A 113,231-nucleotide genomic window follows, 5' to 3' on the forward strand; every position below is an offset into this window, starting at 1 on the left:
ATCTCAGGGTCCTGGGATCGAGCCCCGCTTCGGGCTCTCTGCTCAGCAGGGGGCCTGCTTCCTTCTCTCTCTGCCTGCCTCTCTGCCTACTTGTGATTTCCCTCTGTCAAATAAATAAATACAGTCTTCAAAACAAAACAAAACAAAACACATCAGAAGCCTAAATGTAAGAACTAAGACTATGCAACTCTTAGAGGAAAAATGGTTGTAAAATCTTCATGAGCCTGAATCAGACCATGTTTTCTTAGATATGAAGCCAAAAGCACAAGCGACAAAAGACAAACTAGATAAATGGCTGCAAACGATACTTTCAAAAAAAGGAAAAGACAATCCAGAGAATGAGGGAAAACATTTGGAAATCATGTATCAGATATGGGACTTGTATCTAGAATATATAAAGAACACTTACAACTCCACAATAAAAAGATACATGACTCAGTTCTAACAATGGGCGGAGGATTTGAAGAGGTGTGTCTCCATAGAAGATCTCATGAGCTAATGGGCACATCAAAAGATGCTCAACATCATTAGTCATTAGGGAAATGTAAATCAAGATCATCATGAGATTTTATTCGATACCCACTAGAATGGCTGGAATCAAAAAGACCTACAAAACATACTGGTGAAGATCTAGAGAAATTGAAATCGTCATACGTGGCTGATGAACATGTAAGTGGTACAGCTGCTTTGGAGGAGCTTGGCAGTTTCTCAGAATGTTAAGTACACAGTGTCCGTATGACCCAGCAATTTCACTCCTAGGGATAGTCCCAGTAGATAAAGTGTATGGCATGTGAATTATATCTCAACTTAGCTGCTAAAAAAAAGCGTAGTAGATGGATTTCTTCTATACCCTTCGTGCAGATTCCCCAAATGTTGACGTTTTATGAAGTTTGTTTTATTCTCGCCTCTCTATATGTATACCCTCACACACACCCCCACGCGCCCCCCCACATGCCCACACTTATTTTCTGAATCTTTCAAATCAGTCGAGACATCATGCTCCTTGATCTCTAAAAACTTCAGTGTGTATTTCCTAAGAACAAGGAACATTCTCTTATTGAACCACGGTATAGTTACCCAAATCAGGAAATGAACACTGATACAATACCATAATCTACGGACCTGATCCACAGTTTGCCAATTGTCCCAATAATGGCATTTCCCGAAAAGGAACACCTCTGATTGCGCATGACATTCAGTTGTCATATTCTCTTGGGTCTCCTGTAATCTGGAGCAGCTCTTCGGTCTTTGTGTTTTATGACATTGACATTTTTCAAGGGCACAGGGCCGTTATTTTGCAGAGTGTCCATCTGTTTGGTTTTGCCTGATGTTTTCTCACCATTAGATTCAGGTTTTGCACTTTAGATAGGAATGCCAGAGAAGTGATGTATCCTCGATCTAGAGGCACACAGTGGTGGTTTGTTCTCTTACTGGTGATAGTAGCTTTGGTTGCTATTATTTTCCTTTTGTGCAGAGGCATTTGGAGATCATTGAAATATCCAGTTCCTCATCAAACTTTCACCCACTTCTTTTTTCATGCATTGATCAGTTTTGCTTGAATCAATCAATCATTGCTATCTTGGTTGCCAAATGGTGATTTTCCATCATTCCTTCTATCTTTATCATTTGGCTTTCTCCTACGAGGAAGAGCTGCTTTTTTCCCCATTAACTTACTTATTTATATCAATGGAGACTCAGAGATTCCTCATCCTCTGGAAGAACAAGATGTTCTAAGCTCCCCCACACTTTCCTTGTCCCCTATTCCTAGAATCAGTCATTTATCCTAGGATCCCTAGTTCAATCTGAATGAGTAGTTGCACTTAGAAAACTTTTGGGGGGCACCTGGGTGGCTCAGTGGGTTAAGCCTCTGCCTTCAGCTCAGGTCATGATCTCAGGGTCCTGGGATCAAGTCCCGAATCGGGCTCTCTGCTCAGCGGGGAGCCTGCTTCCCCCTGTCTCTCTCTACCTGCCTCTCTGCCTACTTGTGATCTCTGTCTCTCTGTCAAATAAATAAATAAAACCTTAAAAAAAGAAACCTTTTGGAAAGGTTTCCAAAACACACACCCCATACATATATGTATACATGTGCACATTTATTTATTAATAAATGTAGCAGTAAAATACATACATGTATGTATGCTTCCATACATTTCTGTTTATATATTTATCTGTCTATCATCCATCCATCCATCCATCTCTGTGGGTTCATAGTGACACCTCTAATTCCAGGTTCATTCCAGCCTTCTTCCCACCCCTATTCTCTAGAGTTCAGTATTCATTTCCTTTTCTTTTTTAAATCTTTGTCCATTTATTTCCATTGGTATTTCATTTTTGCATAATACCCTGCAAATTTGTGATTTTATTTAATCTAGGTAATTTGAAGTTCAGATGCTCTCCATCTTCTAGTGATGCTGAGGCCATGGGTTTTGTGTGGTTTTATTTGTTCTTGTCTTTTTTTTTTTTTCAATTGATTTTTGTTTGGAAGCTATGTTGAGGGTTTTGCTATTATCTTGGTTACCCAGAATTCTAAAAAAAAAAAAAAAAAATCAATGTTTTGAACATGTCAATTCCCTTCCATTTGATTTATAGATTGAATGCAATTGTAATTTAAATGCCGTTTTAGGGACGCCTGGGTGGCTCAGTTGGTTAAGCAGCCGCCTTCAGCTCAGGTCATGATCCCAGCGCCCTGGGATCGAGTCCCACATCGGGCTCCTTGCTCAGCAGGGAGCCTGCTTCTCCCTCTGCCTCTGCCTGCCATTCTGTCTGCCTGTGCTTGCTCTCTCCCCCTCTCTCTCTGATAAATAAATAAAATCTTAAAAAAAAAATAAATGCCGTTTTAAAGTAGAGCTTGACAAGGTGTTTCTCAAATTTATATGCAGGAACAAATGGTCAAGGAGAGTTAAAATGCTCCTAAAAAGGAATTATTGTAAGAATCATTCTACAGGTACCGCATTTAAGACGATGCCCTATTGGCAAAACGATGGGCAAATAGACCAGAGAGCCAGAAGGGAGAATGCGGAAGCAGAAAAAACACGAGCAGAAAGTCCCTTATGACGTTCCCGACCAAGCTGGCGCTGCAGCTCAGTGCAGGAAGGGGAGGCTTTTCAGCCGGTAACGCTGCGACAACTGCTTGTGCACATGGCAAACGAAGTCTGTCAGCGTCCGGGGTAGGCAATCCGGGGAACCGCAAGAAGACTTAGATCCTGCAGGTGGCCCTGGGTGCCGGTGCCATCGCTCGTCATTCCTCGGTGTCAAGTTCGAATCGGGCCAAATGAAACCATGTGTTTCATTTGGGGACACTGGGGGCACATATGAACGTGGCGAGGCTACAAGGAAAAGCACAATTCAGGGAAGAGGCCACCTCTGAAAGGGGTGTCGGGGTAGTGGGGGGCGGGGCATGGGGAGGGACACTCAAGGTCCTTCGCTGGTAATGTCACCTTTCTTTTTTCCGAGCGGGGGTGGGTGTTTGGGAGCACACAGGGGTTATGAAGAAAACACTTTTCCTCACACTTACACGTCTTCTGTGTTTCCTCAGTGGGTAACAGGAACAATGTTTAACCCGGAGAGTTCGGCCGCATTACGTGCAGAGACCTGAAATAGCCCTCGGGCTCTGGTGCCTCAGTCTGGGGGTGCGGGCCAAGTGCTCTGACCCTCGGTCTGGGTCACGGCAGGGCAGCTGACAGCAGGGGCACCTCAAATGCTTCCCAGCTGCTGATCGCCCCAGCCTCGCCTCGGGGGCTGGAGGCCTCCTGCCCCCATCCTGACTCCATAACTAACCAGCTCCCGCTTTCCGGGTCCTGTTCCAGCCCCAGAGCGGCCTCTCTGCCTGGGCCTCTGGGGTCAAGTGCAAGGAATATTCATGCTGCAACCCCCCCCACACTCTTCAGCAAGGCCCAGCACCCCCACTCCTGGAGGAGAGAAGACTCAAGGTTACCTCCGCAACCGGATCCGCTTCCCATCCAGGCCACCCACAGCCAGTTTGCCTCGTGACCAGTTGGTCTAATTACCTGGTCACCTCCAAGCTGGGATTCGGAATTCAAATGAAGGCATTTATTTTTGCCTCTTATTCTAAAGGTAAGTGCAGCTTAAGCAGTCCTTTAATGATCAATTTGCCCAATTAAAAATGCAGCACTTCAAACCGATTCACCAAGGGCTCTTCTATCTCTGTGGTGTGTTTCTAAGGGTGGCTTTGCCGCTGGGTCAGGGCGTCCCCGCTCTCCTGACCCAAGTTGCACGTCCAGCGGCAAAAGTGTCTCCGCACTGCGGGGTTTTCTAGAGCTGCCCAGTAGCCCCGGGACTCAGCGTGGCCTCCCTCTGGCTGTGCCCTGGAGCACCGGCCACATTGGGGGGGGGCACTGGCTGCAGCCCTGCCACGGCCCCACAAGACCACCCCCAGCTACCACGCCACCAGCTTTGCCCACTGAAGGGAGAAGTGGGACAGCTAGTCAAGCTCGCAAAGAAAACAGGACTGTGAATCACAAACCGTACAATATGTTAATACAACAGACTTAGGCGAGAACAAAACAAAGGAAAAGATCTTTATACCAAAAAGCAAAAGAGTCCTTGTGGGGGCCAAACGTGCTCGCCGGGTATCTATCTTCCTGGCTTCTCCTGGCCTCTGGACCCGATGACTCTGCTGTTACTGGCCCTTGACCGGGACAAGTCACACCAGCCTGCTCCTCCTCTGTAAACGGGGCACGAACGGTGTGTCCTTCAGAGGAGGAGTTCGTCCATTTCCTGCTCACCGTGGAGGCCTGGGGGTCCACTTTAACTGCCGGAGAAACAGATTAAAGTGAGCTGCCCTGAGAGGAATGCTTGGTTTTCCTCCTCTGGTTTTTTTTTTTTTTTTAAATCCTTAAAATGCCAAAAAGTTGGAAAAAATAAGGCCCAGGATACAGATACAGAGCCCCTTGGATGAACCCGAAGGCCGGGGGCGGGGGGGGGGGTGGGCTTGGGTCAGGGCGGAGTTGGGGGGTGAAGGGGTGGGGGAGCTTCTCTCCAGCCTCTGGGGAGCTTCCACTGCCGCCCTGGCTGCCTTCCTGTGGTCTCTAGATCCTTCTCTTCCTTTACTACTCTACCCTGGTAGCCTTCCTCAAGCTCTCACTTGCCATGAGCCTCCACCATCTTTATGGGGCAAGACCTCCTCTGCTGTCCTTCCCACAGAAGTTCCTGATGGCTTGATGGGGGGAGGGTGATCCCTAACCCAATGAGGACGAGGTTCAGAGTGTCACCTAAGGAGAAGGGCCCTTTGCTGTCTTCGAAGACCCGCTTCCGGGCTGCCTTCCAAGCAGGAAGTGGGGTATGGGGAGCAAAAATTCCAGGGGGAGCTGGGCTTGCGGCCCCGGGAATGGGGTGCACACTGGACTCATGGGTGAGTGCCTGCATCTGCCCGTGGGGGTTTCTGGACGCTGGAGGCTTGCTGGAGGAGCCGCCGGCTGGGCCATGAGCCACTGAGGGTGTGCGCTGGCAAGGAGAGGATGGGGCACGCGTACCCCGGCTCCACTCCACCCTGCGGGCAGGAAGCCTGGGGTCGGGGGGCTGAGACTGGGAGGGCTGCTGGGGCAGTTGTCCTCGCAGGGGACACTCACCTGGGGTGGGGGCTGGGGACATGGCTGGGGCCTGAAGAGGACAGGGCTTGCCAGCATTAAAGAATCCTTAGCAAAGAGGGGGCTGAGCCCACCCTGGGACCCCCTTGGCAGGAGCCGCAGGTGAAGACGGAGTGCCCTCCCCCCTTTGACCTTGGGCTGGAGACAAGGCCTTGCCTGCCTCAGCCCAGGAGGGTTGGGGGTTGGGAGGGAAGGGGAAGTCAGAGCACCCTGTCTCTGTTCTGGTCCATTCCAGTCCTGGGGATGGGGAGGGGGGTTTTGAATAGGATGTGAATCTGGGCTGAATTTTAATCACCCAAAAGAACCAGAGAAGTTAATGGTCAGGGGTGAAGGAATGGGGGGTCGGGGGGAGGTGCCAGACGCACCTGGCTAGCTGAACAACGCCAGTCCCCAGCTGTGCCTGTGGAAAGGTCTGGAATGGTTGGTGGGGTCCCTGGAAGTGCCGGGGGAGGGGTAGGGCTGCAGGCCCGGGTGCAACCCCTGTTGTGGGGAGTCTGCGTGCCCTGTTCTGCCAAGCTGGGGCTGCCCCGGGGCGGAGCAGGAAGGAGCCTTGCAGCCTAGAGGGCCAGGGGCCTCTCCCAGAAGGCAGCCAGGATGGAGGCCTGGGAGCAATTCGGGCCACACGTCCAAAGGACTCTCTATTTTCCAAAAGCCAAGCCAGGATGACCTGCAGCCCCAGGAGACATTTCTTGTAACTGAGGCTGGGGGGAGTGGTTGGCAGGGTGGGGAGACATTCAGTGTAGCAGAAAGTCACGGGGCTGTGGTCCCAGGACAAACTGGGGCAGAGGTGAGAGGGTCCCTGAGTCAGCATGGGGCCCCCTGTGGGTCTGGGGACCAGAGGGGCTCAGATCTTTGTCCGCTCTTCTGGGAGGGTGTCAGGCTGCCTGGGGTGGACATGCCTGGGCCCTTGGAAAACAGGCTTGGCTCAGCGGGGGAGCTGCAGCCCTTGGGGGCCCTGGCTCAGACCTATTAGCAATTTCCCGACTCCAAATGTCAGAGCATTAACAGAGGTGGACCTCAGTCTGTTGCGCTGTGCAGGCTGGGCACCCCAAGACACTCTACTGTGGGTAAAGTGACCTAAGGGCTCTCCCCTCTTGCTATGTTTCTCCGGCCTGAAGAGCCCATGGGCTCCCCTGTCCCCAGGACGCGTGTCCTCTGCCCAAACCAGCGCTCATTCTGCCAGAGCGCATGTTAACTTTAACATTTTTAAATTTTTTTTTCCCGTGCTGTCTCTCTTCAAGGCCTCTCGATCGGTGTGCTCAAGGAGTATGTGATGCCCCGACATTGACTCTCTGCCTGGGAGGATGTCTGGGACCAGGGTTGTCCCCACCCCGCTCTCGTGGCCACTGGCAGCTGCGCCAGCATCCCCGTCGCAGGAAATGGCTTCCAACGAGCCGCTGCCTGGTAGCAGAGTGGAAACCATGGCAACGGGAAGCTGGGAGGATCTTCCCGTCACCCCGCAGAAAGGGCAGCCTATTTCTGGGACCTGAGCCCAGTTATTCACTAGTTCTGCATTTTGCTGTGAATTTCAATTCTGGAGAGCTGGCATCCAGGCCGCTGGGGCTGAGTTCGAGGGGGCTGGATAAGTGACACGCTCCCCTTCTTTCTCTGAAGGGGACAAAACTCCTGGCCCCACCTTCTAGGCTGTTGGTGCTGCCACAAGACTCAATTTCTACCCACACTTAGATCCCTTCTTCAGGCAGAGGAGAGGAAGATTGGTGCTTTGGAGGTCACTGGGGTGGGACGGAGCCCGCTGGGCTCCCCCTCACCGATCTCTCTCTATACTAAGAGACTGCTCTCGGGGCTGTCAGCAGAGGGGACTCAAGCTCTGACGTGGTGGAGGAGTGAGCTGAGTTGAGCTGAGTCCCTTCCACCCAGCGAGGAGCTCGAGCTCAAGAGCGCGGACACAGGTCCGCACGCACCCGCACACACGCCAGTCGTATGGCTTTTGGTGTAGACTCCTCTGCCCCCTAGTGGTAGGCTTCAGCCAGCACACGGGGCTCGGAGGGGCGGGCTGCCACCTCGACTCAACTGGGATTCCTTCCAGCTTTGACCTAGGAGGGAGGTCTTTGGAGGTGAAGGAGACAGATGAGAGTCTGGCCCTCCGAAGCTGGGTGCGAGGAGAAAATCGCAGGGTGAGGAAAGCACCCCAGGAGGGGGTCACAGCTGGACCCTACCCAGCCGTTCTCCTCCTGTCCCGCTCTCTTGGGTGACTCCACTTTCTCTCCTTGTCTGCCCGGGCCTTTCCCCTTGGGTTGCCCCAAACTGGGAACAACTCTTTGATGCCCCCTTCCTCCTTCCCAACATCCGACTCCTCACCCATTCTGGGGGCTCACATCCCAAATAGCATTCTTTCATGTACTTCTTTTGAAAATCTTTATTTTATTTATTTATTTTTTAATTTCAGTATCGCCGGCACACAACGTGACACATTAGTTTCCTGCGTACAATGCAGTGGGTCAGCATCTCTGTGCGCTATACTGTGCTCAGCGCGGGGAGCTACCAGCTGTCACTATACAACTCAATGGCTTTAAACAATCCACTTGAGGGAGGCATACTTTTGGCCCTTGTGACCTTTGCCCTCTGATGTTATGCCTGTGAATACGTCACGTTGCATGGCCAAGGGGACTTTGTAGGGGTAATTAAGGCTACTAACCCAGCTGACCCGAATATAAGACTATTAGCCTAGATTACAGGCTGGGCGCGATGTCGTCACAGGAACCCTGACACGCTGAACTTTCGCAGTTGAGACCAGACGGGAGTCAGAAAGAGTCAAAGATAGTGAGAAGAATGCCAGCCACCACTGCTGGCTGGAAGACTGAGAGGCCTCAAGGAGCTAGGTTCTGCCAACAACCTGAATGCAGAATCTTCGGGAGCCTCTAGATGAGAGCCGGCCCACTTGACATTTTTGTTGTTTTGGTTTTGTCTCGAAATTATTATAGAGTCACGGGAAGTTCCAAAGACAGTAGAGGGCCCTGTGTGGACCCTTCTCCCAGCTTCCCCCAGTGGTGACAGGACTCCCCTTTCTGCCTCTATGGATTTGCCTTTTCTGGCCTTTCCGACAAATGGAATCATACAGTGCGTGACCTTTGGTGTTTGGCTTCTTTGACCAAGTATAATGTTTCCAGAGTTCATCTGTGTTGTAGCGTCTGTTCATGCTTCTCTCCTTTTCACGACCGAATAGTACTCCACCGTCTGGAGGCACTGCCCTGTGCGTGTTCGAGCATCTATTGACAGACATATGGGTTCTTTTCACTTTTTAGCGGTCATGAATAAATCTGCTATAAGCACTCATGGGTAAGATTTTGTGTGGCCATATGCTTTCATTTCTCTTGGGTGTATACTTAGGAGTGAAATTGCTGTGCCATATGATAACTCTATATTTAACTTTTTGAGGACCTGCCAAACTTATCTGTAGTGACGGCACCATTTACATTCCCACCAGCAATGAGCGAGGTGCCAACTTCTCCATGTCCTTGACGACATTCGTTATTCTTCCTGTTGTTCTTTGTCAGTAGTCCTTGTAGTTATAGGTACCTTCGTGGGTAGGAAGTAGTATCTTGTGATTTTGATTTGCATTTCCCTAATGTCCAGGGATGCTGAGCATTTTTTCATAAACTCATGGCACATGGTGGACGGTCTTCAGAGAAGTGTCTGTTCAGACCTGTTGCCCCTTTTAGTTGGGTAATTTGTGTTTTTCTTATTGAGTTGTAATGGTTCTTTATATATTCTAGGTACAAGTCACTTATTGGCTACATGATTTGCAGATTAAGTTCTTCCATTTTATGGATCGTCTCTTCACTTTTTCGGTGGTGTCTTTTGCATCACAGAGCTGTTTATTCCAATTTATTTTTTTACTATGTTGCTTGTATTATTGGTACCACAGTTAGGAAACCATTGCCTCATTCAAGGTCATGAAGATTTATGCCTAGGTTTTGTTTTTGTTTTTTTTTTTTAAAAGGAGTTCTATAGTTTCAACTGTCTTTTTTTTTTTTAAAGATTTTATTTATTTATTTGCCAGAGAGTGAGCGAGCAAGGGAGAGAGAACAAGCAGGGAGAACAGCAGGCAGAGGCAGAAGCAGGCTCCCTGCTGAGCAAGGAGCCCAACGTGGGACTCCATCCCAGGCCCCTGGGATCAGGACCTGAACCGAAGGCACATGCTTAATGACTGAGCCACCGGGGCTTCCAAAAAGTTTGAACTCCTACATTTAGATTTACAATCCATTTCGAGTTAATTTTTGTATATGGTGTGGGGTGCCGGGGGGTGGGGGTGGTCCAACTTCATTCATTTGCATGTAGCTATCTTGCCAGTCTTGTTGAAACTCAGTTGGCCATAGCAGTATGGGTTTATTTCTGGGCTCTCAATTCTATTCCATTGATCTGTGTGTCTGTCTTCGTGCCAGTATTGCACAGTCTTGATTCCTGTAGCTTTGTGGTAAGTTTTAAAATCAGGAAGTGTGAGTCCTCCCACTTTGTTCTTTTTGAAGATTGTCTTAGCTATTCTGGGTCCCTTGAATTCCCATACGAATTTTAGGATTGGCTTGTCAATTTCTCCAAAAAAAAAAAAAAAAAAAAGAAAAGAAAAGAAAGAAAGAAAAAGCCAGCTGGAATTTTGATAGGGATAGTGTGGAACTTGTAGATCATTTTGGAAAGTATTGTCATTGTAACAATAGGTCTTTTTTTTTTTAAGATTTTATTTATTTATTTGACAGAGAGAAATTACAAGTACACTGAGAGGCAGGCAGAGAGAGAGAGAAGGAAGCACGCTCCCTGCTGAGCAGAGAGCCCAATGCGGGACTCGATCCCAGGACCCCGAGATCATGACCTGAGCCGAAGGCAGCGGCTTAACCCACCGAGCCACCCAGGCGCCCCAACAATAGGTCTTTTGATCCATAAATAAGAGATGTGTTTTTATTTACACAGATCTTTAATGTCTTTCAATAGTATACGGTTGTACAAGACTTGCCCTTCTTTTGTGATGCTTATTCCTGGGTATTTTTTTCTTTTTGATGCCATTATAAATAGAACTGTTAATTTCATTCTGGATTGTTCCCTCATAGTGTACAGAAATACAGGGAGTTTTTGTATATTGGCCTAGAATTCAGCAATTTTGCTGAACTTGTTTATTAGCTCTGACAGTTTTTTTTTTTTTTTGTGGATTTATTTGGCTTTTCTTTATACACGATTGTGTCATCTGTGAATAGAGAGTTTTATCGCCCCCTCTCCACAGCAGACACTCTTTCTCTTTAGTTATCATTTGGTTGCCTTTTCTTAACAGTGTAACTCTTTCAGTAGCTGCCTCTGTATCTGTAGATAAGGGATTTCCACAACTACTTCTTCATGTAGCCATTAAGACTTTCTCTATCCACTGCCTGCCAAGAGCTGAGGACTTGACTTCCTTGCCCAGTAAGCACGCAGCAGGCCCAAGATCTCTGACTGACTCCAGTTGTCCTTTGCTGGGTCCTCTTCTAGGTTTAAGGAAGGGGTGCACGAAGCGAAGGACTCAGGCGCTCATGGAGCTCGTGGAGCGGTCCTGCCAAATGGATGTCCCTGGGCTCCTGGACTGATTTGTTTCACACAGTCCCCTCCACAGGAACCAGTACATACACTGGACTGCCCCCCGGGGACCAAAGGTGGCTTCCTGTTTCAGAGCAAGTGTTCATTAACTAGGCTCATCCAATCAGAGTCTCCCTGTGGACTTTGAACCTGGAGACGGAGTTGGCCAAATGATGGTGGGCACATGGTTGAAAGTCTCGGTCGTGCTGGTCCCATGGCCAAAGATATGGGAGTGGGGAAGCCAGGTGGAGAGTGAGGAAGGCGGTGGTTCTGGCCGCATGCCTCGGTGATCCCAGCCGCAGGAAAGGCTCTGTGCGCAGTAACCCCGAGAGGGTCTGGGGAATACAGCAAGAGGGCTAGAGTTCGAGAGGTGTGGGGTCTGATGACATAGTACGCAGGCAGGAGGGGCTGGCACAGACAACAAAACTGGTGAGGACTTCACTTGCCAACCTTGGTGGGGGGCATTTGGGATAATGAGGAGTAATAATAATCACTGTGCCAGGAGCTAAAAGCCCCACATTTGGAAGGACATCCCTGCACGGGGTGACCTTGAGAAGCCACCCGACCTTCTTGGATTGGATTTCTTCATCTGCATTCTTTCCCTCTGTTTTATTTCTCCGTGCCCTGGGATGAATTATGCCTCCCCAGGCCTTCTTCCCTTCCACAGGGTTATGAGTGGCTTCCCTGTTCTCCACAGTCTCGAGTTTATTAGCAGACATCAGGGGACGTCTCAACCACCCGCTCTCTGACACCCCCCCCCCCATGAGGTTCCTGCAGCTGCCATTAAAAAATGACCACAAACTGGGTGGCTTTAACAACAGATAGCTCTTCTCTCATGCTTCTGGAGGCCACACATCTGAAACCAAGGTGTCTGGAGGGCTGTCCTCCCTCCGGAGGCTCTAGGAGAGGATCCTCCTCCGTCTCCTAGCTTCTGGTGGCCCCAGGCATCCCCGGGCTTGTGGCCCATCACTGTAGTCCCTGCTTCTGTCTTCAAGTGGCCCACAGGTCAGGGAGGCCACCCATGAGACGGATGTGGGTCAGGATGTCCCCATCAACCTCCAGTCTGGCAGGAGGGCCTTCAGTGTGCAGAATTAGAGCGGGGCTCTCCACCCGCACCCCTAGACCGGGTGTCCCGCATCTCCAGCAGTCCGCTCAAGCTTTCCCCGCAGAGCTATTTACGCAGCTGAGGAGTTCTCCCTGTCTTCTCGAGACCCAGACGGCCCAGGCCTTTCTCTAGCACAGCGTTGCCAGCCTCGCTGCAGCTGTCCCGCTGTCGCTGTCCCGCTGTCGCTGTCCCGCTGGCTTCTCAGCTTTTGCTCCATGGATTTGTGAGTTGTCCACGTGGAGCCTTAGCGCTCTGAAGAACTCCCCGGCTACGTAAACGGCTCGTGGTCCCTCCACCAGTGCTGTTTTGCCCCCTGACTCTACTGGCCAGTCTTCTGGCTCTTCTTTATGAAATCCCTTCTCCCCATGGGGGGTTTGTCCTTGATGGCACAATTGTCCATGACCTTTTTTTTAATTGCAGCTTTATTGAGATATAATTCACACACCATAAAACCCACCCATTGAAACTGTCTAGTGCAATGGTTTTTAATATGTTCACAGAGTTGTGCAACTCTCACCACAATCCAGTTCCAGAACATTCTGATCACTTCCCTTTGAGCAGCCACTTCCATCACTTGCCCAGCCCCCAGCCAGCCGCTGGCACCCACGGATCTACATTCTGTCTCTGGATTTGTAGCGCCTGTCCGTGCATATCTAGCGCCGGGTGGGTTTTCCAACCCTTGCACCGACTTGCAACACTGCAGAGGTCCGCCTCAGTCACACGCAAGCCCCCGGGGGTGTTCAGAGCTTGCTCAATCTTTCTCTTTACTGAGCTTGTTTTTACTCAAAACTTTGAAAAAGGAAATCATCTCAGGTAGTAGTAGATTAACCAAAAGCTATAATCCCCACAGTGTCTCCACTGGTCCGGCAACTCCCACCTTCTTTAGTAAGACGGAGCCCTGACCCGCCCAGTAAACAGAGCGCTGTCCAGGTAGTGTGGCTCTGGCAGGCTCAGCGAAGGCAGGGCCCCAGTCAGGCTTTGGTTTCACAAAGGTGGCTTTGTCTGGAGCATGTGGGATGGGGGAGGAGGGCAAGGCTCCAGAAGGGAGACCCTGTCTGCTTCATCCCAGCACCAGGCCCGAGCCCCACTCATGCAGTGAAGGAGGCAGGGGGCCAGGAGAGTGGGGGTGAGGAATCCTCCAAAGGAAGGTGCTTGGGGCAGGAAGGAGCATGTCGTGGTCACTCTTCAGAAACAGGATTGACCTCCCACCCCAAATTTGAACGTGCCCCTCCTCCGAGCTCACCGGGCGTGACCCTGATGCTTTGGGTGGGGCCACCTGATCAGGTCCTGAGGGCGGAGCCTCGGGAATGGAGCCAGTACCCTTGTCAGAGAGACCCCGGAGAGCTCATGTGCCCGGTCCACCGCGTGAGGCACAGTGAGAACTTGCTTTCTGCAAACCGTGAGAGGGTTCTCACCAGAGCCCACCCATGCTGACACTCTGATCTTGGATTTCCAGCCTCCTGACATTTGAGAAAGAGATGTCTGTTGTCTCTCTGTCACCTAGCCTGTGGTGTTTTGCTCTAGTAGCCCGAGTGGGCTACGATGAGGGCGGTGTAGGAGGGGGACAGGTTCACCCAGCGGGGGCCGGGCGCGGGGGGCAAGGGCCGGGCAGGCAGCAGGCTGTGGAGTTCAGGACACATGTGGCTTCACAGCGGTCTAGTCGAGAAGGGTTGGGGGGCAGAGGGCAGGGGAAATGGGAAGGTGGATTCTGAGGGAGGCGGTTGGGACAGCCAGTGGGGAGAGATCGGAGGCCCAGAAGGTGTTTGTGGAGAGCTGGGGAGAGGTGGGGAAGGAGGAGTGACAGTGGAGTGAGGTTCTCAGGTTCCAAGGACCTGCAACAGGACTGGACTTGGATGAAGGGGCTCCTCATGACCACCCTAGGGCGAAGGCCACTGGGGAGGAGGTGGGCAGGGTGAGCACTTTGGAAATCCTCCCCTGTCCTTGAAGAGCAGTCAGGCTTTCCAGTGGCCCTGCCTGGGCGCAGCCTTTCCTCTGTACCCTGAAGGCCCCTCCCCATTCTCTGCTTCATCCTTTGAGCTTCGGCCTGAGTCCGGCTCACTCCCTCGCTCATTAGGTGAGGAGGAGGCCAGGCTGGACTCAGTGCGGAGGCGCCCAGTAAAGGTTAGATAAGGCGACCTTGGCAAATACCATAGAATCCTCTTCCGATAGGATTGTCCGCCCCTCCTGTATTGATCATCTTCTCTGTACAGGGCCTGGAGATAATCCCCGGGCAAGGTCAGGGGATGGTTGGGGGCGGTGGGGGGGGCGGTGGGGGCGGTGGGGGGGGCAGTGGGGATGCCACCTTTGGGAGGGGTGACAGGAAGGGAGGGCCCATGCCGTGGGTGTGGCTTGATGGTGGGAGAGGAGAGAGGTTTGCTGGCTCCCACTGGTGGCTAGTGAATTATTCATTTGTCAACCACCGTGTCCAGGCTGTTTGCTGGGAGGGTGCCCTGTGACCCAGGGTTTTAAAAATTAATGTGTTCATTAAGTCATTCCCTTGACTCACGTTCATGGGCGCCTGTTACTTGCTGAGCCCAGATTCTTCACACTACAAAAGGTGTGTGTGGGGGGATTCAAGCTGTGCTGTTTAACCGGCAAACACAGGGGGTGGAGAGGTGACAGGCAGACCACTGGGCCAGGGCCCGGAGGGAAGAGTGGATGAGACAACTTGTGCGTGTGCATGTGTGTGCATGTGGTGGGGGGGATTGCCTGATGTGTGTGTACATTTGCATGTGAGTGTGGGGAGGGGTGTGCGTGTGGTGTGCCCCTTTAGGCTGGTGCTCTGGGTGGTCTGGGTTTCAGCCTCGGCTGGGGGACAGCAGTGACAGAGTGCTCAAGGCATGACAGGTGTTAGCAGCACAGGGGCCTTGGGGCCCCGAGTCCCTTTACACATGTGCACATGGGTACATGTGGGCAAGCACGCACACACACACCCACACACGCACAGGTACTCAGCCCAGAGTGCCTGGGCCTTGCCTCAGACAGAGGGAGTTGGGGAGAGGGGTTTGGGGCAGGATTCCCTTCACTGGGCAGAGCTTGTGTGAAGACCGTTAGGCGGGGGGTTATAACTTCCAAGGAGTTGCACTCCTGTTGCCAGGAGTGGCACAGTGGTGGGATCTGCGGCTTGTCAGTTGACAGGGTGACGCCCTGAGAACTGGCATGTTAGGCTAAGGCCTCAGCCTTCTCCTGAGTGTAAGGGGTTCTGGGAGATGGGAGGCAGCACTGAGCCCATCAGGCTTACATTTTAGGAGGCTCGCTCTGGCTGGTGGCTGGTGTTCCGGGCCGGACTCGGGGCCCCTAGGTTGTGATCCCTGGAAGCTGGGATCAGCGAAGGGTCTTTGCCAGATGTGATCAAGTGAAGGGTGCACGCTGAGATCACCCTGAATTTCCTCACTGGCTCTAAATGCAGAGGCAAGTAACAGGGGAGACTCAGAGACACACAGAAGAGAAGGCCATGTGACAGCAGAGGCCTGCAGTGACATGGCCATGAGCCGAGGAACACCTGGGGCCACCAGCAGCTGGAACAGGCAAGGAAGCATTGTCCCCTGCAGAGAGCGTGGCCCTGCGGACACTTGGATGTTAGACTTCCGGCCTCCAGAGCTGTGGGAGGATGAGTTCCTGTTGTTTTCAGTCCCTCGCTTCCTTGTTTTGTTACAGTGGGCACAGGAAGCCAACCACCATGGCTGGCGTAGAGAAAAAGACTTGGGGGGGGGGTTGGTTTGGGAGAGGGATGGGGGAGTGGAGGAAGGAGACAAGGTTGTCCCGGGTGGGTCAGGAGGTAGAGCCTTCGGGACCCTCACCCGGGTCCAGTCACCGTGGCGGATGAGCTTGGGAGCAGTGGCCTTTTCCTCTCAAAGTTCCCAGCTCTCTCAAATCATAGCCACCATCGGATGATACCGGAATGACCCGGATGACTGGGTCGTTAGTTTGGGAGTCCCTCTGGTGCTCTATATCCCTAATGCCCGACGTGGGATACCCTGCTTGTGGAAAACGCACGGACGAAGCGTGCGATGGCATCGTGAGCTGGATATTCAACAACATTCATTCATTTAAGCTCCTAGTGTGCGTCAGCCTGGGAAGGTGAGCACAAGCCAGATAACCAAGGGATGCAGAAGAAAATCCCAGAGGCAGGACCCCACAACGCACTCGCTCTTCGCACATGTCCTCCGGGGCTCGTCCACCTGTCTGCAGACGTGGCAGATGCGAACGCGGGTACTGAGCCACGGGATTTCTCCCGCCGGGAGTCGCAGACCGCTCACAAGCAAGCGCCCCTCGCCCGGGGGCCTGGCACTCCCCACCGGCCGTCCCAGTCCTAAAGCACCGCTGGGCCCGCAGCCTGGAGCGACGTCCGAGTGGGGGTGCCCGCGACCTCGCGACGCAGCCCAGCCAGTTCCGGCCGCGGGGCACCGGACCGGCGGCTCTCGGGGGGGGCGGGCGGAAGCCCCCCAGGGACGCGCCGGCGGTTCTCAAGGGCGGGGCGCGCGCCGTTCGGGGGCAGGTCGGCCGCCAGCCAGCCGCCGCCCGGCCGCGTCCGCGTCTGCGCCGGCGCCGGCGCCTGCGCGGAGCCGCGGAGTCCTTCGCCCCCCGCCCCCCCCCCCCCCGCCGCCGCCGCCGCCCGCCAACCCCGGGCAGGGAGCTGGGAGGCGGGGCGGCGCGGGCTGGGGCGGGGCGGCGGGGCGGCGGGGCTGGGCGGCTGGCCGCGCCCGCCGCGAGGACCCCCGGAGCCGGTGGCCGCGCGCTGGGGCCCCTTTTCCTTCCGGCGGGGGGTCCGGGGCCGCGGGGCGGGGCCTCATGGAGGCCGTTGGCCTGGACAGTTGCGGAGTGGGGTGCACGGCGCGGGGTGCCGAGGGGCGGCCGGCACCCGAGGCGAGGGTGCACTTCCGAGTGACGAGGTTCATCATGGAGGCAGGTAACCGCGCTGGGGAGAGGCCCGGCCTTGCGGGAACCCCCTTCCCGGAGCAGGGGACGCGCAGGACGGGCGGCGGGCGCGGCTGGACAGGGTGGGGGCGGGGAGAGGCCCGGCTCAGGGGTGCAGGCGCCTGCTGCCCGCCGCGCCCTGTGTGCCAGGCTTTGAGCTGCGAGGAGGACACACACGGTCACTGCCACCTCGCGGACGGGCGCGCGGGCCCAAGGAGAGGACGTGGACAGGGGCTGGCGCGAGCGACCAGGTGGTCGAATCCCAGCGCCCGCGGCTTGCTGTCCCCCCCCCCCCCCCGCCCTCGCGCCTGCAGGCACATCTGTCTCCCTGCGCCCTTGGTCTCGTGGAGCCTTTCGGGGGCCGCCGTTGGTGAGGCTCGTGACGGGCCCTGTCGGCGAGGTCCCGTCCCAGCGAGGACCCAGGTGGAGTGCCGCTCCGGTTCTGAAAACCCTTTCCAGGCTGTGTTCACGGAGGTGTTGGGTGCCCCTGCTTCCAAGGCGAGACAATGAAGCGAATCGGATCCCGTGGAAACACTGTATCTCTCTCTGGCAATAGTATCTGCTGGGGGCGGCCGGTTACTTTTGATCTTTGTTACTTTGTGCACAGTCTGTGCCAGCGGGCTTCGGGCGAGTCGGCTTTCAAGTCCAAGTCAGCCGTCCGGGGGAAATGATGCAGGACCATTAAGCCCAGGGATGTGTACATTTAATTTCCAGGAAGTTGCACGAGGTCCGAAGAAGGATGGCGTGGCCTCCCACAGGCTGCCATGCATCCGCTTGGAGGGTCCGTGTAAACCAGGGCAGCCTGCTGCCCTTTGAGGACTTGCTACATGAAACAGGGCTTGGAGGGTCATGTGCAGCTATGACTCCGTATCTGACGTCTCGGGACTGAAGAGTCTCGTGTAGGAACTGCCTATGTAACTGAAGTTTAAACCTTGACGTGCTAAAAGCTCCTTCAGGTACCGCTCTCCAAGGACTTCTTTATAAAATGTGTTGCGTATGCCCCTGCTCTCCGTGTGGGGCCAAACACGTGTCCTCCAAAGGTGGCCTCATCCTAATCCCCCGAACCTGTGACCCTGTGACTCTCTGACCCCATGACTGCATGCTCCCATGCAGCAAAGGAGATTTTGCAGCTGGGATTAGCATCTTGATATGGGGAAACTACCCTAGTTTATTCACTGGGCCCAGGATAATCTCACCTATCACATCCTTAGAGGTAGGAGTGACTGGCAGAGTGGAAGGCCGTGGAGTGAGGGAAGCAGAGTTAGAAGATGCTCCCCCTGACTTTGACAAGGGGGGCAGGGGCCACAAGCAAAGACTGCAGGATGCCTGGAAGCTAGGAAGGGCAAGGAAGCATTCTCCCCTGGAGGCTCCAGAAGGAACCCACCCTGTCCACACCTTGAATTTAGCCCCGTAAGACCCATTTCAGACTTCTGACCATAAGGACTGTAAGAGAAACAGTACGTGTCATTTGTGGTAATTCACTGCAGTAGCCCCAGGGAACTAAGGCATGGTGGGGAGAGGATATTGACTGTAATCTTTTTTTTCTTTTTTTTTTTTTAAGATTTTATTTATTTATTTGACAGAGATCACAAGTAGGAAGAGAGGCAGGCAGAGAGAGAGGGGGAAGCAGGCTCCCTGCTGAGTAGGGAGCCGATGCTCCATCCCAGGATTCTGGGATCATGACCTAAGCTGACAGCAGAGGCTTTAACCCACTGGGCCACCCAGGCGCCCCTATTGACTGTAATCTTAATGACTGTTGGTTGTCCCCCACCTTCTTTCAGTCTGTTGGATGTCATTTAACCTTCTCTTGTTAACCCTGGTTACTGTGAATTTATATGGGTTCTGTTGCCTAGTGCAGGGATTTCCCTAGGAGCCGTCCAGAGCTGAGATGGGGTGGGCTGGGCCGTGGGCTTTATCCCCTAAATCAAACCACCATGTGTTCTGGTTTTTGAGTTGTTCCCTTTTCTGTGTGTCGCTCTTCTTGCCTGGTATCTGCTGGGGGCCGTAGGTTTTGCTTTTTTCCTGCTCTGCCTGCAGTTGCCTTTGGCAGTCACCCTGCTTGTTTTCCTTGCCCTTTCCAACCTGCAGGCAAGGAAACCGGGGCTGAGTATAATCTTCAGTTGTAACCCTGGGGTCTGTTCGATGCTCAGAGGCCTTTCCCCTGCTGTCATCTTGGCAGGATTTTTGTTCCGTGAGCTGTGGGAGTGAGGGTGACTTCTGGTTAAATGGTTTCTGAGGCAGAAACAGACACACAACAGTGTGTGGTTCTTTCCAGAATGTTGTGCAGAGGCTGACATGCCAGGTGTGACTGGGAGGGCTTGACAGAACTGTGGGGTCTGCAGTGCTGCTGGAGGGGACCTGCATTGGAGCACGAACCCTAGCGGCTTGTCAGCCCCATAGAATCAGAGAGGCCTCGCTTGAAACCTCTCAGATAGAGGACCCAGTGCAAGACCCAGCAGCCGCGGCCAGCCGGGCTCCGGGCTCCTGGTCCTGAGTCTGGTCCTGGTCTGAGCAGGACTATACGCCCTCAGGGCCCCACCCCGCAGCTGCAGCCCTGCTCCGGCAGAGGATGAGCCCGGCCTGAGCTCCTCTCCCACCTGCTTTCTCTTGGTAGGAGTCAAGCTAGGGATGCAGTCCATTCCCATCGCCACTGCTTGTACCATTTACCATAAGTTCTTCTGCGAGATCAACCTGGACACCTATGACCCCTACTTGGTCGCCATGTCTTCCCTTTATTTGGCCGGCAAAGTGGAGGAACAGCACCTGCGCACTCGGGACATCATCAATGTGTCCAACAGGTAACAGCTTCCGGGCCAGGCCCTGTGGGAGGACTCACTGGTGTTCACCCAAGTGGGAGGGCAGAGAAGGGTCCCGCTGAGCCCCGACCTCCAGTGACAGCGGTCAAGCTCAGAAGGGAGCACCAGGGTGGTCCTGAGCCAGGTGAGAAGCGCTGGCAGCAAAGGCAGGTGGCGTTCCTGTGTCACAAATGGGGTGAGTGGACGAGAAGCTGGGGCTGGGTTAAGGGATGTCTCAAAGGCCCGAAAGAGTGTAAGGGAGCTGGGGTCCTGGGGAGGGGAGCATGGCTAGAACATAGGGAGATTGGAGAGATGTGTCAAGATTCTTCTAGAGTTTTGGGCAGGATGGATAGAACCAGTTGTGTTCTGTGGGACCCGTAGGACCTTCCCAGGCAGGGGAGGGTGTGGACCCAGTTGGGCAATTATTTTATTACGATGGTGTGGGAAACCAAGTCAGAATCGCTAACAAGCATCTCTTGCCTGGTGTGGGAATGGTGCTCTGTGGGCAGCCCCCGTGGGTCCAAGCAGCTGTGTTCCTACTGGGGAAGGATATGGGGGTCCGACCAGGCTGCACTGAGACCCAGGGGGCCCAGCAGTTTGTGAAAAGTTACTGACTAGCAGTATGGCGTAACCTTTCTAGAAACTAATCATTAGGAAAGTAAACTGTTCTGTGCTGCTTCTCTTTTAATCAACAGGTAACAGAAAGAGCCCTCTCTGCCCCCTAAGCATGACAGGTTCATAGTGTACCATGAAAGCCTAAGAGAGAAACTGGAGAGGGAACCAAGGGAGGGCCGGAGGAGCCCACCTGTAATCGCCAGGTCCCCGGCGGGGGGGACTGGTAGAGGGGAAATTGTCCGGACCGCTAATCAGACATGAACACCTGGGTGGGGTTCTGTGGGGAAGTTGCAGAAGGATCGAGAAACTAGGAAAGCTGAGTCATTGGCAGAGAATTTTGATCACTTGAGTGTGAATCCTGTTCTCTTACATCTCGGTGATCATGCGTAGGTGGGATACATATGGCGTAAATAAGGACAGAAGGATCTGGAACAAAGGAAAGACAGTCTGGGAACATAAAGCTGAACTACATTTCTTCTTCTGTGTATAGCGACCCCATGACACATTTTAGGACCTTCCTTGGGCCCAGAGTAGGAGTCCTGGGCGCAGCCATCCCGGGCGGTAAACCCCGCGTCTGATCCCAGCTGACGGGGAAGCGTGATCAGTTCAGGGTGTTAGAGCCTCCGGTTCTCCTGGAGCAGTCACAAAGAGCTCGTCTTTACGCTGGGCATGTTGCTGAGTGATACGGGACAGCCCGTGAGGGCTGAAACTAGAAGCCGGCTTCTTTGCTCTGCTGGTTGCTGTTTTTGTCCTCTGTCCTAGGCCCGTAGATGCAGAGTGACTTCTAAACCCGTCTGTAGAACCAGCCCCATCCACGGCAGAGCCCTGGGGTTTGGGTCTGGACACTAGGGGATTTGGGGGCCTCCCTGGGGGCACCTCCCCAGCCGCCGCGAACGCCACTGTCTCTCCATGCAGGTATTTCCACCCGGGCGGCGAGCCGCTGGAGCTGGACTCCCGCTTCTGGGCTCTTCGGGACAGCATAGTGCAGTGCGAGCTCCTCATGCTGAGGGTCCTGCGTTTCCAAGTCTCCTTCCAGCACCCGCACAAGGTACCTGCCGGGGGGGGGGGGGAGTGGCAACCGTTTATGAGACTTTTCGTTCCTTATCCCAAGACTGCCCCCACCGAACGCTCCCGAACATGTGGGCCACGAGAGGAAGAGCAGAGTCGCAGCCAGACACTGGGGCTCCTGCCTGAGTGCTGTGACTGGTTTGTGCGGCCCCTCCTGTCCCCACTCCCCGGGTTTCCTCCGGCAGCTCTCATTTCGGCTTCTGCCTTTTGGCCCACTTGGCTGAGGCCACGAGCTGGGACCCGTGTTACTCTGCAGCCCTTGCTGGTCCCGTGACCCCACGCAGATCGTGTGCTCAGCGGAGCCACGGGGAAGCAGGGCTGCTTTCGTGATGCCCCAGGGTTCGTGTCCCCAAGAGCTGCTCCTCTTGCCTCAGAGCTCACATGCCGCCCAGCTGTGCTTCGAGACCCACGAGAAGAGCTGAGTCAGAGAGTTACAGAGTTAGGCGGGCGCACTTTTAACCGCTAGGAGCGCGGAAGCCCCAGTAGAACGGGTTCTGACAGCAGCAGAAGGGATATGTGAGACCCTCGGAGCACTTGGATGTGACACTTTGGGGGCTCCAGGCCCCCATGTGGGCAGCTTGGGAGGGTGGCCTGCAGGGCAGGATGTAGGGGTTGGGACAAGGGGGTTGGGACATGGGTTGGGGACAGGATTTCATTTTGTTTTGAATTGAGACTTGCACTGCGGTGATTGTAGGTGTGCAGGCAGTCGGAGGGAATAGCGCAGAGATCCTGCCCAAAATGGACACTCTGTGCAGCCTTCCCGGGTGGAAACATTCCGCAGAACTCCAATGTGCCGGCAGGGGTGTCAGCACTGGGGCAGCCCCATTGCCCTGCTGGGGACTCTCGGGGTGGCTGGGTGGTCGCTTGCACAATTTCATTCCATGTGCCCCTGCATATATCCGCGGCCACAGCTGAACTACAGAGCAACTCCCATCACCACAGCTCCTTACAGTCTCACCCCGGCCTTCTAGATGGCCTTTCTAATCCCGGAAACCCCGGTAGAGATTTAAAATAGTCGTGTTTCCGGCCAGTCGGTTGGTCGGTCGCCTGATGCAGGGGAAGGCAGGAGCCGGCTGGGCTCCGGGTCTGGGGAGGAATAGCACCTGCCAGGGGGGCTGTCGGGTGGGGGAGTGGGGTTCAGTGTTGCCCGAGCCTAGCGCCCTTCCGCGCACGTCAGGTCGGGACGGGGTCTCCGGGAGCCGATGAGCCCCCCCTTCCTGGCAGGCTGGGGTCGCATGCGTGTGTGTTCAGGCCTGTGCAGTGGGCTCGTCCGCGTGTTTGTAGGTCGGGTGGTTCAGCAAAGCGGCTCTCTTCCCAGAGCGGGGACAGATAGCTGAGCTGAAAAGCTATTCTGAGTCTGCAGCCCAGCACTCCCGGAAAGCATGGTCACCAGTCTTAGTCCGGAAAGCAGGCGTCCTGTCCCCCGGCAGCCCCTGGCCTGAGGCTGGGCACACGGGCGCCGCATTCTCTTTGGAATGTTGAGTTGGGCAAGGGGATACGCAGAATGGTTTCTGACGGCGGCTAGAGCAGGGCCAGGTGACGGAGAGGGACTGTGGTAGGGGTGGCCATTGCGAGAGGCTCGCGCAAGTTCCAGGAGCTGGGCCAGGAGTTGAGCGTGGGTGGGCACCCGGGCCCGGGGCCGGAGGGAGAGACTATTTCGGGCAGAGGGAGCCATGAATGCCAAGGCCGGAGGGGTTAGCGAGCTTGGCCTGTTTAAACGTGGTGGGAAGGCAGGGTGGCGCAGGGCTTGGAGGCCAGTGGAAGGCACTGGGACTTTTTTTCTAAGGGACCCAGGGAGCTGTTGGAGGGCTTGAACAGAGAGACGACTCGATCTGGTTTGTGTTTTATTCCTATCGAAACAGCTTAGGGGCAGAGCGGCTGGTGGGCGGTGGGGTGGGGGCACAGTGCCTCCCAGCAAGGAGTCAGGTGTCCTGGGGGCTGGAGCCCCAAAGGCCCATTGGCTGACTGGTGTGTCTTTGCAGTACCTGCTCCACTACCTGATTTCCCTCAAGAACTGGCTGAACCGTTACAGCTGGCAGCGGACCCCCATTTCCGTGACTGCCTGGGCCCTGCTGCGGGACAGCTACCACGGGGGGCTGTGCCTCCGGTTCCGGGCTCAGCACATAGCCGTGGCAGTGCTCCACCTGGCCCTGCAGGCCTATGGGGTGGAGGTGCCCGCCGAGGCCGAGGCCGAGAAGCCGTGGTGGCAGGTGAGGTGACCGCTCAGTCTGCTGGTGTGTCCCCCTTTCCTTCGCCCGAGGACTCGTCCATGTTTCTTTGTAGGCACTGTCCAGGAAGGAAGATACGGGCTGCTTAGCAATACTGAAGCTTGAACACTCCCTGTCATGATTGTCTAAGGCAGGGGCTCTCCCCCTTGGCACCATGGACGTCTGGGGCTGGATCGTTTTCCATGGCGACACCATTCTGTGCAGCCCGGTAGACGCCCCAGTCGTGACCATCAGAGATGTCTCCAGACCTTACCGAGTGTCCCAGGGTGGGGATCAGCCCCTGCTGTTCAGCCAAGCACTTCTGTTGAATTGAGCGGGAGCTTGTCCCAGATCTGAGGTTTCATAAACTTGGATTCACACCAGAAGACGTACAGGGGATCCTCTGAAAAGATGGGTTCGACATGGACAGACAGACAGACAGACGGTAGATGGGTCGGGAGCCGGCAGAAGGCTGGAGGGGCGGACAGACAGATGGGTGACAGAAGACAGACCGGCGGGTGGGTGGCTAGATGGCGGATGGCGAGGCTGAAGGTCACGAGCTGGGCCGGCTTCCCCCGGACCTGCTGAGCCCCCAGCACGGTTGGTAGAGCACGAGTCTGGGGGAAGGGCTGCCCTCGAGCTTCCCTGAGGAGGCCCCAGTGTCTCACAGCGGAATTTTGAGACCATTTTTGGTTTTCCCTTCCCCCTGCTAGACCTGAGTCTAGTTTGCTCATCCTTTCGTGTAACAACACCTCGTAGTCTGGCCTGGCCCTGGAGGAGGGTCTCTGCGAGCGCGGCCCGCGGTCCCTGAGGGTTTCTCCTCCTTGGGCGCCCTCCCTCCGCGGCCAGCCACCAGTGGCCAGAAGTCTTCTAAAAGGTTTCCTCTGTTTCCCGAAGAGAGGGGGGCCCTCCTAGGTATGCTCCTGGCACCCCCGCCCTTCCTGCAGCTCGTGGCTCCCATGGTGGAGCTCCTTTCCCGGTGTCCTCCCGCCGCGGGCCCTCTGTGGAGACCCGGCTCCTCCCGCAGTTCGTTCTCTTAGCCTTCGCTGTCTGTCCAAGCCCTGCAGCTACCCAAGGTAGCAAGCGCCAGGAGGTCAGGCATCTTGTCTGCTTTATCAGCCGCCCGAGGCCCTGTGTCTAGACCCGGCACATAGTGGGTGCTCGTGTGTCTTTGAGCAGACACGTCTGTGGCCCTGGTCTCAGGTGAGACTCACGTGCTCTGACAGCATGGGGTTGAAAGGGGTCTGCGTAGACGGAAAGTAGTGCTCCGTGCTGGGGTTTCTCGGGGACTTCCAGATCGTGTGACCATAGTGTCCCGGCCCTGCTCTCCGGGGGCGTGTTGGGGGCATGGCAGCCCCTGCCAGCTTGGCTGCTTGGATCTGCGATCTCATCCCTCTTTCCCATCGTCCGGCTCTCCTCTGTGTGTCTGCCTTTCTGCTCTCCTTTCCTTTCCCCTGCTCCTGAGCGACCCTGGTCACCCCCTCACCGCCTCTGCCTCCCACTCCCTGCCCTCAGCAGGTGAGGTGCTGGGAGGCAGCCACCGTAGGCAGCCATCACAGGCAGCCACCGCAGGCCTGCTTTCTGGGCGGCACCGGCTTACAAGTGATTGTTAAGACTGGGAAGGCCATATGCACCAGGAGCATCCAGAATCGGGGGGCCTTTTGGGCTTGTGATGTGCAAGGACCAGTTGCCTTATGAGAAATGGCTCTGGATGACGCCTCCCTCACCCCCCCCCCCCGCCCCCGCCACAGCGTCTGCCCGCCCGCCTGGCCCTGGGTGCTGATGTCTGAGTTGGGAGATACTTTTCCTCCGTGCTCGCCACTCCCTGCAGCAACCACCTCTCTGTTGTCCCTTGTCTCCCGGGGGCTGCGGCTTTGCCTTACTGGTCAGGAGCCGTGGGAGGAGAAGCCTGCGGGTACTCGAGGGTGAGAGGGGCAGGCCTTTGTGCCAAGCTGTGTGGGGCCTCCGGGTGGACGAGGCACTGACTCTGGAGCAGGGGTCAGAATGTCTGTCCTTCTGGAGGCTGAGCACTGTTCCATGGTACGGATGGGCCATGCTGTGACTGCATTCCTCCAGGGTGGACTCTCGGATTGCTTCCACCTTTTGGCCTGGGACTACTTTTTAAGTCTTTTCTTGGCTTGAGGTCCCCAGGAACACATAAGGAGTGAACCTTGGCAAGCAAGCCCAAGCCCGTATTTTGGGAAGCATTGAGTTTCCACTTAGAGTCTGGGGCAGGAGGGCCGATCTTCATGGCCAGGGTTTGGGATTTTCGGGCCACAGTTCCCTACCTGTGGCAGTAGCTTATGGAGGGCCCCGGATTTCTTTGGTGGCTGTGGGAGGGTGGGCTCACGTCTAGTTTTTGCCCTGGCTTGACCCAAGGTCTTGACCCTACTGGTACCTTGGTTCCCCAGGCAGCAACCCCTGGGCCCAAGAGGCCACAGCATCTAACCAAGATCTCCTTGTTTTGCTTTTTATTTCCCGTGTCATCAGGGGTCCCCGAGAGCACCCGCAGGCTCGATGCTTCACTAGGAGGGCTCGCAGAACTCAGAAGAGCCGTTCAGCGGCTCCTGGTCACGGCCATTGTGGTCAGTGACAGTGGAAGCGCCCAGTTGGAGTCGGCAAGGATGCAAGGAGCGTAGGGCGAGGGCCGGGACAGACCAGGCGGGAGCTGCCGGGCCCCTGGCCGGCGGGGGCATGGGCCGGGCCCTTTTTCCTGCGGCCTGGGGTGACAACCTGCCCCGGGCCCCGCCACCAGGGAAGCCTTCCTGAGCGGTGCTGTCAGGGGACTTGAGTGTGGGGTCGGTCCCATGGGCCTGGAGCTCCTGTTTGGCTGACCTCGGATGCTCATCTCTGCCCTCCTGCCCCCTCCCCGGAGGTGAAGCTAAGAGGTGTGGCCCAGCTCCGCCCCAGGGGGACTGAGACCCTCTCATGGGGCAGGACATCCCAGGGGCCAGAGGTCCTTTCCCTGGGGCTGGGCAGGGACCAGAACTTCCTTGGGAACATGTAGTGTTCTCCCTGAGCTGCCCACCCCTCTTGGTTTGGGCCCGTAGGGGTTCACCTGATGATTCTATAAGCTCCGCAACGCAGTCAGGAGCCTGGCTGGTCTAGGCTGTGGAACAGGTGCAAGTGTGCTCCAGGGCCGGCCCGGCGTGGAGTGCAGTTCAGTGGTTTAGCCTGTTTACTTCTGGAAATGAACCCCTGGCCCAGCTCTGTCACCAGCCCCCTGTCCTGTCTGGGCAGATGATCCCTGAGGCCTTTTCCATCTGGAGTGGTCTCTGCTTTGTGGTCAGCAAGGCTGGCAGCGGACGGGCTTCATGGAGAGCTGCCGTCATCTCTGATCGCCAAGCCTCTGTGCCATCCCCTGTGCAGTGCGGTTTGGCGATTAGTGGCGGGTACCTACCTTGTTTCTCACAGAGGGAGTCTAATCGGAACCTGTTTTCCTTCTCCTTTCTAGGTGTTTAGTGACGACCTTACCAAGCCAATCATTGATAACATTGTGTCTGATCTCATTCAGATTTATACCATGGACACAGAGATCCCCTAAGGCCCTGGTCCAGGCCTGCCCAAAGAAGCCCGGGATGCTCGGCTGCCTGGGGACGGCATCACCACGTCGCTGTGACGGCTGGTCCCCAGAAGACCAGCTGGGGGGACTGGTTTTGTGCTGCTGGAGACGGGCTGGTGAAGGCGATGACCTGCTGCCACTCTGATTCTCATGCTGACTGTCCCCGGCAGCTGTGGTCCAGACGGTGATGGGCACTGTGCCTCCTGCGGGCAGGCCGGGGTGCACCAGGGGAAGGGCCCCCCAGGCATCCGTGTCTGCTTCTGTCCTTTGAGAGGACGGTGACTGCAGTTGAGGTGTGACGTCATTGGAAGCAAAATCAAAGAACAGACGAGACTGTACCCTTGGGGATTTTTTAAAGCCAGATTTATAGGAAGTATGAATGTGCAACACAGATGGAATTTTATTTTGTATAATAAAAGATGATACAAATCGTCGGAGACGCCCTGTCTTTGCTCTGTGGCCCAGGCTGCTCTGGGGGCTCTCCAGCCTTGGTTTCCCCAGAAGTGCTCTCCCTGGATGGAAGTGCCCCTTGTGCCTCCACTGCTTTCTGAGGCCCTGGTGTCCCAAGTGTGTGCTCATATCCTGGTGACGTTCCCGAAGGAGTCCCCATGTCCTCACTCCGCCACAGGGACATCTGCAGAACTTGGCGCCCGTCCCATTCAGTGAGCGAGCATCAGTTTTGGAGAGAGGGTCTGGGGAGCATCACTTGGGTTCCCCAAACCCAGACCTGACCAAAATGTAACTAGAAAGTACTTGATAGTTTTTTCTTAAGTGTGATGCCAGGGAGCCTGGACGGAGAGCCTGGAGAACATGGAGAGCCACGCCACACTCCTGACCCACTCAAAGGGCAGTTCTTCCAGAAGACCTGGCTTTTGGGTGCTTTAGAGAAACAGAGCAGCCTAGGTGGTTGTGGGAGCTGGCCGGAATGCTGGGGTCCAGCCGGCTGCCACCGAATGCTCATCTCCAGTGGAGGAGACACACGGAGGTGTCCCATACCAGTCACAAGTCAGGCAGCAGGGCTTGCTTGAGTTTAGCAACCGTCTTCTTTGTCTTCAGGATGAGAGATCGGAGTAAATGTGCACTCTTCTACTGTGTGCTTTCCATATCTGTCCGCCTAGCACAACCGGGAGCTCTCTGAGGACAAGGCTGGTGCTCGGAGCCGGGGCTCTGAGTGCGGAGCGGGTGGCGAGGAGTTAGGCCTCTCTCTGGGAGCAGCTCTCGCTCTCACTGCTCCTTTCTGTCTTCTGCTGTTTAAAGAGGACCTCGTCTGCCTCGTGCGCTTCCTCCCCACAGGCTGGGCCCAGGCGTCGACCCCTGGACCCCAGCCTCGCCCGTCCAGGCCCTGACCCGGCGCTGCCCTTGGCCAGTGCCTGTTGCTGGTCTGAATGGAATAGGGCAACAGATGTTTCATTTTTGGATTCTCTGTCTTCTCTCCCCTGACCAGATCACAGGCTCTTACAGAAGCTTCCATTTCTTCGGCTCTCTTAAGGTTGAGCCTCCAGAGAGGCAGCCGGCCCCCACACACTTGATGCGAGGTCATTTGCTCAGCTCTCAGGAAGCAGAGCGCCCTGCCCTGGTGGGAGGGCTGGATGGAGGGTATGGGAGAAGCCTCTGGAGAGTTTTCTCCATCTGCTCTTGTTCCCGTCTGTTTGCTCCCCACCCCTGTCCCAGGACTTACCAGAAAGAAGGGAAGATGGCTGGCTCTCTTGGGATTTGGTGAACATCCCCGCCCCCGTCTTGAGGGCCCTGTTTCCGACCCGGGAAAACTTGGCTCCGAAGGCTCTGGTCTGGGGTTTGGGGCAGGCTCTGGAGATCCCGTAGCTCTAGGTTTCCTTTTATGATGACTGCATAGCAGGCCCCTTCTTTTCTTTCTGTGGGACTCAGTTTCCCACTTTGTATATAGAGCAGGTTGGACCAAATGATCCCAGACTGGGATTGCTGATCACTCGTTGCATTTTTTATTTTATTTTTTTCTGATTGCTATTTTAAAATCCCTTAACCGGCCCCTGTGCCTGTTGTGCTTTTCGGTGGGACTTGCAGGCCTCGCATGCTGGCCTCTGGGCCTGTCCTGTCAGCGCTTACCCCGTGGGGGTTGTTTCTGTTTCCCTGATGCAGCTGCGGCCGGGGGCTCCCCCTTCTGCGTCCTCGTCACTGGGCGGGAGGTGGAGGAAAGGCCCTGGTCAGCAGTGACGGATGGTGATGAGATTTCCTCAAACCCAAAGCTTCCAGGACCTTCTTAGTCCAGAGCACATCTTAATTACTGTAAAGTGATAAACGGCCGAGCCTTGCCTGGCCCATCAAACGGGTGGAAAGAGGGGAGCAATCCGGGTTCTATGAGGAACTTGGCTGGTCTCTTCCTTTCCAGCCACGGTTGAGTGAATGGTGTCCCCTAATGGATGTGTCTCTGTCCCAACTCCTGGAACGTGGGGGTGGGTCCTTGTTTGAGAATAGGCTCTCTGTAGCTATTGTCAGTGTGAGGTGAGATCCTATGGGAGTAGGCTGGGTCAATCCCAGACGACTGGTGTCCTTGTAAGATGCAGCAGTGGCCCGCGGAGGCAGGAGGCAGCGGGCCCGTGGCGGCAGGAGCAGCGGCGCCCACCAGCCAGGGCAGGCCCAGGACGGTGGCGACCGCAGCCGCTGGAAGACTCAAGGAAGGATCAGCCCCCAGAGCATTGGGGAGCGGGAGGGCCAGCCGGCCCGCACCTGGATTCCTGCCTTCTGGCCCCCAGAGCATGGGGGTGGGTGACGGTCTTGTTATTTTCGGCCCCCGCTCTGCACCCCCCCTGCCCCCCCTACCACCATTGTCGACTCCTACCAGGCCTTCCTCAGACTCCCGGGCTGCACCTTTGCTCCCAGGGGTGCTCCTGGGTGGCGAACTGTCGGCCAGCTTTGTGCAGGGATGGGTGCTGTAGTGCTGCCCAGTTGTCTCCTGCGGCGGAAATTAGCAATGTGGGGGTGCGCAACACCCTCTGTAAGGTGCCAGCTCCCTGCCCAAGGCGTGGAGCCCCCATCTAGACTTGCTCGGCCTTTTGGTTCAAGGTGGACTCCTACCTCTGTGAAGCAAGGGCTCTTTGCTATTTGTGTGTCTGCTGTTTGCTGTTACTGGTCTTTCTGCCTTTTTTAGACATACGGGCTCTGGCGGTTGGGAGGGTTAGAAGCCGTTTCTCCCTTTCTTAGCAGCTTCCCTGGAAAAGGCATCCACTGGCGCTGCCAAGTTTGAAGGGGTGATGTGTGGAGGCGAAATGGAAACAGGCACAGACGATGTGGGCAGTCTTGGCCCGGTCGCCGTGGTGGTCATTTGCAAGTTTTGGACCAGAGCTGCCTTTGTGGTTCTGCTGGCAGAGTGGAGGGGCTGGGTCGCAGGGCACAGTTGTCCCCCGCTGCAGGCCTGCAGAGGGGAACGACCCCATGAGCAGGTGAATGACAGAAATAACAGGTTTTCTTTCCCTGGCTTTGCCTTAAAGAGGAATTCTGATTACACCCTTTGTACGCTGCTGGTGGCGTGGGCGGTTTCAAAGGGTTTCAAAGGGTTTCAAATGGTGCAGCCGCTTTGGAAAACAGTGTGGCAGCTCCTCAAAAAATTAAACCTAGCATTACCAGACGACCCAGTAATTGCACTTCTGGATGGAGACCCAAAAGCAGGGACTCAACCAGGTATTTGTACACCCGTGTTCACGTGATTCACAGTAGCCCAAAGGTAGAAGCAATCCAGGTGCCCCTGGTGGATGAGTGGATAAAGAAAATAGGGTGGAGCCATACAATGGAATGTTCTTCAGCTTTAAAAAGGCAGGAAATTCTGACACAGGCTACAAACACACATGAAGCTTGAGGACATGGTGCTGAGTGACATCAGCCAGTTTCAGTTACTGTCTGCCTGCACTGCTGTGGCTTTCCGAGAGCAGTCAGACCCCAAGAGACAGAAAGGCCAGCGGGCACCAGGAGCTGTGGAGGCGGGGCACAGGACGAAGAATTAGTGTCCAATGTGAGCAGATTTCAGTTTGGGGAGATAAAAGTGTTCTGCAGACGGATGGGGGAGGGGGATGACTGCACAGCACCGTGAAAGTACTTCATGTCATTGCTTAAGATTGGAGCGTGACTTTTATGGTGTATGTATTTTGCAGCAGTCAAAAGAAAAAAAAATGTGCATTTGGGTTGGTGGCCCCTGCCCTCACCTTCCTTGGAGGACGCCGGCCTGGTCCTTCAGGTGAGGCCCCTCTGGGTCCAGAGCACTGCCATGCAAACCTTCGCTAACAGTGCCTCTGACCCCCACAGGGCAGGCGAGCCCTTTCTTTCTTCCAGAAGGGTTGGACCTGGGACTGCACACCCGGGCGGGAGCTCTACCATCCCTGGGGCTCATCTCAGTGGTGGCGAAGCAGATGAAGACACCTCCTTTTCATTGCAAATGAGAATTCACCAACTAATAAATTACACACGTTACCCAGACTGGGACTGTAGGAGCCTTTCTTTCTTTCTTTCTTTCTTTCTTTTTTTTAATACACAGAAATTTTGGTCTATTCTTTAAATTAGGAAATTCAACTACAGACTTTAAATTATTATGCATCCGGTCTTCCTCATTAAGATAATTTTTGTTCATCTTTATAACAGGCAGATAAGAATGTAAAACATATTTAACTGAACACAGCTGACCAAGCCATTCCATATAATATGCTCGATAGAGGGGGGCTTCCTCACAAGACAGGTCCCTTAGCCAGAGCGACAATCGGAGGTCATAGAGCCCCTTTTCTGAACCCCACACCCCGAGGAAAGGCAACCTAGGGACTAAACAATGGACACACACAGGAGGCAACTTTGTACAGCAGCAGTGAGGGCGGTTGGTCTATGCAGACCGTTCGTTCTACGGAGGTGTCTCTAACAGGGAATGAAAAGAAGCCCATGAGCAGAGCATACGCCCCTTATCTTCTTCAGTTGAAAGATTTCCAATTTTATTTCTAGTTTAAGAACACACAGACCCTCAACAGATTGAGTTGCCCTTTTTGTTGTTTGAACAAGGACATTAGGGAACAATTTACAAATGGGTAACATTCTCAATGTGCCCTTTGGAATAAAGGGATGGCTTTAAGTTATCTGTAGCTGGCATTTTAAGTGGGATTTTCTTGTCTAACTGGAACTCCTTTGCCTGAGATTTGACTACTCCTGCTCAGCTCGGGCCCAAGTGAGAGGCACAGGTTGGGCAAAACACAAGACAGCCGCGTCCGGCAGGTAAAGGACCCTCTGCGTTTTCTGCATTTCCCTCCCTGGTTAGTGTGCATTCAGGGGAAACTGAGGCTTGGCACCAGGAGTGCCCATACGGCAGGGAGAGGTCCCCGAGGGAACCGTCTGGGGAGCCCAGGCCCAGCTCTCCCGCCTGCAGACAGGGTGCTCGGCCGGCGCGGCGAAGCTCACCTCCTCAGCCTTCTGGGCTCGTGGGGCTGAGCCACAGGGACCCCCAGGGTCTCTGCTCCCACGTCGGCTTCCCCCATGTCCCCGTGGGTGGCTGCACACACAGAGCCACGCCTGCGTGGGTCATAGTTGTCCTTGAATGAGTGCTTTGGCAGGTGGTGACTGAGAACTGACCCCAGTCACTTGACAAACCCCTCAGCCCAACTTCTTGGTTGCAGTTGCATCAGCTCCTCTTGGGTTTGGACAGTGCCTCTTCCTCTCCCACTTTCTGCCTGACTCTTGGTGCTCTCCCCACCCCCACCCCCCCTCTGGACCTGGCTGTCCTGGGGCTGCTCTGGGTTCCAGGTTCTCCCGAGGGGGCGGCAGCTGGGCCGTGGACAAAGAAGGCCTGCCGGCCAGAGTTCAGGACTTGGAGTTGAAACCCAAGGGCACAGGAAGCAAAACTCCCCTTTCCACCTACCGGAGGGGATCATTCTCATCAATACTTTGGTATTTTCCTTTTAAATAAAAAATTTCACCGAAAGGGTCCCGCCCCCATAGGCAGGGGTCTCAACGCGTGAAACGTGTCTCTCTCCCCGACCTTCTCAGGAATCTGCACAGCAACACTCCCAGGAACCGTGCAGGAGGGAGGACCAGGTTGGAGCACAGAGGCTGGGCGGAAGGTGGGGGGCAGCGGTGGGGGGGGGCAAGCAACCGAAAAGATACTCTCGCAGTCCCGTTCCCTGAAAAAACCTCGCCACAGTAAATAATGGGATTTCAAAATGAAAACACCTGATAAGAGGAGTGGAAATATCATGCTGATAAATAGCTCCTTATTCTTTAAATATGCATCGGGTCATATATGTACGTATATGTCTATACGCACACACACAGTTACGCACACACGCGCACACATACAGACCGCACGTGTGTCCTGGGGGAGGGGCGCTCGGTGGTGCAGGTCCGTTTGCTGGCGGCTCCCGGCGGGCAGGCGGGGGGCTGGCCGGGCATCCTGTGCGAACCTGTGGGTCCGCTCGCTCTCGGGTGGGTGCGAGGCAACGCCCGCCCCATCGCACAGCCGGAGCGGCGAATGTCTGGGGGACCTGTAGTGTTCGTTTAAAAAAAATGCTTCGATAGAAAAATGGGAAACGCAGCTCTGCTCACGCTCTAGTTTCTCCCTCCTCCTCCTCAGTGCCAGGTCGGAAGCCTCGGGTGGAGCGGCCCCCGCGAGTGCCGCGCCGGCACCCCTGCCGCCGCCTTGGCCGTGCCCTCCTCGCAGGCTCACGCCGGCCGGCCGCGCGCGCGCGCGCGCGTGCGCGGTGCGCTGAGGGCAGTTCCCCTAGAGGGACGTCTCCACGCTGTGGAGCGGGCTCCCGGGTCTGGAAGAAAACGCTGACGAGGTAGCTGACTTGGTGCCGTGCGTGGTCAGGTAGATGCCGCTGTCTATGGCGTTGTTGTTCTGGTTGGGGGCCGGGGGCGGGGGGGCCCGCAGGCGCTCCTCATTCTCGTCCACGTCCGTGTCATCGATGAGCGGGATGTTGTGGGTGTAGTCATTGATCAGAAACTCGGGCGTCGCCATGAAGTTGTGAATGGAGGTCTTGGATTCCGGTTTCTCCAGGCCTTCGTAGAGCGAGCTACGGAATGCTTTCACCACCCGGATCTGGAGCGCGAGGTGGGAGCAGGGAGGGAGGGCGGGGGCCAGACAGGAAGGGAGGAAGGGGGGAAGGACAGTCAGTGGCGCTGGTGCGGCAAGTCCCACCCACGGCAGGGGTCCTTCCACCCGAACGGAGCAACGGGGGCCGCTCTGCCTGGTCGCGCTAAGGACTCCCCGGACTGGGTCCGCATCTCGTCATCTGATCCACACGCAGGACAAGTGGCAGTGGCTTTCTCTGGGCCGACCCAGGCGGGCATTTTGGAGCTCGAGAGCGATCAGTGTGTGAGACTCTGGGCTGTTACCTCCCCTTCCTCCTACCAGAAAGTCCCCAGAACTTTCTGATAAGAGAAAGTCTCCAGTCTGTGGGCACTTCACTGGCCTTTCCCAAGCGGGTATCCCTTCCTGGCTTCTCTCTAGACCTCTTCTCTGTCCCTCTGGCTCTCGTGACTGTCACCAGCCCCCATCGTGCCCAGACCATCAGTCTTTCTGCTGCTATGTTCCGGGGAGACTTCTGTGTCTTCGTCTTATTTGATTTCTCAGGGGCACCCAGCACAGCTGACCTTCTGGAAACTCTTCCCAGTTTCCCTGAATTGCCACTGCTGGCCCTACTCCTATGTCACTGGGTGCTCAGGCCCTGTCTCCCCCACTTCTCCTTCCTCTGTCTCATGGCGCCCCGGAGCCCCAGCACTGGTTCATTCGCCCTGGCCCATCTCCCAGCCCCGACCGCCTCCACTGAAAATGGCTCCACTTTCGACTGCACCCACTAAGCCCGGCCTGCTTGGATGCCCGGATCCAACGCAACCATGCCTCATGCCTCCGACAGGCCCCTGCCTGCGGCTGGTTGTCCTTTCCCTTCGCAGACCCTTGGGCCTTTGCGTGTCCTGCCGTCACAGGCATTTCACAATCTGGCGCTCCTTGCGCCTCCAGCCTTTCTCAGCCTGCGCTGCCCTCCTCCTCTTCAATTTCGAAGCCACATAACTTCTTTTGGTCCCTGGAATCTGCCGTGTTCTCCCTCTTTTCTAGATCTCACTTCCTGGCTGCTCCACTGGCTTTGACAGATGTCACGTCGGCATAACTCTCCACAGGGAAGAGCTTCCCACAGTGCCCTGGTCCCTGGCTACGGTGGCCCTTGTCCCAAGCCGAACTCGAGCCCCCTTCTCCCTCCCCCCGCTCCGGCCGGATCTTGCTCCCAGAAAGAGGCTCTTGGTCACGAGTGCTCATGTCACCAGGTCTACGAGCCACAGAGCTGAGGCCTCCCTTCGTTCCCTCCCTGGTCCCCCTCCACCTGGGCTCCCTCTTGGTTCTAGAAGCTCAATTAGAAGGGAAGGCCTCTGCTGGGCCCCGCTTGAGCCAGCAGCAAAGCCGGCTCTTCCCTGTGTCAGTGGGTGGACATAGCAGCAGTCCCACAGTCATTTCCACGTCAAAGGTTCTAGGACTTGGCTTTCTTGGTTTCGACTAGGTGTTGGCCAACTGTGGCCCACGGGCTAACACAGGCTCTCAGCCCCACAGCCACACCCTTTCCTTTCTGCATTGTCTCTGCAATGCAGTTCTTGATCCCAGGGCAGAGCTGGGTCGTTGCGACAGAGACCTGGCCTTTATAAGAGAAATTTGCTGGCCCCTAAAAGCTGTCACCTAAATGGTGACATTTAGACCATGAATCACACTGCTGACAATGAATCCCTTTGGACCTTCCAGGGCCTGGGTCCTGGAGTTGTCCTTGCGCGGCCAAGCACAGCGCTGCGAAATCAGTTTAAGCCCCGTGAGCCTTGCAGCCCTGTGAGTGCAGAAAGTCAGCCAGAGGGCTCCGTGAAACTGGGACTTCCTAACTCCAAATCTTACATCTGGCTAGGACTGTCTCTGAATTCGGTGAAGTCACACCTTCTGGATTACAGATGGCCAAAGATTCGCCCTCAGTTTCTTAACTCTCCCAGACTGGCTTCTGAGAAAGGGGTAACCCAGAAGTTGACGTAAGAATCGTTCATATTTTTAATGAAAGAGAATTCTTTTGTCATTGCAGATGTGGCCTCATTATTTGGGCCTTTTCTGGGGCCAGCACGGGGGAAGGGGGAGCTCCCGGGACGTTTCCAGCGGCTGGCGCGCCGGTGGTGGAAAACCTGCTCCAGCTGTCGGCAGCGCACCTCAAGCCACAGAAAGGACAGCAAGCCAGATCCTGCTGCCCTTGACCCTGGGTGCCTTTGTGGTAAGTTTGGCAGCAATGATCTGATGATCCCGGCTACACCTTTTCCTCTAGCTGCGCCTGACCCTCCTTTGGACCTGGGTCATAAAGTCAGACCCATCTTCAGGACGCCCTGTGCCTGGCTGAACTCCAAAGTCCTTGTCCAAAAAGGGCAGCCAGCCATTCCCTCTCCAGCTTCCGCAGCTCTGGAATGTTCCCGCAGGGTGCTCCTCCCAAGTATAATCAGACTCACTTTAATGACTGTCTCGTCACTGGTCTGGTCCTGTCGACAGAGACAGAGCATGGCACAGCCGTCGCTCCGTCGCTCAGTCCCCAAAGCGGGGCCCAGGGCTGCTCATGCAGACCTGTGTCATCTCAAGTCTCTTTCGGGTCCCACTTTCCCGCATTCAAGCCTCAGGCTGTTAACAGATTGCTTGGTATTGGGAGTTTGATGGGGTGTGTTCAGGCCACCCGACCCTGAAGGGCACCGTGACCTCCTGGGATGGGTTTGGTGAGAACCGGCAAATGTTTCGAGAAGAGAGGCCTGCCCCAGAGACCCGAGCTCACACACGGGGGGCTTCGGAACAACCCCCGGCAGAGTTCAGGGGGTCCCAGCAAAAGAGTGACCAAGGCTGAGCGGAAGGAGCGCCTCCCCAAGCTGCAGGGGGAGTCCCTTGGGCCATCTCTCCATCTCTGCCACTCCCCAAAGGACCTTGCCACCCTCAAGGCTATCAGGGCCAGCATATATACACACCCTTCATACCCCCTATGTCTGCAGCCAGCTGCACCCTTTCCCTGCATGCCCTGCTGTCCCTCATGTCCCTTGGATGGCAGACGGGTCTATCAGTTTGCGGGAGGCTGAAGGTCAGCCCTGGTCTTCCCATTCTCGTGCAGGGCTCTGGCCAAACCACAGAGGTGCCTCGATTCCCGACCCCAGAGCCCTGCCTCAGCATGTCCCATGGCCCCCAGGTCCCCACCTTCTTCACAACGGGGCTCTCTCTGCCTCTCACAACCCCCAAGGGCAGAGACCCCGACTGCCCGCTCCCGCAGTCCTCCCTGGCGCACATCTTCGGGCTCCCTCGCAGCCTCCCTCGTCTCCGACTGTTGAATCACACCCACCCTCCCTAACCTGGCTCAGGTGGGGGCCTCCAAGCATTCCAGCAGGCGATGGGGCTGCCCTGGGTCCACTCCGTGCAGTACAGGAATGCACTGAACTGAACCCCGCCTCCGCGCTAAACAAGTCCATTTTACTGTCAGATAACTTAAGAGTAAAAGAAAGACAGGAAAAGCACTTTCCAATAAAGATGCCTCCCTCGGGTTGTAGCCAGGGTGTCTGGGAGAGCCGAGGAGGATCCGACAGAGGCCCGTTGTACCCCGCATTTCCCGATGTCTGAGAGGCAGCCCTGCTTGCTCCCGCACTGCCTGGCACCTCACCCCTGCACCCACTCAAGGGTGTTGTCCCCTCCCTGGCCTAGCTTACTCATTTGTCTTATCTTAAAAGAGACTCTCCTGGGGCCATAGTCCCCTCTAGCTGCCTACAATGGCTGGTTCCTTCCTGACCCCCTCTCCCCAGGGACCCCCCATCTGGGAGTGCAGTGCTCTTCGTGCCACACTCCGGCTCCCCGGCTCAGATGGTTCTCTGCCCTTTCCCCATCTCCTCACATCTGAGGGCCCCAGGGCTCATCTTTGGACATTTTCTCTCCTTCCTCTCCACCCACACATTTCCTAACTGATCTGGTCAGCCAAGGTCTTAACTCCCATCTGTCTGCTAGTGAGTCCCTCCACCCCACACCTTCTCCCTCGTCTCCCTGCCCCTGCCCTTTACCTCTGCAGTCTATTCTCTGCAGAGCAGCCCAAGCAATCCTTTCAAACAAAAGCCAGAACTTGTCACACCCTGGGGAGGGATCTAAACCCTTCCTAGAGCTGTCTCCCGCAAAGTCAGGGCCTGCCTCAGGCCATCTTTCTCATTCCTCTTTACTGCCCCAGGCCCTGGCTTCCAGACTGTACAATACCAAACACCACCTGCACACCTCTGCCTCAGGGCCTTTGCACAAGCGGTTCCCTCTCCTTGCCACTGAGCCTCACGGCTCCCCCTCGCCTGTTCTGTTCACAGTCTCAGCCCTCCCATCTCCCGCTGTGGCTCACCTTCAACTCACCCCTGCCCCACGCCATTATTCTCTCCTCTGTCTCCTTTCCATAGGCTCCCCAAAACTGGAGTCTGTCCCATTCGCTGACCTCCCCAGCTCCCAGCACCCAGCACAGTGCCTGCAGCCACCAAGAGCTCAGCGGGCGGCTGCCCAAAGTGCCTCCGACCAGTTAGCTCAGGCCTCCCCCAGCCGCGTCACAGCTGCCCTTTCCCCTGTCTAGACTGTGCGTCTGCCAGAGTGTCCCATGTGAACTTTTTCTCTGTCCTCAGAACTCGGCTCACACCTCGATCCTTTGTCCCAGACAATTTTTCTCTAAAACACCTTTCTTTTGCTCTGCTTTCTTCTCTTCTGCGGCTTGTGACCATCTACACTTAACACGAGCTGACTTCTCCGTTCTTTGCTGTCCGCCCTCTGCCCTCACAGGTGAGTGCTGGCCAGCCTTCCCCGGAGCCCTGAGCTCCGTCAATGGGGACAGGGTGGGTGACGCTTCGAAGCCACAGCCCCACTCCAGCGGCCCAGAGCCAAAGCAGAAGGGATGCCTGTGCCACACTCTGCAACAGGACTGTGCTCCTGAGGGGTGCATGGGGCAAGGGCAGAGGGGCTGAAGGTCATGGCTGAAAGCGGTTGTGCTCCACTTTTGCTCTGACCTCCCATGCTCAAGTTTGCAAGGCAGGAGGTGATGAGGGTGGGGAGGGGGGTGTGACAACCGGGAGGCCGAGGGAAGGACCCAGGGACCACCCACCCAAGTAAAGAAATGCAAAAAGGGAAGGAAAAGAAAAGAAGAGAAAAAGAGAAGCCAAGTCTCCTGAACAACGATGACAACAGAAACAACAGAAACTGTGCTTGACAACCTTTTGGCCTTTTCTTCTCAGTGCGGGAGACCAGCAGGCTCGGGGTGGGGAGGAGTCACCATGCTTCCCACCCTGTGCTTCTGTCTCAATGCTACTCCCTCCAAGCCTGTCTCTGTACCAGCCACTAATCCAGAATCTTCTGCGGGAGGGAGGGGACTTTCTGCTCTCCGGCATTCAGGCTTTGGGTTTACAGCAAATTCTGAACACAGCAGCTGGGGAGAGCCAGGGGAACTTTGGGGTTCCCAGGTCCCAAATCATCGCTGTGGGCACGAGAGGTATGCAAAGAACAGACCCACAATCCAAGAGGAAGCTTCCCTTTCCTCAGCATGGAATTAGGAAATGTAAAACTGCGAAGTCCAGAGCTGGCCCTTGCACTGAGGGAGAGCTCGAACCTCTGACCAGCGAAGCACGGACTCCGTGCCTGTTAGCAAAAGTCACGAATGCTAACAGCCGGCAAGCTCTGTGGAGATCACCTCCCATCCTGGCACCTGTGCCAGGACCGGGAGAGCCCAGGCTCCTCTGCTGATCGCAACATTCTGTGGCCCTGGGCGGACCCAGGCATGGGCTGAGTCCTGGGCCTCTCAGGTGACCGGCCTTGCATTTCGTCCCGGCCACGTCCTGCTGTGGGGCCGTGAGTAAGGCCTGAGCTTCCTGGGCTCTGGCTGCCACCCTGGGAATGGGCTTGGAAGTACCTACCGGGCGGGGCTCGGAGCAGGGGTTCTGGGGTCTACCGTAGGCGGTGAGCCAGCATGTGCTTTGGGAATTAGCCGGAAGGCCCTTCTCTGTTGTAGGGCCCACGGTTGTAGGAAGGCTCGGGCCAGGCAGGGCTCATGCCCTTCCTAATGCGGAAACAACGCTGTCAGATCGCTGACAAGCAGCGCCCGCGCTGTCCTCGGGAACGCAAGTGGAGAGGCCTGGCTGGAAATCAACTGAGCTTCCCAAGAAAGACGCCAGCGCCGGCGAGCAAGACTGCCTTGGCTGGGCAAGGCTCCTTCCTCCACGGGGCTGGTTTAATTCCGGGAGCGGCTGCCCTGCCGGTGTGTGCGGAGCCTGCTGCCCCGGGGCTCTGGGACTGGGTGCCCAAGGAGACTGTCGGGGCTTACCTGGCATCGGCTTTGCCAAGTTGGATGGAAGGCTTTCTGGTTGCAGAAGGCGATTAAAATAGAGCAATGGCTATGATTTGTTTCTGGCGCGGTCAGAGCTCAGTGGCCCAGAGGGAGCCCTTCTGGCCACATCTGACCAAACTCGCTGCCCGCCCTGGGCCCTGTCACCTGGCTGGTTTAGGAGCCCTCTCTGTTCCAATACGGGGGCCCAGGCCTGTGGCAGGAGGGCCCTGATGAGATGGGGGAGCCCCTGAGGCAAGCTGGGGGGAGCAGGCTTCGGAAGCATGGCTCAGGAGGGGGCGCTGGGGCAGGACTGTGTGTCTCCACTCACCCACCCCCCAGGAGGCAGCGATCTGGCATCCAGCTTGCTGCTTGGGGATAAACCTGAGGGAACAGAGTACCCCATCTCAGGCCACACCTTTGGACTCTCCAGCCAGGGGGGCGGGCCAAGCTTTTGGCAGCTCTAGTAGCAGGGGCAGCGGGGGTGAGCGGGGGTGGGCAGGATCACGCTCCCTGTTAGTTTTCACGAGACCAGAGTGCTGATTAAGTGAGCCGCTCACAGGGCCTGGCCTCAGGAGGATAAGCTGAGGTCCCACGCCAGGAGGTGATGGCCGTGAGGGGCAGGTGCGACACCCCAGCTGAGAATGGAAAGGCTGAGCGAGCCACCCTGGGGCTGCAAGGTCCCTATGTGTGGCCAGAGAAATGGGTGCTGTGTGGGGCTCCCAAATCCAGGGCGAGCAAAGACATGTGGGTGTGTGAAGCCTTGTGGGGGTCGGGGTTCGGCTGGAAAGGGTGGGCGGGTGTGAATGTGGGTGTGCCGAGCCCCAAGGACCTCTCTTCTCTAACCCTCCCCAGTCACCCCTCTGGGAGCTCTCCTTTCCCTCCTGCCACCTCTTAGCATTGGTGCCACAGCAGGGACCTATGCAGGTGAGCAGCATTACCGCTCCCTCTGGCCCTGGGGCTCCGTGTATGCACCCGCGCTGGGCCCTCCACCCGGAGAGCCCGGCGGTCCTGGTATGAGTGATGTCAGACCAGAGGCCCTGGTGTGTTGGAGAGATTTGCTCCAGCATGTGGGTGAGGGCCAGACTGGCTGGACTGGGGGCGAAGAAGATAGGAGCCTTCTCGAAAGAGCTGGGGTTTTCCTTGGGAAAACCTCGTGGCCTGTCACCACTGCACCCTCTACCAAGCTGCCTCGTGGCTTGGCTCGGGGCTCTGTTGCGATCTGCACCTTGCCTTCCTTCTGGTCAGGTCCAGGAGAGGGTGAGGGCCAGCGGCTCCCCGGCCCCTGTGCCAGGCCTTCTCCTGTTTGGTACAATGAGGGCGCTGGGCTGAATGATTTTTCTAGGTCCTCACTGCTTGGATGGTGAAGCAGTTTGGAGTTCCAAACCATCTGCCCCACAGTGATGCTGGCGGGAAGTGGTTTTGGTTGGTGGCTTCCGGAAGCAGGCATGTCCCCTGGTGTTGCCAAGTCCTCCAACCAGCAACTTCCTCCACAGTGTGTGTGTGTGTGTGTGTGTGTGTGTGTGTGTATGTGTTGGGGGGAGGGGGTCCTTTCTGAGTTGCTGCCACTCAAATGGGATGAGCCGTGGGGTTGGCCCTGTGAGTTGGGACCTTGGGACCCCCTTGCTGCCACACCAGCGCCTTTCTCAGACAGCTTCCTCTCACCGGGGCCCTGTCATCTGTTCCTCACAGGTGGCACAGCGGATGGGACAGTGGCCCCTTTTCTGGTCAGGCACTAGCTCTATCCTCCTGGAGAGGCTCATGACCAGTGGGAAGGGTGGTGTCTCTCGAGCTGTTCTTGCCAGGCACTGCTGGGCTCCCCAAAGTGGGAAGTAGGGTGGCTGCAGAAGGAAGTTGCTAGGAAGAGAAAGAGGAGGAAGGCCAAGGAATTCCAAGGGAGCCAAGAGATAGCAGGCCTCGCCAGGTTCCCGGAGGGGAGGCCCGGCAGGCCCTGGAGTGGAGAAGGCCTGAGGGGCATGAGGAGTGGGGGCTCTGTCAGTTGCCTCCCCTCTCGAGTCAACAGACAGATGCATAGACAGACAGACAGACAGGAAGTGCAGAGAGAGATGGCAAAGAAACGTGTGGAAAAAGTCAAGGGAGAGGGAGGGACGGGGCAGGTCGCTCTGTGCCCCTTGGGCAGACTCACGCCCCCTCTTGTCCCTTCATTTCCAGGAAGGAAGGTGCTGCTGCCTCAGCCAGGCCCTAGCTGAGGGGCTCGCGAGAGACCGGGGAGCACTTCTGTCCTCAATTGCCTGTAGCTGAACCTCCCACAGACCCCCTGGGTGGAGTGGTGGCAAGACCCCTCTGGGACAAGGCCAGAGCTTTCCAGCCGATCGGTGATGGCAGACGGTCAGGATCTGTGGCCCAGGTGGGGAGGCCCAGTGAGTGTGCAGGGCAGCTGGAGGTGTGTGCGGTCTGCGGCCCGGGGAAGGGCTGGGTGTGTGCGCGCGCGCATCTACATGCTGTTTCCGAAGGGGACAGGAGGTCCGGCGGGGGCGGGTGTGGCCCACGTCCCTTCCTGAAGGGGCAGAGTGGCCTGAAATGACAGTACAAGCAAGAGGAGGGCCCCACGGGGGACCTCTCACCCGTTCCTAAAAAAAGAAAATGAAAAAGAAAAGAGGAAGAAAAATAAAAAAAGGGGGGGGGGTAAAGACAAAACAAAAGCAAAAAAGGGAAAGAGAAGAAAATCCCAGAGTCTGGTGAGGGAAAAAGGCACAGTTAACGGCTGTTCACGGAGGTGAGAGGTGCCGGGTCTCACTGGAAGGAAAGGAAAGAGGTAGCGTTGAACCATCCCAGAAGGGGCTCTGGGCTCATACTGGAAGGTTTACTGTTTGATCTTTACAAGAAGCAGGAGGCCCCGGGAGGGAGCAAGGCCCACACCGTCCCTGCCGTGGGGTGGCAGGTTCGGGGCTCTGGTAGTCGTCGTTTACTCTTCGCAAAAAGATGTGAACAGTCATGGAAGTTTCTACCTCTCTTGGGACAGCCCTTGGGTTCCCTTTAAACTGTGACCAACATGGTGGAAAGTTTCCATCGGAACCGAGAAGGGATTCTACTTCTCCCTGCTTCTCGGACGAAGGAGGAGAGAGAACGTGGACCGGATCAGGCTAAGACCTTCCAATCCTGAGGCCTGTTCGGGAAAGAGCAAGGGTGTTTCGGGAAACAAGTGGAAATGTGGCAGAGACACCTCTCGTACCACGGGCTCAGGGCGAAGGCAGAAGCAACCGGCCGCCACCAAGCCCACCCGGGGACATGAGGCCCTGGCCTCCCGAAGCCCGCATCTGGTCTACCGCCTTTGGAGACCAGCCTCAAGGGGGGTTCTGGAAGCTGCCACGTTAGTCCCGAGCAGGCGGCCTGGAGTGTTCTGCCTCCCTCTCCGGCCCTGCGAGGCAGCCCTGAGCCCGCGGGCCTCCCTTCTGCCCCACGGAACCCCGGCCAAGGCCCCTCCCCGACAGCAGACACCACCAGAAGCGGCCCGAGTTCGTGAAGAACCATCGGCAAATGCAGACAAGTTCGAGCAAAGAAAACCAAGGACAGAAGGAGCACTGAATGAAACCAAAAAACCAAACAAAGGAAAGAACGGAAGGTCCAGCAGTGCCATGGAGTCACTCCGTTTCGTAAGGGAACAACATGGCTTCGGAGAGACGCGCCGTCGGGGCGGGATGGACCAGGTGGCGCGGAGGAAGCACCGTGACCGTGAGCGGAGGCCGCAAGACCGGAGAGAAGAGAGGGAAGAGGCGGGGAGGCTTTTTCTCCCCAGAGATGCCATTTATGAGAGAAAAGGGGACTCAAGACTCACTCCCAGCGGCACTGGTGGGATGGGCGGCGGAGAGAATTACGTGAGTAGGGGCAGAAAGATTGGTTACGTCATGGAGCTGGCCGAGGACCGAAGACCGCCGGCGCACGGCGCCCTGAAATGAACCGCTTCTCTTGAAGGTACTCACTACCTCCATCTGTGGGAGAGAAAACGAGATAAAGTTTGGCTTGCACTGCTGTCCTGGCGACCGCAGGGGGTGGGGCTGGGTGAGGACGGGGGTGGGGGGGGGTGTCGCAGGGGGGGGCACGGGGGGGCACGTGGGGACAGAGAAGCCTCATCTAGGTCACCCCGCTCCCTGGGAGCTGCCAGTGCTTCTGACGGGGCCGTGGTCAAGGCTGAGGCCGGCCTCTGTGTCGCCACCAAGAGAGGGAGGCCTTGCTGAGCGGATCATGAGCACCAGGGACACTGTTTGCACTGTGGCCCCTGATGGCTCTCCAGCCCCTCACCCCGGTGTCCCGGTGAGCCGTTTGCGGTCACCCTGTGCTCACTGCAAGCCACTTGTCAACAAGCACGTGTGTCTGGCGACACTCCGTTCCCCTAGGTCAGGACATGTCCACCCAACAGACTGGAGGAGTAGGGCACACTCCCTCCTGTTAGGACGAGTGTCCCTGTGGCTGTGCTCACCGAGGGTGTGGGGACGGGGACCCTTCTCCAGCCCCTCCTCGGTAGACAGTGCTCCAAGCAACAGTCCACTGCTTCTCACTATGCTGGCCTGCCCTGCCTCGTGTGGAGCTGTGGCCGTCGCCCCTTCCAAGTGACCGAGGGAGCTCCCCGGTGGGCAGCCTCAGGGGAAGAAGGGACTTAATGATTCTGCAAAAGCACCTGCTCTGTCGTATCAGATATGGCAGGAAGGGGAGCAGAGCGATCGGAGGGTCCTGTGAGCAAAGATGGCTTTTGCTTTGTCCCCCGCCCTCAAAGTTTCCCAGGTGTCGAAAGGGAACTGGGTCTATGGGTGGTGAGAACCATGTGGTGAACTCGCGAGGAGTCCCAGTGTCTTCTGACTTCCTGACCCCATCTTTCACTGGCCTGGAGCTCTGGGAGGTGAATCAGACCTGTGGCTGAATGTTTCCTCCTTGGAGACGACTGTGTGCCCAGGCTGTGGGACATGGCACACTTTTGGCTTCCTCTTTGGGAATGCCTTGTAGGGATGGCAGTTGGATGCAGTTGGCGGTGGGGTAGGGGGGGTGGCGGGGCGGGGCAGAATCTTTTGACCTTACAAGGTGGATCTGACTTCTGGAAATTGCCATATGGTTCACAGGATGACATGAGCAGCAAAGCAATTCTGGCTCCTGATGCAAGCTGGCCACCTACTCTCGCCTTTGTGGGACCGCTAGTTTCAGCCAGGGTCTGACACGGGGCCAGGCTTCGTGGAAGCAGGCAGCTGGAGTGCTCGGACTTCCCTCGCCCCAACCCAAAGGAACATGTACATCGTTTTGACTCTGAGACACGTGGTAGAAAAGACTTTCGCCCTCTGTTGCCGCCGAGCTCCACCGAGACCCACGCATAAGGCGCACTGAGCGGCCACAGGGGTCTGGCACAGTGTCTTCTGTGCCCCAATGCGCTGGAGGAAGAGGACCCGTGCCGAAAGCCACCCTCTCTTGGGGGGGGGCTCTTCTCCCTGGATGGCCAAAAGGTCTCTAAAATCTGTCTTGAGAGGGCATTCCTAATGGCAGCAAAGGCAACAAGGGAAGGAAAAGATGCTTTTCCTGCCCCTGATTTGGCCTCTCCTCCCGGTGTCCCGATGGGATGATAGTATCAGTCAAAATACCTCAAAATTGCTCCCCACCCCACAAAATTTCAGTTGCTGCTGAAGCTTCTCACTGGTTCATAATGGAACGGGGAGTAGACCACGTTGTGACCGCTTCGACAAGCTCCATGTGCTCGCTTTTAAGGACTCTTTTTTATTTGGGAATGCCCCCACCCAACTCTTTGGCGTATTGCTATGTTAGTAAGAAAGGATGGGGACAGCAGGTAGCAGGTTATACAGAATGCCTTTACTTAGCAACATGAAAAGCTGTGCTGGCCTCCGCAGTCTGGGGAGCAGCTCTGTTGTTCGCAAAATCCAGAAATCTAGGGCAACTCCCTTGGCTTGGGGTACACATACGAGCTGGGGGACTTTATTTCTGTTTTTCAAGCAGGTATATTTTGAATCAAAAAGAACAGATGCTCTTAAATTAGCAAAAGTAGCTAATTGGTTCAGCGTTCTTGAGGAGCATGAATTTATGCTAGTGGATCAGGGGACAGAGGCGCTCACTGGGTGACCTGCGGTGAGGCCCCGTCTCCCTGGGCCCCCCTTCATCGTGTACAAAGTAGTGACCTGACTAGCTAGTGTCTATATGGGCGGTGATAATCAGAACGACCCGGAACTCCCAAGACTCTGAGTGAGGAGATCTGCTCCACTAGCCAGGCAGCCAGGCAGCCCGAGAGCCCCCAGGCACATGGAAGACCCTGACACACAGCTGGCGGGCGCCCGCCGACCCCCCGCTGCCTCACCCTGGGCAGGGCTGCTATCTCAGCGGCTGGAAAAGCGACCACCAGCTTGGGCTGTGATGCTCCATGCCCCGCTTCAGCTATCTCAGGCTGGCTCTCAGCTCCGCAGCTGGACCGGGGCAAGACAGACAAGAGCCCATGGGGCCAGGATGGGGTGGGCAGGGACTCGCAGTTGGGTGTGAGGCAGTGAGGGGACACCTGGCCATCTGGCTATGAAGTTATTCCTGCCCCTCCCCTGGGCACTCAGCGTTCCATTCGGACCTGAGACAGTCTTCCCTGGCCACGCTGGCCTAGGGGTTCGGGACGCGAAGAGGAATGAGCCCGAGAGCTGGCGAGAAGCCCCTTGCGTCTCTGGGCAGCTCCTTCAACATGGACTCTTTGGAGGCCACCTTACGTGCCCCTACTATATCCCAGAGCGCTGGGAGCAACCCAGGACCCTGCGGCTTTGGAAAGTTCCCCAGAGGACTCGGCTCCTCCCTGAGTCCAGAGCCCTGGGCTGAGAGCCCCGATGGCTGCGTGGGGCCTACGGGGGCGGGCGGGGGTGGACTCTGAGAAGGCTTCACGAAGTGGTGCTGCGGGAGGAGGAGACACCCCAAAGGAACACAGGGAGAGCTGGGGAGCCCCGGGCCAATGGGTGACTGGCACAGAGGCAGAGCGAATGCACGTCTGGAAAAGCAGCAGGGGTGACAGGGCCACAGGGAGGGTGGGGTGAAGCTAAGAGGCAAGGGCTCGAAGGCCACGGTCAGAACTCTGGACTTGACCCTTAAGACACGAAGAGAGGATACAGGGGCCATGGTGTGGATGGGGTCATCGGAGGGGCGAGCGGAACAGAGGCTGGAGAAGCAGTGGGAGGCTGAGAGCGTGTGGTGGAAGGCGAGGCTGGGCCCTGGCGGGGGGTGCTGAGCCTGAGCTCCATGAGGCAACAACCGGCGAGCTCGTACGCAGGGGCGCCAGACCCCCGGCGGGGTAGGCACCGGCTATGGAGGGCACTTCGGGCAAATTGTGTAAAAGGTTCTCTGCGATGAGCCTGTGTGCCAGGCTGGAGGCAGATCTGGAGAGAGGTGGGCTCTCAGGTCATGTCCCAGGCCCAGCAGCCCCTGTGGGAATCCGGGGGAGGGCGGGGCTAAGCGCACGGCCCTGTTCTTCCCGCTGGTGGGACTCCCGGGGAGGAAAAGCAATTGTGCCTAGGTCTGGGGCATGGGGTTGGGGGTTCTGGACGGAACACAGAGAAAGACTGGAGGTGGGGCTTTGGGAGGCATGGGAGTGGCAGAGAGTGACAAGTGTCCCTGGGGGCTCGGGAGGCAGAGACAGTGGGGCTCTTCTTTCCTTCTCTATGGGGTCCAGTGGCCCCGGGTCTGTGGGGTTTTCGGCATGCGAGGCTGAGGAGCAGACAGGGGGACGGAGGGGACAGCGAGGCACCAGAGAGAGCAGGGCTGCACTTAGGGAAGGGCGCTGGGAAGAAGCCTTGACACAGGACGGAGGGATGGTCAGCGTGCGGGAGCTAGGAGCAGGTCTTGTAGGCCTTGGCCACCACTGCCTCTGGGACACTGTGGGCAGAGGCCAGGCTGTGGTGGGATCATCAGCGAGTGTGTGCAAAGAATGTAAAAAGCCAGCAAGGACAGAACATTCTGGCAAGAAAGCTAGCCGGGAAGGGTTTGCTCGTGAAGCCTTGGAGGTTGCCCGTGGCCGAGTGGGCCTTGTGGCCGTCTGACTTTACCGAGGCCTTGGGCTGCACCAGTTCTGATGCGTGGCCACACACTCAGTTCTGAGGCGCACAGCAAGGCCCCAGTCTGTGGCCGGGTTCTGCTCGCATGGCGCTCACAACGAGCCCGCGACGCGGAGCTCACCAAAGACTCTTTGTAACCGGCAGCTGTCTCCTCCCAAGAACGTCACCTCCCTGTGGCTAGGCTGTTCCCAGCAAACCAGGCAAGGCCCAGCAGCTACGCAGACAGTGGGCAGTCTGTGCCCTCTAAGAAGCAGTGACTGGTCACAACACACACCTTTAGCTGACGCCTGTCCCCAGCACAGGGAGGGTTCCCTGGGCTCTGAGGGAGGTGGCAGAGATAGGCAGTCACAGCCCCGTGCCCACCAGCAGGCGCACCTGGGAATGGCCCTTGTCCCCGTGGCAGCAAGACCCAAGGGTTTCCCTGCTGGTAGGGGGCTCGTCTCACCCACTCTGTGCGACTAGCTTGCTTGCCGCCCTCTCAAGGTGGGAAAGGCAGAGCAGCCGAGTGGCGCGGCGGCGGCTTACCTGTGTCTGAATTCGATTGAGGCCGCGGAACCAGAGGATCTGGCCTCGGCGGAGCTCCCGCTCAGCGTGGTCGATCTCTTCTTCCCCTTCGGCCAGCTCCTCGTCAGTCATCTCGTCCTTCCCAGGCCCGTGCCCTGCTTCCTTCAGGCACTTGAGCTGGCTGGTGGGGATGGTGGCGATGACCTGGGGGACGAGAGGTGAGGGACAGCAGAGACAGGAGGCTGTCAGAGCAGGGCCGGTCCCTTCACGGTGGGAGCTCTGCTGGGGCCAGCAAGGGACCCAGACCGCCCACCTCCTCGTGACAGAGATTGAGGCCAGTGTCTGTGCCGCATGGCTTCTTCAGAGTCTCTTCCCTGCAGGCAGAGTGGGGCGGGGACAGACACACACACACACACACACACACACACACACACACACACACGTCCTGTTTTGGCGCCTTGAGGCTGCAAGCCTGGACCAGCTTTGCCTGGGACCAAATACCCTCCAGAGACTCCCAGAGTCTCCCTGGGGCCGAGCTGGGCCACACACTCAGCTTCGGGCCCCGGGGGGACGGGTGTGTGCGGAGACCGAGGTCAGCCCCTCAGGAGCTCCAGGCTGATGGGACCGACCCCGCGCTCAAGTCCCCCCACAGCAACGCTCAGGGAGGCTTCCCTGGTGGGGGCGCCCGGGGCGGGCTGTCACCCCCGGCTGTGGGAGCAATGGCCTGGCCCCGGGGGCCTGGAAGCTCCCGCCTGGTCTCTCCAGGCCCGGCCCTGCATAGGCTCGATCTTGGACTTCCAGCCTCCACAGCTGTTTGAGCCCCGTCTGTGCTGTTTTGTTGTGTCCGAGGTGACGGAGACACAGGGCAAAGTGGGTCATGGGCTTGACCTCCTGCACCGATGTTCTAGAGCCGCAGAGCTCTCGGAGGCCTCTCATGTGCCTGGGGCCGGGGCTGTCTCTCCCTAACGCAATCTTTTTCTCACGGCTTTAACTGCCAAGGCCTTGAGGTGTCTGACTTGATGCTTTCTCTTTGCCCCTGGGAGGATGCAGCTGGGTGTTGCTTACTTCCAGCTGTATGGGGACTTCCCAAGCCCCCCCAGGTTAGGCGACAATGTTTGGCTTCTCTCACGAAAGGGGGAGAGGTGGATGACTTTTTTTTTTTTTTTTTGTCTTGTCTCTGCTGACACCGTCATCTGCCTGGGTCCTGTTCTGCGGTGCTGCCGACCCTGAACACACCGACTGCTTTCCCAAGCATGGGCCTCAGGGCACCCTGACCCCCCCCATCGTGGCCACCACTGGTGCTGTGGTGGAGACAGGTAACGGTTGGGGCTGGCAAAGGAGGACAAAGCAGATACTCACCTGTCCCCAGACCAGCTCCCCGACACCAACGAACAGGCACCAGAGCCACTGCTCCGTGGACAGGGGGGAGCAGCTGAAGGGCTTTCCGCCGAACTGGACGATGACAATCTGCAGGGGTGGGATGAGAGGGTTAGGGTTAGGGGGTTAGGGTTAGAGGGTTAAGGTTGGGGTTAGGGTTAGGGTTAGAGGGTTAGGGTTAGAGGGTTGGGGTTAGGGTTGGGGTTAGGGTTAGGGTTGGGGTTAGGGTTGCGGTTAGGGTTAGGGTTAGGGTCAGGGTTAGGGGTTAGGGTTAGGGGTTAGAGTTAGGGTTAGGGTTAGTGTTAGGGGTTAGGGTTAGGGTTATGGTTTGGTTTAGGGTTAGGGTTAGGATATGGGTTAGTGTTAGGGTTAGGGCTAGGGTTGTTTTTAGGTTTAGGATAGGGTTGGGGTTAGTGTTAGTGTTAGGGTTAGGGTTGTTTTTAGGGTTACGATAGGGTTGGTTTTATGGTTAGTGTTAGGTTTAACCCGTCACAGCTCCGGAGGCCCCTCCTCCAGCCCTCAGGAACCACATTTGCATCCTCTAGAAAATTGAGGCTTTCACTTCTGCCCAGCTGGACGTGCCTGGGCCTCCTCCTGCCTTGTTTAGCCTTCCTTGGGAAGAACCTCCCTCCCTGGGGTGAGTTTCAAATAAATACATTGCTTTATCCAGAGTCCACACTCCGAGTCGTGTCACTGTACTCTCCTCTCCAGGCCACTGGGCCTGGTTTAATTAATTAGGGCCAGAACCCACACCACCTGAACCCCACGTTTCCCCCAGAAATTACTTATCATCAGCCAGCTCGCCCCATGTAGTTTCTCCCCTCGAAACCATAGTAAAGGCGCCCAGCTCCCCCTCTGTCTCATGACTGACCCGGGGTTCCCCTGGATGTACCGCGCCATGGGGAGTATCCTGGCTTGTTGCCATCACTAGACCTCATGTTTTCTATTAATACCCCCCGCTTTTGAATGCTCGGCTTCTCCCGAAGGGTTGGCTGTGCCACGATGTTTTGAAAGTGTGGAGAGAGGATATGGGGTCACAGGCAATGCTGGCAGGGGCTTGGATAGCAGGAGGGGCAGAGGCTCCTTTGAGCGGGAGTGGCAGGCCGCTAGCTGGGGCGGGGCACGGTCCCCTGCTCTCCCATCTGCTCTAAGAGTGGGGTCACTCCTCCTACCTGAATCGCAAAGGTGCCGAGGACGATGGTGCAGAAGATGGGGTTGCTGAAGATGCCGTGAAAGACATTCCGCTCGCCGTGGATCTTGCGGGCGTTGATCTCGTTGAAGAGCTGCATCATGACGAAGGTGTTGAAGATGATGGTGTAGTGCTCCGAGGGCGGCGAGTGCAGGGGTGCATTCCTTCCGCTGTCGATGTCGAAGAAGAGCTCTCCTGCAAGCCAATGGGTATGTGGCAGGAGCTGAGCCCCGAGTAGACACGGCTCCCAGCAGGTGCCACCTGAAGGATGCTGGGGCGGGGGGCTCTGTGCCGGGTATGAGCCGAGGGAAAGTATGGACTCTCACCCTGCAGCACGAGCTCGCAGCCAAGGCCCGGCCCGTGGCTCTGCTGCAGAAAGCGCAGGGCAGAACGAAAACGCCAAGACAAACCGTGCATGCCCACTTGAGGTGGCCGTGGGCTGGGGAGGCATCCGAGGCTGTGGGCTGGCCCTCCTCGGCCCTGTCCCTAAGGCTGGACAGCCAGGCAGAGGCCCTCAGGCAGGGCACAAGAGGCTTCTGCTCCCCAGAAATCAGAGAACAGCCCACTGACAGGAACACTTTCCCCACCCCTGACCCACTGTGACTCCTGTCCCTCAGCAAGCTCTGTCCTGGAGGGCAGCCCTGGTGGCTCACCGGAGTGCCCAGACATAAGGGAGAGGGACCACGAACAGACAGACCGACAGACCCCGCCCTGGTGCGAAAGAAGGAAACCGCCGGATAGAGCAGCCATTGGTGAGTCCCCGGATGACCTTCTCTTCCTGCCCTTGCCCCCGTCTTGCTTCCTGACCCTCAGTCCTCCTCCCCCTTCTCCTCTCTCTGTCTTCCCCTCCCTTCCTGTCCCCCCCTTCGGCTTCCTCCTCCTCCGTCCCCATCCATCCTCCCCTTTGGCTATCCCTCCTTTGCTCCGGCCTCTCCTTCCTCCTCTCTGTCTTCCTTCCTCTGCTTCACCTCCTGCCGCCGCTCTGTCTCCGATCCCTGCTCTTCCCTCCGTCTCCCGCCACGTCTCTTTTCTCCTGATCCTCCTCTTCCCACAGCTTCTAGCACAGTGCTCTTGTCATTGTGCCCGGGAGAAATGGCCGTGGGATGCGTGGAGGGATGGGTGAAGGTTGAGCTCTCTGCAGGCAGCTCTATGGAGCCGTGGACAGTTTCTCAGAGGCTCGGGGGGCCTGTGACCCCTCGCCGGGGCGCACGCAGAGAGCGACGGCAGGGAGGGGTCCTCAGGGGGACCTGGGTTAGGGTTCCTGGTGATCATCCTTCCCTCGAACCACCAGACGCGATGCCCTGGGGTGGACTTACCGACGAACAGCAGCGTGAAGATGATGGCGAGCTGGTACACCGCGTGGCCCAGGATGTTCTTCATCATGGTGCGAGAGATCAGGGGCTTGTCCCTGCCGTACGGTTTCCGCAGCAGCAGCGCCTCGGTGGGTGGCTCCGTCGCCAGGGCCAGAGAGGCAAACGTGTCCATGATCAAGTTCACCCACAGCATCTGCACAGCTTTGAGAGGAGAGTCCTGTGGAGAGGAGGCAGTCACTCTCACGCGGACCCACGGCTCCCGGGCAGACACTCAGCTTGGGGGCCGTGTCACTGGCACGACGTGCAGCGAGTCCGACCTTCCCAGAAAACTGTGACATCCCCATCCCTGTTGTTATGGTTCATAACACGTTTTCCGATTCCTGCTCTTAAAATATTGCCAGTCTCCTTTCTCCCACCTGGTAGCAGTGACCCAGGAGCTGGGCTCCCGACAATCAGTGGGATGTTCACAAGCCCGGTTCTGGGGTATGTTGCCCCAGACTGCGATGGGTGCTCTCCTGAGCTCTCCTACACCCAGGGGGTCTGCCCGGCACCTTCCTTCTCATCACCTCCAAGTCGGTTAGAAATAAGCCTCACAGGAGGGCCACATACTGTGATTCCATTCCTACGAAACTTCCAGAAGTGACAGATCCACAGAGCCAGAGAGCAGGTGAGTGGGTGTCAGGAGCTGGGGGAAGGGAGAGGGCATATCAGCTTTGGTGGGCACGACACCGCGAATGCACCGAGTGTCACTGAACCACGTACTTCCAAGCGGCCGTTACAGCGCCCGGTATGTGATGTGAATTTTATCTCCATTAAAAGAAACTTTCAAAGGGAGACAAATGCTGGACACTCACTAATGGGGAGAATTGGACTGTGGAACACAGGGAAGAGGGGTGCCTGGGTGGCTCCGTCGTTAAGCGTCTGCCTGCGGCTTGGGTCATGATCCCAGGGTCCTGGCATCGAGCCCTGCATCGGGCTCCCTGCTTGGCGGGGAGCCTGCTTCTCCCTTACCACTCCCCCTGCTTCTGTTTCCTCTCTTGCTGAGTCTCTCTGTCAAATAAATAAAATCTTAAAAAAGAGAGAGAGAAAATGGGGGAAGAGGCTCCTCCAACGGATCAAACACGGAGTTCCCGTGGGAGCAGCACTCACCCTCTGGGAGAAGCGAAAGGTCCACACAAAGCCCTGTACACGCATATTCATGGTAACGTTATTCATAGTCACCAAAAGGTGGAAATGACCCGAATGCCCACTGATGGAGGAAGGGACAAACGAACCACGCTCTCTCCAAACAATGGCGCTTCATTCTGCCATTGAAAAGAACAAAGTACCGCTCCGTGCTGTGCCATGGATGGACCTTGAAAACACGATGCTGAGTGAGAGGTGCCAGACACAAAAGACCACATGTTATTTGATTCCATCTGAATGGAATGTTCCAGAATGGGCAAGTCTGTAAAGTGAGAAAGTAGTTCCATGGGGGCCCGGGACTGGGGGAAGGGGAGTGACTGCTACTGGGGATGGGGTCTTTTCAGGGGCGATGAAAATGTTCAGGACCCACGGTGAATGTATGAAATGCGACCGAAGTGTGTCTACTCTCAAATGGTGAAGTTTTTGGTATGTGATTTTTATTTCAATTACAGAAAAAAAAAAAAAAGCGTGCAACAAAGGAAAGTCCTGGCTCTCGCAGTGAGCCCCCTGGCAGGCCCTCATCGTCCTGCACACTCCTGGGAGTGAGGTCTCCCGGGCTAGATCTCCACGCCGGGCTCCAGGTGCACAAGGCAGGAGGGGTCCGGGAAACCGGCTGCCTCCTGCAGGCCCCCTGGGCTTGTGGGAGGGCGAGCCCAAGGTCCTCCTCGGGCACAGCGGTCCCCAGTGCCCACCTGAGTAATGCAGGCACCCGTGAAGGCCACGATCACAGCCACCACATTGACGGTCAGCTGGAACTGCAGGAACTTGGAGATGCTGTCATAGACGTTGCGGCCCCACATGACGGCCTTGACGATGCTGGTGAAGTTGTCATCGGTCAGGATGATGTCTGAGGCCTCCTTGGCCACGTCAGTCCCTGCGATGCCCTGGGTGGGGGTGGGGGTCGCACACACAGTGTCCATGGGCCCCTTCCCCAGCCCCCATGATCACTCAACCTACCGGAGCCTGCCGCCTGACTTGGCTTCCAAACAAGGCTCCCCACCAGCTAGAAACAGATGTTCTAGTCCTACTCCAAGCGGCAGGTCATCTCAGGGCAAGGGAAGGGGCTTTGCTCATAAGCAAAGAGGGAGCTGCCACCAGGGCCACCGATGTGGCCTCACATACAAGGCCTGGCCGCCACTGTGTGGTCACTGACCAGGCTTCTGTCCAGTGTCAGTCTGCTACAGAAGGAGCTCCGGGAGGCCTGGGCGGGTTCGCCTTCGGCAACCCAGCTCGGGGCTCACGGTGCCAGCAGGTGGCGGCTTGGTCACCTTCTGGGCCCCAGACTCTGGGAAGGACTGGCCTGGGTCCCTAGCGCCTGTCCACGGTGGGCTACGGTCAGCATGGCAGAGCACAGGTGCTCTTTAGTGGTGGGGAAAGGGGCCGCTGGATTTCCGCACAGCTCGCTGTAGAGGACTGTGGGGCCGGGGCCGGCCACCTGAGCAGCAGGGCTGGGATTTACAGAGTGACGTGAGGCCCTACCTGGGGTGCTACGCCAGGTCAGTGCTGGGGGGGGGGGGGCTTACCATGGCAAAGCCCACGTCTGCCTTTTTGAGGGCCGGCCCGTCGTTGGTGCCGTCCCCAGTCACGGCCACCACCTGCCGCTGCTCGCCGGCGTTGCTGTCGATGATCCCTGGAATGTGGAGCGGGTTAGCGTTAGGGTTCGGGTTAGCGTCTGTGCCCTGGGTTCCTGCCTGGGGACTGGAACCAGTCAACCAATGCTGCTTGACTCCTGGCTGACTCGGGAAACCCTTCGAGACTGTGACTGGGCCAAGTGCCCTCAGTCCTCCGTGCTTTGGCCACCTTTGTGGTGAACTCCCTGGGCCTAGCGAGGTGATACCCGGGGGTGGGACTGGGTGGAGGACAGGGGCTCAGCCCTCTATGGCTTGGAGAATTGTCTCCCTCTCCTGGGCCTCAGTTTCCCCATCTGTTACAACAAGAGGCCATCCTCTACTGGCGTCTTCCACTCATGCTGTTACCCCAGAGAAGCCAAGGGGCGGGCCATTACCCCCACTTCCCTGACGGGGAGACTGAGATTCAGCACGTCCGTAGCCCGGACCCCACTTCCTAGGCAGGCCCTGGAGCCGGGCGTTGGGAGTCTGGGGGCGGACCACAGCCAGCCAGGGGCATGGCACCCCAGGCGGGGGAGGGGCAGCGGCGGGCCAGCATGGGCAAGCTCCATTACCTTTGACCAGAGTATGCTTGTCGGTGGGAGACGATCGCGCGAGGACCCTCAGCTTGGGCCACACCTTGTCCAGACGCTCCTGTTCTATCTGGGAGAGGGAAGCACATAGATGTTGCAACGCCTGGATTGGGGGTGCTGAGCAGAGGTTGGGGGAGAGGTCGCCAGAACCCTGGACTGAGTGGGGAGGGCAGGGGGCCGCGAACTACCTCGCCCTTCTCGTTGCGGATGCGCCGGTTGAATTCCTTCCCCTCCAGGCACAGGAAGTCCTCCCCGGGCTGGATGATGCCACACTTGGCTGCAATGGCTCGGGCTGTGTTGATGTTGTCCCCGGTCACCATGCGGACTGTAATGCCAGCACGCTGGCATTTGCGGATAGCTTCGGGGACCTGGAAGCGACAAGAGAGGTGGGTGTGGCCTGTGTCTGGGCTGTCCCCTCTCTTCCCAGATGTGCAGCCCCCTTGCCCAACCATGCTCCCTCTGAAGGGGACCAGTGGGGAAAAGGGGTTTGTCTGCTTTCCCGCCTGGTCCACACTAAGCCGGGTGCCTCCTTCATTCTCTCAGCAACCCCCCTACCCCTGGGTGCTTCCTCCATTGGGCTGGGCCCCAGGACCAGCCACGACTGGGACCCAGGCCCCGATGCTTCCAGTAAGGGGTGCCTCTGGAGTCGTGTGAAATGGAGACCCAGGACTGCTGAGCCCCGTCAGCTCTGGAAGAATGAGAAAGGAACCTGTGTCCCCCAGCTACCCTGCCAGATGGCAAAGCTGATGGCAGGCCTGTCCCTTTGGGATCCTGACTTGGGGCAGGCTCCTGGCTATCAGCTGGCTCGTGGCCACGCTCTGGGCCCCTCTCACTTGTCCCCCTTCCACCCTGCTCCTTCACCCAATATAAACCCTGAGACGTTTAGAGCCACAGGTCTTATGGGATAAGGTACTGTCCCTACTCGTTAGTGGACACAGAGCAAGAGGAGGGGTGCCGGCTGGGGGTGCGGTGGCGAAACAGCGGCGGTCAGGGTCCTGGGAGTAGGGGAACACTGGCCTCTGGGGTCTGTGGCACATTCTGACACCCAGCCCCCTAGGAGCAGCACCAAACACCAGCCAGGGGCCTGCAGCCATGCAGGGGTGTGTGGGGGGGGTGGCGGCGAGCAGCTCTGTTTGGAAGGGAAAGGTCGCCAGGTCTGCGAAGGGCAACGCAGCTCTGCAACTCCGCTTCACTGTGCGGACACAGGCCTCCTCCTCTGTGCCTCAGTTTCTTCCTGTCCCCGTGCTCTCCTAGGCTGCTCGCCACACTGTCCCCCTTAGCTAGACCTGTCCCTCTGGGTGCTGCTTCCTCCCAGGCAGGCTTCCAGTCTCCTCGGAACACAGGGGTGCACCATCATCAACGGCCCGCGGCCACCGTCCGGATGTAGCAAGCACTGACTTTTGAATCGACGGTCTTTGGTACCTGAGCCAGTGTGTGAATGCAGGCTGTCTCCTGAAGGAGGGCCCAGAAGCTTCTCCTTGCTGGTGTCAGCAGCCCTAAGGGTGGCTCCTTATGTTTCCTTATGTTTCGTTCATGTTTCCAGGCTAATCAGTGGGATCACGGTGGCCCCTCCCTGCCTCACCCTCTTCCTGTGGGAAGATCCACTCTGAGGATCTCCCGTCTTTATGGAGCAACAGGCCTCCCCACTGTTCCTTTGCTCTACGGCCTGCTCAGCTGCTGCCCGGTTTCTCCTTCCCTCTGTAGAAGAGCTCTTGGTAAAGACGTCTACACGGGGCAGCTTCCGGCCTAGACCCTTCCTCCATGTCCCTTTGAAGGCTCCTGTCCCCATCTGCCCTAGCTGTGCCCTCACATAAGGATGCTTCTGGAATCTCTCTCCTGCCAGGACCTTCCTTCTGCTTTGAGCACTCCAGTCCCACTTGACGTCTCCATGGGGAAGTCCTGAGCCTCCCTCGGCCCCAACCAAGTCCTTGACCGAGAACTGCCCCTGCCCCTCAAACCTGTGTCCCCTCGGACTCCCAGTCCAGTGATGGCTCGGCCACCCACCTGCGTCTCCCAACCAGAGCCCTGGGAGTGGTGCCTGACCCTTCCCTCTCCCTCGACACTCCCTCCAGCCCATCAGTCCTGCGGGGGTCACAGCCGTCAAGGTTCTACTGGCGCTTTCTCTCACCTGGTGGAGGCAGAGCACGAGCCAGGCCTGGAGGCCCCAGATGTGGGCAAGGGCGCGACGGTGAGGGAGATCGCGTGTGCCGGGGACGTCTGATCTGGAGGACCCCGAGGCCCTGCCCTGGCCCACCTTTCCTGACCTTTCTGGACTCCAACAGGAAGTAGTGTGTAGCAGGGAAGGCAGGAGAACGAGGCCGTGCTGTGGAGGCCCGACGGGACAAAGGGCTGCCCCTCCACCTGTCCAACAACCTAGGCTGCTCGCGAACGAGTGGGTGGCTACCTCGGGCCGCACAGGGTCCTCGATGCCCACGACGGCTATGCAGGTAAGGTCGCCCACGACCTCGTTTTCCTTGTCCCAGTCGGGCTCCTGAGCGGCAGAAAAGTCCCGGTAGGCAATACATATGGTGCGGAGGCCATCGCAAGCCATGGGCTCGATGATCTTCTTCACCATGTCGTCCCGGTCGCGAGGGCGAAAGCTGCGCAACTCACCGTTGCTGTTTAAGATGTTGGTGCACCTGGGGCGGGGACACAGCAATGCGAGTTGGTGCGAGTGAGGCGCGGGGAGCTGGAGTCTGAGTCCTCCATCCTGCGTGGCAGGGAGGCTACTCCGGGACGGAGGCCTTCTGCTTCTGCGGGGCCCAGTGTCCACCATCCCCCCCCCCCATTCCAGCTGCTTCACATTCTTCCCAGAACCTCAGAATGGGACTTGATTTGGGAATACGGTTGTTGCAGAGTTACGATGAGGTCATACTGGTTTATACCGGGCCCTTAATCCCATGACTGGTGTCCTTATAAAAAGAGAAGAGGACACATCGAGACATAGACACGCAGGAGGACAAGGCAATGCGAAGACGCGGGCAGAGATGGGGGTGACAAAGCTATAGACCGAAGGACTCCCTGACTGCTGGCCATTGCCAGAAGCTGCAAGAGACAAGGAAGGACCCTCCCTTGGCTTCTGGAGCCCAGAACTGTGAGAAAACGGGTTTCTCGGGAGCCTGGGTGGCTCAGTTGTTAAGTGTCTGCCTTTGGGTCCTGGGATGGAGCCCTGCATCAGGCTCCCTGCTCAGCGGGAAGCCCGCTTCTCCCTCTCCCACTCCTCTTGCTTGTGTTCCCTCTCTCGCTGTGTCTTTCTCTGTCAAATAAATAAATAAAATCTTAAAAAAAAAAAAAGAAAGAAAACAGGTTTCTCTGTTTTTAAGCCATCAGGTTTGTGTGGTTCTTGGTCCCGGCAGTCCCAGGAACCAAGAAACTCATAGATTTGGGTAGGCGAGGACTTCACTCAGGGAAGTCTCACAGCATTCCCAGGAGAGAGGGAAGTGTTCGTGTTGTCTCCGTGTAGGAGGGAACGGAGGCTCTGGCAGAGGAGTGACTTGACGTTCACATGCCAGCAAAGAGCAGAGCCAGGGCCCAACTACAGAAACCAGGCTTTTAGCCCGAGAAGAAGGGAAGCACGGAAAGAAGGTTGAGGCCTCCTGATCCAGCTGGGATTCGGACAGATGGCTTCAGGGAGGAGGTGGCCTTTGCCCCTGGGGAGTCTGTGCCTGGGCAGACTTTTGAGGGAGAACATTTGAGTCTTAGCACGTGACTCGACAAGAAAGGTGGACTTTGGGGGTTGGGGTACTTGGAGGCTTTATTGGGATATAAGTCACCGTCACCACAGCCAATTTTAGAACATTTTCATTACCTCTAACAGAAACCCTACGCAAGTGACACAAGAAATAAAGAGATAAACTGAACTTCATCGCTGGAAGATACTGGTGAATCCGGGGATGAATCAAGAGGGTAAAAAAGAAAAAAAAAATCCAATTGGCAGAGTTAAAGGACAGCCTCGGGGGTGAGAGCGGATATTTACAAACCAGGCGTGTTACGGACCGAGTGTCCGGCATAATCGAGAGCTCTTGCAGCTCAACATAAAAAACCCATAAACAATGAAACAACAAAGATGCTCTGCTCAAAGATGAGCAGAGGAATAACTTTTTCTCCAAATGGCCAGTGAGGGCATGGAAAGGTGCCAGCATCACCGGTTGTCAGGGAAGTGCAGACACAAGCACAGGCTGTAATAGCGGTAACAGTGATCATAATTATGAACAGAGAATAACACCTGTTGGTGCCTCCTGAGAAGGTAAAACTCTGTTCTCACAGGACCCAGCGCTTCCAGTCCTGGGAATAGGCCCTGAAAACACATATTCGCCCAAAAACGTGTCCACCCCTGTTCATGGTGGTGAGTGTCCATGGCAGGCATATCCACGGAGAAAGGAGATGAGTGGCTGTCAGGGGCTGGGGAGGGGAGGTGGGAGTGGCTGTTTGAAGGGGACAGGGTTTCCTTTGGGGAGTGATGGGAAGGTCCCGCAAGCGCCATGACAGCGCACGACTCTGGGAATATACTCTATATTTGGGAAAGCGATTAAAGCGGCCAATCTGACGTTCTGTCTACTTTACCGTGATAGCGACCCCGGCAGCCCGCATCGTGGGGCTGGCCGCCAGCCCGTGGGGTGCCCGGCCCTAGTTGGCCCTCGGGTGCCCGCTCACTTTTTCAGCAGGATCTCCGAGGCACCCTTGCTGAAGAGGCGGAAGCCGCCATCGGGCATGCGGATGACCGTGCTCATGGACTTGCGCACAGAGTTGAAGGTGTAGACTTTGTAAAGCTTATCTTCTGGAATCTGCTCCCGCACAGGCTGGAAGTCCCGCTTCAGGTCCAGGACAAAGCCCAGCAGAGCACACTCCGTCTTGTTGCCCACTTGGCGTGGGAGGGCGCCCTCTTTCTCCGGAGGCTAGGAGGCAAGGAGGAGATGCGTGGCACAAGGGGGGCCCGAGTCTACCCTCCCCGCCGCCCCTAGGGAGCCCCCCCACCTGGCTGCGGCCGCCTTGTTGTCTCTAGGGACACCTTGTCTGGCAGGGAGCTGAGGATGGCTTCCACGGGGACTAGATGGGCAGGCTTCCCACCAGGCACTGGGCTTGGAAGGGGTTTCTAGATGCTGCATGTTTTGCCCAGCAGCCAGAATAGGAGTCCAGAAATGAGGTGGAGGCCAAGCAACATCCCAGAGACCACTGTAGCTCTGCTGCAGGCTCTCAGGAGAGCCGAGGGAGGCTCTGGGGACAGCTCTTGCTGCAATTTCGGGCCTGGCCCCCTTCCTCCATCCCACCCCAGCTTGGCCCAGCCGGCTGCTCGCTCTCTGCTCACTAGTATTTTGGTGGTGTAGGCACTGTTGATGGAGATGGCGTGGACCAGCAGGTCGAGGATCTTGGGGGTCAGGGTACTGGGGGCTGGAACTTCTTTGTAGTGGGTGTCCCCAAGGTAGGACTGGACCACGGTCATACGGTTGGTGGTGAGTGTGCCCGTCTTGTCTGAGCAGATGGCAGTGGCATTGCCCATGGTCTCACAGGCATCCAGGTGGCGGACCAGGTTGTTGTCCCTCATCATTTTCTGTGAAGGGCACAGACAGGGGCTTGGGTAGCCTGCTGGCCTCGGAAACATTGGCCCATGGGGTACGGGAGCAAGAGGTTGTCAGCATGTCATGTGTGACTCTGTTCTGCCCTACTGGCTTTCCGTGTGGCACTGACAGCCCGGGGCGGGGGGCTCAGTCAGCTGCTACATGTCTTTGCTGCTGGGCTGATGGGCTGACGGCAGTGCCCAAAGACAGAGCTTGGAGTGGTTGCAGGCTGGGAGGATGCTCATCAGATAGGCCAAGCAGTCAACCCTGGGAAGCCGCTCTCCCCAGAGCACAAGTGGGGCTTCCCTGCTGCCCAGGACAAACCCTAACCCTAACCCTCTCAGATCATCCCCAGTCTATGCCATCTTCCACCCACTGTCTCCCAGTGTCCTCAGCCCTCTTCCTTTGCAAGTGACACCGGCACTCTCAAGTTCCTGCCCTCATCCCACTGATGTCAGGTCCATCCCACTGCCTGCCCACTTTCCAGCACCTCCCTTTCCCCTGACTGATCCCAAACTTTCTCCAGCCCATGCCACACCAAGCTGCTGAATGGCTTCCAAGTCCGCTTTCTGGGTCTGTATCCGGGCATCAAGGGGTTCTCATTGCAATTGTGTTTTTTATTATTATTACCTTGACGGAGTAAGCTAAGGAGATGGTAACAGCTAGAGGCAGGCCCTCTGGGACAGCCACGACCAGCACCGTGACACCAATAATGAAAAACTTCACAAAGTACTGCACGTAGACGGGCGTGCACTCGGCCAGCCATGCCCGGCCGTCCACGACGAAGGTCTCAATCACGAAGTAGAGGACCAGGATGATGACAGTGATGGCGGACATCACCAGTCCTGCCGGGGGGCGGGGGGGGGGGGGGGGGCGGGGGGGGCGGGGGCGCAGGGGCCACAGGAGGTGGGGTCGGGATGGGGAGTGAGCGGGGTGAGGGAGGGAGAGAGCGAGAGCGAGGGGGACGTAAGGGAGCCCATCCGTCCGCTCCCGTGATGCACCCCTCCTACCCCTCCTGTGGCCCAGCCCCGTGGAGGTCTGGAACCCACACTCTCTGACTGGGGGCTGCTATAGACCCTGATGGCCACGGCTGGCCCTGGCGGGTCCCCTGACGGCCTGGCCCACAGGACCCCTCACAGCCCTTTCCCGCTCCCGCTTGCTCTCTGTGGCCCCGCCTCGCTCGCACCCCACGGCGGCCGCACCTGCTTTCCCGATCTGCACGGCCAGCTTGGTGAGCTTGCCCTGCAGGACCGACTTCTCCTTCTTGGGCGCGCTGGCTTTCTTCTTCTCCCGTTCCTCCGTCTCCCCGCCCTCTGCGCTCTTCAGGGGCTGCATTTCCATGGCAACCGCCCCATCCTGCTTCTTAGCTGCACCCGGAGGAAGCCCACAGCCGAAGTTAGGGTTAGCTATAAAGGAAAGCGCGCTCCCCGAGAGGACACAGGGCTGGGGGGGGTTCTCTGTTTTCTGAGTATGACATAGCCCAGGGGCTCTCTCCTCTCCCTCCTGTCCCCAAGCAGCCCAGGCCCTCCTGACCGGGGGTGGGAGGCTCCGGCGCTGCCGTTGCCGGGGGCAGACGCGGTTCTCCGGGGACCTCCCAGGAGAAAGAAGACAGACACAAGCACGAGGAACTTGGGCACACAGACATGGTGGCCAGTCCCATAAGGCCCCAAATCTTGATACCTGACAGCAAAGGCCCGGGGCCCAGGGAACGTTCCAGAACCTTGAGGTGACCCACTAGCCCACTGGTGTCTGTTCTCCCAGCAGCCTCGTGAGTGGGCACCTTGACCTCCGTCAGGAACCCCGCTCACCATGCACGGCCCCTGTTCTCTCCTCCCGGAGCCTCTCCTCTAGCTGCCTCTCCACTTTCGGTCTGGAGCAGGTGGCCTATCCATGTCCCACCTCGAGGGGGCACCCAACCCCACTACTCATCCTTCTCTGTCACTACCCCTGTCCCCACACAACGGAGCTCTCGGTGCTCCTGACGCCACCTCCATGTCACGCATCACCCGCCGTGTCACGCCGCCAGCTGCTCCGTAATGCTTCCGGTCTTCCCACCCGTGCCTTCTCCCCGTGACTGCCTGAGACCCCCTCACCACTGACTGCTTTCCCCAGGGGCCTCAAGCCAGAGCCCACGGCCTCACTGATACTCAGTCCCCGGCCAGCAACGGCCCCTCTCCACCCTGGCCTGGGACTGTGGCCGTCAGGCTGCCCCCGACCCCGACCCAACCTTAGCTCTCCTCTGAACTCCAGGTTCCTTGTCGGACCCTGTCTTGGTCTCTGGGTCCCCGGGTCCCACAAGGCACCAGAGTCTTGCCCCTGGGTCTGTGTCTCTGAACTGTGATCTTGCTTCGGCCACCTTGGCTTCCCCAGTACCTGCGCCTGACCGTGGACAACCCCCGTCCCATGGCGGAGTCTCAGCGCCTACCAGGCTGAGGGGAAAGTGGGCATCGGATGGCCACCTGTCACCCTGCCTCAAAGGTCCGGCTGAATTGGGACACCCATAGGCCTAAGCCTCAGTCGCCTGGCCAGGAAGCCAGCTCGCAGGTGATTCTCGAGTGAGGGCTTCTGGCCTCACTCAACTGCTCTGCGGGTGCTGCTCCCAGAACTGAAGCGGGCAGCCCCCCCACCCTGTGCGCAGGGCACGCGTTACCTTTGGTCTGGCTACTCTCCATTGCCCCGTCCTGCTGCTTGCCTACAACAGAAGAGGAACGACAGACACGAAGCCTTGAAAGCATCACTGTGGGACGATGGGGCACAGGGCAGGGACACACACAGTGAGGCCAGAGAGCACGGTGGAAGGCGGGGAGAGAGTGCGGAAGGCTCCGGGCCCCTATTACCCTCTGATGCCCCATCACCACCTCTCGGGGCAAATGGGCGCCACACTCTAGGCTTCCTGACTGAGGCCCCAGCCCTCCAGTGAACGCACCCATCCCCCCGTGCCAGCCCCAGACAAACTGTGGGCCATGTGTGACCCGGCAATGGGAGGCTTCTAGAAAGCCTACCACCATGTGGAGTTGGAGCTGCCAGCTGTCTCGTCCCAGCTCTGTCACCTTGAGCAGGGCCCCCAGGCTTCGATGTGTACTTGCCCCAAGAAGCAGCTTGAACGCTTTACCTCGGGGTCCCAGCGGCTAGCTCTATGAGTGCTTTGGAGGGACAAAGCAGCGAGACTCTAGAAACCTGCCAGCTTCAGGTGCCCGCCTGGCACCAGGCTGCTGGGCACCTAGCCCTGGAGGAAGCGACACGGTGTGGGACACGCTGGGTCCCAGGTGGACCTGCGGGGGGTGGCCGTCCATGAACCTGCGGGGTGGCTGCCGCAAAGCCCGCAGCTGGGTGCTTGGGACTGGGGCAGTGAGAATGCTGGGCTGCGGCCTTGTAGGTTGGGCCCTCTGTGAGGGTGGGGAGGTTCCGAAGGGAAGATTTCTGGGGGCAGAGGAGATGCCTGTAGACACACGGTGACCATACAGCGCAGTGAGGAGTCGTTGTTGAAAACTCTGGGGCCGTGAGGGCCCACAGAAAGGTCAGAGGCTGCAGACAGGACCCAGGGAGGCCTCTAGAGGAGGGAGGGGGTGTGGGATGAACACTACAGGAAGAGGAAGACAGAAGCCAAGGGAGGGGAGGAGGGGCAGGAGGACATCCCAAGCAGAAGGGTGACTAGGAGTCAAGGCCGAAAGGCAAGAAGCTGGTCGGAGGGAAGCAGGTGGGTCCGGAGCACTGGGCTGATAGACACAGTCGAGAGGCAGCGAGGGTCAGGGCATGGGAAACCCAGGGAAACGCACTGGGAGTAGCTGCTGGAGTGGCTGAGCCTTGGACTGAGACCTTGATGGGGAATTGTGGGTGCTGCTGCCCCTCCCCAGACCCTGGCTAGCCCTCGGGGTTCCCCTCCTCCAGGAAGCATGCTGGTGAAGGTGCTTGGCCTAGGGGAGCTGACGGAGACGGGGCAGAGGAACCAGAGCCAGGGCGGGAGCTGGGGGTCCCTAGGGTCCCTGGGGCCCCTAGGGGGGTTTAGTCAAGGTTGGTGAGGAGGGGCCCAGAACTCAGTGCTGAAGACCACCGACATTTGATGGGCAGAGCTGGCGGGGGGGGGGGGAGCCCGTGAAGGAGGGGAGAAGGAGCACCCTGCCAACGAGCCATCATGGTGTCAATGGAGGGACCCCAGGCAGTGAGCTCGGCTTCCCGGGAGGGAGGGTGGGGCCTCCAGCCCAGCCCCAGCGGAGGCCCAGGGCTGACTGCCCTACCCGCCTGCCTGCCGAGGGACCCTAGTGAGCTCACCGTGGGCGGCAACTAGGCTGAGCCCTGCAGAGAGAAGAGGCTTGGTGTGGCAAAGGTGGGCAGGGCCCATGGAAGCGTCTAGGCAATGGCTGGTCATCTGTCTCCTCTCTCACTGCCTCCAGGAGCAGGGCAGGCTAGGGCTGGGGACACCAGCACATCCTTCCTTGCTGACTTGCCCCTTTGTTGCCTGTTTTCTGGCTCTGGGGGCCCTGACTGTCTGAGCAGGCCTGGTGGCCGCAGGCTTCCAGACGTGCTCTCCCCACACAAGTGCGGGTTCTTTGTACTTCTTGTGGGCCCGAGTGAATTCTCTCCGAGGCACACATCTAGAAAATTCCGCTCCCCACCTGGTTTGACTGCAGGAGCAGCCTGAGGGGAGACCCAGGTTAGAGCAAGGTGAGTTGTGAGCTGGTCCCGGTCCTAATCAAAGAAGATGGTGGGGTCCCGACTCTGGGGCTGGGAGTCTGGCGTGGCGGTGGCACTGAGGACCGCCATGCCTGGGGCACATAGCAGTGGCAAGAGGAGGCAGCAGGATGGCCATGTGCTTCTGGGGAGTCCAGTCCATTCTGCTTGGGAACCTTCTAGCTCTGGCCGTATGACCCCCCTTTCCCTGGCTGCCATGTTGGTGGGGTCCCTTAGCACCTTACTGGTGGCGCCCTCCCAAGCCAAGGTGGCTAGCCCCTGTCCCTCCAACCCCATCCCCGCCCAGCCAGGGCACTTCCCCCACCCTGGCAACACACTTCCCAAAGCCTTCGGGGAATAGCTGCCCTTACACAGAACTGGGGGGCCCGCCGACCTGCTGGCTCTGGGGCAATGACCCCAGGAGAGGGGTCCCCGAAAGGAATCAGAAGAGCGGGTATTACCTCCCACCCCTGAGGGCTGGCTCTCCCTGGAGCTGGAGTAGGGGATTAGGCCAGCAAGATATAAAGGAAGAAAGAGCAGGCTGCAGAGACAGAGGGCCAGCCCCTGCTTGCACTGGGAACTGGAGGTCACCGCTTCCTTACCTTTCTTATCCTTCTTCTCCTCTTCCTCTCCACCAGCTCCAAGCAAGGTAAAGATGATGCCTGTCTGGGAGTTCACACCAACGGCAGTCACCACCATTCTTCCAGAACCTTCCATGACATGAGTACCTGGCAACACAGGGGAACCAGGACAGAGATTTACTCTGCTGGTAGGAGGCATGCTGAACACCTACAGGTTCTCTCGCAGAAATCCCAGAAGCAGGGACTCAGTGTTTGGAGGCCCGTGGGGGCCATGTTGACCCTAAGACTAGGCTGAAGCCTCATTCCTGGCTCGGAGGGGACCTGGAGGCCCCAAAGGAGCAGCTGCTTTGCCCAGAGGCCCAAGATGAGGTCCTCTTAGGGCCCACCTGGGGCCTCCAGCCTCTCGGTGCTGCTTCACACTGCATTTGCCACTGGGATAAACCCTGGGCTAAGCCCAAACCTTCTGGAAAGGGAACACTACCCCCACTGGCTCTTCTTGAGTGTTTGGGCTGGGGAGGACCACAGCACTGTGCTGACCCAGAGTCAGGCCTCGCCTCTGAGGGCTGTGGTCAGGAGATCAGGGGCTCTTCAGGGGTGGGAGCACCCCCTTCCTGTCCCAGTGGCTGGAGCTGTCCCCATCATGCCTCCCACAGTCTGCTCTGGCCCCTTTCGGGGACAGGGCAAAATCTTCAGACTCTTCGACCAGAAGGGCTACTTAGGAGGCCCCGGTTGAGGGGGCGGCCGGCCCAGGTGGCCTCCAAGGCCGTGAAGCACTGAGCTGGTCCAGGAGGTGGCCTGGCCAGTGCCCGGAGGCCTCACCTGAGAGCAGCATAGGGTCTTTGTCCGCTGATTTGCGCACGTGATCCGACTCGCCGGTCAGGGAGCTCTCGTCGATCTTGAGGTCGTTGCCTTGGATGAGCACGCCGTCGGCAGGCAGCAGGTCTCCTAGGGCCAGCCGGGCAGCCGGAACCACAGGCTGGGTGTGGATCCAGGAGGCCCCCCCCTCCCTGCTGCCTCCCCCCTGCCTCGGGGGGGGGGGGGTCTCGAACCCAGTGTGCGGGGCCCGCTTCTCTCGGTCTCCTCCTTTCTGGGGAAGACTCACCCAACCCAGCCCCGTCGTCCTGCCCTTCTGGGGCTCTGTCTCCGGCTCGAACTCCCACCTTCAGCCCCTGTGCCCCCACAGGTGAAGGCCCACGTGCTCCTGGGCGGGGGAAGGCCCGCCGTGGAGGCGCTCACCGTACTTGACCTGTGCGATGTCCCCCACCACCAGGGCAGCCACAGGGACCTGCAGCAGCTGGCCGTCGCGGATGACTGAGAAGCGCTGCTCCTGCTCGATGCGGCTCTGCAGGCCCCGGAACTGCCTGTCCTTGCTCCAGTCGTTGAAGGCCGTGACCAGCACCACGCAGCTGACCGACAGCAGGATGGCGGCTCCCTCGATCCAGCCGGCCTCGGCCTCCCCTTCGTCCTCCGCCCCGGCTGACACGTTCCCGCATGCTGTGCCCGAGGACGGCAGCGAAGGATGGCGGGCCGGGACAGTCATGCTCCGGTGCCTCGGCCCGAGTCCCAGCCCTGCCCTCCCGCCGGGCCCCCCTCTCCCCGCTCACCTTCGCTCTCCTCTCCTGGTGGTGCGTAGAAGGAAAGGCCCAAGGAGACGACGGCGGCCACTTCCAGGATGATCAGGGTCACGTCCTGCAGGGCCTCCCACACCAGCTGCAGGAAGGTCTTGGGTTGCTTGGGGGGGATGAAGTTCTGCCCGTAGATCTGCCTGCGCTTCTCCAAGTCGCTGGCGTTGTTGGCCAGGCCTGGGGGGTGCAGGAAGAAGAATGGCTGAGACCAGCGGCACGAGGCCCTGCCCGTTCCTGCCCCGCTTGCCCACAGGGCCCAGCCCTGGCTCCCGCCCGAGAGCTCCTGGAAGGCGGACCGGCCCTGGCCTGGTGCCGCAGGCCTTTCCACAAACTCCGAGGGCACGTATGTCCAGCTGCCCGGACACAACACACAATGGTGTGGGGCCCCTAGTGGGCCCGAGGGCCAGATCCTTCCCCCATAGGCCCAGGGATGTGGATGGGGTTCACTGGGCCCCTTCCGAAGGGACAATGACAGCCAACATGGGGAGCGAACAGAGGGGACCCAGCTGGGCCTGGGATGAGAACAGCCAAGGCTTTCCAAGGGGTGCAGGGCTTCGTAAGAGACTGGGCCGGAGGGGCCGAGGGCGCTGTGGGTGGGCCGACGTATTCATACCAACCCTCCAGGGTTCAGAGGAGGAAAGGGCCTCGTACCCACGAGTCGGAGCTCTTATTGGCAACCCAGGAGTCCTGTGCTGTCCTGGTCACTCAACCCCAGGCCAGGATGGCAGGAGCCTCACAGAGGCTAAGCCACCCAGAGTGGGGCACAGCCAAACCACATGTGCTGGACACAGAGCGTTTATCGTCTGACCCGATCTGGGGGAGGGTGGGCTCCAGCCGCCCAAAGACCTTGTCTGTTTCTGTTCCTGGCACCCACGGCCCATCCCTGCCCTTCCCCGTGTCCCGCAACTCAGAGCACCTACTGCCTCCTATGGGACTGCACATGTGGCAGGTGGGAACATCTATAAGGCTAATGGGACTGTCAGTGATTCGTGCTGATGCCACGGTTTCCCCTGGCCACCAGGCTGAGGACAGAGGACAAGGAGGGTCAAGGATGACAAAGCCAGCCCCAGTGGGGACCCCTTGTGGCCGGAACCCATAATGCATGGTGGAGGAGGGCTTGAGGGGCTGAGAGGGGCCTGATCTAGACTGATCTAGACTTTCAGAGCGCTGGGAGGCCCCTCCACATCCCAGACAAGCTACTGTGTTGGGGCTGGGATGGAGGACTCAGAATCAACACCCGCAAAGGGGTGAACTCTGGCATCTGGAAGCTGGGCCCTTACCTTACTTTTCATTCTTGGGACACTCCACTTTCTACCCACGCCTGCACTGAGTCTTCTGGGCCTCTCTGCCTCTAGAGCTACCAGAAACTTCCATGTGGGACTGACATCCAGGTTACCTCCTCCCAAGGCCAGATACCCACTAGGCCACCTTCCCCTGAGGTAAGCAGATGGGATCCAGTGCCCTGGGCCTGCCCCCAAAGTGTCAAGCCCCACACTGACACCTAGTGGACAGATGGTTGCTTACAGTTCCCAGTTCTGCGGAGTTGTGACTCCTTTGGCCTCCTGAGAGGGCAGGGAGCAGCCGGCAGGGCAGATGGGGCTGGGGGTGCCACCCTATGAGGTGCTCCCAGCTGGCTTGGGAAGGCACACAGGACCTGGCCCCCAGGTGACTTGAGAGCAAGGAAGTGCTAAGTGGAAGGACGGTGGGTGTCCACTGGGCGGGGACATAGGGCTTTGTGGGAGGGACAGGGTGGGACCCCCCTGAGGCACAAGGCCTGACAAGAGCCTGGCATCTCCCCAGCTGGCACCGATCACACGCTGTGCCCCTCACCTAGCAGAGCCGCAGCTGTCCCTGCCCTTCTCCCCGGGGCCTCATTGTGCCTGGGCCCTGCCGGGGCTCAAGTTTCTGCAACTTTCCAGCGGGGTGTCTGGAGGAAGCTCAGGACCTTGGCTCCTAGGGGCTGGGGTCCTAGCTGAGGGCCTGGTCCCCACTCCTGACTAAGGCCTGCGTCTTTAAGCTACAAGACATATGACACGTAGGGTAAGTACTAGGGAGGCACTATGAACCCTGGCTCTCCTAGGCCCCTAGGATATCCACGATCCCGTTCTAAAAAAGGGCACGGGTCCCCATGGCCCTGTAAGTCTGCATCCTGCCTACCTTGCCCAGCATGGCTTGTCCCGTACAGAAGCCAGGACCTTGGGGCGCCTTCCCCCAGAGCAAGCTGGCTCCAGTGCTTCCTCCCTCCCCCTCCTCCCTCTCTCCCTCCCACCGTCAGCCTGTTCCTTGGCCTTGAGCTGCCCTTGATGCTCTACCAATGCTTCTCTCTCCCTTGCTCTACACCAGCCCAAGGCTGTGGTCTTCCTGCCGGGCTCAGGGGTCCCGGCAGCTGCTCAGGTGCTCACCAGAAGGCAGGCGCAGCCCCTCTCATTCTAAGCATGTGCCTGACCAGCAGGCCCCCAACGGTGGCCCAGGGCCAGAGCACTGGGGCGGGGGCTGGCTGGTTGGCATGGACACAGATGAGCGCCCTACCCAGAGCTGAGGCCAGATGCCATCGGAATTGGATTAGGCCCACATTGTGTGGTTCCTGCATAATCTGCCCTCTCCTTTCCATGACTGCTGGTAAAGTCCAGACAGGGGAAGGGTTGGGACCCGGGCCCCTCCAGGGGGCTTACCACTGAACTTGGCCCAAGACCCAGGTTCCCTGGCTTCTGGAATCCTCTTGGATAGTAACAAAGGCTGAGTCCATTGATGCGCTTATGGCCAGGAACAGCCGGAATCTCCTCCCCCAGTACACCACGCACCTCCCTAGACTCACCGCCTTCCCCAAAGCACCAATCTGCCAGCACACCTTGACAGGGGATTGGTGTGGGGGCCTGGGGATGTAGTTTTGGGAGGGGCCCAAAGCCGAGGCCACTGTGTCTGGGCAGGAGTAGGGACATCTGGAGGAGCATTCCGGGCCAAGGCAGCAGGTGCGGTGGGGGCTGGGGCTCCCGGGCTTGGGGATGGGAGGGGTAGTCATCACAGTGACCGTGCTTCGTGGTGGAGATCAGGCCTGGCTGGATCCCTCTGCTGCGGCCAGGCCGCCCACCTGGGTGCTTGCCCTTCTCCACGCCTGCCCCTCCACAGGCACCGGGCAAGCTCCGGAGAGCACTGTGGCAGAATCAGGCAGGTTCCCAGGGGCCTTGACATTTTAAATATTTAACAAGGCCTGACAGGCAGAGGAAAGAGCTGCCAGCTGAAGCCCATCTGCTTCCTTTTATCTGGGAGAGGCCATAGCCCTTGTGGCTAAATGGCCCTCCACCCCAGCCTCCCCCCTAGCCCTAAATCCCGGTTGGGAGGGGTAAGGAGGAGGGAAGGAGAGAGATCCCTTTGGCCCTGAGCCAAGCCATCTGCCCCGGTAACACAACACACCAGGCTGGGTCCTTTTAGAGCACAAGCAAGAGAGATCCAGGCGGCCCTGGGAAGGCCAGAGGCTGGGAGTTCCTGGCCTGGCTGGGAGGGAACCCTCTCGCCTGGCCCTTGGGCCCACCATGTCCTGGGTGGGCCATCTCTGCCCCCTGCTCCAGCCCATGTGGCCCCACAGATGGATAGGGCCAGGGGGCAGGGGACGAGGAGGATGGCCAGGGCCTGGGGTAGACAGAGGTATGACAGCCGCGATCGATCAGGGTCGGCGAACAGGCCTGGCACTGGGCTGGGAGTGCCCTAGCAGTCCTGCCAGGGAGGACTAGTGCCCTAGCAGTCCCAGCCAGGGCAGAAAAACACTGGAATTGCTGGAGTCTGGGGCTAAACCTGGCTCCTGGGGGTCCCAGCCTCTCGGCAGACGCAAGAGGCAGGGCTGGGAAAGGCTGTTGCGGGGCAGGCCAGAGCTTGGCCTCCAGAGCAGGGAGGAAAGGGCTCCAGGGCAGCGGCAGGGACCCAAGATGGTCACTGGGCCTCTGCCTCTGGAACCTTCTAGAGGAGGTTCCTCAGCCTCCTTAAACTCCCTGCAGGAACTCCCCTCAGATCCATACTGCCCCAGGCTTGCTTTTCTGTGGCCACTGTGCTCAGCACTCTGCTTCGCTCGCTTTCCAGAGAGATCCCCTACACCCCTGCCTCTTCCTGGGCCACTTAACTGGACATAGGGCTGAGCACACAGGGCACCTGGGACATACAGACGGGGCCCTGTCTTCCTTCTCCTCTGCGCTGGGAGGCTGTCCCACCCCATTTCAGAAGAGCTTCTGGGGTTCCGGCTGGGGCCCAGCCCGCACGCGCACGCCGACACCGTGCTGTCTCTTCCCTCCCCTTCTCTGCTGCTTGAGGCTGTTTAAGCCAAAGAGGCGAGAGCAAGGAGCTGCTGATTACGGAGGGGCTCAGGCCACAGCTCCTCGAGGACCCCCGGTGCGCAGAGGATGACCTCCTTGCCCACACAGAGCATCTCTTGCTGGTGGCGTGGGGTGGGGCACGGTTGCTACGGGAGGGCACAGTCAGGGTCAGAAGCGCCACCTTGGCCAGGCCTGCCCTGGGGAGGGGGTATGGAACATCTTCAGGACGCCCCTTGAAGACAGGGGCGGGGGTGTCAGATGGTCCATGGCCCTATGTCCCTGGCACACACGCGGCCTGCGCTGGGGCTCTGCTGGCAGTCTTACCCTCTGTGGGCGAGGTCTTCAGCCTCCTGCAAAGCCCACTGACATCCCCGTAGGCTTCTTGGACCTTCTGCAGCGCCTCAGCCCCTCGGAGCTCCATGAGGGAACGCAGCTCAGCCAGGGTACACCCAAAGCCACCTGCTTGGGGGGCCTCCCGCTGTTGCTGGGGCTTGGGGTGGAACTCGATGGAACTGTTGGCCAGGTCGCCCATCCTGCCTGTTGTGCCCGACCTCTTCACAGCTGCAGGCTTGGCTAGGGGCAGGTGGCCACCAGGCGTCCTAAGGTCTGGGTGAAGTGTTGTGGAGAGAGCTGTGGTGGGGACGTGGCTGAACGCGGACACCTGGAGAGAGGTGAGAAGCCAGGCGTGAAGTTGAGACAAAACTGAGGTCCACTCTTCCAGAATTCTCTGCAGATCTGCACTCAGCCTGAGCCATGAGTTGCTGATTGCAAAATTCACCTCCGAGGCTGGGCTGGTGGCCCTCATGCCCTGCCAGGCCCACCTGGCAGGCCAACCCCTAGTCCTTCCCGGCATGAGCACCCAAGGCAGGAGGACTTGCCTAGGTGGGGCAGGAGGAGGCCTTAGTGTCTCCCAGAAGCGGTCTGTGGCAACCTCTGAATCCCTCTAGGAATCCCCACTGAAGCAGCAGTGATGTGTTGGGGTTGAACGGTGGCACAGGTGTGTGGGGGGGTGTTATCCGTGCCACAATTCTCCCCATGTCTCTGCCCCATCCTGAGTGAAAGCTTTCACACTCCCTGCTCTCGCCTGATTAGGACTGGCCCACCATGGCAGGTAGAAATCCCCTACAGTGGTGGTGGCAGCGGTCTTCTGGCTCAGCCTCTGTGGCTCATGGTTTCAGGCTCGGGGCTGCGCAGGGTCTGGGAAGCAGGCCAAGCCGCCATGGACAGGGCCAGCTGGGAGCCAGGTCAAGGCTTAGTGTGCAGGGTGTCTCTGCTGCCCTGAGGGTGCCTGGGGGGCTGGGGTAAGAAAGGTGGGGTGGCCTGGAGGGAGCGAGTAGGGAGGGAGAAGGAGGGCAGGAGTGGGAAGGGAGGGGGGGATAGGGAGAAGGAGGAGAGAAACGGAGTAGAAAGGCAGAGGTGGTGGAGAAAGCGGGAAGCAGCCACGGGTCACCGGTGACTCCCCATCACCCTGTGCCACAGCACGCAGCCATCTGCTCCCCTCCATGGCCTTCTGCCCCCCCCCCCATGACGGATTCATAGGACCATTTCCATATGCCTATAGCCCCGAGGAGCCTCGGGACACATGGAGGCCTCAGTTCCTTTCGACACTGGCTCTGTGTTGTCAAGAAAAAGCACCTACCTGTGAGGTCTGGGACGCAGAGAGGCAGCCCAGAAAATGACCACCCACAGTGGTCAACATTCTTTAAGTTTGGGCACCTAAGTGTTAATCCTCCAGACTCTCCCCATGGAGCAGCCTTCATGGCCGGAAGATGTGGGAACAAAGAGATGGCAGACAAGAGAACACGCCGTCCTCTCCAGTCCCGCGCATCTTCCCACAGCCCGTCTTTCCGGTTTGCCATCTGACAAATCCTTACTGAGCATCTACTATGCGCCTGCACTGGCCGTCTGTCCTGGGGACAGGGAGGTGACAGGACTGAATGGATTCTTGTGCTCTCTGCCTGGGACACGGGTCCCCAGCGGTGGCCAGGGAAGGCCTCTTGGAAGGCGCACATTGAGAGAAGAGAGCCTGATGCTAGCGAGAAGGCAGGTAAAGGGACAGGTCGGAGGGAGCCAGGAGTTGCAGATCCCGTGGGGCCACCAGTGACACGGGCATCACGGAGCACAGGGCTGCCAGGTAGGGACAGACTGGAGGGGCAGAAGCCAGGACAGTGCTCCTGCCGGGCACACCTTTCTCTGACCGTGGGCGCCGCTGCCATGTCTCTCCCTTCCCAACTCGACGACCTGGGAGAACTAGCAGTGCTGGGTCTGCATCCCCAGCGGAGGGGACAGGGTCTGGTTCATCTGTGCAGGCACTGGTTTCAGCCCACCAAGAGGCACAGGTCGCTCTGGAAGAAGGCCCCAGGCCAACAGGGCCGCTGAGAGACCAACCAATGGGCTGTGTGAGGTGTGAGTCCTGGCAGGGCTGGGGGTAGGGGGGCATTTAGCAAGAATGTGCGGCAATTGTCCCTGAGCCGAGTCCAAATGCCGTCAGCCCAGGTGGTGGGCGCCCCCTCCCAGGCTGAGGCAATGGCCACGCTCACCCCAGGCTCCCATGCATCTGACGGGGAGGCCACTGGCCTACATTCCACACCTTCCACTCGGGCCCCAAGGCCCCAGGGGCCAGCTAGGTGCCTGCGTGGCCCCACAGAGCTGCCTAGGGACTCCCTGGAGTTCTTTCCAGAAGTGAAGCCAGATGAATGATTTTGTTCCTTTTTGGAACCCTTTTAGCTTTCTGACCTCTATACCCACTTGGAGAAGACTCGGTTGGAAGGTGCCCAGCCCCACCCAGATGGCATTCGAGGGCTCCGGGTGGTGACAGAGGAAAAGATCCGGAGGTGGGTGGGCTCAGGGGCAGATGCTGGTGGAGCTCACACCATCATCACCTGCTCATGCCCGAGGCACAGCCCTCTCCTCCCCTACCCCCCCCCCAACAGGGCTCCCCGAAGGTGGGTTCTGTCCTCCCCGCCTGGGCCCTACTGTGGTCCCAGCGCGGCCCTGCCCTGGATTAAGCAACAGCAGTGGCCCAGACAGTCCCGCAGGGTCCTTGAACTGCTCCGAATTGCTGTGCTGTCATCACTGGGCCTACGGGGCCTGTGGTGACTCATGGGAAGGGAACCAGGCAGGGAGGCAAAGGCTGACCTTCTGTGGGACGCAGGGCGCTCCTGCCCTTACCACTTCCTCTCAGCTGGCGCTGCTGCCCCTCTGAGTTTCGGTATCCCCTGGCACCCCACCCACTGCCGGGCGCACCCCCTCGCCCCCAGCCCCCACCTCATCGGTTTCCCTCCTGTCGGACGGCTTGTCACCACCCTGCTCTGAGTCACTGCTTCTCCCGCACGGCCACTCTCGCTGCCTCCAAGCTGCACTGGCTTCTGGAAAGCCCCACACCCTGTTTCCGCTGGGACCTCACACTGGCATACCCGTGGCACCACCCGCCCTGCCCCAGTGCACGGCCCGGCCAGCCCCCTGCGCTCTGGACGCACCCTGCCCTGCATGGCCTTCTGTCCCCGCTCTACCTGACGACCTCTGACAGCAAATCTGAGCGGCAGTTCAAGCAGAACATTCTCCACAGAGCCTCTGCCAAAACTGATCGCTGATGAGTCTGTAATCTGGCCCTGTCCCTATCCCACTCTGCTCAGCATCGCAGTAACCTGTGAGCGTGTCTTCCCTGCTCTTGGGGTCGCAAGCTTTTTGAGACAGGTGGTTATTGAACTGGCAGGAAGTCTATTACACGGTCAGCCCTGGGCAGGGACGGGCCCTGGAGGAGTCAGTGAACAGGGGCCTTTTATGGGGGATCGCCATCCTGAAGAGCACGACAGAGGGCAAGGGGACGAGGCGCAGGAATGCCTTGGCCTCCAGCAGGTCACTCTCAGTGTGCCCAGGGGCTCCACCCAGGTCTGGGCGTGGGGGTCCCCTCTTGGGGAACACCGTGCTTATGCTAATATTCCTCGTCTTCGTTCACTCTATAGGCAACAGGGCAGACAGGAGCCATCAGTTAAATCAAAGTCTATCTTGCGTGACTGTTGGCTGGTGTAGAGACCAAATGGCATATACTATTCTGGGTTCTCTTTAAGCCTGGGCAATTGCCTCCCTCATTCTGAATAAGGACAGTAGCCATCACTGGAATGGCCAAGGACAGAAGTGACTGGTCCTATCAGTTCTGAAGGCCTGACAGAGACTTTCTGGCCTGGGCTGGCTGCCTAGAACGGTTTGTAGGCACTAAAAGAGAAGGGAACATACCATTTTGGTACTCTTTCATCTTTCAGACCTTAATTGGCTTAATTGAATTGCAAACCTCCACAGAGACGGCCTCGTGCCTCCTGATATTTGCTCTCTCCTGGCACAAGGCTAGTGTACGGATCTGTGGCCGGTTCCCTGGCCTGCCTCCCCCCTGCCCTGTGACTTTCAGGCCTGTCACACAACTGCCACCCTGATGCCTCCTGTCCCCAGGCCCCAAGCAAGGGGGCAAGAACACAGCTTTCCATTTCACAGATGTGGATACTGAGGCTCAGGGAGGCTCAATGATCCCAGACCTGCTGGCCCTTCCTCGCCGTGTTCCTGAGGAGAGTCATGTCACTGGTAGCAACTAAGCCCCTTGGCTGCCAGGAGAGAGAAGACTTGTGCTCCCCCAGGGAGCCTGGTCCCATGTTCTACCCAGCTGCCTCCTCCATGTGGGCAGCGCACCCTCACCTTTATGGAAGGGACAAGGAATGAAATCCCATGAGTCACAGGGGCAACGTGATAGAATTCAGCCTGTTGCCAAAGGTGGCAGCCCGGTCCCCTTGTAGCCAGTGCTCACTGCCACCCGTGTGCAGTCACTGGGGTCCGAGTGGGCATGTGTCCCCAGGATGGGCGCAGCATGGCTGGCAGCACCGACTAGAAGCCGGGAAGTCCCAGCATCTGTGTCACTCCCAAGTCACAGTGCCCTCACCCCTGGGGGTCAGCAAATTGGTGACAAGAACATGCTCCTTGTGCTTGCCCAACACAAGCCAGCAGAGCCAAGTCACATCTGAGGTGCGGTCAGAGGGTGAGAGATGTGGGCCTGAGGGCCCACGTGGCCACGTGCCCTCCACCCTGGTCCTCCTTGAGGCACACTGCCCGTTGCTAGCTCCTGACAGATCCACCCCAAGAAGGGATGCCTTCCAGAAGGATCCATGGCTCAGCAATGTGACTTGCTGTGGGGATTTCTTGAAAAAAAGAGCAACCCCCACCCCCAACCAACCGGAGGCTGGCCCAGATGTGGGTTGCGGGCCCCCGGTGGGGAAGTGGGAAGTGGGTGCAGGGCCCCCCTGGAAATGCCAGTGGCAGAGCCCTGCCCTCTCCTGGGCCTGGTTTTAATCTCAGGCAGGTGAAGATGCGGCTGGGCACCCCCCTCCCTGGCCAGGCCCTCTCCCTACTGCCTGGCTCCGCCCCTTCCCTGTGCATGACACACCTTGGCTGGGCACCTGGTAGGGGACAGGAGGGCTCCCAGGATGAGGCCTGCACTCAGCAGAGCAGTGAGGGAGCCCGTGCGGGGAGGGGGGGAGCTGAGGCAGAGAAGAGCCTCATTAATATTTCAGAGGCACCATCACTGCAGCTCCTGAGCCCTCACAGCCCAGGGAGGAGGATGGGTAGAAAGAAAGAAATAAAACAGAGAAAACAGATTTAAAGGGACAGGTCCGCCCCCCCCCCCACTCCCCGTTCCTTCCTCCTCCTTGTTCCTGGTACAATCTGTACGCACGCCAAGGAGCTCTCACGGGGAACAGCTTTGGGAAAAAACAGTAAGAGCAGAAAAGGGCCAGCCCCCCCCCCCCACTCCCCGCCAGCCCCGCCGGGGCACCCTCTCCCCGAACTCCTGAACTCATGAACTCACGCACACACGCCCGCCCAGTTCACTGCCGCTCCACCTTCATGGACCCTGCCCTTGCAGGGCTGCCCCTAGGGAGGGGCTGTCAGGCCGTAGCCAGGCCAGAGGGCCACCTCGGGAACTCCCAGTGCCTAGTCCAGACTCAAAGGACCGTCTGAGGCCAGGAGAAAGACAGATGTACAGATTACAGCCATTGGAAGTCCTTGTTAATTCGGGTTGAGCCAAAGAGGATTCTGGAAGCCAGAGAAACCTCCATTCACCTGATTTAGCCCCTGCCTACAGGTGGGCGAACTTCTACAGTACCCTGGCTAGCTCATGGCCCAGGACTTGAATCTACAGCAGTGGGTGCCAGATGTGGAGGGGCCCCCTTTGCACCAGGGGACTTTAAAAAACGCTCAGTCCCAGTCGGAGCATCATAGTCAGGAGCGGGTGGCACTGGGAGTCTGCGAAGCCCTCAGCCTGGGGATCCCAGGGCCCAGCCGGCTTTGATGCCACACATCTGCCTGCCTTCAGTGGCTCCCGGGGGTTAGCAGTTCCTCAAAGAACGAGACACTTGGCCTCGGAGCCAGCAATTCCATGTCTGGGTCTGTACCTAAAAGAAGTGAAAGCAGGGGGCTGGGGAGAGATGCGCACCCACGTTCGTAGCAGCATGAGTCCCAGTAGCAGCCCCAAGGGCCCGAGGGCTCATCGAGGGATGAACGGAGAAGCCAAACGGGGTCTCTCCAGGCAGCGGAACATTCTTCCGTCTTCAGAAGGCAGGAGCTCGGACACCGGCCGTGACCGGGGTGAGCCCGGGAGCTATTCCTCGGAGCGAGGGACGCCGGCCGCAAAAGGGCAGGTGCCGCGGGAGTCGATCCGACCCGGGGCGGGCGCCCGGAGCAGTCGGGCGCAGAGAGATGGGGCGCGGGATGGCGGGCGCCAGGGGGCTGGGGGACACCGAGGGGGCTCCAGTATCCAGCGGGGGCCGAGCGTCAGTCCGGGAAGATGGGAAGGTTCTGGGGAAGGATGGCGGGGACGATCGCACCGCACGACGTAGGAATGTGCTTCGTGCCGTGGACCTGTGTGCTTGCGCATGGCTAAGGTGGCACATTGGATGGGCTCTGTATTTAACCACAATCAAGAAACTGAACGGGTCTCACGGCCCTTCTTGCTCTGGGTCCAGTGATGGCAGGCATCCCACTCTCTGAAATGGAAACCCTAGCGGACCCTTCCACGCTTGCCCTACTCCTCCCTTTGCGCTCGGTGACCTCTGACACCATCCACATCCTGCCGCAGCTCCGTGGTCCTCCCATTAGGTGGCAGAGACGCAGAGAAGCTGTGCAGCTGGGCTCACTGGTGGCCACCGCCACCGGCTCTTCTACCCAGAAGAAGTGCGGCCCCAGTCTCCACGTGAATTTTCTAGAGGTACTGAGCCCACCCTGTCCTCAGGAGAGACCAGAAGAGAGCCAGAACACCTGGGGAAGGCCTGGCCTCCACGTCTGCGTTCTGTCTGTGCGAGATGGCTTTAGGAAGCGCCGACGAATCCCCAGGACCTTGTGGCAGAGACTTGCTAGACATTCCCCGATTTCTGCACCTCTTTGCCAACGTTGTATTTTAATTTTTAATCAGGCATCTTGTCATCCAGCAAAATGACTACATTCTCCCAACTCGGGTGCTACTACATGTGACACTAGGTCCTGGCCAATGGGATTCAAGCAAAGGGACAGGGACGCAGCTTCCTTTTGGACTACACTTGGGACCACACATGGGACAGAAGGGCGATAGGGCCAATGGCAGTGTTGTGTCCTTAAAGGGAAGGAATGTCACCAGCGCTTGCCTCACCCCCCCGTGCCTTCCTGAAGTCTCCAAGACCTAACAAAGGCCCACACTTCTGTGGGTTCCCTGGGACCCAGAGTGGGGCTCCCTCTCACCTGTGTATTGGACACTATCCTGGAAGTTCTAGCCAAGGCAGCAAACAGAACCGTGAGAGGATTGAAACAGTCTGGTCACAGGCAATGCCAAGCACCTGGGCGGCACGAAACCTTGTTCTCCATGCTGGACAGAGTTACGCTGTAACCAATTTGTTCGGTGCTACTGGTCCCGCTTTAGGGCTGAGGCTGCTGAGGCACAGAGAGGTTGAGCTCACTCAAGGTCACACAGCCAACAAGGAGCAGAAGCCAACATGAACTCAAGTGGTCTGGCTCCAGAGAATTCTACACTGCTCCTCTGCCAAGTGACTGCCCAGGAAACCCCAGAAAAGCAATGAACACATGATTAGAACCAATTAAAAGAGTTCAACACAGTGGCTAGACAGGAAATCTGTCCCCATAAACCTCAGGGCTCGGGAGTGAGGCCACCGGAGTCAGGGCTGGCTGTCCCTGCCGGCTCAAGGCACTCAGCCTCCCTGGGTCTCCACTCTCGCATCTGGATTCTCCTTCCTGCTGGCTGGGTTGCTGTGAGCTCTGGGGACAGGGTGCCCCCACACCCGCACACCCGGCAAGGTCCCCTGGGTGCCTGCTTCCCCAGAAAGAAGATGAGATAGGGGATGCCTCTTATCGAGTCCTCCCTCTGCCACGCCCCCCTGCCCTCCACCTGTCCAAAGCCCTGAGCTCTCTCTGAGCCCACCTGGATCCCAGAATTCATAGGTCCAAACCGGACTCCACTAGCCAGGCCAGAACATTCTGTTTGGTCAGGGGCTGGCACTGGGAGATGCTTAGAGGCTTCCCCATTTCTGGGGTCAACTTCAAGCTGGCCAGGGCCATGAATCCTTCCTGGAGAGTGCTGGACGCTGTGGGGACCACCAGCTCCCCAGGCTGCTTCTCAAGGGAAGTCTACACTCCCACACGGGTGGCTCTCAGAGGGCCCTTTCCAGCTGGGGCCTTGAAGAGTCATTACAGGGGTCGCAACTCTGCCTGGGGAAGGCAGTCATTTGTTTCCTGCCAGAGAAGGCGAGTGCGAGAGAGCAGGAGACGAGCCGATGGGCAGGAAGCATAATGACACTAATTATCCAATTACAGCCGCTCAGGAGGGGACTGCATTGCAGCAGGGAGCCCGAGCCAGCACCCCTTCCCCCCATACCCGTGGTCTGGCTCATGGTGGCCTACACCCCTCCGGCTCTATCCCGTGAGCAGCTGGTGGGTCCCAGGCCTGCCCCGCAGAGCGCAGAGCACAGAGGGGGGGGGGCCTGGCCTGTGGCCTCAGGAGGGGCAGGTGGGCGGAGACCCAGGAACACTGTGGCTGGCCTCTGGGGCGTGCCTCCAACTCCAAGTGGAGTCTCGGAGGTAGCAGAGCCCCATCCTCCTGGCTTTCGTAGAGGACACAGGGATAGAATGGAGTTATCCTCCCCCAAGTCTCCCCGACTCCATCTGTGCTACCACTCTGTTTGCCCCCCACCAGCTTCCAATCCCCTAAGCCAGCTGCCAACCACTGGAATTACGGGCAGCTGACGGCCAGGGGTGCCTAAACAAGGAGACGACCGGGAAACACACACGTCCCTCCTGGGGAGAGGCTCCACAGGGACCCCACTGTGGGTCCTGGCAGGGAGAGGATCTGGTTTCTGGAAATAGGCTGAAGCCCTTGGGAAGACAGTCTTGGGGAGACTCACTGGGTCAAGGTCAGGGGCCAGGAGGACCGTCAGGGAAGGAGACCCACTTTCCTGTGGCCAGCGGGAGTCTGGAAGACCAGGCGCCAGTGGGGGATGGGGGATGTGGGGGTCAAACTTGGGCTCCGCCCTTGTGGTACTGACTGGGCTGGAGGCTCCAGTCAGGTCCAGAGAGCCAACAGGACATGCAGGAAGGGCTGGCCAGGACTGTCACCATATGGGGAGCTTAGGTGCAGGTCACTCCAAGCACTTAGGAAAGACTTTGGCCTTGGCATTCCTTCGGGAGGGGAGTGGCAAGGGTGCTGGGTGAAGCAGAGAAGCCGTGTTCAGACTAAAGATGGGAGCTGAGTCGAGCTGGCCGTCTACGACCCGGACACCAATACGCTCGCACCACCTTTCCAGGCTCACTTTGGAGGAGCACCTGCGGCCAAAGGCGCTGGTAGAGGAGAGTGGCGGACAGGCCACCTTACCAGCCCTGACCGGCGACTCTGGCAGGACCTTCATCTCCCGAAAGATCAAGCCCGGCCAGAGACTGAAAGCCTGTTTCTGGCGGAGGACCCCAGCACACAAAGCCAGAAGGCATTTCCTGCAAAGGCCTGTGAGGACTCCACGAAGATCCTGCAGGGCCCCTCTCATGCTGGGACACCTCTACTGTGACAAGAACGTGGTGGGGCCTGACTTTCCCCCCAGCATACCCCACACCCCCACCCATTGGCAAAAGCCGAGGGGTCACGGGAAGGAGGAACCAGGTGGGGTGGGGGGGCACCCTGCCCTGGCTTGTGCCTGTGTCTGTGCCCTATGCTCCTGTCCCACTGCAGGTGTTGGGATAATCAGGTACGAGCCTTCCTCTGACTGCGAAGGTGACCCCACTCACGGGGCAGGGCTCAGGGACCCCAACAGCCCGAGGAGCCCAGACCGCCTGTGTCTAGACTGAGAGCCTCCCTCCTAGGCCTGTGGCTCCAAACCAAAATGGGAAATTCGGCCCCTGAGTTCTCCCAGGAGGACCAGACCTGAAGCCCGTTAAGGGGAGGGTGTCAGGGAAGGTCCCCTGGACCTGGCGTGGCAGGTGGAGGCTTGAACGTGGCCCGGAACTCACTCGCCCCAACACTTCCCCACGCTGCGCACCCAGGGCACTGAGCGCTTTCTGCCGGGCTGGTTGACTGTGGAGAAGGGTCCTCTGTGTCCGGTCACAACCCACGCCACCATCAGGCCCGTGTCAGCGATCGATCGTGCAGACAGTGGGTCGGCAGAGAGCCGACGCTCCACGCGTCTCAACCCCGGTTCAGGGTTTGCGCCCAAACGGCAGTGTCCGTGGATGCCCAGGGTCGGGATGGTTCAGGGATTGCTGGTGTTCCCAGGCCACTGAGGGGGAAAACGGACTGCCGTGGCTCTTTGGAATACTCCTGCCTTGGGGGCAAGCCAGAGACATGACTCCCGAAGAATAGCCCAAAGACCCTCTGGGTCCCGAGTCCCGGCAGCCTGGGCGAGGGTGTCAATTCCCACAGCTCCCCGGTTCCCGGCTTGCCAGCTTTGTTTCTGTTTCTTAATCAGGAGGCTCTGGTGCTCCTGGGCTGTCTGGCCATCCTCATCTGTGAGCCTTTGCTTCTGAGCACGCTCTCCTGCCTGCACTGTGTGTGTCTGTTAGGGAGACCCACAGTGTCTGTGGCGAGAAAAGGAGGTTTGCTCTGCTTTAAGATTGCTAAGGTGTGACCTGTAGGTCAGGTATTAAAAGATGCAAGGTGTGAGCCCACAGCCCTACTCCACATCAGAACCCATCTCGACTAAGGAGGCATCACACAGCGGCACACACGCGCACACATGCTGGGCAAACCAAGAAATGGATAGCTCTCAGATTTTTGTAAGGGATTTTGTGGGCCCGGAAGTAATGGAAGAAATAAAAAAAAAAAAAAACGGGTGACACGGAAAGTGTTTATCTCGTACACGAAAAAAATTCAAAGGCAAAGAACAAAGAATTTTCAAAATCACTTGCAACAAGTATGCTACGTTGTCAATATCGTTCACGAGTAAAGTTTGTCTAAACCTGCAAGAAAAACCCTAGTGTCTCAACAAATAAAGGTGAGAAAAGACAGGTCACTAGGAGAGAGAGAGAGAGAGAGAGAGGTACAACGAAATAAACGTGTGGAGGGATTGCTCACTCTGATGAGCAATTAAAGAAATAGATACTGAAGCAGAAATTTTGGCCCCAGATACTCCTGCCCGGCTGTTTGCTTATAACATGTAGCATTGGCAAGGCTTCCGTGAGTCAGTCTTTCGGATGTACTAAAGAGCCCTTCTGGAGAACAGCTTGGCAGAACGAGCTTCTGTCTGGGCGCTCGCTCCTCGGGACAGGACGAATATCACCCACCAAGATGCTCGGCAGAGCCTCACGTATGACCCCAAAGCGGGTCTGACTGCCTGGGTCTTCGCAGATAGCCAAAAGAGTTAAGCAAATGGTCATCTCTTGAGAGAATATTATTCGGCCATTAAAAATGGTAATGACAGCCCCGAGGACTGGCTCGGTACGTCCCGGCTGCTGGATAAATTTGGAGTCCCTTCTTTGCCCAGGCCAAGTTCTTTCTTGAGTTTTGCAATAAGCACTTCACTGCTTTCAAAGTCTTAAAAAAAAAAAAAATTAAACTATATCCATTTTGAACAAGATCATTTAGGAAGGGATTATATTGGTAAAGAAAGTGCTTCTGTGAAGGAAAAAATAGATCACACAATCTTGCCCATGGTGTAATTACAGTAATGTGAAAAGAAATGGACTCCATCTTCTACTTCTCCGTGTTTTATGAATCTTCATGTTAAGAGCATTATTTTTAAATGGAAGGAAGTCAATGTTATTTTTGCTGTTGTTGTTTTAGACCCAAGAACCTCACCCATCTGTGCAGAGCTGCACGGCCCCTCCGGCGTGTTCCAGGTGAGCGAGCCTGAGGCACATGGCAGGAGCCTAATCAGAATGGAGCAGGACCAGATCCACATTGGCCCCAAGCTAGTGTGTGCCAGGGCCTCGTGGAGGTCTGCTCCCAGAGTGAGGCGCTCTCTCACCATGTTTGTGGGGGCACCTGGACCAGCCCTTGGCAATGGTGGCAGAGGCCCCCAACCTGTCCAGGGGACAGACAGGCTGCCCAGAGCCATCCATACCCACTGACACACTCCCTTTCAAGGAGCCGTGGGGGGACAGGCAGGGCAGAGAGCTCAGGGTCTGGGTGAGGCCTGGAGTCTGTCCTAGCTCTGAAGGAGCGCTATGTGACGGAACCTTCTGGAATGATGGAAATGTTCTCAATCTACCCTGTCTGACACAATAGCCGCGTGTGTCTACTGAGCACTTGAAGTGTGGCTAGTGAGGCTGAGAAACTGAATTTTAAATTTTACTGAATTTTAATTAAATTTCCCCTTGTGGTGAGTGGTACCGTGTTGGACTGCAAAGCCCCACACGGTGCCTCAAGATTGGCGCTGCAGGAAAGAAGTACTCGTTTGGATAAAAGGGGCTTCCTTTTACCGAGGGACCCACCTACAGACCCCAAGGCTCAGGACCACTTCACATCAGGTGCTCTCCAATAACACTGACCTAGCACCCCACCCACCCAACTCCGGTTTCAACCCAAGTCTCTGGAAACCTCTTGTGCTCCAAGCTCCCTGCCAGTCCTAGGGAGGTGGGAATCAGGAGAACTCTCCAGCGCTTTCCTCCCACCTGGACCACTTCATCCTGGAGCTCTGGTGGGTTCTGCCACGTCCTCAGCCATGGGCCCTCGACCTCATCCCCTTCCCAACCTTGGCAATGCAGGATGCCCAGCCTTCACTCCTGCATCTGAGTTCCCCTTTCCCTCCATCCTGGTGACGTGTGGGCTCAGATCCCGCTCTCCAGGCGGTACCCCAGGCCACCTTCCAGCACCTCCCACCCAACAGAAGGCACACAGGCAGGGGAGGGCTTTCCAGCCAGGCAGGGCAGGGAAGAGAGGAGCAGTGACGAGCTTTCTGGGAAATGACGGGTTTGGGGAGGAGACATGTGCATGTTCCAGGTCTCTGCCCGCCCTGCCCAGCAAAGGTACAACCAGAGCCTGGCTCCTGGGCCCAACTCGGAGACGGCAGTGATGAGGCTCTCGGGCGACCTGCCGTCAGATTTGAGCATCTACATTTGCTGCCACAGCCCAGGTCCCCGTCTGTCAGCTGCCATTCATGCACACCGAGACTGTGCCTTCGTAGAGGTGACCTGGAGGGGCCACGCAGACTTTACTGAAGAGTAGATCATCCCCCAACTTGCTTTGGATCGCTATAAATCCATGGTTTGTCCATTTCTCTCAGTGGGCAGACGGGGGCCCAGCTGGCTCAGCTCCGGAGCTGCAGGGTCTTCCCTGGGCTAGAGGTGCCCTCGATAATCAGCTCACGTGTACAACTACTGGCCTGCCTTCCCATCTTGGTTTTGCCACCAGCTGGCTGCATGACCTTGGGCAAGTTGCCTAACCTCTCTGGGCCTCAGTCCACTCATCTGCAAAATGGGGATAGTACCGGCCCTTGCTTCACTGGGTTGCCGTTTCAGTGAAGCGAGGGAGTGTCACAAAGCCCTGGGAAGAAGAGTGGCCGGTCCACGGCGAGTGCCGTTTTTATTACTGCCCTTACTGCTGTTATCTGATGTGCTCGTAACCTCTGCTGGAGACAGCAGCCCTCAGTTTAAAAGTGGAAGGAGGGTGTGCCATGGGCATAGCCCACATGCGTGCCGACAACTTGGTCTGTAAGCAGGAGGAGGAAGCCAGGCCTGGCTTTGCCGGCTTCAAGGGCACCAGCTCTCAGAGCCCCCAGCGACCCACCAGGGCACTCTTGTCCTGTCCACCGGGATCAGGAGGGGCCCCCTCTATAAGCCACGCTGGGGGAGGGGGAGGGACCAAAGCTGACCCCAGCACCCTTGGCTGCCTTCCTGGGCTGGGAGAAGATGTTCGGGGACGGAGAGTGCTCACTGACTCAGGGCCTGGCCTCTCCCCACTCGCTCGCAAATGATTCAACCACCGAAGTTCCAGCTTAGAATCCTGAAATGTCAGCGGACTCTCCGAGACCCACCCCTACCTTCCTTAGGCCTGGAAGGGACTTGGCCAAGGTCACAAAGACCATCAAGCCCAGAGCTGGCACCAAATTGAGCTCCTGGTTAGGCCAAGACACCCCCTTCCAGCCACCTTTGCCAGCCAGGGTCCTGCTGCCACACCCCTGCTGTGTGTAGCTCTCTCCCCAGGGCGCTCTTAACCTTGGGGGCTTCCTTCCCCAAGGAATGGCTTTCCTTCTGGCTCTGCGCAAAGCCCCCTCCCACGCCACCCCAGTTCCATCTGCCTGCGCTCCCCCCCCAACACACACACACTTCTGTGCCAGAACTGCCTGCCCCTTTGCTAGAACCACCTGGCAGCACGGGGCAGGGACCAGGTTGATTTGATCAAGACTAGCTGTGTCCTTGGCCGTCCCTCTCCTCCAGGCCAACAGCAGGGACAATCAATGCCCTGGGACCGAAGCTGTCCAGCCCCTTCCAACTGGCTCGCTCTCCAGGGGCCAGCTCACCCGCACACACTCAGCCAGCCTAAGGCCCTGGCAGTCCCCCAACCCTCTCCTCTGTGGGCCAGTTCTGGTAGGGGCTCCCAGCTCCCTGCTTACCAGCCACATGGCCTTGGTTTCCTCGACTGTGCAAGAGGGCAGTGCAAAGCACACCTTACATGTGATATGGATAGAGAGATTCAGCCGGGGGTGGTGGGAGTGGGGGGGCCTCCAGGAACCTGCTCAGAATGGTGCTGGAACACATGGGAGGCGCTCTGCCCCACCAGGCTCCTGGCAGTGTCCCCACCTGTCCGTCCATCCATCCATCCAGTCAAGGTAGGGCCAAGTCCTTTCTCTCGAGGCCTCAATTACCCCAACTGAGAAATGGGAACAAAGAGCCCAGCCTTGCCTCTCTCATCCGGTGATTCTGCAGATTCAGTGAGGTCAAGGTCATGAACGTGCCACACAGAAACCTGTACCCACTTGGAGTCAGGCCTATGCTGGGCACTCAAGGGCTCTCTGCCTTATAATGCTCACGGACTACTGAAGTGTGATGGCAGTGAAGGGGACACAAAGCTAGTGGGTGAACGGGGGGGGGGGGTGCCTTCCAGGCTGGGAGCCAGGGGAGATTGGGTTGGCCAGGGTCAAGGCTGAACTCGTCCCTGTGGCCAGCGGGAACCCACTTTGGGTCCAAAGCTCAATGACCTCATCTTTGAAATACCGAGGGGGCACACTCACTTGCCTGGCCCCGGGGAGCGTCAAGCTCCTCGTTGAGGGGTGCTGGTCCTGCCCTGCCCCTTGAGGTACTGTTTCCACACATTCTTCCCAGCCCCCACCCCAAGACTGCCTACATCTCAGCCCTGGGCCATGCCTCTGTCCTGTCTGCCACCCCTCCTCAGAGGGCCAGCTGCTAAGCCCGCAGGGACCAGCAGAAGGAAAGGGACCAGGTCCTAAAGACAGACTCTGCCCGTCCAAGGCGGAGACCCAGGGCTCCCTCCTTTGGGAGATGCCGCACCAGCCTCCAAATTCCAGAATCCTAAACCCAGAGAACACTGAGGCCCAATAGAAGCCATCTGGCCAAGGTCACACAGGTGAGGAGGGGGAGGACAGCTGTGGGCGGAGGGATGGAAAGTGTGGCCTGGGAGGCTTGTTGTTGGCGCTGCCCGGGCAGGTGGCAGGGTCTGCTGGGCAGCTGTGTGGGCGTGCGGGGGACAGTGTAGGAACGCGTGAGGGTTTCTCAGTGTGTTGGGGGAAGATGACACAGTGCGAGGGCGCGGGGCGGGGGGAGGGGGTGTCGAGAGACTCTGGGAAGGTGCACAGCGCAACCTGGCTCTAGCCCAGGCCCCGGAGGCCAGGCTCTGCCCGCCCAGGACCCCGCCCGCAGCCCCCGGCGGCCTTCCCACCCCCCCACCGGCGGAGATGCGCGTGCGCGCGGGATGCGGGGCGCGGGGTGCGGGGCGCTGCCCGCCAGCCCAGGGCCCCCGAGGTGACGCGCGGCGCCGCAAGGACACGCAGGCCGGACGCGGGGCGCAGGTGCGGTGGGCGGGGACCCGCGTCCCCCCACCTGCCGGCCGCGCCACCTGCTGGGCCGCCCACCCCGCCCGCCCCTGCCTGCGCGCCCCAGGCACCACTTACCCGGTCCCGGGCACGGCCGACGCCGCGGCCTCGGCTCCAGCGGCTGCTGTCGCTGCAGACGGGCGCCTGGCGGGCAGCGATCCGCTCCAAGGACGGAAAGGCCCGGGCACAGGGCGACCTGGCCGGAGGCGCCGGGCGCGACCCTCCGCGGCAAGCGAGAGCTGCGGCCGAGTGCTCCTCACGCTCCGCACCGGCGGCGGCGGGCGACGCGGCGCGCTCGGCTCCAGCCGCAGCTCTGAGCGCGGAGGGAGGGAGGGAGGAGGGAGGGAGGGGAAGGAGGCGGGGGTGGGGGGGAGGGGGGAGGAGGAGAAGGGAGGAGGGAGCGGGCGCGGGGGGCGGCGCGCCGCGCGGGGGCCGCGGGGCTCCAGAGCCACGCTCCTGGAGCGCGCCCTGCTGTCCCCGGGGATGCGCGGGGGTGCCTGTCCTTCCGGGTCTGCCAGTGCCCCCGGAGGGCGCTAGCGGATGAGAGGTGGGCTTGGCTGGAAACCTGGGGGCCCTGGCACCTGGGAGTGCAGGGAAAGAGCGATGAGCATGTGACTGGGACACCCGGACTGCCGCTCCCTCTCAAGACCCCTGTCCTCGGGGGCCCTCTCCCTCACAGTCAGGTGGAGTGTGGAGCGGGGTTGCTGAGTGGTAGCGAGGGCTTCTTGGGCGCCTGAGGTTTCCCAGGGGGTCATGATGCTCTTGGAGCTGCCTGCTATTGGGAATATGACAACTAAAAGCGTCTTTGGGGAGGAAACTGGAGCTTATGGCAGATTTTCAAAGTTGTGACCCCAAAAGGTTATCACATAAACACCATTACACAGGACGCAGAGTTACTGCACACAGGTGGACACCCGAGACAGACGCACAGGGACACATACGTTCCAGGCACAAGTGGAGACAGACACAGACAAGCCCCGATGTAGGGAAGACCATACGCACCAGCACACATTGGCACATCCATGGGCACACACCGAGTGTGCCCATGGACACCCTGCAGCCAGGGGCAAGCTGGCTGACCTGTGCCACCGGTCTTTAGGGTCCCAAGCTTTCCAGTTCCCAAGTTCTCAGTTCCTCTCCAAACTCAGAGGAGGCCTTTGCCACCATCTGAGGGCATCAGAATCCCCAGAGGGCTGAGCGTAGGAAAGAGAAGTGACAGGCCCACAAGTAGGCCTCACCACCTCGGAGCATGCAGGGCTCAGAGCGCAAGAATGCGGCAGGTAGAAGACACTTGGACATAGCCACAAATTCTTTCTTGCCTCGGACAAGCAGAGTCCCAGGGTGTCCTGTGTGCAAGGGCCGTGCTGGGCACTGGGGACACAGTAGGGGCCACAGAACAGGGAGCTGGCGGGCAGAGTGAATGTGCGGTCAGAAAAGTGGGGTAAGGGCCCTCAGGGAATATTGATGAGGGAGCGAAAGATGGTGCAGGTGGGGGGGGGAGCTCAAGGAAGCCTTCCAGGAGGAGGTGCTTGTTGTGACAGAGACCTATAGGACTCGAAGGGTCTGCCCTGGGCCAGGGGACTTCCATAGCTCCCCCGAGTTTGCATGTGTGCTCAATCGCACTCCCATTCACACACAAGACCGTCCTCATCTAGCCCACGCTTACTCGCTGACGCGCTACACACTCACAAGTCAGTCACACGACTGGTGCCAACGTGCAGACGCTCCCACCCAACGATTCACATAGAGTTACATGCTGTCATGCTCGCACACTTGTACACACTTGTATACCTAGTCGACCGCATTCCCACTCATGCACAATTATTTACATACACGCACGCTCGTGCCCACGCTCACCGGTTGAGTTGTGCGCACACACTCACGCTCCGAGCTCTCACGCAGTTGTCCGCCCATGTTGTTACACTCTCATTCTCACACACGCTCACATGCTCGCTCACACATACTCGCACACACGACTTGTGCATTTCTCTTGTGGGTTTGCAGGTGCCCCCACAGGTGGGGGGTTGCCCCCGCGGGTGCAGCTGGCAGTGAGTCTGGCTCCCTCGGCCCCACAGCCCCAGAGCCGAAGCTTCTGTGCCCGAGCTCAGCGTTGCCTGCGGAGCCTCCCACCGTCTTGGAGTTGCTCTTCCTGCCGCCCCACACTCGGAGCGACCCCGGACCCCACCTGAAGCCCATCGTGCAGCTGGGCTGCCGGCCCACCTCCCGGGAGGGTAGAGGGTGGGAGCACCGCCCGAGAGCCTCTGGCCTCCTCTACCCCGCAGGTGCAAGCTGGGTCCCCGCGCCCGGTGTGGCAGGCTTCCTGCAGTCCGGCCTGGTGGCATGTCCTTTGGTCCCTGGCCTGAGGTCCCTGGCTGCTGGCAAACGTTCAGTTATTGGTCAGCCTCTGGGCAGAAATGTGTTGGCAGCCCGGGGAGGAGAGGTGCTTAGAGGGAGGGGAGAGGCTCACGCGCGCAGGCCCGGGAGTGGCTGAAGAGAAGAGCCGGGACTCCTTTGGGACAGGATCACCACCTTCCTTCAGGGGTCAGGGACCTACTGATCGCCGATGGCTGCCCACGTGGGGGCATTGGCACCATCACGTGAAGTCCGTCTGGTTCCCACCTCTTGCTGGAGTTGCCCTTGAACACCCAGAGGGAAGAAACGAGTCGAGGGGAGAAAAATCAGAGGCAAGGAACACTCACCACCACCCCTTCGTCTCTTCCCTCGGGGTACTGCCAAGGGCTAGCCCAGGCCAGAGTTGGCTGTGCCACACGCCTTTGTGATGAGGCCCACTGTGGCCAAAGTCAGCTGGCCAAGGAACAAGGTATGTGGCCTTCAGGAGAGCTGAAGGGACTGGACCACAGCTCCACAGGATGTCCTGAAAATGCCCAGTCTCTGGCAAATGGCAATCCCCAAAGAGCTAATGAGCTAGGAGAGGGGATGGCCCCCTTCCTGTGGTTCAAAACTGTTGGTCCCCAGCCTTGTGGCCTGAGGCCAAGAGGGAGGTCTGAGACCTGGGAAGTGAGCGAGCCTGGGTGCCAGGGAAACTCTCCCACTGTCATCAATGGCCTCTGCTCCTTGGCCAGCCCCTCTTGGTTTTTCCATCTGCACAGAGGTGGGTGGGGGGAAAGTTCTAGAAAGTTCTTCCTTACATCAAGGCCTGTGTCCTGTACTGAAAATGCTAATGGGGCAGCTTCAGGGAGGCCCGCAACTCGGGCCGGGGTGTGGCAGGAGAAGGTGTTTGGCCGAGCGGCCCAGACCTCCCTGCTTCCCTGAAGCCTCCTCTGTTCCTTTCCTCAGTCCGCACTGTGCTGTTACCCTTTCCTGCCCCCCCAGGAGCCCCAGGCCTTGGTCGGTGCCCCTGACTCTTACATGGTCAGCTGCCTCCACCCGGGACGTCTCAAAGGGGTTCTTGGCCCAAGAAACAAAGCCAAGAACGAGAGGCCCGCCCTCAGGCCCGTCTCCCTCCAGCCTGCCCACTGACTGCATAAGAGGAACCCACACTCCCTCTTCCTACTGACCACCCCCGCCTTGTCACCTGCCTCCAGTGCTCCCCCTCCCCCACTGCCGCCTGCTTTCTTCAGCAGACTGACTGGCCCCACTTCACCACACCCCTCTTCCTGGGCCCAGCAGCGGCCTCCCCTCCCCCCTGCCTGGTCTCCCTCCTGCTACTTTTGGTGTGGCTGTCACAGTCTCCTCTGGGGACAGGAATTCCTCAGCCCAGCCTTGAAGTAGGGGAACTTCTGGCCCGGCCTCAGGGCCCTCTCTTTTCTGAGTGTCCACTGTCTCCCTGACTGAGAGCGGAGAGCATAGACCCTTCCTTCTCCCTTCCTCTAAGGCCTTGGGGGCCACCGTCACGCTGGGGCCTCCGGATCAGCCAACACCTGCGGCCCTATGGCAGGCTGAAATGCCCCCGCACACACGTGGGATTAAGTTAAGGATCTTGACATGGAGAGATCATCCCAGATTATCTGGGTAGGCCCTAAATGCAGTGACAAGTGTCCTTATAAGAGAGAGGCAGAGAGAGATCACACACACACACACACACACACACACACACACACACACACACGAAGCCGTGTGAAGACAGGGGGCGTCTGGAGGGGTAGCCTGAAGCGAGGAAGGACCGGAGCCACCAGAAGCTGGGAGAAGTGGGAAGGAGCTTCCCCTTGAGCTTTTGGAGGGAGCACGGCCCTGCTGACACCTTGATTTTCCAGGAAACTCCTATCAGCCCCTGACCTGGCCCCCAACAAGTCCCGGGCACCCCCAGACCTCCTCTAGGACCTTGCAGGCACTCGGTCTCAATAGCTTCTACCCCAGTTCCTCTCTCCTTTTCAGGAGCAGCTCAGGTCTGGCAAGGGCGAGATGGCCTTTTGGGCATGACCGCTCCTGCCACCAGGCTCTGGTCTCCCGGGCTAGCAGCAGGCCCCGGGGCCCCCCAGTGTCAGAGCTGCCCCGGTCTCCAGAGCCGCGGGCCGTGGTGGCTCCATGCTTTGCCTCTTCCCACAGCCCCCGCCTTCCCGAGACCAGAGCCCAGAGCCCACAGGGAGGGGGCCTAGAGACCCCAGGGGGGGACCAGAAGTGAATGAACAAGTTCTCAGAGCAGCCCCTCCAGCTGCCCCTTGGGGCCCTTCAAGGAGGGGTTGACCTTCTGAGGTGCCCTGCCCCCATCCCCGGCCATGGTCTGGGGACGCCTGGCGGGCCGCCCCTCTGACAAGCCCTAACTTGTCTAAACCGAAGCAATGGATTCAGCTTAGGCTCCAGCTGGGCCCCGCTACGGCCAGAAGGCACCTGACCTGCAGTAAGTACTTGGAAATGTACCCCCACTCCAGCCCCGTGTCTCCTTGGCAGCCACTCCCCCGTAGGACAGCCCTCCCTGAGTGAGCTGCTCCCGTGACTTTCAGGGCCTGTGTGTGTGTGTGCGTGTGTGTGCACCTGTGTGTGCGTCTGTGTGTGTGCTCGCGCACCTGTGCCTGCTCTGGCTCTCTCTCTCTCTCTCTCTCTCTTAGATGCGTCCTCTGAGCTGTGTCCACGCCCCCAGAGCTCCTGGGGTCTCCTGACCCTCAGGTCCTGTTCCTTGCGGCCCCTTCCTCTTCCTCCAGGGGCCTCAGGCCGGGGAGGGGGGGCTGCCACACCCTCAGCCTGCCTGCTGCCTGTCACCCCACATCCAATCTGTCCCCAAGTCTAGAGGCTGGAAGCTGGATCCTCCTCCCTCGGTTGCTGTGGCTTTGGGGGCACAGCGGAGGCTCTGTACCTGGGCCCCCTGAGCCCCTCCATCTGCCTGCAGCTCACCCCATGTCTCCCCGTGACTGCAGCTAGGCTCCGAGCTCCACGAGGAGGGCCCTCTTGGGGCACCAGGCCGGATCACCTTCATGGTGCCCTGGCTTTTATTCCTGAGCCCAAGCAGTCCCAACTTGGGTATGGTCATTGTCGCCATCATCTAATAGTTTGCAGCACACTTGACAGCGGAGCGAGACCAGGTCTGTGCCCCCTGCTGCGGGCGTGGGACCGTTTTCCAACCAGGACTTGTGAGCTCTTCTGTGGTGTGGCCCTGTTCACAGCCCTGGGCTCCTGCCGCAGGGCCCAAGTTGTCCCCTGGGTGCCTCGGGGGCCTCCGGTCTGGGCAGAGTGTGGGTCCTGCCTGCAGGGTGCACTGTCCCCTATTGTGCTGGGTGACCCACAAGGCTGGGAGGGAAGATGGAGGTCTCTGGGGGCTGCGTGGCACCTGCCTGACACAGTTCAGTGCCCCAGACCGGCCCACAGACAAATGGCCTGAGGAGTCCGTGTCTCTGTGTCCTCCAGGCCCCAGTTCTGGCTGTCCCTCTTCCCAGCCAGTGAGGGGACTTGACGAGGCCCAGTCTGTTGGCCCCTGGCCAGTGCCCTTGCCCCGAGCCTGCCCAGCTCAGCAGAGATTGCTGGGCTGTGGAGCACATGGCCCAGAATAGTGCTATGATGCCGACGGCTGACATTCTGTCACGGGGCCACCATGCTGAGCGGCGCCTCCTGTACCCAAAAGGGGAAACTCAGGGACGCCGGGCACCCTGGTGCCAGGCCAGGCGGAAGGGCATGCAGCTCTGTGCTCGGAGCCAGCACGTGGAGCCTCTGAGCTCCTTCTCTCCTGGGTTGGCACTCCTCATGGGCCCTGCCTGCTCTATTTTCATCGGCGGCCCCTGGCTGCCCGGGAAAGCCCCGGCCCCCACTGCCTGAGGCCAGGGCCCCTTGTGGGGAACGGAGGACGAGCAGCAGGCTCTAGCCACCACGTCCGTCTGCTGGCCTTGCCGTCTAAGGGCACGCTGCTCTGGAGACGGTTCCTCCCAGGCCCATGCTGCCCTTTCTGGGCCAGACCGGTCTCCCCAGAGGGTAGGCTTCTCAGGCTCCGTCCTGGATGCTTTCCTGGGAGCCAGTGACAGAGCGTGGCAACCTCGGCCTGGCTCTGCCGGCACCTATTGGGATCCGCTGTGGGGGAGGCTCTGCGTGGGACCCAGGCCAGGCTAGCGAGGGTGGGCAAGTCCAGCTTGCTGCCTGGTCTCTGAGTCCTGTCCTGCCAGGTGGGCGCCCCCTGGTGCTGACTTGGGTGCTGTGCACAATTTTTGATAACAGCCTGGATCTCTCATGGTTCTGAGCCCCCAGATCCCATCAGGATAGGCTGGCAGGGCCCCTGGGATCTGGAAGGGCAGAGTCTCCCTCAGCCGGGCCTGCTTTAGGAGCCCCGTCTAAGGACAGCTAGGGCAATGGAATCACCTCGAAAGAAGCGGAAGGGCCCCCTTGCCCAGTGTCAGGTCTGGAGGCACTGAGGACTCTCGCCTGCGGGCAGGGAGAGCAACAGAGAGGAAGCCCGCGGCTCGGAGTGGGCACGGAGGGGCAGAGCCTGGGAGCCAGCCACCATGGCCCATTGTGGCTCTCCCCTCTCCACCCGGTCCCTAGGGCCACCCCGCAAGCGGCAGCACACAGAGCCATACTGCACAGTGTTTCTTTAATTGAAAGACAACATCCGACCTCAGAAGCAGCCCCACTGTACTAGGGGGCCGGAAGGAGAAGGGAGGGGAGAACTAGCTGTCATGGGGGGCAGGAGGGACAAGGACAGTTGGCCGGGGCTCCAGGAGGATGCCAGGCCCTTGCCAGGGCCAATGCTCCCCTTCAGACTATGAGGTGTATGCGGGGTGCATCACCTCCAGCAGCTGGTCCCCTCCAGAACTGTCCAGACTTGGGCGCAAGGCCTGGGCAGGGCAGGCTGGGAGGCAGCTGCCCTCTGTCCCCTAGCTTGCCTGGGTAGGGGCTGGGCAGAAGCCCGTCGAGACAGACACCGACCCAGCTCAGAGATGTGAGAGAGGAGAGCGAGGTTGAGAGAGACAGAGAGTCAGAGCGAGGGGGAGAAAGAGCCGGAGTGCCAGAGAAGCAAATACTGGTCTAGAGGCCAGTAGAACAAGGAGGCCTGGATGAATGGGCCATGGTCTTGCAGAAGGGTTGGGGGGGGGCATGGGAGGCCCAGGGTAGCAGGCCAGGCTCAGGATGGCTGGAAGCTGCAAGTACACGAGGAGGAATGTGTCCCAGGCAGGTGGGGTGGGCTGTCTCAAACTGCCCGAGGCTCCAGCCCCTTCCCGGCCCCTTGACCCAGGGCCCGTTTCTCTTGGGCTGGAGCCTCGGGCAGTTTGATTTCATGGTGAGTGGGAAGAGAGCTTTATGAGGGTGCCTCTGAGTGGCTATGCTGGGGGTGTGGGGGCAGGGACAGCTCTGAAGCCGGAGACATATGATGGAGGCTGGGTCTCGTGCCCCATCTGCATGCTTGGGAGCCAGGATGAGGGCATTGGGAGGCAGTGAGCTGGGGTCCAGGATCGAGGGCGGGGCTGGAGTGGGTGCAGCTGGGCACTGGCTTTGCTCCTTCGCTCTGCCCTCCCCGTCAGGATGTCCGCCGGGCTCTCTAGAGACCCCGCCCAGGCCACCACGGCGGCTGCTGGCTGCTCCTACTTTTTGTAGTTGCCGAACTGGATGGCCAGGCGGTCAGTGACGCAGCGGAAAGTGGCCGGCTGCACCTCCCAGTAGGGCACAGGGTTATTGAAGAGGCTGATGCCATTGTAGTAGGCCCGCTTGACTCCGAAGCCCACGGGGCAGAAGTCATTGACGCCCACCTTGGTGATGTTGTTGGTGTGCAGATAGACCACCTGGGGGCAGGGGGACGTGGCTCAGGCCCAGTGCCAGGGCGGAGGATTCACCGTCCCCCCCCACCCACCACGGCGCTTGGAATCTGGTCCAGCCTGGTTGGGCCGAGTTGAGGGTAGATAACAGAGGGCTTGGGCCCTCCCTCCAAGCTGGGTCCTGCCTGGCCACCCCTTGGGGGTGCTTTCATTGTAGTACTTGCCCTTTTGAGCGCCAGAATGTGTCTCCTCCAAGGCTGGGGGCAGCAAACCAAGGCCTGGGTATGGGTGTCATGTGGGTGTTGGGGGGATTTTCGGGTACTGCTGTGTGACCGGGGGCCGGGACGAGGGACCCAGACGTGGTGTGTGGTGGGTGGGAAGTGAGGGGCCTGGGGGTGTGAGTCTCCATGCAGGGAAGATGGCTCCTTGGGCTCATGGTTGGTCTCTTGCCCTGTCTCTGAGTTTCCCAAACTCCCGGCCTGGCTCTGGGCTGCAGCCTCTCCCTCCAGAGACCCGTAGGTGTGAAAGGAGAAAGAGCCAGCAGATGGCCTCCTCTTCCTTCCAGTTCCCAGGGGTGCTTGCTTTTTAGCAGCCCTTAACTTCCTGAAGGCCCTCTCTAGCGGAGGGACAGGGGAAGCAGGGGGCGTGAGTGGGTAGGGAACGCCATGACGGTGGTGAGGCGCTCACGCTGCAACTGCGCCCTCTAGAGGCAGAGAGGACACCGGCCGCTAGAGGGCGCGCTTAGCCGGGCCTGGGCCTCTCTACGGCTGCTTCTGGGCTGACCCGTCTCCCACGCCCTCACCCGGGCAGGGCTGGTCTGGGACTTGGCTCTGGCTGCACAGCCTGTGAGAATGGCAGGTGTCCTGGAGAGTGCGAATGGGCCGAGGAAGAGACTGGAAGGCAAGCCAGGGACAGGGGTCCCTGAAAGAACCCCAGGCAAGACCCTGCACCTCCCCCATCAGTCTATTTCCTGCCCGGAGCTGAACCTATCTTGCCACAAATCTGTCCACTTCCCATGGCCAGACTGTCCCCTGACCTCCCAGGCTCTGCCACGCCTTTCTGGTGTCCAACCCGCCTAGGAGCACTTGAGCTACAATCTCTACCAGGCTGACTCCTGCTCACGCCTCATGCCTCTCCGCCCACGACCTGCTCTCTCTGCCATCCACAGTGGAGTCCCCGCTCGCCTTCCCTCCTTCCTCGGCACGGATCCTTGCGGTTGCTTCTTTCCAGATGCGGAGGTGGAGGCAGAGAGAGCGGGGAGGAGCTGGCCAGACCACAGCAGCTGGCGCGGGGGGCTGACACACTCACCTGGAGGAGCTTGAGGTCCGGAAGGCCAGAGGGCACCTTGGACAGCTTGTTGTTGTCCAAGTGCAGCTCCCGCAGGGTGGGCAGGAAGCTTAGGCTGCCGTTCTCGATCATGCGGATCTGGTTGTGGCCCAGGCCCAACCTGCAGAGGGCAGGTGAGATGCACCAAAGGGCTAGAGGCAAAAAGAGCAGGGGCCAGTGCACCCTGCTTGGACCCCCAGCGCACCTGTACAGCTTGGAGTATCGGAGCAGATCCTCCAACTCGATGGCCTGGATTCTGTTGTGGTCCAGATGCAGCTCATTCAGGGTCTCGGGGAGGTCTGCCAAGAAGAGAGGGTGCTCTGATGGAGTGCAAGAGGGGAGGCCACGTGTGTGGGCTGGTCTGTATGTGGGGGCGGGGCAGACACGAGCACAGGACTACCAAAGCCCTCCCTCAGTTGACTGATGGTTCCAGATGTCTCCAGCACCCAGCCCCCCATCTGTGCCCATCTGTGCCATGGAGGCCTGGCAGTGTGGGGTAAAGGGGCCACCTTCCTACCTTTGGGGATGCCGGTGAGCTTGGCCTCAGAGATGCGAAGATAGTTGAGTTTTAGACCATCGAAGGCTCCGGGCTCAAAGCCACTGTTTTCCAGGGGGTTCCCGCCCATCTCTAGGAGAGAGGCCCTGCTCAGCCCCTGTGCCGGATCTGGGCTGCCACCCGCACAGCCCCAGGTCCTGTGGGCCTCCTGGCCTGGGCTGGCCCGATGGGCCCTGGTTCCCCAGTTTGGCCCTGAAAGCAGCTCTGCTACCTTACTGGGCTGATTGCAGACTCCTGACTGTTCAAGACCATTACCTCCCAAGGGTGCTGGGAGGTAGGGGCAAGGCCTCCGGGGATAGGGAAAGCAGTAGGAAAGGGAGGGGAGCCAGAGGTCAAGGTGGGGCTCCACCACAGCCTGCTCAGCTCCTCTGGCTGGGTCCCGGATGGTCCCCGGCTGGCTGGCCCTTTTCCTTCCCTCTCTCTATGGTCCTCAGGTTTCTCTTCCATCTTGCTGAGATAGCCCCGGGGCAGGCTCCCAGAATGTTCTGTGAGGCCCACCAGGCTTGCCTCGGGGCACGGAGCCACCCCAGCTGCAAGAGGCCCTGTGCGAGTGCCCCCTGCCGGCTGCACTCACCTATGCAGTTCATGTGGCGCAGCCCGCTGAACACGCCCTTGGGAACCTTACGGATGCGGTTGTCATGGATCCGGAGCTCCACCAGGGAGCTGGGCAGGTTGGGAGGGATCTCCACCAGGTGGTTCTTGGAGATGTAGAGCTTCTGCAGCTTCCGCAGGGGGCCGAAGGCCTTCTCGTGGATCTTGGAGATCTTGTTGTTCACCAGGACGAGAGCCTGGGACAGGGAGGGTGTGGTGAGTGAAGGTGCCCGTGCCCCCCCCCCGCCCCACCCTCCTCACTTTCTCTCTCCCTTGCCTACCCACCCTGGGCTGGCGATGAGTGGGGAGCTGCCAGTGCAGCCTCGAGGAGGTCCCCCAGGCCCAGCTGTACCATTCTTGCCTTGCACGGCACCCCCCTTCTCTGATCCTCAACTTCCCTACTTGCACCCTGGCTATGACAAAATCTGTCCCTCTTGGGTCACTGCGATGCCCTGATACAATGGAAAGTTTTCAGCTGCGAAGGGAGCCGGGCTGAGCAATTCTGCCCTGGGCTTATGGCTGCGATGGCTGCTGGCATCCTCGAGGGCGGCCTGGGACCTGCAGCTGTGCAGACTTCTCTCAGGACTCCATGGGCCCCCAGGCCCCTCTCACACTGCACACATGCGTGCACACACCCACAAGCACCCAACTCATTAGGGGAAGACGGTCCACCTCCTCGAAGCCCCTCAGGGCCAGGCCGGGCTTACATAGAGGTGCTGGAGGCCTTTGAAATCATCCCTGCGAAGTTCGGAGATGTCATTGTTCTGCAGGTCCAGCAGCGTCGTGTCGGGTGAGATCTCCTTGGGCACAGCCTTCAGACCTGGGGGCCAGGGCCACCGTCGCCCACGTGAGTGACTCTGAGCCCGGGGACACGCACTCACACACACGCACACAGACACACACGCGGGAGCTCTGCCACAGAGCAAGGCCGTTCTCACTCCCCACCCGCCTGCAGCCGGACAGCTGGACAGCATCCCACGTGGAAACAAGGACCCCCACGCCGTGTGGGCTCGCCCCATCCCGGACCCCGCCCTCTCAGGCTCCTCCCATGGGACGATGGAGCACTCAGGCTGGGCCTGCGCCTTCACGCCCCCATTCCAGCCTGGTCCCGGGACTGACCCAGGTCAGAGCACTGAACAACCCGCAGGTGGCAGTGGCAGCCGAAGGGACACATGGCGCTGAAGGTGGGCGTGAGGGAGTCCAGGTCCGGGACCCCTGACGTGGTCTCAGCACCTGAAGCCTCCTCATCATTCAGCATGGGCAGCCCATCATCCAGGGTGAAGTCCCAGAAACCCTTCTGCTCGAAGGGCAGGGTCTGGCTCACGGCCAGCAAGGATGCCAGGAGCCACAGGGGCAGCATGGTGGGCATGCCTGGGAGGAGGAAAGGGCTGTCAGGAGGGCCCAGCTGGCACTCGGCACTCGTACCTGCTCTCCGGGCCCTGTCCCGGCAAACCTCCAAACGCCAGCAGCCTAGGTTCCACGGACCTCAAGGTAGGAGCGGCGGGAAAGGGGGCAGCAGAGAGAGAGGATGCGGGCAGGCAGGGACCCCTCCTGCTGCTCTCCTCTGGTCCCAGGCAGGATGCTGGCTTTCCTGGGCGATGCATCGTCTTGCCAGTCGGTAAGTTGGCAGCGCCGGCCCCCTCCCCCGCTGTCCCCCACACAGCACTGAGTCAGCTGGCAGTGTGCCCCAGGGTGGGTTGGTCAGTGAGGGGAACGAACGGAGGAGGTGGATGGAGGACTGAAAGGCGACTAACTCTTTGCCCCATACTGGCCTTGAAGAATTTGGGTTTCAGCTGTGGCTCAGGACCATGTGGGCACAGTCAGCACTGAGCTGGACCACTGTGAGTCACTTCCTTCCCTTCCTGAGCTCCCCCTTGCAACACACCCACATTTTTCGAAGAAAAGTCAAGAGGCCAAGACGCCAGGCTGGGCACGCGGGGCTGAGACCCGGGCTAGCCCCGGAGGCGGTGCGGTGGGGGGAGAGAGAGGCAAAGTCATTGACTTTGTTGCTCCCCAGGGCTTCGGCACCTTTTCCTGGCCCCCAAGACTTCAGCTGGCTTGGCCTGCAGAGCCCCAGGGCTCGCACTTCAGCTCCTGCCTGCCTTCTGCCCGTGGCCCAGCCCCCTGGAGAGGCCCCCAGAGGGGACCAGGCTCCTGCCAAGGTGGCAGGCGGGCTCAGGCTTGTCTGAAGGCTCCCCCAGGCTGGGCAGCGGGGTGGGCGTGAGGGGGAAGCTGTCCTGCCCAAACCTGCCCCAGGTGCCCGTCTTTACCCACCTCCTTCCTTCTCCCATGCAGCGGCCCCTGTGGGAAGGTCCCACCAGCCTCACCTACCCAGACCTCCCAGGACAGTCCCAGCAGCCTGATCTCCCTGTTTGTTACACAGGCACAAGTGGGCCTGCCCTGCTTCCCTCCCAGACTCTGGTGTCTGGGGTTGTTCTGGGGGCATCTGTGGGCGGTGAGACTGGCCAGGTTCCAGGGGCTCCCTGTAGACCCACACCGGGCCCCACCCCAGGGGGACCCTCCTCACTTGGGGCCCATTTTGGATAGCGGAGGAGCTGTGAGGGGCTTCAGTGGGGCTGGATGACCCCCGAGCCTCCCTGCTGGGTGGTAACATGGAAGGGGTCCCCGGGGAGTGGAGGCCCCTGCCTGCTGCATTCCTGGGCCAGCCCAGCTGGTGTGGGGCTGGTCTGGCTGCTGCAGGCTGCCCGCACCTCGGCCCCGGAACCTTCCCGACCTGGCCAGGGGTCTAACACCACTTCTGGGTCTGGGCACAACTGCTCTATGCTCCGGATTCCCGTCCAGCCCAGTCTTGCCACCCCCTTTCACACTCGGGCACCCCTTCAGAGGGCCATGGAGCTTGCCCTGGCTCCCACCGTTCCCGAGGACAGAGCAGGAGAGCATGCAGCAGCCTTTCTGGCACCTAGGGCTGCGGTGTGCTTGGCTGGTGCAGGTCACGGACCCAGGACATGGTTCAGTGGACTCAGCTGGACAGCCAGCCCCAGAGCGCCCCTAGCAGCTCCCAACAGCCCTCCTTAGTGTGGCCCGCAGTGAGGAGCTCAGAGAAGCTGCGTGCCTGTCCCAGGTCACACAGCAAAGTAAGGACCCCCATGTCCGGGGGGAGCACCCAGTCTGCCTAGCTCCTTCCAGCCCCAACACCCCATGATCATACTCCAGGTTCTGCCAGCCCCAGACTGGCCAGGCAGGACCTAGGGGAGCCCCAGAAGGTCATGGGACCGAGTAGGGAGAAGGCCCTGTGCTTGCCTACCTGGGCAGTGTGTCCCTCTTTCTTCCCCTGATTCTGCGACCTCCAAGGCAGAGCAGGGTAGGCCTGGGCCGCTGCTTGGGGCCCTCGCCTGGGAGCCACTGGATGCCCAGAGCTGGGAGGAGGAGGAGTGGCGGGAGAGAACAGGAAGGGGAGGATGGAGGCAGGAGAGCAAGATGGGATGGGAGAGGGGGAGGAGCCTGCTCCCTTCTTGCCTGGCACCCCTGCCAAAGCCGCTACCTCACAGGCCGGATGAGTCAGGGCTGGACCGCCCAGTGGGAGACTTGGAAGGCCTTGGGAGCCACAGTTCACCTGGATAGGTGGGGGTGGCTGGGGTGGTCTGGCCAGGCACAGGGGGGCTGTGGGGAGAGGTGGACAAAAGCAGGCCTCTTCCGGCCTGTCAGGGTTGGGGAGGGCTGGGGGGGGAGGGGTCTCTGCAGGGAATCTCAGCCCCCATATCTGGCCCTCCTGCCAGACTAGAGGATGGCCAGGGAAGCTGGCCACCGAGGCTCCACATGGGCTCCCAGGACCTGTCCCGGGGGACGGGGGCTGTAGAGGAGATAAGTCAGCTCAGACCAGCTGTGCCTGATGTCACTGTGTCTGGGGGCCACAGAGACGCGGAGCCGCGGCCCCGGGCTCCCGCAGGGGCTCGCTTGTGGTGGGAGGGCCTAAAGCTGAGGGCTTGGAGGCCCTCCACCCGGGGCCCTATGGCAGAGGCTGAGGACAAGGTGGGGCTGTCTCTCCTGCCGCCGGCTCCTGGCTGGGCCCAGGCCGTGGACAGGTTGGCAGGGTCGGGGCTGGGCAGGCTTCCCAGCAGAGCCTCATTTCCACTCCGGGAGCTGGCAACAGAGGCAGCGGGTAGAGTCGCCCAGGGAGGAGGGGGCTAGCTGGACAGTGGACCTGAGGGGGTGTCCCAGAGGACTTCACGGCGGGCCTCGAGCACCATTGAAGCGTGCTTGGAGCTTGCTGGACCCCTGCCCCTCCGAGCAGAGGAAAGAAGTGGTCATGGCTGTGAGGCCTCCAGCCTGGTGCCCACAGGTGTGAGCAAGGGAAAAGGCTGGGCTTCCCGGAGCCCGCGCCGCCAGACCCATAGGGCCTTCCTTGTCTAGCCCTCTGAAAGCCAGCGCAGTCCTCCGAGCGGGACTGCTCCCGGTCAGCGCCAAACACGACGCATTGGCAGCCTCTGAGAACATGGAGGGGCTGTGCCAGGCATTCAAGCCAGGCCAAGGGCGGCGGGAGCAGGGCTTAAGGTCTGGTGCACGCTGGGAGCTTGCTTGCAGATGTGTGGCCCGCCGCTGCCAAGTTGCAGACGCCGGACACTGTCCCGAGGCCTCAGCCCAGGGCGTCTGGCCCCACTGAGCAACCCGACCCGAACTCTGGTGTGCACAGCACCGTCTACCCCTGCCAATGCCCTAGGACCATGTGGATGCAGAGGGTTGGGAGGGGAAAGGCAGCACAGGGTACCCCCCCACCACCTTCCTCTGTCCACCAAAGCCCTCAGGTACCAGCTTCAAACAACAGGCTACATTCCCAGCTGCTTCTTGCCACCCTCCCGGGCCCCACCGACCCTCCGACAGCATGTAATCTCCACTTGGGTGCCAAGCAGAGAGAAGGGACATGTGCCCCCCCCCCCAGAGGTCTGCTGAAGCTTATGCAGGGGTGTGCGTGTGAGGGGGTGACCGTGTGAGGGGCTTGTGGCTGGAGTGGGGAGGGGGCAGGCCCTGAGCCCCACGTCGTCTGCATCTGCTCCTTCCTGCCATGGCTCTGGCCCCCCAGCGGGACTGGTGCGGTGGGCCCCGGGCTCCGTCAGCCTTCGGGGAGAGCTCCGACCTGCCAGTGCCAGTTGCAGGCCACAGGGAGTCAGCAGGGGTCCGGCCCATCGGCAGCAGGGGGCTGGTCCTGGGGAGCTGGCAGGGGGGCCGGTGCTGGCAGACCTCTCTCCCCTCAGTATTCAGGAAAGCCACCCACCCCTCCCCCACTCTGCCGGGAAACCTCTGGAAGGCAGGAGGGTCAAACTGCTGGCCAGGAGCCAGGCAGCAGGTGACCCAGGTCAGCTGAGGGTCCTGAGTTTCCGGGTCCTCTCACACGTGTCCTTCCTTCTCCTCCCACTCACTGAAGAGACCCTGAGCTTCTCCTCAGCACGTTCTGGATTGTTTGAGGAAGAAGGTGGATGCTATCATCTCCTGGAAATGGGGCGGGGATTTTAAATGATCTCTTAACAACCCCCCCCCCAGCCCAAAAGACCAAAACCAACCTGTGCCACAGGTCCCAAAGCCATAAGACCCGGTACTCCCTAGGCTGTGCAGGCCACTGGGTCAGCCTCCGGGCCCCTGGAGAAGACTCCCCAGCAGCTCCCTCGGCTGACCTGACGGGCGACGCTGCGGGAAAGCCGGGCCCTGGTCTGTGGGCCCTTTCCCTCCTTGCTTGCCACCCCGTGAGCCCTCCGGCAACACGGGCCCTCTCTTTGACCGCCACCAGCGGTAGCTCCCCACCGTTTGCAGGGCCAGCTGCCCCTCCATGGCCCCGGCACAGCCACCAGGCACTTGCTCCAGGTCTGCAGGGGCATGGAAAAGCCATCGTCCCAGCCAGGCCGGGGAGCTCCCCGGGAGCATTTTCTGTCCTAGCAGGCACCAGACCCCACAGGGAGAGGTTCTCAGCCTGGTTCCCAGAGCCTGGCATCCCATTGGCCTTGCTCCCTGGCTGGGCCAAGTGAGGTCCTTCCCTCCCAGGGTTTCCGGCAGCCCCTTCCCTGCATCGGGTTCCCTGTTCTCTTCCAGGGGATCTGGCTGGGGGTGGGAGCCAGCTGTCTGTAGTTGGCCCAGAAGGCCCCTCCAGGAGGTCCCCCCGTTCACACCTCCGTTCGGCCAGGAGGCCTCTGAGGCCCTGGTGGACCATAATCAAGGGCGAGCCAGGACTCAGGCTGCAAGGAACTCAGAGTCATGCTGGCCTCCGGTCTCCTGGGAGTAGGGCTGCCCTCTGTCTCTCTCCTTCAAGTCCTGCTTCTGTTCCCCAAATCCCAAATCCTGTAGCCACTCGGGCTGGTGGATGCTATGTTCCACTTGGCCATCCAGCCGTCAAGGGGCAGATGGTGGGAGAGAAACGGAGGAGCCCTGCAGCTCGGCTTCAGGCTGATGTTTGCGGATTTTGGCCTTCGGATGCTGTGGCCTGGGAGAGCTGAGCACTAGGAGACTGGGCGGAGACCCCAGCCCCTTAAAGCCGAGAGATGTATTACCACAGGGAGGGGCTGCTGAGTCAGCTGTGTCCTGGCCCCTCCGGAATGCCAGAAAGCCATGATGTTGCTCTGTAGGCTGCCTTGGGAACTGAGGCTGCTGGGCCCCCGGCGAGAAGGCATCCTCCATGGCCACCCTGTGGACCGCCCCGATCCAGAGCAGGGCGGTTGGTGAGGACAGCAGAAGCCAAATGGGGTGGCTCTGGGGTGGCTCCCAGGAGCCTGGAATTCCAGAGGTGGTGAAGGAGGCCCTGACAGGAGTGGGGGTGCTGGGGCTGAGTGCTCCAGGTGAGGGGGATGAATCCCAGCCACCCACCCCCTAGAGGAGGTGGCCCCTAGGGCCCCACCCCACGCCCACCCCAGGGGCCACTGGGAGACTGGCCTGACCACAGGGCCCCCCAGAGAGCCTTAATGGGCCTCAGGCCCTGGGGAGCAGGACCGAGCAGACACCCTCCCCATTCCCCCGGCGCAGCACCCCGCGGGCCGGCCCCTACTGCCTCCCTCTAAGGTGGGATTTACAGAAGGCGTCCTGTGGGTGATCGAGCTGTGGGCCCCAGTGTCTGAGCAGAAGAGAACAGGATGGAGGGGTGGGGTACCGATTGACACCGGGGTCAGCTGACAGGAGGAGGCAAAGCCGCCAGGACCCTGCCTTTAGGGGGAGCTCTTGCTCACCCCCCCTACAACTCCATGGCTCACAAGGAGGGTGCCTGGGAGAGCCACCATCACTCCTCCAGTCCCTCAATTTGAGCCAAGCCCTTGGGCTGGTGTGTCCCCTCGCACCATTGGGGCCAACAGGTATAGCAGAAGGCAGGTCCGGGAAGAGGTCAAGCTCTCTTCCCTGGGGTGACCGATGAGGAGGGTGGGGAGGGCGTTGTGGTGGATGTGGGAAGAAGTTTCTTACAATCAGGGGTGCTGGAAGGTCCCCAGAGACGTGCAAGACAAATGAACCAGCCGCTCAGCAAATGAGGCTTCAGAGGCCTTGAGGCTGGGGCTGGGACCATCTATGGGGGGCGGGGGGTGGGGAATGGGGGCAGGGTGGACGCCACCTGGGCCATTGCCTGCTGCTTGTATGCCCCAGGGGCCTCCTGGGAGACTGCTACTCTCTCATGCCACAACTGTGTCCCCAGGCAGGTAAGGACAAGTGACCGCTGGGACAGTCCTGTCCTGTGCTGTGCTGTCTCCACAGGGCTTCTCCAGGGAGGGGGCCCAGGAAGCAGGAGCTGGGACAGATGGGAGGCCCTATTGGAAGTTTCTGCCCTCTTGTGGGGGCTTGGCACTGGCACCGGATTGGACGCCCTGGAGTCTCTCAAACACCCCCTTTCCTCGTGGCCTTCCTCGTTTATGCTCCTCCAGCGGGCCAGGGCCCCTGGTAGGATGGGGAAGAAGTTCGGTCAGAGTTCCGGCAGGCCAACTTTCTGGGCCCCTGAAATGAGCCTGCCTGGAACTGTTTCCAGCCCATCAGTGAAAAAGCTGGGCTTCAGGCTCCCCATGTACAACACGGGCACACGGGTCCCTGCTCCAGGGCAGGGCACAAAAGCAGTGGGATGATTAATGCCCACTGTGACCTGGGTTCTTAGGGCTTAAAGGCAGGCCAGTGGGCAGGTGGGGGGCAGGCTCCCAGTCTGCTCTCGCCGTCCAGTGCGGTGCCTTCCTTTCGATGCACCCCCACCGTCCCGCCCCGCAGGGCTACCCCGCACTGCCCTGCCGTAGCCAGACACGGGCGGCTTTCACATGAAGGGTCCTCTGTCAGGACAGCCTGTGTCTCAGGGAGCAGAAGGCCCTGGCAGTTGCATGCGTCCAGGAGGCACTCCCCTGAGTGGTCACGGCTGCCCGCGCGCCTTCTCTTTCCATACCAGCCCTGGTCCTGCAGGGACCTCCCCGGGAAACTTCCTTGGCACCGAGGGAGGCTTGAGCATCTCCAGCCTGTCTCGATGCCGGTCAGTCTCTACAGGGTGGAGGGCGTGAAGGCAGGAGTGTGCTGAGGACAGGACTGGCCATATCTGCGACCAGAGTGGCCCTTAACAAACGTGGTTCGAGAACAGTCTCCCTGGCCTGAAGATCTGCACTGCCCACCCTAACCCACCACCCTGCCCTAGAGTACCCTGGGCCTCCTGGTCCCCTCCGCAGGACAGTCCTGGGCAGCTCTGATGGACCAGTGCCCGAGCCACAGCCCCACCCTCAGAACCCTGAGGGGGGTGCTCCCATCCCCCACCCTGCCGGGGCACTTGGTGACACGTGCACAGAGCTCTCTTCTGCCCTGCTCCTCTCCTGGGTCACTTGGCAGTCCCTTCAATGTGCCAGCCATCTTGGGAACTTGCAGGTCAGGGACCAGTGGCCCTGGCACCTCCCATGAAGTTGGCCACAGGTTGTCATTGTCAGTGCCCAAGTGAGGCTTCCCTGGGTGGGCCGGCGTTGATTGCCAGGGCTTGTTGATCAGGAGCCCTGGGTCCTGGCCCCAGTTTTGTGTTGGACTTGCTGTGCAATTGTGGGCAGGTTCCTGCCTGTCTGTGAGCCTCACTTGTCCCCTTTGTAGAATGGAGGGTGTGGGAGTGAGACCAGCAGGGGCTACTCCTTCCATTCCAAAACACTTTGGGAGCAACCCTGCAGCCCCGCTTTTGCTTCCCACCATGAGTGGCCCCATGCACCAGTCTGTGGGGGCTGCTTTTGGGGGACAGAGCTCTTGAACCTCACTGATCCTTAAAGGCACCCATGCTGGGACAACAATGTCTGAGTTTGGAAGTGGACCTGTGGCCTCACCCCTCCCCAGGGTCTCCAGAAGTCCTCCAGAGCCCCAAGCCGGGCCTGCCCACCCCACCCCCCAATTCTGAGTCTCAATCCAAGAGGGTCCTGGGGACAGGCAGAGCAGAGCCACCCAGCCAGCCGCACCCAGGGACCCTGCGGCCAGGGCCATGTGGACCCACCCCTCACTCAGGAGGAGTGGGGGAAGGGAATTGGCCTGTGGGTTTGGCTGCCTGGAGTGTGCCGGGGAAACCAAGTCTGTGAGCCCACGCCAAGGACTAGTCCTGGGCAGGGCGGGCTGCCGGAGTGCAGGGAGCTCTCGGGGACTCAGGGACTCTCAGTGGAGGAAGAGGGCTACTGGCAGAGCTGGGATGCCAGCCACCCAGCCATGCCAGGGCCATGCCAGGGCCAAGCCAGGGGAGTGGGGGGCAGTCAGGGGGGAAGAGCCCAGGAAGGAGGCAGGGAGGGCAGGCAGGCCAGGCAGGCAGTGGTGCTGAGTGAGGCCAGAAGGGAGAGGACTAAAATGCAGGACCAAGGGAGCCGCAGGGCAGCGACGAAGTGGTGTGGGCCGGGAGCTTACAGCATTGGCGTGGGAACTATGGGGACCGCAGGCAGCCCGGGAGTAGGAGAGGGAGGTAAGTGGGTGACAGGGACAGGGGTAGGGATGTGGAGGGACAGGGGACATCTCCAGGATGGTGAGAGGAGTGGAACCAGGGATGAGACAAGGAGCGGACAGCAGGGACAACGGCGTGGGGACCCTACCTGGGGAGGACAAGCGGCCCGGCACAAGCTGGCTAGTTGGCAGGCTTGGGTGTCAGGCAGTCCGTGCGTCTGTCCGTCTCTGTTGGGCCCTCCGAGAGCGGCTGCTCACTCCGGGGCAGTTTGTGGAGAGAGGGAGCCAGAGGCGGTGGGAGGGAGGCTAAAGCCTGGGCGGGCTGGCCGACGGGGAGGGGACAGGAGCAGGAGGGGGCGGGGAGGGAGGAAAAGAGGGAGGGGGCTGGGGGCGGAGAGGGACGGAGAGAGGGAGGGAAGAAGGGAGGGAGGGGGCAGGCCTCCGGGCCCCCCTGGAAGCTTCAAAGGGAGCAATTTTCTTGTAGCCGGCTGGGCGAGCGTCCCCCCACCCCCCCGCCGCCGGCGCATGGGGAAGGCACACACTCACTCACACAAGGACCCTTGGTGTCTCTGGGCAGGCACAGCTTTAGATAGTCACACTTTCCACTGCCCAGAGAGGGACACTGAGGCCCAGAGAGGGGCGGGAACTGGCCGAAAGGGAAGGGAGGAGAGGGGGAGGCGGCCTGTGGTTGCTGGTCCGGTGAGTGGCCCCTGGGATCCTGTCCTGAGCCCGCCCAGAACCTCCTGAGCAAGGAGGTGGTCCTCCGAAGTCAGGGAGGCAGCCGTTGTGTTTCTGGAAGGGATGAATGCGGCTCCCAGGTACTCTGGCCATCCCAGCCCCCCTATCCAACTCGTCTTTTTTCCCTCAAAAAGAGGACTGGTCTTCTCTGTGTGAACTCGAGATGAGACTCAGCTGAGCGCTGACAGGAAGGCGTCACAGACTCTGGGGGTCTTCCCTAGCTTGCCCGCCCTGAAGCTCAGACAAGCTGAGAGGGGGAAGGCTCTGTGGGTGGGCACTTCCTCGGGGCTGAGCCCTGTGCCGGCCACTGACAGCGGCGAACCGGGCCGGCCTGCCCAATGTCCCGGGAAGAGGCCACCGTCACCCACAGCCCCATGTGACCACTGGGAGCCCAGCTCCCCCTGCGTCCAGAGCCCAGGGCTTCGGCAGCCCGCCTCCCTGTCCCGCGGGGTCCCCTTCCTCCCCTGGTCCGTGCAGCCAGCATGCAGCCGGGCCAGGCCGCGGCCCGCCTCCGGCACGGGCTGACACCACACTGAGGAAGGCTCCCACGGGCGAGGGGAGGGTTTCCCCAGAGCCAGAGCGCGAGGTGGGGAGCAGTGCTGAGGTCCGCAAAGGAAACTGAGGGAAGAAAGTCAAGGCAGCAAGGAGCAAAAGAGCAAACTGCACGGAGAGACCACAGGCTCCACAGGCAGCCGCTGAGGGACGCGGGTCCAAGAAGGGAGAACAGGGGTGAGCCTTGCAGGCCCAGAGCCGCGTGTGCGTGGGGTCTAGAAGGTTCTGCCTGGGGATGTGGCTGGGCCCGGATCCCCTTCCAGGCGCAGCAGCACCAGTTCAGCGCCGTCGGCGGAGGACCGGAGACACAGGGCGTCCTGGCCCAGCTGCGGTGCCCGCCTACAAGAAGCTTCCAGGCCAAGGAGAGGGTCTGAGAGGGGAGCTCTTGTTTTCACGGGTGAGGCGGCTTGGGACCTGGGGACGGGAGAGAACACATGACCTTGCAGACAAGGGGAATCGTTGTCTGCTTGTTTATTTGTTTTTCACCGTTTATTGGCGACCCACTCAAACGTCTCTGGCGGTGGAAGACTCACGGAGCTCCAGCGCCCCATCCCCGCCGCAGCGGCGCCGCCACCGCACTCCGTGAAAGGAGCGCGTCACAAAAGACGTGCTATGACTCCACGTGAAGCATCCAGAATTGGCAAACCTATAGGGACAGAAGGAGTATGAGAGGTTCCTTAGGGCCGGGGGGTGGGGGGGTGGGGGGGTAAGGGTCGGGGGGGGGCAGGGATATAAGGTGACAGCTGACGATATCAGTTTTCTCTGCCGGCTGAGGAAAGTGCTCTAAAGTTGATAATGGCGATGTTGCACGCTGAACATCCTAAAAACCACTGAATTGTATATTTTATTTTATTTTATTTTTCTAAAGATTTTGTTTATTTATTTGTCAGAGAGTGAGAGGGAGTGAGAGCACAAGCAGGGAGAGCTGCAGGCAGAGAGAGAGGGGGAAGCAGGCTCCGTGCTGAGCGGGGAGCCCGATGCGGGGCTCGATCCCAGGACCCTGGGATCATGACCTGAGCCGAAGGCAGAGGCTTTAACCCACTGAGCCACCCAGGAGCCCTGAACAGTACATTTTAAATAAGAGAATTTTATGGTATGTGAATTATATCTTAATAAAGCTCTTTCTAAAAAGGAAGAAAACCCCACCATGTAAGATATGCCCATTGCCCCAAGGAGCCTTTAGCTGCATCTGAGGCCCCACCTAGCCTTGTGCACCTGCCCGTGCTGCCCTCCACTGGCCCTGCAGTGCTCCGGGGGCTGGGACCCCAGGAGCCCACACTCACGTCCTTGGCCTCCAGGAGTCCTGGTGGTGGTTGGAGCTCTCCTGGGAAAAGGCACTCTGGGGGCTCCAGGGCTGAGCTCTGAGCCCTGTGGGGAGGGGGGCACTCTTGTTTCTTGCCTTCCCAGGCCCACACCCAGCACCAGAGGTTCAGAAGGGCTTCCTGGAGGAAGTGACTTAAAGTATACAAGAGAAAAAGGAGGGAAGAGGAACATTGGCAGTGAAAGGACTAGCACACCGTGAGGAGTAGCGGGGAGAGAGTATCACCCCAGTTAGGTGGGGCAGCCTTGTGTCCCCTGCATAGTGCACAGCCCTGGAGGTGTTGGTGTTGGCCAGGCGCGCCCCCGGAGGGAGCTTGGGGGTGACGATGGGGGATGCATCTGGGGCAATATTTCCATAAATACGGCTCTTGTGCCTGGAAGGCTCTCGTGTCTGTGGTTTGCCACTGAGTCACT

At 59.0% G+C, this 113,231-nt stretch overlaps 3 protein-coding genes across 9 annotated transcripts; 1 reads left to right on the forward strand and 2 right to left on the reverse strand.

The window, feature by feature from the left end:
* Positions 1 to 16,919: 16,919 nt before the first annotated feature.
* Positions 16,920 to 27,865, forward strand: CCNQ (cyclin Q). Of its 3 annotated transcripts, XM_045068006.1 has the most exons (6): positions 17,056 to 17,176; positions 17,899 to 18,140; positions 19,799 to 19,982; positions 21,510 to 21,642; positions 23,645 to 23,872; positions 27,324 to 27,865. In XM_045068006.1, exons 3-6 carry the CDS (start codon positions 19,813 to 19,815, stop codon positions 27,411 to 27,413), a joined length of 621 nt encoding a protein of 206 aa, XP_044923941.1. In that variant the 5' UTR covers positions 17,056 to 17,176; positions 17,899 to 18,140; positions 19,799 to 19,812; the 3' UTR covers positions 27,414 to 27,865. The 3 variants fall into 3 exon arrangements, with proteins under 3 accessions (XP_044923939.1, XP_044923940.1, XP_044923941.1); XM_045068004.1 differs by lacking the exon at positions 17,899 to 18,140 and having other exon boundaries at positions 16,920 to 17,176; XM_045068005.1 differs by lacking the exon at positions 17,899 to 18,140 and having other exon boundaries at positions 16,920 to 17,176; positions 27,384 to 27,865.
* Positions 27,866 to 31,600: 3,735 nt separating this feature from the next.
* On the reverse strand, positions 31,601 to 90,085 carry ATP2B3 (ATPase plasma membrane Ca2+ transporting 3). Of its 4 annotated transcripts, none has more exons than XM_045068003.1 (22): positions 89,841 to 90,085; positions 73,594 to 73,930; positions 68,948 to 69,145; positions 68,580 to 68,837; positions 68,163 to 68,288; positions 67,365 to 67,490; positions 64,745 to 64,786; positions 63,297 to 63,461; positions 62,725 to 62,939; positions 61,845 to 62,087; positions 61,193 to 61,434; positions 58,944 to 59,178; positions 56,728 to 56,907; positions 56,522 to 56,609; positions 55,863 to 55,969; positions 55,032 to 55,223; positions 53,158 to 53,371; positions 51,825 to 52,036; positions 50,635 to 50,742; positions 49,297 to 49,479; positions 44,578 to 44,691; positions 31,601 to 34,470 (listed from the first exon to the last, which is right to left on the reverse strand). In XM_045068003.1, the coding sequence occupies exons 2-22, from the start codon at positions 73,799 to 73,801 to the stop codon at positions 34,150 to 34,152; spliced, it is 3,777 nt and encodes a 1,258-aa protein (XP_044923938.1). In that variant the 5' UTR covers positions 73,802 to 73,930; positions 89,841 to 90,085; the 3' UTR covers positions 31,601 to 34,149. The 4 variants fall into 4 exon arrangements, with proteins under 4 accessions (XP_044923938.1, XP_044923935.1, XP_044923936.1 ...); XM_045068001.1 differs by having other exon boundaries at positions 34,328 to 34,470; positions 44,538 to 44,691; XM_045068000.1 differs by lacking the exon at positions 44,578 to 44,691 and having other exon boundaries at positions 31,603 to 34,470.
* A 6,630-nt stretch (positions 90,086 to 96,715) lies between these two features.
* Positions 96,716 to 110,515, reverse strand: BGN (biglycan). Of its 2 annotated transcripts, none has more exons than XM_013049333.2 (8): positions 110,357 to 110,515; positions 101,484 to 101,735; positions 101,072 to 101,184; positions 100,348 to 100,561; positions 99,735 to 99,845; positions 99,423 to 99,516; positions 99,200 to 99,338; positions 96,716 to 97,918 (listed from the first exon to the last, which is right to left on the reverse strand). In XM_013049333.2, the coding sequence occupies exons 2-8, from the start codon at positions 101,731 to 101,733 to the stop codon at positions 97,721 to 97,723; spliced, it is 1,119 nt and encodes a 372-aa protein (XP_012904787.1). In that variant the 5' UTR covers positions 101,734 to 101,735; positions 110,357 to 110,515; the 3' UTR covers positions 96,716 to 97,720. The 2 variants fall into 2 exon arrangements, with proteins under 2 accessions (XP_012904787.1, XP_012904788.1); XM_013049334.2 differs by lacking the exon at positions 110,357 to 110,515 and adding an exon at positions 103,630 to 103,783.
* Between the last annotated feature and the right edge of the window lie 2,716 nt (positions 110,516 to 113,231).

The sequence above is a fragment of the Mustela putorius genome, unplaced genomic scaffold (genome assembly GCF_011764305.1).
Source record: "Mustela putorius furo isolate JIRA1106 unplaced genomic scaffold, ASM1176430v1.1 tig00003899_pilon_pilon_pilon, whole genome shotgun sequence".
Classification (NCBI taxonomy): domain Eukaryota; kingdom Metazoa; phylum Chordata; class Mammalia; order Carnivora; family Mustelidae; genus Mustela; species Mustela putorius.

Bases quoted from the DNA above. Each gene is read 5' to 3' on its own strand.
- CCNQ (XM_045068004.1), top strand. From the start codon at position 17,059: ATGGAGGCCGTTGGCCTGGACAGTTGCGGAGTGGGGTGCACGGCGCGG. The intron at 19,983-21,509 runs GTAACAGCTTCC...CTCTCCATGCAG, and splicing joins ATCATCAATGTGTCCAACAG to GTATTTCCACCCGGGCGGCG. The intron at 21,643-23,644 runs GTACCTGCCGGG...GTGTCTTTGCAG, and splicing joins CCTTCCAGCACCCGCACAAG to TACCTGCTCCACTACCTGAT.
- ATP2B3 (XM_045068003.1), bottom strand. From the start codon at position 73,801: ATGGGCGACCTGGCCAACAGTTCCATCGAGTTCCACCCCAAGCCCCAG. The intron at 68,289-68,579 runs GTGAGCGCCTCC...GGCTGGCCCTAG, and splicing joins CATCGCACAGGTCAAGTACG to GAGACCTGCTGCCTGCCGAC. The intron at 56,610-56,727 runs GTAGTTCGCGGC...TCCCTCTCCCAG, and splicing joins TCCGCAACGAGAAGGGCGAG to ATAGAACAGGAGCGTCTGGA.
- BGN (XM_013049333.2), bottom strand. From the start codon at position 101,733: ATGCCCACCATGCTGCCCCTGTGGCTCCTGGCATCCTTGCTGGCCGTG. The intron at 101,185-101,483 runs GTCAGTCCCGGG...CCTGGCCCCCAG, and splicing joins TGTTCAGTGCTCTGACCTGG to GTCTGAAGGCTGTGCCCAAG. The intron at 97,919-99,199 runs GTGAGTGTGTCA...CCCTGCCCCCAG, and splicing joins CGGACCTCAAGCTCCTCCAG to GTGGTCTATCTGCACACCAA.